The 144,179-nt window shown below is 39.8% G+C and overlaps 2 protein-coding genes across 6 annotated transcripts in view; both read left to right on the top strand.

Moving 5' to 3' along the window:
* CNKSR3 (CNKSR family member 3) overlaps positions 1 to 56,207 on the top strand; it is a 63,735-nt gene extending 7,528 nt beyond the window's left edge. For both annotated transcript variants that reach the window (XM_032682561.1, XM_032682562.1), the window contains exons 2-13: positions 23,476 to 23,639; positions 31,035 to 31,237; positions 32,550 to 32,637; positions 35,739 to 35,780; positions 37,598 to 37,717; positions 39,430 to 39,489; positions 42,142 to 42,210; positions 42,741 to 42,887; positions 44,559 to 44,683; positions 47,113 to 47,321; positions 47,791 to 47,880; positions 49,381 to 56,207. In XM_032682561.1, the coding sequence (XP_032538452.1) occupies positions 23,476 to 23,639; positions 31,035 to 31,237; positions 32,550 to 32,637; positions 35,739 to 35,780; positions 37,598 to 37,717; positions 39,430 to 39,489; positions 42,142 to 42,210; positions 42,741 to 42,887; positions 44,559 to 44,683; positions 47,113 to 47,321; positions 47,791 to 47,880; positions 49,381 to 49,679 (1,616 nt within the window). In that variant the 3' untranslated portion in view covers positions 49,680 to 56,207. The remainder of the gene's footprint in view (positions 1 to 23,475; positions 23,640 to 31,034; positions 31,238 to 32,549; positions 32,638 to 35,738; positions 35,781 to 37,597; positions 37,718 to 39,429; positions 39,490 to 42,141; positions 42,211 to 42,740; positions 42,888 to 44,558; positions 44,684 to 47,112; positions 47,322 to 47,790; positions 47,881 to 49,380) is intronic.
* Positions 56,208 to 66,108: 9,901 nt separating this feature from the next.
* On the top strand, positions 66,109 to 141,314 carry IPCEF1 (interaction protein for cytohesin exchange factors 1). 4 transcript variants are annotated; one of them, XM_032682563.1, is made up of 11 exons: positions 66,109 to 66,587; positions 97,908 to 97,958; positions 103,651 to 103,687; positions 104,346 to 104,515; positions 111,813 to 111,886; positions 113,535 to 113,606; positions 116,492 to 116,553; positions 120,512 to 120,600; positions 126,355 to 126,724; positions 136,380 to 136,570; positions 140,100 to 141,314. In XM_032682563.1, exons 2-11 carry the CDS (start codon positions 97,935 to 97,937, stop codon positions 140,298 to 140,300), a joined length of 1,290 nt encoding a protein of 429 aa, XP_032538454.1. In that variant the 5' UTR covers positions 66,109 to 66,587; positions 97,908 to 97,934; the 3' UTR covers positions 140,301 to 141,314. The 4 variants fall into 4 exon arrangements, with proteins under 4 accessions (XP_032538454.1, XP_032538455.1, XP_032538457.1 ...); XM_032682564.1 differs by having other exon boundaries at positions 66,116 to 66,587; positions 126,358 to 126,724; XM_032682566.1 differs by lacking the exons at positions 66,109 to 66,587; positions 97,908 to 97,958; positions 103,651 to 103,687 and adding an exon at positions 103,720 to 103,762.
* Positions 141,315 to 144,179: the final 2,865 nt, after the last annotated feature.

Below are 144,179 nucleotides of genomic sequence, written 5' to 3'. Positions count from 1 at the left end.
AATATGCCCATTTTGTCATTAAATAAAAGATACCTCATCTGATACAGATGATTTCCAAACCAGAAGAGAAAGACGGGGCTCAAGGTTTTGACTCCTTTGGATATATTACAAGTCTAGTGGACCAGTGAGGCAGACTGGTTTAAGGGCTTCTGTTGGGCTTTCTAGCTTCTGTAGCTTGTAAAAGACCCTATCTAATAAGAGAGTATTTCTGCCTTCTGTTGTGATATTGCTGCTATTGCCTGTGCCAAAGATGCTTTGTTCTGAGCTGCGGGTCTTGGCAGTACTTTTTTCCTCCTCCTGAACTAGCATTGTGGAAGAGCTCTGTCCTTGCTGTGATGGTCAAAAGGCAACCCTTTGGTGACAAGTACACATGTAAATAAAAGAATGAAAATCTATCAGTTCGTTTCATTGGGACAGCAGTATCATAACTTCAGTGCCTTGAAAATTTAATTTAGAGTTGGCTGCTATCCCACTGCTGCAGGAATCAGAACACTGTACCTGGACAGGTATCTTAGCACTGCACTACTAAGAAGATGTATGCTTGGCCATGGGGAGGGGAAGGGGGAAGGGAAAAATAAGGGATGAAGACTTTTTTTCCTCTCCCCAGCCCTAGTATGTAGGACTTGCCCTGAGTAAGGAGGGCTCTTAAAAACAAGTTCAGACATGCCTGAAGATTGTGTCCTGAAAACATGTGTAGGGACCAGGGGATGGACTTGTGCCCAGAAACTATTGCAGAGGAAAGGTGGGAACCTAGTGAAATTTTTATTTTATTTTTGTTTTCCTCCCGGATTATTCTAGTCATGATATGTGTTCTAGTCATGATATGCTTCACTCACCCATCCTTTGCGAAGTGTAGCGTTCTGTTTATATTCTGTTAGTTTCACCAAACAGAATTTTAAAAGGATTATGGCAAAACATTAGATTTTACTAAATTGTTGACATTGCTCAGGCAAGCTGTGGAAGAAAGAAGAGACCAAAGATAACTATGCTATAAATTCTGTGTGTTTGTATTTTTTTCTTCAAAGTTTGTAGTATTTCATGTAGTATTTGGACTTGGGCTGTATTTACCAGAGGGTGTATATTTCACCTCTTGTGAAATATAATCCCTGTGTCAACATAAAAATATTGTAATCTTTCCTTGTATTTCAAAAGAATCCTTCATCTTTTCTCTTAACTCACACTATTTCAGGCAATGACACTAGATAAATCTATGTGTGATTGAAAGAAGAACTTGGAAATCAAACCTGCCAATAACATTTTTATTTCTTGCTGGTTTATGTTTTACCTCATCATAATGTTAGGCATCACCACATTAAAAAAAAGTTAAGAGCATATTTTGCCCTCTGTTATGTTTATAATTTAAAGATAATCTTGGAGGAACATGTGATATTGGTATTTGACTGCGAGTGAGTTTTCATTGCTTATTTGTAAAGGTAGGTGTGGGTTTGATGATGCAGTGCCAAAGCTGGATCATTAAAATGGACTGAGATGGATGCTGTGCTTACTTGGCAGGTACTTGCTGGCAGTAGGTACTCTTGAGTAGTGGGGGGATCTGTTTTTGTGCTTGCTCTTATGGTAGTTTCATGCTTATTAAATGTTTTGTTCCTTACTGCTTTATGAGACTATGTGTACCAGAGTGATGCTGACTGGTAGGATTCTGGTTAGTTGTACTTGTATTCGGGTTTTAAAATATCAGGACAAGATGACTGGAGCAGAGCCTTGAGAAACAAAGCTTCTGGAGGTTGATGAAATGTTCTTTTGGTGCCTTATGTAATTCTTGTCTTGATTTAAACTTACGCATCATCACAGAGTCTCTGGTGTTAGAGTCTTTATTCTTTCAGCACATCTCTCAGTAGGAATTTGCTGTTATTTTAAAAATAAAAATTTGTAAGAAATTTGGGATGTACCTACCTTACATAGTACAGGTCCAACTAACCTGAAGTTGGTTATCTATGTAGTAGAAACTGTATCAGTGTGATTGTCTTGGCTGTTTTCGGCTCCTAATGCACTTGCATTGCTTATAAAGTCCCAAAACGTCTGTTTGGGCTATTTCAAGAGTCCACTTATGGCTCTGCATTGTGGGGCTTGTGGTGAAAGAAAGTGATTTGCCACTGGTCATACAGTGGATGACATTCAAATGGGAATTAAGACATGATTAATTTAGATGTCTATGCTCCTGTTATAGTCGCTGGAGCGTAGAGAATGGCTCAGCAGATCTTGTGTTCAGTGCCTGTTTCAGGGAGACTTGAATCATCCTCTGGGCTCCACTGAGTGCTGAGTAGGTCTCTATTGAGTATCCTGGGACTTCAAGCATGTCGCTTTCCAGCTGAGTCCATCCCATGACGTCTGCAGCAGAGGAAGAAAACCTGCGGTTCCTGGTTCAGTGTTGTATTGACTGGATTCTCCTTTCTCCAACAGTCACCTGAGAACTGCTGGGGTGCAGGGGTTCATTAAAAATGATGTATATGCTTGCTTGAGGAAAAAAGAGTATTGCTGCATTTAACGTTGTTGGAATACTATTAGTCAACAAGCATCTGATATACAAGAGTTGTTGAATGTAATCAGTGTAATCTGTAGGTTGCAGAGCTGTAATTACATCTTGTGCTGTTCATCATCTGATGAAAAATTTGGTATATTTTAACACATAGTTCTTAAAAAATTGCATGGGAGTTATAGCAGATGCCAGTGTGATAGTAACTGATGACTTCTGGCCTTTCTAGTTTGTATAGCTCCAGTGCATTGTCTTCAATCAGTGGGCCACCTTGTAATGCTACATAGAAGGATGAGCAGCAACACATATTACTGCATGAAAAGGAGGCATCTAACAATTATAGTAGAATTGAGGGTAGCTGATACTTTTTAGATCTTTATGGTATATTTATAAACACTTGGTGCAGTCTTCTGGGGCTACTTTGGATCTTTTTGCCTCAGAAACCCCCCTATCTTAGAGTGCTACTCATGGTGGGAAATGAAACGGAAAATTATGTTTTCCATTGATGTTGCTGCAAACCTTTGGTGAAATAACTAGTCTTGTATATTTTGGGAAGCTGTTTAATATTTTACCTTCTTAGACCACGTCATGGTGTCTAGGTTCCAAGCTAGTTAGCATCTTTGTATGAAGTTCTCTCTTCAAACAAGGCAATTGACAATTGGGCAATGGGATGTGGCAAATGTGTCAGCTTTTAATGTAAGATTAGTACTGTGTTCTTAGGGTGATATATTTGGAGAGGAATTCCAGCTCTCAGTAGAGGCAGTCCTATGCTAGGCATACCTGGAGACTTTTGTTGAGCTGTCATTCACAGAAATAATAATTTCCAAGATTGTCAAGTTGTATGTACACTTACAGGTTTGCTCAAATTAATATGTCTTGGTTGCTGCAGAATACTGAGTAGACTGTGTGGTTTCTAGAATATGTATAATTGAGCACAATGCATATAATTTTATTGTCCAATATCATCCTCAGTTTTCCAAGGGTTAAGAGGGTATTGAAATAATATCTGGAAACTTAGTTAATTCTCTCTTGTGGCTTTACTGAAATATATTTTGCTCTTTAATATTCCTTCCTGTCATTGGGTGTTCTCAAAAATATGTTAACTTCTGAAAACTAGTTTTCTGTTAAGATTTAAACTATTTAAACTATTTTCGTTCTACCTTCAGCATCCCCCTGGCAGTTTTGTTAGCCATGTATACATAGCACCTAGGAATGCTTCTGAAACCTAGAAATTATGCACTGTCTGGAAGCTGCACCAAAAAAAATGTGTTCTGTAACAGATCTTGGAAAAAAAAAAAAGAAAAAAAGGCCAAAACCAAACCCAGTCTAGCTGTGAGAAAGCATCAAATATCCATCAGTCAAACTGATTGACTTCCCTACAAATATCCGATGGTGCTTTGCTGTGGCTTAAAAGTATCAGGGAGACTTGCTTGGAGCTTAGCAGAGGGTCAGAAATATCTTGATGCCACCCTATTAGGAGGGTAGATTGTCTGCTTACACTCTTGCCTTTTCACCATCACAAAAAATGAGGATGTCAGATGGAGTGGCTGGGGTACGTATAGAGCTCTTCTCTGCCCTCCTCTGTTCTTCTTTATGTCTAGGATGAAGGTAGGGCTCCTGCTCAGGTCGATGGTATTTCAGACTTATGTGTGATTCATACAGAGCCCTTGGTCAGCTTTGCCTCTGATGATCTTAAGATGCCTTTATTATGGTTGGGGTGTTGCACTTGAACTCTGATGAGATCTCTGCTATTTTAGGAAGTAGATTCATAACTAGGGATGAAAAGCAATGTGGAATAATGAAAATGTGTCAGGCAGGTAATTGTTTGAAGCAATTGCTTTAGATGTTTAAAGTGATAATAAAATTATGGAGAAGTTGAAAGATTTGGTGCTTGACTGCTCAGTTGACAAACCTTGTTTTTTGTCTCAGTTGTGATGTGCTTTAAAATGCCTGTTGTATTGGGTGCCTCAAGGCAGGTCTCTCCTGTGGCTGGGACAACATTATCAGTGTTTTGTTTTCCTAGCTAGGTATGTTAATCTTATCAGTGTTTTCTTCCCCCCTCTCTGCTGCCACCTTTATTGCCTCAAATGTATGCTGGCTGCTTTTACTCTCAGAGATCTTTGTGACTAGGCCTTCTCCTAGCCTTGCCCGGCACATCCTCTCCCTCACCTGTTATTGGGAACCCAAAGGCTACTTTAGTGGAACACCTTTAAGCTTAATCCTTTTCATATTGCTGTGAAGCTCTCCAGAGCTGTCAGCTGTGGTGGCATCAGTCTCTATAGCCCTTTGCAGGTGAAGGACAATGGCTGATGCAGTGAAATGGTTGCCTGTCCAATGGGTTTGAGTGTCATTATTTGTCTTATGTTTCTCTCTCTCTGTTTTGAGCTCCTTTTGGACAAGAGTTGGGATTTCTGTTATTTGGTCTTGAGGCTCCTTGTACATCTTGGCACATTGGAAAGGAGTTTCATTGCTATATAAAAATTCCTGATGCAAATGTTGTGGGGCTTTTTAATGTGAAGTAATGTATTCTCCAAGTAATGGCAGTGTCTCCTAGGAGAATCCAGTAGTGTCTCCTAGGAGAATCCAGTAGTGTCTCCTAGGAGAATCCAGTAGTGACTCTGTCCATGATAGAAAGATGTATGCACCATCAGCATTTTTCTGTTAATGTCATTCAGCTTGCTGTGACATATTAATGTCATTAGCAGGTGCTGATGGATGGCAATTCTCATGTGCCTCTATGTATTCCTCCCTGGTGACTGTTGGATTGTAAGATGCTAGACATCCATGTTTCATAACAGTGTAGGAGGTTGTCATCCAAATGGTTGGCTATCTGGCAACTATATCAGCTGTTGCGCTACAGCAGACTCTTCTCTGACTAGCTCATGGGTGTAGCAGTAATCAAAGAGTTTGCAAGGGTGCATACACAAAGGAGAGGCAGCTGTGAGTAATGGACCTTGCTGCAATCAGCCAAAACAGTTCCACATGGTGGTGCGAGAAGGCAGTCAAACCAGATTAAAGGCATCACCCCATTTCTCCTTGGGAGTCAAGAGGCAGGCAGTTTTGCAATCTTTCTTCTTCTTCTACTGTGGGAACAGGCAACAGAGTGTTAATTGCTGGAGTTCAAGAAAAGAAGTTCTTGTGACTAATGAACTACTCCTTCAACCACAAAAACCTTTTAACTTTTAAAAGGCAAGCTCTTAATTACGTGTTGGCCTTGGGCAAGGGGTTGTTACTTTGTATTAAGCACATAAAGTTATCGGGCACACGGGCTTCATGTGCTAGACACACAAGTAATATAGAGTGTACTGTTACTGCTTTGTGCTTGACCTGTTGAAGGATGGTATTTGTTTCAGGGCCAGTTAAGACTGATAATGAGTATAAAAATTACTCTTGCTGCAAAGATGTTGACCTATATTCCTCCTGGAAGAGCCATAACCTATTACAGTTGACAAGCCACGGAGGCAGTCACCTTAGGAGGCATGTTTTGAAGGGGACAGTGCTTTTGTGTTGCCTGTAGTCATTGTGTGAATACTGTGATTAATAATAATACTAATATTGCATGTGATTGAATTTTGTGCTCATACTTACTTCCATTTTATTCCTTTGGAAGAGTAATTATCCATGCTGCTGTGAAGTTCTTCTCAACAGTAACGCAGATGGGCAGAGGCTTGGTAATGAGATATATGGACTAATGGAAGATCCAGCTCTAGATAAAATGGGTTGAAGGTTTACTTTTTGTCTCCAACTGGGATGGGTTGATTGTTTTTTAAGTTGAGTTTTGCTTTGCCAGGAAGTTTTGCTGTGTGGTCGTCTCTAAAGGCTTCCCTTGCTGGAGGTTTTGGCATCGAGGTGGGTGGGGATCTGGCTGACCCCTCTGTCCATAAGCTCTCCAGGCCTGACCAGTTTCCCCCTCTAGGAAGAAGGATTGAGCTGTTGCTGTCAGCTCTGGTCTGCAAGTAAATACATGGTTTTGGTATCTGTGGCTCTCATTCCAGCATTTTTTCAGCAGGATTAGTGTGCGTACTTGAGAGAGGGAAAGAGAAGTTGAAGTTTAGTGTCTGCAGACCAAGAGGTTGATGACAGTTTTATATCTATCTGAATTGAAAACATTGGGAGTAAAATAAATGTTGTATTTCACGAGTGAAATGGGATGGGGTGTCTAGAGAAAGTACCTTCAGAATAAGACGACTTCTATGTTGCCCTGTTTATTATATACTCATAATACCCTTCTGTGGATTGCTTACTTTTGAGATACTGCTACTTCTGTCAATTTGAAATAAATGGTAAGAGAGGAAAATAATGCAAAACAAATTTTCTGCTTGCTGCAGTTGAAGTAGCATGACTGTTTAAAGGTCAGTTAAATGGCCTCTGTTGGATGAATGTCTCCAGTGAAAACTTTCAATAGTATTATCTTATAGTCTTTCCTCTTGTGGCTGCATTTCCCTTTATTCCTGGTATTTTCCTGTTAATGTGATCTTTGCCAGGTGATATTCTGTCACATTGGTCTTAGGTAGGAGTAGTCTCACTGTCTTATGGCTGTTTTATAAGTTTTCAAAGGGTTTTGGACTTTTTTCCCTCAGTAAAGAAGAACATGCTTATAGAAGTGACGAAGAGCAGCAAGCTTTTTTTTTTAATTTTTAAAAAATTTTTAAAACTTTTTCTAATTTTTTTTAAATTTTTTTTAAGGGCATTAGCCCTTGTGTGGGGAGCCCTCATTCTTTTCCAGCTACTGGTAAACAGAAGACAGGAGTGCCTGGTGGCTTCTGTGGTGACAGTAAGCAAATAGAATCATAGAATCAGCTGGTTTGGAAGGGATCTCCAAGATCATCAAATCCAACTCTTGATCCACTACCGTGTAGTTACTAGACCATGGCACTAAGTGCCACATCCAGTCTCATCTTAAAAACCTCCAGGGACAGTGAATCCACCACCTCCCTGGGCAGCCCATTCCAATGCCTGATTACCCTTTCTGTAAAGAATTTCTTCCTAATATCTAACCTAAACCTTCCCTGGCAGAGCTTAAGACCATGCCCTCTTGTCTTACTGATAGTTGCCTGGGAGAAGAGACCAACCCCCACCTGGCTACAACCTCCTTTCAGGTAGTTGTAGAGAGTGATGAGGTCTCCTCTGAGCCTCCTCATCTGCAGGCTGATAAATAAGTTGTTACTTCACAGTTTTCTTCTTATGACTCTCCATTACTTGTGCAGAGAGCACTGCTAGAGTTGGTGCATTTTCAGGGAGTTTTAGTGGAGAGAACGTGGGGAAGGTGTTATTCTCTCAGTAGTGGTCTCTGTTTGGGGTTGTGAAGCCAGAGATTATCTATCTGAGACACTTTCTTTGCTCTTTCAGTAAGTTCTAAATATCACTAATGCCTTTAATTTAGAAAAGAAACCTTCCCTCTTTCTCCTCCCCACCCCTTCCCTTCACTCACCATTCCCCACCCTCTGTAAGACCTAATGATTAACTTGGGTGTAAATAAGGTCACTACAGTGCCTGTAAGAGAAGAATAAAGATGAAGAGTGATCAAATAAGCTTCCATAGATCACCACCTTAAAAGTCCATCTCTGGACAGTTAACAAATAGGGATAGTCTCAGAGGTTAAAGAGGATCAACCTGGTTGCGTGTTCTCTCTTCCCTTACAAAGTATCACGCTAATCTATTACCTCTGAATTTGTTTCCAAATACGTACTTTGGGCACAGTGAACAATTTCTTATGGTTTGGAAGTTTGAAAATTTGGTCATTGACTGAAGTTTGCCTCACAGTACTAATCATGAGGCAGATCAACTTGCAGAAGTCCAAGCTGTGGACTCAAAGAGGTTATTTGATCTCTTCAGGTAGCTTGGAAATAAGGTGCAGTAATACCTGAGACACAGTATTCATCCAGGAGAGAGGTTGCTCAGGCAACTTTAGGTTGGTCAAAACAAACAAATAACTGCATTTAAATAAAACTGATGATATGTCTTCTTTGGATGTAATATCTTTGTATTAGTGGGCAAACTACTGCTTCTAAGTTTCCATGCCCTTCAGTTTCAAACAGCCTTTATGCTCATCGGATGACATTTTTAAAAAATAATGCAAATATTAGGATAAAGTGGCTAGGTTTCTTCCAATATTCAGTATTTCAAGGACAGGCAAGGCTTTGAAAATTTTACAATGCTGATGAAATATAACTTAATTCTTCTTTCTAGCCCATTCTTCAAGTATAATGTTAGTCACAGAGATATATAAGGCACGCAGTTTCACACAAAACCTTGTATTTACTACTTCTCATTACTTATAGTCTTGGTACTGATTTGCAAAAAAAAAAATCTGAACATTAAGAGGATACCTGAGGTTTGGTTTTTTTTTAAACTTAGTGCTATTTGAAATGTAAGTAGTGGAGCAGCAAGTGGAAGAAAAATAAGAAATTAATTTCTAGGTGACTGTAGAAATAGAAATTGGGAAGTGGAGCATATTAGGTTTAAAAAATGGGTGTAAAAATTATTGCACCCATTGTTTTTAGGACAGCATTTGCATCCATCTGTTTCTAGCCTGTTTTTCATGTGTTTCAGAGACTTCTGACATACCTTCCCTGCTCTTGCACTTTCTCTCATATGCCTTCATAACCTAGACAAGGGACATTGCACTGAAGAGTTATCTCCTGTTGCTGGTGTTCAGCTAAATAGAAATATCCTTGTGATTAAGTTCTTGGGGAAGCTAGAGCAGGTTCTACATTCAGGAAACTTTGATATGGTCTAAGCATCAACATAAGTGTACAAGAAGTATATGTGGCGTTTATTTATTTATTTATAAAGAAAGCAACTAAGAAGAGTGAGGAATAACAACTGGATTTGCTAGGAAGAAGGAACCACAAAGCTATGAGTGATGCAAAAGTTAATAAGTGACATTTTGGTCACTGCTTTTAATGCAACAGCAGTTCAGTAGGTTAATTTTGGTGTTTAAAGTAATGTTACAGGTTCAGGATCAGGGCCCTATTGTAAAAAATTGCATGCAGTCTCCCACACGCATGTACACATGTAGTGTGCTCTCAAAGGACTCAATTGTGTCAGCCATTAAGAATGCAAACCATTTATGGGATTTTCGTCCCTTCGTGCATCTGTTTTGCAAATACAGAACTCAAAGCCTTAAGAGGAGATAGTTCACTTAATACTCTCTTAGAATTGTCACTGTTAGATGCTTATGTACCACTTTCACAAAAGTTATCCATTTAGTCTTACTTAAAATCCAATTTAGAGACTCCTTCCCCGTGGTTACTATACAGCTGTTGGTTGACTGGTGTGAAGTTTGACAAACTGAAATAGAGAATGGTAGTTTTTGGGATGCAGGGGAAATATAGTGCTTACAAGGTGGATTAGCTGTTGGGTTAACACTTTTTCTGCATGAACAGCTTGTCGGGTTTTAGAAGGTATCTGCCAGGTTGTGCCTGTTCTAAGGGTTTCCTTTATCTACCAGTTCTCTTCCTTTCAGCTATTGAATTTGTGTTAACTGAGACAAGGATGGGAATGGTGGTTTGTTTTTTTTTTTTTTTTAATTGATGAATTTGTTTGGTATGAAAGTCAACCCTAATAAAAAAAATCAACATAGAGAAAAGAAGATATTTTGCTAAAACAAGCTTTAAAAGTAACATTTTTCTTAAGAGAAAAAAACTCCTAAAAACCATAAAAATTCATACCAACCAAACAAAAAAACCCCACCCAACTGTATAGCGGCATAGAAAAATCTCAGTACAAGGAAAAATTGATTATTCCTAAGAAATCAGTGATGCCATGTAGACAAAGAGAATAGTTAAATGCATGAAAATAATGAGCTGAAGAAGCATTGCTTTGAAGTGTCAGTAGGCAAGATAACATAGGTGGAAATAGAGGTGACTATTCTACTCAGGTTAACTCTCTGTGAAACAGAAACACTTCCTCTTCAGACAACTTTGAATTTTTGACACCTTGAAATTTCATCTTGTGATGATGCTGGTGTAAACTGTGTGTTACTGTGAATGCAGTAAAACTACAATTGAAATACCAAGACTCTGTAAGGGAAATGGCTCATTAAGTTGTCCATGAGTGCTCCCTGTCTGCTGTTGTGAAAATTGTTTAAATTTGGTTGTGAATTACTTTAAAGTATAGTAATAATGAAGTTAGGAAAACAGAAAAGTATAGTGGTAGGGAGCTGCCTCTTGGAAAGTTTAACTTCATATGTCTGCTACTTAGAAAACTGGAACAAGGAGATGTGAGGGTTGGAGTCGAACACGCTGAAGGACATACCCCTTGGTAAGAAGTGAAATGTTTTTTCACACTTTATACATATTATGTCACATATTATCCAAAATGATGGTAATAACATCTGGGTCCCAGAAGACCAGTCTGACCAGCAGCCTGGGATACCGATGTGGCACAGCATAGCCAGTTTTGAGCACTCAAACAGTAAATGCACTTGGTGTCTTGAATATTTTGTATCAGGGGAAATGGCAAGTGCAGTGTTATGCAGGAAGGACTTTATTGTTGATGTCAAGTATTGACACTGCAGAGACTTTCTTCATCTACATTGTGTGTTGTCCCTTCCAAACAAATATTTAGAGGGTCAAATGGGATTGTTCAGCTAACCTGTGCATGTAGGGCCATATATTAACATGCTATCTGTGCAACCCTCTGTCCCACACTGCACTGTATTCCTCTCTGTTCTCTGTATTTTGTGGCATTCACTGTCTTTTGACCAATGTCCCATCAGTCATTTAAGTGCCCTCTTATATTCATGAAGTCCCTGGTGCCAAATACAATCCTTTGACTGGTTCCTCCTATAGAGCATCTCTGATACATATCCAAAAACCTATGCCCAAAGCTGTGCCTTGCGGGCTGTCATTTGCTGCCATGGGGTACACGAGTGTGCCAAGGAAGGTGTATGGTTGGCCCACGATATGGAGCTTGTCCAGCCTGCTAATTGCAGTGTTTCTCTGGTGCACTGACATGCCTCCCAGAATATGCTCAGACACAGCCAGAGCACATGATGGGGCCCCATCTCCACCCGTAGTTTTGCTCTCTTTTGCTTTGTCACCACTTTTGTTGAGGACCTGGAATGTTTTCTGGCAAGGTGCAGGTAGGTTGGACTAGAAGACCTTGCTGTGGTCCCTCTCATCCTTACCCATTCTGTGGTTCTGAGGTGAGTAAGAAGGAGATAAGGGTCAGGAGAGAAAAGTGAAGTGGATAGTAGGAAGAGTGAGACTAAAGAGGTGGTCTTCAACTATACGTCATGATTTACAGACTGTCCAAATTCCATAATTTCCACAGCTTCCAGAGTTTTTGCCTCTGGGGACTGAAACAATTTCATAGTCCTGCTATGGATTAAGCTACATTATGTATTTCACTTGAACAATAAAACAAATTAAATTGTTTCCCTTAAAAAAAAAATCTGGTTCTTGTAATCTTGTGAACGTCTCCACAGCTAGCACTGGGACTATTTTATGTTCAGTGCTATTTATACTTCTGAAAGCAAAATGGTAAAGTGTTTTAAAGGCTTGTTTTGAGTAAAAGTTTTCCTGTGAAATGTGTGTGTTAGAATAGTTGTATAAAAAAAGAAACCACACAACAAATTCAGCATGGTTGTGTGAGTTGGAAAATTCTAGGAAATGCATTTCCTCTGCGGCTGCATTAGTGTAGGGAAAACATCTGTATCTGTTGGTAGCAGCAATAAGATTTCTTTTGGGTTTCTCTTTGGAGCTATTAATGAATGTGAGGAAATACATGTCTCCAAGTGGGGTCTGCAGCCAAACTAACGAAGAACTCTGTGTGGGGTCTCACGAGTTACAAGTCAGGTCTCAGACAGAGGAGCTGTCCTGGCCATATTATGCCATTTTCTGCTGTTTATCCCCCATTCCTCTCTATCTTTCTGCCCTTGTCTTCTGTCTGCAGTAATTCCACAACAGAATATATGTCCTCCTACATATTTTCGCAATTTACAGCCCATTTTACTAACTGAAGCTGCTGCTGAAGTTGAGCTTCTAAAGGTCCTATTGCAGTGGTGGAGGCACAGGGGCATCTGTGTGGCTTGCCTTCTGCTGTAAAGATGTTGATATGAGGTGGCTCGAAAAAATTTCTCGTATGGGCTAACTCCACCTCAGTTTTGGGTAAAAAAAGTGAGTTTCCAGTAACCAACTATGCATCTCCTTGTGCCATCCAATGAAGTGAATGTTTTGAGATTGTGTTGTCCTCTTACATGTGGCCTGTTTACTAACACAGTGAGTCAGGCTGCTGGATCAGCCTGAAGATGAAATGGTGATTGTTCTCCCACCTCAGTTCCTGTTGCCACCTAGCTGCCGAAGAGACAAATGCTGTGGTCTGCATATGGTGGTTTGTTCTGAAGTAGTCATCTCATGTGCTCTGTACTGGAGAGAGCACGTGAAGTGGATGGATTCCCTACAAAGCCTAGCACTGTATGGAGGGAGGGACAAAGGTCTAGTGTGTAGATTCTTCTCAACTGCAACTTTCAGTAGCTGGATACCGCTGTGCTTTCGTTCCTGTCAAACCCCTACTGTGCCTAGGCAAAGCTGTTATTTACATTAATGAAACAAACAATTTTTCAGTGAGCAGACCTGTGGTGACTCAGAAGTTGCTAATTCCAGTTTGAGTACAATTTAAAATGTATTGGCCAGGAGGTCTTAAAGTGTACTTAGTGTAAAGAAAAGCATTAGTAGGCTGAGAAAAACGAATACTGGAATCATCTGGTTTTCTCCACTTTTTGGGTTTGATTTTACCACTTGCTTTTATTTTCTGCTGGAGAAAGATTTCATGGTTCTTCGAGCTGTTGGTAAACAACGTGTGAGCATCCAAGAGGAGTGTGGTTTTCAAGGCCAGAGTGGAACATATTCCCCCCATTGAAACTTTGGTGAAAGTTTCATTGTCAGAATTTTGACACAGTACACGAGGATGATGCATTATGTTGCTAATAGCCTGTAGGATATGTTAATATATCTTATGGATGTGGAACCGTTTTGCACTCATTGCTTGGGTAGAATTAATGAAACCACTCTATGCTGGTGTACTAAAGTAACTAACTTTTGTTGATACCCTGTTTAAACAACATCTTTGGATTAGTCACATTATCAGTTGCAAGCCACTAAAGAAGAGAATTTTTTAGGGTGTAGGAAGAAGCTGGCAGTGCTTCTAGACCTTTTAAGTCCTGTTGCATCTGTCTCAGTACAACCATTTAGTTGTCTTTCTTTCCTCCCACAATGTGTGTATGTGACTTTAAAGTCACACTGAGTGATTATTCTTATACTGTGCTAAAAGCTCTGTATTTGCTGACCCTGTCAGTTATGTCTTCACTACCAAAATGATTTTATTAGGTTGTGACAAACATTAGGCTATGTACACTGGACATGATGACTGTCAAAAGAATTTGCACAAATTAGCTCAAGAACAATCTTTATTTTAAAAAAATTATTAAAAAAATGTGCATTTTTTTTACTGCCAATGCAGTAGTCTACTACAATATGCTGTACCAAGCTCTGTGGATTTAAAATAATTTTTTTGGTGGGATAAGTTGATTGCTAGATTTAGTAGTAAAAAATTAGGGTGAGAAAGAATAATAAGATCTGAGTCGTGCTTCCTTGCTGAAGTGCTGCTGTGTCAGTTGAGAGCCATTCTAAACCCATTTAATTACCAGTATTTTAAATGCAACCAACACATAAATAAGCACACCTTTGCACATATTAGTGTATTGGGCAAAGAGATGTTTTCTTGTTTCAGTTTGGAGTTTATAGTAGTTCTTAAGTGACACTGGAGCGATAAGTGTTGACTAAACGAAAGCGCCTCATTACAGCTACAACGTACTGCCATTTTATTTGGTTCATATTTCCTTGCTTATTCAGCACCCAGCAGAGAAACAGAAGTTGCACCTTGCCACAAGTAGGATATTGTTTTTACTGTCAAGTCAGGGAGGATGTTGTCAGAAGTGTCCCTGAAGACATCCTATGGTATTGGCTAGGAAGCTGTTTGGGTTTGTCTGCCTACAGCAGGTGTGTTCTCTATTTTAATAAATGTGTTTGCATGCATTTGCTGAATGTTGACTTTCATCACATATTCTGTTGAAATTTAAGAGTGCCAGGTCTGTCTGCACAGAACATATGGATATGCTTTACTTCCATCTCATTCATTTAGTTTGCCAAACAAAATCTGTTAAAGCATGGAAAGATTGGTTTCGCAAAGCATAGCTGGTCAATTGAGCTGATTCTTAAAAGAGAAAACCAAAGCCTGAGTGTTGCACTGTGTGAAGCTACTTCATCACATGGAACTTAATCCTTGATGCATACAGAGAATGTACACCAAAGCCAGCAGGAAAAAATGATGTACATCAGTTTTCTTCTTTTTTCATCCTTAATCTTTCTGCAGTCAGCAGTCTTGTTGTGGTGGTAGCTGGGATTAGCAAAGAGTTATAGCTGAAATTCTACCAGCAAGATATCATGCTGCCAGGCCTTGAATATGAGCCCCTCTTTGTGGTTCTGATTCTTCCTTCTTGGAAACCCATTTTTTCTCCTGATGAGTATTTGGGGGTACCACTGTGGAGTCTGGCTGCCTGGGGCTGAGTGGTAATTCCTGAACAAGGCGGTGTCTCATGTCTTCCCTCTTTTTTCCAGGTGAGTCAAAATTTCAACCTTAGAAGCCAAATTATACTTAATAGTCTGAATATTCCCAAGAGGAGTCTGTTGTGTTCTCTCAGGGAAGTGGGTGATACCAGTGAGAGTGATGGCAGCAAAGCCACATGGGATTATGGCCTAGGTAGTGCAGCAGGGCCCCATAGCTTTACACAGATGTCCAGTCCAGTTCTGCTGGTGGAAAAATATGACTGCATTTGTGTTCTGACACCTGCCTAAAAATCAGGAATATAATGAAATAGGTTTTTTGTTTCCTGGTATAGTTTACTTTTCATGTCTAGGGGGAATGCCCTGTACAGTTGGACAAGGCTTTCATTTCTTTCTGTTTGGTTCTGGAACAGTGGTCTATTTTTCAGTGTAGTGAAGTGATTTTGCCTTACTGTCTTCATGCTTGTGTTTCCTTTATAAGGGGAGAATTTTCTGGTTAAACATGTATGTTATTATGCTGTGTCCTGATTATTTTTTCCCTTTTTTTTTTTTTCTTAGATACATGAGATGCCATCACGACTTACTTTTCTTTATAATTACATTTTAATTTTGCCTTTAATTTGAAGCCTTAAAGCTATGTCATAATAAGAGCCCTCCTATGGAAAATGGTAGAAATGGGTTTCTCTTCCCCACCCCAATTTTTTCACGAATTCCCTGAAATAGAGCTATTAAAAAGAAAGAAATTTCAACTTTGAGTTTTAGCTGAAAATTTTGAATTAAATACCATTAATTTTTCAGCTATTACAGAATAGCTTTTATCCCAGTTTATTGTATGCTACTATTCATTTTTGTCAAATGTATTTTTGGAGTTCTGATGCAAGTTCACTCATTATCAGCTGAAGGTACAATTTCTAAGTTAATTTACTCTTGCAATTTTTCCATTTGATGTTAATATCTCAAGCTGGATTACTAAACTCATGGGAGCAGCTGTGTGATTCACTGTGATCTATTTCCTAGTATTACTAGAGTCTATTTTTTGCTGTATTTTTTTAACCAGTCTGCAAAAGCTTTTCTTGTGTCTTTGGCTGAAATTGATACCACAATTCAATATCAGTGTATAGCTTTTTCTTCTTTCCCACTACCCCTCCAACTCTAATTACTCTATACAGAGTTTTGTATTTTTTTTGGAAAATCTTGTGTCACTATTGCAGTAAATAAATAGTAATTACAGTAAAACCGATAGCAGCTTTCACTAGCAAAGAGATAACAGTTTTCTTAAGTCCTAGGATAAGACCTCACCCTTACTGTGAGAGTGATGGGGCACTGGAACAGGCTGCCCAGAGAAGCTGTGGATGCCCCATTCCAGGAAAAGGCCAGCTTGTGGGGCTTCAGGCAGCTTGATTTAGTGGAAGGGGTCTGTGCCCATGGCAGTGAGGGGACAAGGAAGGCTGTGGAAATAGATGACCTCTAAGGTCCCTTCCAACTGAAACCATTTTATGATTCTAAAAGTAACTAAAAGGGAAGCTGCCATGTACATTATGGTACTATGTGTGGCACAGCTGTAGAAGTTCTTTGTTCTGTGCCAGCTAGCTAAGCGTTCCATCCTGAATGTTTGCAATAAGAGGTAAGGTAAGCAGTCTCATAGGAAAGGTGACACACTGTGTTTCCTTCTGTAGGCTTCCTCAAGCCTTCAGACATTGTTTGAGTCTTTCAGAGTCAGACATGACTTCGGTGGCACTTTCTTTCATGAACCTGTTCACCTTTCCCTGAACCTGTATGGATGCTGAACATTCATTGCATACTGCTGGGTGAAGAATCACTCCTTTATTGCTTGTTTGAACCTATTACATGCTCGCTTAATTGGCTCTCCCTAATTCCTGTATTGCAAGAGACAATATACAGTATTCTTTCTGTTTTTTTTCTACACCACTTCTGACTTTATAGACCTTTATCATGTCTTTCTCCACAAAATATTTTCTTCTCTTATATGTACCCCATGTCTGCTAAGTTTCTTGAAAATATTTTGTGAGGAAAAATACAAGTAGGTTTTTCTGGCTTTTGTAGAGAGAGGTCTTGCTTTATAAAACTTTTGGAGTATTGGAAGGATTTGGCAAGCTATTTTGACTCTTCCTGATCAGACTTCATGATTGTAAAGTGCTAAAGTTTGCAGTTGTTCTCAGATTTACTGTCTGGACCACGATAATGAGTACTGTCAGAGTGGTCTCAATCAGTGGCTTTGTAGGGAGGACTGATAAAAAGTGTAGCATAACACAAGGCCTGTCAGTCTAAGATTGTATCTATCCTGAGCGACTACAGGTTAAACACCGTCTTTGTAGCCCTTCTGGTCAGGATAGTTTACAACACAGATTTACCCGCGAGTTCTTTTATTACAAGGCAAAGCTTTCAGTTTTGTGTTCAAAAAAAAAAGCTAAGGGATTTATGGATGGATTTGAATGGAATGAATGGATTTATTTTGAGGTAACGTGAATGCATGTGTATGTAGCCTGTTTTTCCAGGCTAAATATATTAGTTGGAAATACTGAAAATAGAAACATGTTGCAAAAGCCCTTCTGTGCAGCTGTCAGTCAGAGGGATTACAGAGGGGACAGTAAAACACTCATTATCAAGGTTGAAGGCTTCACCATTTCCCTCTGTCCTGCTGTGACCTTAATGAGAGCTGCCCTTTGCATCCCTGCTGGCAGGCAGAGCCCAGCAATTTGTCTGGTACCATCCCAGTGTGATGCGGGAGACAGATAAGAAACTTCTCTACTATTCTGGCTATTCTAGGCAATGCCTGTCCTCAGCAAAGCTGTACTTAATGCCTGGTGAGGCAACAGGTTGTGCCTACTTAATTAGGATGCAGATGCTTAGACAAAAAGGTAGAGGACTCGCTTACAGCTGACATGAGAACTTACTTTATAAACAGTCTGCTTTATATAGGAGACATTTTTTGATGCTGATAAGAAGCAGCTCTTGCTCTTGAATTCTTTTTTTTTTTTTTTTGACAGTAATTGATACTGCACGTGGTGGCAGTGTTATGAGCATCTGTGAAATTACTCAGGAGTAAAAAAAATTGGAACGAGGAAGATTTTTTTACCTTTGTACTAGATGATAATGCGAAGTTCTCTTGAAGGCTTTTGTTTGCTTCGCAAGCTTAAGACCTTTGAACTATTTTCTGGCCCCTAAAAGTGGCTCACACCAATTGATAACTAAACTTTTGTTTTGGAAACTTTTGGACAGATAATTGCTAAGAAGCATAATAGCTAAGAAACAATCAGGCATGTGGATCCTAGAAAGTCAGTTCTTACCTAGGCTCAAATTATTACTAAAATAAGTTTCCACTGACTGCTCTAGAGTTATTTTTTTTACCATCCTTTTAAAGAACCTTTGAATTCCTTCGTTAAAGTCATCCCTGGTTCTGTTTGTCTGTAATATTGCAGGAGGAGAATGGCATCTATGATGTTACAGTGTAATGACCTTCCCACTGCATTCTATATTAAATAAAGTTATATTTGTTTTCTTCTTGAATTTTTTAATGTATTTCCTTTCACTCTGTAGCTGTCCTACTGAGCTACTTCAGCTTTTCAGAGCTGCCTTGCAGACCCTTTCTCCTTGCTTTCATTTGCCTTCTCAGGAGTTGATTCATCTGCTTATGAAGTAGCTATTTTCTCTTGCTAGTGTTCATTTGCTGCCTTGACTCCCTTCTGCTTTTTCTTGATTAATTTTTTTCACTCCTGGAAATAGAGAAAATGATGGGAGGAAGCCATTACAATAACCATTATAAAATGATGTGGAATATAAATGATAGTATAATGGCATGTACAGTGGGGTGTGTCAAAGATTCTCATAGAACTGATGATCTTTCAAAGCTTGGGAAGGATGGATTGAAGCTGATGTGTGCAAGGAACCTTTGAATACTAAAAGTGGCAACTGAATAGACCCTGAAGAGGAGACCAAAGTAAGAGTGAACTTAGGTGGGAAGGCCAGTTTTAAGGTGATGAGGCAAAAAAGGCTTTGGCAGTCCTACTTAACCAGCTATCCAAGGTCCAAGGGAACCCCTCATTGGGATGAGAGCTGTAGTTGAACCTCGGTTTTACACTGAGATGCCAGGTGCTGTCTGTTAGAATTGCCCAACAGAGAGGAGGATACATGATCATAATAATAAGGCTTTATTGTCTTTGACATTGAGCAATGATTCCTATGATAGTGCTACGTGAAGGAAAAGGTCTTGTACTTATGAATTCCTCCTCTCTTCAAGTCGCTTGTACTCCTGCTTCCTCGTGTCAGCTTCTGACATTTTATGAGCTATCCTGAGAATCTGTTCAAGTTCCTGAACAAATAGAAAGTAGTCCTGTGCCATTCTAGTTTCCCCTAGTCAATCCTTCCTCGGTTCCTTGCCCTATCTTCCTTGCTCTCTGCCTCCTCTGCCCCCACCATGTTGGAGTATATAGACTCTGTGTAGACTCTCTGGTATCACAAGAGAAAAGAGTGAGGAAGAGTGGGATGGTGGGAGTGAAAAAGAAATGGCGAGTCAGCTGGTTTTTGACCTGTGGCTGTAAGACATTAGTTAACTGTTGCTTTATGATAGGTAAATTATTTGGTAGTGTCCAACACAAGTAGAGCAAAAGGTGTGAAACTGCTTAACAACTCTACTCATAAAACACACTTCTCTAGTTCTTAGGGTGCAAGATACTTTGTTGCTGAATGGCTGACATCTCTCAACAACAGAAATGCTAATTCTCTCTGAATGGTAAACTTACAGTTACGGCTTAGACCCAAACTTCCCCCTTAACTCCCTCAAAGTTGTTTTGCTCTCAATTCTTACACAAAATAACTTTCTTAATCTTGGAAACAGACTGAGATTAGTATCAGTGCAAATCTCTAAGTGTAAGCTCTGTCCTAATGTTTTTGCATGAATGCAAGGTATTGAATGTCTTCTGGGGTGCTTTACGTGATGGTTATTTTAGACAGAAAAGTCTAGACAGTTCTTAGGATCTATTGGACATCTCTACACTTGCCAAAATTTGGGAGGGAGTTTTGTTCAAGTTACACTGTGGTTCCTTGGAAGGATGTTCACAGTATGAATAACACCAACTAGACTAATCTCTCTCACTCGCTCTGCCTCCCAAAAAAATCACTACTTACTGGTGTTGTAAAACCTGAGTAACATTCAGCAATTGCTATTTCTGTTTTCACTTTTCCTCATTCTCTAGCAATTACATAGGTAGGAAGGACCTTCTTTCATGCATGGTTTTGATGTATGTGCAAGAAATAATATAAAGAGTTTGCACATGCAGTTAAGCCAAGTGCTTTTTAAACACACTTTGAGCATAAAATGAACAGTTAGGCTGTCAGGAGGGCTCGTCAGTGAGTAAAGGAAATAAATATAGATACCTTTTCCAATGTCAGTCTTGTATTTTTTTTGGAAATAGAGAAAACTACTTTCTTGCTTGAACCTGCTAATATTGCACTGTTGAAAATGATCTGTCATGTAAGAAAGTGTCTCTCTAAGTAATGTAGACTTGCTTTTTATAGTCTTTAGTTCATCTAAGTTTCTCAAAAATATCCAGACAGTGCTAATGGGCAATACCAAATTTCCATGAGGTTCCAAAGTTCATGAAGAAAATACATGGAAAGAACATAGATGTTTGGAAGAAGGAAAAAAATGAGCAATTCATTTAGATTACTAGTGACTTTTGAATGCTGACTTTTAAAACTTGATTTAAATATTATTAAAATTTCTTGAACCGGGTTGAATCCTTTTTCCTCCCTCCTCCCTTCCCTTTTTGAAGTTTTGTTTGCTTGTGATATTTAAACATTTCATTCATATGATGGAAAATTAAACAATAGGCTATAAATGTGCTTGCAATCTCAATTAAAATGTTTAATATTTTACCATATGTTCCTTAGTAAACATAATAGCGCTAATGTTAGTAAGCTCATCTTAAACCATCAGTGAACATGAGTTTGTGGGTCTGTCTTCACTTCCTGCTTTACGTAGTTTTGGTCACTTAAATAAATGTCTAGCTGAGCAACTGTGCCACTATGTTGGCTGTTTTAAGTCAACATTTGTGCAATTTTGTAATATTTTATATTGCAAAATATAGTCCTATAGTGTCAGTCTTGTTTTTAAGGACTCTTATTTAAAAAAAAAAAATTTAGAGGTAACTCTTCAAGTCTTAATAGACCTTCAGGCATAGGCAAGCATGAATTAAAAAAGCACAGGCAAGCTGAAAGCCATAGCTGTATTTCTGCAGGAGGATACATACATTTCAGTCTCATGTTTTAGCAGAGAATGAGGTTCTAGAAAGTTGAGTCAACACACAAAGGATAGTAGGCAAAAACCACACTGCATCGAAAAAACTTAAAAAATAAAAACTACACTGAATGCTGAATGAAGTGTTTTATTTTAGGTGTTTGTGTAATTTGTGATGGAAACCGTGGGCTTACAAGGGCAAATGATGGGAAACAGTGGTCTACAAGGCAGCAATAAAAATTGGGAATGCCAAATATGTGAACTGTGTGTAGCCTTGGTTGAGAATTTCTTTTGAAAAAATAAATTGTTAAACAATGAAGGCCAGATATTTTTTATTATTTGTCCTGGGAAAAGAGTTTGTATAGACTAAGGCAGAATTTGGTGCCTGTGGGAAAGAGAACAGTGGACTCAATTTTCAAAATTTATATGGCTTTGCCAAGACAGATGGGAAGAAACAAGAGTGCCCCCAAACAACTGTAGCCCTGGGAGACTCTGCTTATCTTACATGCGGGTTTTCCCATTCATAATTATGCTTAAAAATCAAGCTGTGTGCACTGGTAGCTCTGCATGGCAAAGAGTCAAGCTCACCAAGCCAGATGTTGATTTACTGTGATAATTAAGCTTGCCCAAGACGTGTAAAGAGGCATCTGTCCTTATTAACTTCTGGGTGAGCGTTTGAAAGGCAAGTGATGTACATTAAGTCAGCCCATGCCTTTTGGAGTCCATCGTCTGCGGATCTGCTGTGACTAGGCACTGCGAGGTAGCAGTGACTGCTCATGCTGCTGTTATGAAGTGAATATATTTCAGTGGCTCTGAATCCCCCCTGTGATCTGCGTCAAATGTGTTTTTTTGGTGGTAGAGTGTGCTGGGAGTACTTGTTTTCCAGACTGCCACTGCAACTTCATGAGTGGAACTGAATGCTTCTCTTTTGGCTCTCATTTCTTTGTAGTTCAGGATGCTGTTTGTGTTTCTCATCTGCTGCGTTCGATATCCTGTCCATCTCAGTGGTTTCCTTTTGAACAAGCATAATGGATAAACATCCTTTATACAGCTAAATGTTGTGCCTTTTTTTTTTTTAATGGAATGGTGAAACAATGTAGCTATTGTGGATGATACAAAGTAGATGTCAAATGTGTTATCTGAATTTTTGCTCAAGTCAACTGTTTTCAATGAACATGGTGTATTTCTTTAAAACAGATCTATTTGTGTCTGTTCCTTTTGCTCTAGCCAATATGTTGAAAGGGAACAGAGCATCAAGAGCACTGCATCATCTTTAAAATAACATATCCATCCAGATTTTCCTCCCAGATTGTTGCTGCTCGCAGCATCTTTAACAACAGAGGAAATGAGCAGAATACCCACGAAAACAGAATTAACACATGAAGTTTAGTTAAATAAGATGAAAACCTACTGCGGAGAACAGGATTATAGAATCACATTTTGAAGTGGGGATTTTGGGGATGTTGCTGGGACAAAATACTCTAAGCTGTTTTAAAAATACTTCTAGACAGAAAAATGAATTAGATTTCTTGTTTGTATATGTTGTTGATCCTTAGCAAGGGGAAGGAATGGCTGCTTCAGGAAGCTGCAGGGTCTCATGAATCAAGGGAATAATGAGATTTGAGCCAAACATCATTTTGATTGCTTTGTCTTTGATTTTTTAAATTTTCTTTCTCATCATTTTGTGCTTTTGTTGCTTTGCTTGTTTAACTAGGCTTTGGATAAGATCTTTGTTCTTGCCTTGACTTGGATTTTTTTTTTTTTTTGGTCAATTGTTATTTTTTGTTGTTGTTGCTTTGGATGCCCTTCAGGGTTTTGGGTTACCCTGGTAGCTGACTCTATGTACGTCCTTTGGTCACTTTGCCTGTGCAGACACCAGAGGCATATTCTTAACTGCTGAGTTTGATCCACAAGGAGCAGGAAGTTTGTGCATTGACTTAGGTGACCCGAAGTTCCACATCACTTATATGCTCAGTTTCTATGCCCCTTCTATGCAACAACCTTAGGTGCAGTGCAAGAGTCTTTCATAATTTCACATTGTATATTGTATGAACTTGCGATTTCTGCCTTTTATAGGATGGTGGGGGTTTTTTTCTCTCTTTTTGTTTTGTTTGGTTGGTTGGTTTTGATGTCCCTTTCTCTCTTTTGTGTTTTGGTAGGCCTGGATGATTGCCTGCAGCAATATGTCCATAAATTTGAACGAGAAAAGATTAATGGTGAACAACTCCTACAGATTTCTCACCAGGACCTTGAAGAGTTGGGTATCTCACGGATTGGACATCAGGAACTGGTTCTAGAGGCTGTGGATCTCCTGTGTGCACTGGTTAGTTAAGTGGTGAACTGACATGTAAAGTATTTCTTCAAGTGCTTTTTTGGGTGAATAACCAAGGCGAGACTGATAAAACCAGAATACCTTTGTTCCCTGCTTTCTGTTACAGATCACAATAAAAGGAAGCAGTAAGAGTTCGTTTAATTCTTGCAAGTTTTGTATTAATAGCTGGTTAACTTTTTCCTAATAAGAGGCAACTTTAATTCCTTTGATTGCACTTCCAACGAATGAAGTTGTCCAAGTGGCATTGTTAGATCTTGTGGCTCCTGTTAGTGAACAGTGATTAAAATTGCTAGAGTGAGTTTGTCTTAGAAGATAGAAGGCATATTGTTGAAATGACAGAAGCCAGAAGTTCCTCACATCAGTCGAAGTAGTTTTAGGGCAATTCTGTAGAAAACATATGAAGTAAAGAAAAATTAATTCTTGAAATGAGGGTTGTTTTGCTACCTCGGTTACAATCTAGTTGAACACTCATTGGATTCAGAACTTAAGCTGTTCCTTTGTCTTACTCCTGATATATCACTGCAGATACTTTTCAAACAAACACTCTGTAGAGGATAAATATATTTTGGATTGTCTCGCTAGTTCAGGCTTTATTTACAAGCCATAGTTTCGACACAGTCTTGAAGGCATATTTGATGTAATGCTGTCAGTGAGCACCAGAGGTGTATATATATAATTACATCAAGGAGAAGGGTGGGTGGGAAGGCCTACCCAATGATTCCTTGGCCAGCACTGGCTCGTCTTCGCTTTGTTAGGCAAGGCTTGCTACACTGAGCATACTCTTTTTAAAATGGAGAGTCTTTATTACCTGTGTGATATACTTTATTTGCTGCAGAGAGGTGCCATAAGGATCATTCCTACTCTGTGACCAGGAACAAATTGGATAGCCTGTACTGAAAGAAGTATATTTAATGAGATCTCTTCATACAATCTGCATGTTTTGCAAAGAGTTGCTCTTATATTTGAAAAACATTTTGTTTCCTTTACATATTTGATCTGTCAAAAATTAACATCTACTTGAAAATCTAATAGAAGAACATAATTAGGCTGAAATGCAGTTTATGGTGTGGGAGGGGATAGTCTGTTGGGCAAGTGAAGGGCTCTGGTGAGTTAATAAATGTACTGTGGGTTGTATACAGTCCTGACTGAAGTAATCTATGTGGCAGTTCCTGAAGGCACTTTTTTCTTTTAAAAATGTTAGAATAAAGTGAACAAAGCTGGACAACTGCCAGAATTTAAAGCTGTGTTTTATCTCCTACGATTTCCTTCTAATTTCCTTTGTAGACAAAAGTTTTGACCTCAGACCCATTTCTGGAAATCCTTTGTGAAATGCAACTCAAGTTAATGCATTAGACAGCTATTGCATATTACAGCTGAAACATCCTTGTTCCCTTTTTCAGAGGTGGAGAAAGAATTCCCATGTTTTAGGTAGGCCCTTTGCCATCTTATTGATGTCCCTTCCCTTGAATTTTGAGAATTGTATAAAATCACTGTTGATTTTCTTTCCAAGGGGATGCTAAATTCTAGTGACAGTCAGTTTTTTATTTTGTTCTCTCTTGTTTTTGTGTACGAATAAAGGTTTCTGGATTCCACCTGTGTTAGTTCTTGCAAAGTGGGAATGTGTGTCATTTAGTGTATGTGTGAGTACATATTGTGATATTTCCATGACTTTTGGGGTCTTGAAAGTAAAGGAACTATTTTTGGATTTTATCTTTTTTTTCTTTTTCCTTTTTGTCCCCCAGCACCCCCACTGTGGTATTAGCTCACACTGTGGAAACGTGGCATTGGCTGAGCCAGTCTGAGGTCACACTTTCAACGTTGTTGTTCTTGGCAGAGAAGGGCTGAGGGGGGGGGAGGGGGGTGGTAGTTCCCCAGACCTGGCGTTCTCAAAAAGAATTTCCCTTTTTATCAAGTTTTGCCTTGGCAGTTTTCCAAATGAATTTCCTTCAGATCAGTGCTTTGGTTCCTTCACACCACAAGAACACACGTGGCTCTAAATGCAGTTAGGTAGCTTATTTGGAACATCTTTCTCCTGTTGAATTCTTTTCAAGCATTCACCTTACAGACCTCTGTTTCAGCCTCAGTAGATCAGTCACAAAAATACATGAAGTATGAAGGTAGTCCTTTCCTTGAGAAAGGACACCAAATACGCCTGTTTTTTTATTTAGTTTTTATAGGGTTTGAATATTATTTGTCAGTGCTAAGGTGAACATGTCTGGAAGTTATGGTGTGAAAGAGAAATTAATTCATCTTTCTCTGCTGCTTTGGTGATGAAATAGCATTCCTTCTTATCCTCATAGCCTTGGCCATATGCACAACATCCTGAAGAGGTGGCAGGAGAGTGTGGACTGGGATTAAAAAGTGAAGGTTTCTTCTGAGCACACATTTCTGTTGCTCTCCAGCTGGTTTGACAGAGTTTTCTGAACAGGTATTGAAGACATATTTGAGGAATTTAGAGGATGTATCAAAGGATCTGAATTCTCCAGAGGGAGAAAAAAACCATCAACTTGAGTGCCTCTGTCTCTTTGTCAACAGTATTTGCTTGGGGGGGTCAAGGGATGGAAGAAAGACATTTCTGTGTTGACTCCGAAGTATTTGGGGAAAGGGGGAGCAAACATACGTAACTATGCTTTTCAAACCACAAAAACAGGGAGGGCAATCCAGAAAACAAACTTTTGGGGGCTTAATACTTGCATTATTTTATATTTCTTAACAGGAAACTATGCAAATATTTTCACTTTTAATGTGTTCTTTGGATTTGATTTTTGAATCTTTACCTACACGGTGTGATGTGAGAGTTTCAAAGCAAAAAAGCAGTGGATTTTTCTTGAGGTTAGAATTAAGAGATACTAGTTTTATACAATTAAAAAAAACCACTAGAAACCTCATAAACAAAAAAGAACATAGTTCTGCCTTTGATAATTTCACTCATAGTAATGTTCTGCCAGCATATTTGCACTGTAACAAAATATAACATCCCAACATAAAACATGCGTACATGATGACTTATCCTTGTTAAAGGATATCTGTGCACTACCTCATGAGATTTCAGTTTTCTAGACGTTTCAAATTGAGTGCTGTTTATTAGGAGATCTGTTACTCCAAAGGAGTCTTTAGGATGCATTGTTGTTAAAAGGACAAGAGCAAGAATGAGTGACTGTGACATTACCTTGCATTAACTCTAGTGTTTTTATAGGCATGAAGTGACTTGGATCAGCTTCTGAGCAGGCATTCAGTCTGGTTTTATTCATCTTTTTCCCAGAACAGGCTTTCAGTTGGATCAGCCAGCAGATCCAGCTCATCACATTGTGGGATATGAACATGGCTGTAAAAGGGGAGGAGATACTGTCCCTGGGCAGTGGCAGGGCTCTGTATCAGCCCAAATCAGCTCTGACACAACTGCTGTGCTCTTTTGACTTCAGTTAGCTACATTTTTTATTTACTTTATGCTGGCTGCCTGACCTTGAGCAATTATTTGATCAGATTAGTTTTTCTCATTAAATGTGGTGGAACTTAGAAAGAGCATGCTCTTGTGTGCATGTGCTCTCTGGTGCACGTGTGGGTGCTGCCTCTCGCTCCAGCCCTGCATGTGGCTCCCCAGGTTAATGAATAATAACCTGGGAATGTTTGACATTGGGTGCTCTTGACTGCTGGCTTCAGCCTGTGTTTTGATTAAAGCAACTTTGATGTTTTAAATCAGGAGTGATAGGAAAATGTAACCTGTTTTTTTCGTTCGTGAGCAACATCTAAAACCTTTTAGTTGCTTAAATAATTTTGTTAACTATTGTAGCCTCAATCCTGTAGAAATATTTCAAGAAAAGCCTGCTGAGCTTTGCACTTTGACTGTGTGTCACTGTGAAGGCTGTTTGGTGTGCTGCCACGATATCAACATTCCTATCTGTCCTGAGTGGAGGCTACAGTTCCACGAAAAGTTAAATTAATCCAAATCACCTGCTGCCTCCACCACCTCCTGTCCTCTGATTAGTGATCTGTGCTTGCACTCACCTGACCCTGAAGTGAGCTACTTCAGGAAGCTAAACCGGTAAAAAGGGATTAGATTCCTTTGGATGGTTTAGATCCCCAGACCAGCCCTTCCAACAGACTGGACACTGCAAGTGAAGGAGCAAAAAAAGAACAGAAATAGTTGGTGATGTGTGAGGTATTCAAGACAGCATCAGCTTGGATAGAAGCATTGCTATATGATGAAGAGGCAGAATGCTTTCTGTCTATTAGAACAGACAAGTGAGGAGACTGCCTTGCCCCTGGAACAGAGGTGGCTTGGGTTGTGATGATGCGTTGTTCTGGGGGAGTTCATCCATCAGGGCTGATCAATAGTCGGATAATTTGGTTTCCTGATACTGAAGAGCTGCATGCTCCCTGTTGTGCTGGATAGGCATAGTGCTTAGTCAGGACCTTTACATATCTCTGGTGCACTTCTTTGGGGGAAGCTGTAGGAGAGCTTAGAGGGGTGACTGTTAGAGCTTGGCTGATTGTGCTCTTGATAGTCTGTTGGGTAGACCAGTTGCAATTATGAGCTGCAGCCCCTGCATCTATAGAGGCAACACTTGTGTTGATGAAGTCTACCTCAAAACTGAGGTAGGCAGATTTATTTAAGAACTATCTCATCTGGAAAAGTCACACCAGACTCAAATGCTGTGTAAATAAGGAATTTGAATAAGAGGTGTGATAAGGAGTATGTGAATATTTTAGGGCCAAAACCAAAATCTTACCTGGTATATCAACATGTGTCTTCTTAAATGGTGGTACCGTCTCTAATTTCAAATACCTACAGATGGTTGGCACAATTTCTGCATCTGAATGACAGAAAGACCTGGAGATAATTATATGCATACTCAAGTTCTGATCAGAGTTATTAGGTGGTTATACCTCTGTACAGAAAAGGTATTTTGTATTTTCTTCCCCTTTAAGGAAGGAGGGGATTAGTGTCCTCTAAATCCCTAGTTTAAGAGGGGTTTTTCTGATGTGTGACTACTTTCTTGTGGTCATAGGAACTTGCCCCACATCCAGGCCTGTTTGTGAAAAAGTATTTCTTCAATGATAGACTAATATATGATGTTCTGTGAGGAGGAGAAAACTGACTACAAGTAATGCATTAGAATGATGCTCTTGTGGCATTTTCTTCTTTTGCTGTTGTTGTTAAAATTAAAAGGTGATAAGTTCACACATGACAGTGTGCACGTACTTTAAAGTTGTTCAGTAGTACAGATATTTCCCTTTCTGTGATCCTGGAAAATTTAAGGATATCCTTTGCTGTTGCAACAGTGGTATTTTTTTGAATTGGACATATCCTTTCAACTCCTACTCCTGGCTGCACTTTAGGGCACTTCCTTGCCAAGAGCCCTGAGGTGGAGGAGGGAGGCACTTGTGTAACTTACACCCACTAGGATCTTATCCATAGCAGGCATTTTAAAGGTAGCCATGTAGCTGAAACCTCTCCATACACTGGTGTGTTTCTTTGGGTCAAAGATTCAGTCTCCTCTTTTGTAAATTACTTAAATCTGAAATATTCCAGACGCTTTTATGGATGCTTGACTGTGGAGGGAATGGAGCCTCAAGCCAGCAGTGTGCAGTAGCAGCATCCTGGTCTGCATTAACAATTAATGGGAGAGGGAGAGGAGTGATTATCACCCTGTACTAGTCATTCATTAGTCTGAATATGCCCCCTGCCCTCAGTACAGGAAAGATATAGAGAAACCAGAGCAAGCTCAGTGGAGGGCTATCAGGTTGGTCAGGGCTGGAGTACTTGCCCATGAGGAGAGGCTGAGGGACTAGGACTTCTTCAGCCTGGGGAAGAGACAGTTCCAGGGAGGCCCAACAGCAGATCCCCAGCACCTACCATCGTGTGAAACACAGCTGGCAGGATGACAGATCTGGGCTTGCATGGCAGGAAGATGAGAGATTTTGAGCAGTTGTTGAAATGAGGTTCGGACTGGATATAAGGGAACATTTGCTTACTCTCAGGACAGTCAGATGGTCAATCAAGTTGCCCAAAAAGGTTGTACAGTCTTTGTCCTTGGAGGTTTTCAAAACCTGACAGGATGAAATCCTGAACAAGCTGCTCTGAACTCGCAGCTGAGCCTGCTGTGAGCAAGAGGTTGGTCTGAAACCTCCAGAGCTCCCCTTCAGCCTGCATGTTGGGAACCCCTGGAAACTAGGTATTGAATGGAATTAAAATTTTCTTTAGTTGTTTTATGTTTTTGAGTGGGAAGGGAAAAAGAGTAGATAGTAGAGCTGACTAAACTATGGAACTTGGAGGCTGGTTGCAAGAATCTGCAGCAGCAAAAGAACAGAAAGGCAGGACTTTTTTTGTATTTTTGGGTATTTGTTTTGTTCTGGTAGGGGTGTCTTTTTGCTTTTGTGTTGGTTTTTTTTGTTTTTTTTTTTTTTTTTTTTTTTTTTTTTTTTTTTCCCTGCCTTTTCTCAAGAAAAGAAAGAATTTTCATTCTAAAAGAGCTAAGCCTTGCCTGAGACTTACACAGAAGTTTTACAAGGTGGAATAGCTCAGAAGCAAAGATAAATACATATTGCTACATAATTCATACATTTGCACACTAACAGTGAAAAGAAGAAATTCTTGATTACAAAACTGAGTTACCTTCAGAAGAGAGAAGCATTTCTGACATGTTTGGAATGAGATGATCAATGCGTTACTTAAAATAATTGGGGTTTAGTCCTATGGAATGTGGCTTGGTTGTATTTGAATTTATAAAGTTGAAGTTATAGGCAAGACTTAGAGAATTTTTTAGGTTTTGTAAATTTTTGTAAAGATGCTGTTGAATGAAAAATGTCTAAAAATGGTTTTAATTAGTATGTATAGTCTTAATGCAGTCCTCAAACTTGCAAATAATTGCACTGTTGTAGTAAAAGAGCACAGTTCCTGAAAACTTGTGATCCAAATATTTATTTACTTAAGATTTTGATTGCAAAATTACATTTGCTTCCTGTTGATGTTTTTATCTCCTACCAGATTTAACTTATCTTTAGTTATGAATGGAATGTTAGTTCAGTGTTTATGTACCACAGTACAGAAAACATTTTAAGAAAACAGTGTTGACTTTCCTTTAACAAAAATAAAAACAACACAATCCTGTTATTAACAAGTAAATGACATGTGTTAGGACAGTGGAACTTCATTCTGATTGTGTCCTCAAATCTCAATGTCAGAAACTGGGGGTGGTATTGGCAAAAGTATTCTTTAGTGGCTATAGTGTAGAACAAATCTTAGAAGGTACTTTTACCAGAAAAACAGAAGAAAACTGTGTGAATCTTCAGACTTTTCGTCCCATATGAGCTTGCAACTTATTGTATAAATAAACAGGAGAACTCAGTGAGGTTATTTATGATGCTTAATAATACTGCTTTCAGAACTATGGCCTTGAAACAGACAACATGAAGAATCTGGTTCTCAAGCTGCGAGCGTCATCCAACAACCTGCAAAATTACATCAGCAGCCGTAGGAAAAGCTCAAATTATGATGGAAATACCTCTCGCAAGCCCCCCAATGAATTCCTTACTTCTGTGGTAGAGCTTATTGGTGCTGCTAAAGCCTTGCTTGCATGGTTGGACAGGTAAGAATAAAATCATTATGTTTTAGTTTGCTTCTCTAATGAATTGCTTCTCCTTGTAGGGCAGTTCCTAGATGCCTGGGTGTAAAGATCTTGATCTCAGTCACTCCTTTTTTCATGTTGCCAGAAGGCCTCTAGCGAACAAGTTTAATCTGGGGTAATCTACTCTTGCACTTCCACTCTTGCTAAAACCAGGAAAACTATTATATTGCACACAAACTGGTATTTATAAAAGTAGGAGTCTTCCCTTTTAGGTCATGTCTCATGCATGTGACTTCTTCTCTTTTCCCCTTCCACCTTATAAATTATTTGCCATTGGCAAGTCCCTATCTAAAAGAATTTTTAATGTTCTGCTAAAATCATGACCTTAGCTATGTTATTTGAAAACTGAGCAATGGGAGAGATTCTCCTTATGCCTGTTTTGTTTTCTGGTTTTTTTTTTTTCTTTTTTTTTTTTGACATTTAGTTCTTTTTTTGTCTGGAAAGAACCAGAGTTGTTTTGTGACAGCTATAGCAGGTCAAGTGCTGGCAGGGATGCAGTCCATGATAACAGATGAACATGAATTCTCAAACTCCTTGCTAGCTTTCCTGAGAAGGAGAACTGCACAGGAGCTGACAGCAAGAAGCACTTTTATCCTTCAGTATCCCTGCTCTCAAGCAAGGAATTGGTCTGTGTCCAGGCAGTGACATTAACAGCTTGTACCTGTCACCTGGACCTCTTCTTTCACTATGTTGCTGGCAACTCACCCTAGATTTTTTCTGTAAATCACCATCAGGAAAATTGCTGGCTTGTCCATTTCCAAACCCACTGTTGTTACTTCTCAACCCCTCTTCTAGCTTTTGCAGCTGTCTGGAGGATCTGAGGTAGTACTCTACAGGCTGTAAAGCTGCCCTACCTATAATGATTCTTCTTAAATCTCACTGTATCTTTGTGTGTAAAATGTGAAAATCCATTTTTCTTCTTTTAGAGAATTTTTTTTTCTTTGTCCAGTCAGAAAATTAGAGGTCTACTCACTGGCAAAGCCAAGTGTATGATTTCTACAACACAGCGTGACTTGAGCTTGCAAGTAGAGAGAACTGTAGTTTGGAAAACTGACCGTTTCTTCTGGTTCTGTTCTCTGAACTTGCTTACCACAGGGATAGACATTTTCCAGTTTTGGTGCAGTCAGGAATACTTATGTTGTAAAACTGTATCCTTATACCCATGTGAATGTCAGAGTTTCAGGGTGTACTCTCGTATGCTCTTCCTCACTGATAGGATAGGATTGGAAAAAGCTGATCCCTTTGATCTAAGGGGAATTTTCTCTTGTTGCAGGACCCCATTTACAGGTATTGCTGACTTTTCATCAATGAAGAACAGAATCATTCAGCTCTGCTTGGATCTCACTACTACTGTTCAGAAGGTCAGCTTATTTCTTTTTGCTTTCCAAAAGGGAAGGAAAGGGGGTGTTTGGGGAAGTAATGTGCTTGCTGTGTGCTGAGTGTTAATGAAAGGCAGATCTGGGAATGAGAGCTTACTTAGACTTCGAAGGTCCATGAAGGTCAGTTTCAGTTGTTTGTTTTTCTGAGTGGTGGGAGTTTTTTGTTGTTCCTACCCCAATTTCGTTGCTGGTTTTATCTGAAGTGACTGCAGTTTAAAGGCTACTTATGTTTCCTTGAGCTTTATGAGAAAGAGGATGAGTTTTTGAAATAGTTGATCTGCATTTGAAGATCTTCACATTCCAAACAACATGTTCATAAACAGTTACCAGTGCTAACTCTAAACAAAAATATGGCTCCATTGATTTTTACGTCTGTGCTTGCAGGCTTCATAGGTCTGGTCCCATAACAGAGTGGTATAGCCATCAGATGGGAAATGCTGCATGTAATGGAAGGAGTTGCCGCCTTTACAATACAAATTGCACTAGCCAGGCTGCTTCTGCCACTACTCCAACACCACAGTATTTTTCAAAACTTTAATTTATCAGCTGTGTGAGGAGTACTTGTACAGATAATAGCTGAAAGGACATGCAGCAATATGTAGCATCTTGGCAAACGACATTTTTTTCTCTCTGAATAATACTGCCTGTCTTCAAAACTGTTCTGAGAGCATACCACTGCTTTGGCTGTGAAGCACTGTGTGCGCACTTCAGTTACTGCCAGACTTGCTCATAACCATTACTCCATGACCGTATATTCTTCAGACTCTGAAGGACCATGTCCTGTGACATGTGTGATTCTCTCCCCATGTTGAAGGAACGGTGTCAAAGGACAGAAACATCCTATGAGTTGTCAAGCTATGATGACACCCAATTTTGTCAGTTGTATCATTGTCAAGGGATAGTGTCTGGGTACTGTAAATTCTAAGGTGCACAGGTTTGTCCTGCCGCTTGATGCCCTTCTTGCTTGGGCACTGTATGTGCAAATGCACAAAATCAGTGATTTAGAGCTACAGATTTGCAGATTGTACAGCAGAACAATAAGTGTTTCTAGCAGCACATGGTGTTCACCCAAAAGTGCTACAGGAACTGAAATGTGAGATTGCTGAATATATTAATAAAACTGCTAAAAATGGTGTCTAATCTTTCGGTTAAGTCAGCCTTTGATGGCAGAGGAAAGGAAGTTGGTGAATACTACACCCTGGCCTTTTAAAAGGCATCAAACTACTTCCCTGCCAATTTGATAGGAGGTATAATAAAGAATGGGATTGGTACAGGCAAGAAAAAGCATTAATGAGGGAAGAACCAACACTATTTTGTACTGGGACACTGCAGATATGTTAGAATAGTCTCAAGGAGTCCACTGATGTGAAAAAGAGAGGGCTTTTAGACTTCAAAAGTATTTTTTATTGGAGTATAAACTATAGGAACAAATGGTCAGTTCTAATAGTGGAGAAGAGACCGGGGTGACTCTCGTGGAACCAATTGTGGTCTGCATAATCATAAATTGTGTATAAAAGTGGGTGAATAATGAAGCAAGGCAGGAATGCAAGAAGATTCTAGTTGACTTTAATGATAGCTATAAAGACTCAAGGACTAGAGCTTACTCCACTTAAAGTTCTGTGGCAAACTTTAAGGTTGAATGAGTAGGAGCAGTAAGACTTTGCAATATTGAGAAACTGAGCTGCAGGATAGGTGACATTTCCTGTTGAGTCATGCAGATGTATTTAGCCGAGAAAGGCACGAGACAGTCCTCCACGAACTTCTCCAACATGACTCCTTCCTACGGGCTGCACTTTGCAAACTGCACCAACCTGGGTCCCTCCCACAGGGTGCAGTCCTTTAGGAACAAACTGCTTCAAGGTGGGTCCCCCATGGGGTCACAAGTTGTGCCAGCAAACCTGCTCCAGCTTGGGCTTCCCATGGTGTCACAACCCCCTTTGGGCATCCACCTGCTCCAGTATGGGGTCTTCCACAGGCTACAGGTGGATTTCTGCTCCACTGCAGACCTCCATGGGTTGCAGAGGGACACCCTGCTTCACCATGGGCTGCAGGGGAATCTCTGCACTGGTGCCTGGAGCACCTCCTGCCCCTCCTCTTTCACTGACCTTGGTATTTGGAGAGTTGTTTCTCTCACATATTCTCACCCCTCTCTCTGGCTGCAGTTACACAGGGCTTTTTTCCCCCACTACTTAGATCTGTTATGCCAGAGGTGCTGCCACTATTGCTGACGGGCTCAGCCTTGGCTGGTGACAGGTCCATCTTGGAGGTTGTTGGCACTGGCTTCATGGGGAAGCTTCACAGGGGAAGCTTCTAGTAGCTCCTTTAGAAGCCACACGTGTTGCATGCCTGTTATCAAAATCTTGACATGCAAACCCAATACAAATGTCAAAGGCAAATATCCTGGAATTTAACCTTGTTAAAATGCTTGGGGTTTGGGGGTTTTCTCCTTATAGATCCTATAAATCTTGTTTCATTATTTATCTGCTGTATTAACTTTTTAATATGAGCACAATATTATTCTCCAGTTCAACTCTTTTTGCAGAAAACAGTGATAACTTCTGTGGTTTCTTACATGAACTTGTTTCAGTTCAAAGACTTGTACCTGGGCTGTGTAAACAATGCCTTGTGTGCAGTCCTCTGCTCTTCAGGAATGTAATCAATAGCATATTTTAAAAAAAATCACTTTCCATTCTGTTTTCAACAATATGTTTTATATACATTTTGATGCCTGGGACAGAGGAGTGCCTTACCAGCGTAAGGCAAACTCATCTGCCTGGCCTTCTGAGAGTACTTTATTTTGCGTGGTTCTGCAGGGTTCTACTTCTCTGGAAAAGTCAGCTGCTGTAATTGAATCCCACATTCTCTTAGTTTTCAAGGTTTATTATTGCTTTCTACCGGGGCCAGAAAATAGTTGCTTAACAACTATTTGAACCTTACTGGGTGAAACTAATCTGATTAATCCCTGCAGCATGAATAACTATTTCTATTCAAGGTAAAAATGGCAGTTTTGCAGCATTTTCAGAGATGATTTGTTTACATATTTGTTGGTTAATGCAGGGCTTTTGTTCTTGTTTTGTTTTTAGGATTGCACTGTGGCTGACATGGAAGATAAAGTCCAGACTGTGGTAAGTTTACGTTTCTGTTGAAACTCAGCTGTTTGCATTCACATTTATTTCAGTTGCTCCTATTCCGACTGTACTGACAACAGCTTTTCAGTCCCAAATGTACAAGCATATCATGCAAGTAAACATTACTATGGGTTGTTTTGTGAATATTCTTCACTGTAAAGGAAATCAATGAAATTCGAACAGATGGGTAGTGTGTGTAGTAGTATGGAGTCAAGTATTCCTTCAAATTTCATTCCACAGCTATTTTTCCAAGAGGATTTAGGCCTCAAATTTTCAAGGGAGGAGTAGTACTGTAAAATGTTCATAGGCTAAATAAACCAATTACGCCTGTGAAGTGCAGTTAGTACCTTAATAAGCAGACACTGTGCCTTATTGCACTTCTTCATGTTGAAGAACTTCCCTGCCACAGAGCTGAAGTTCTGTTTCTGTTTGTACTTGAGCTTGAGTTTTCAGGGTTGTTCGAAGCAGCCTTGTGACCAAATGCGGAGTGTAATGGAATGCTTTTTATATTTTGTAACAGTTAATCATCACTTCCTGCTTTTGACATGAACCAGGCTGTGCTCTTTGATAAGGCCTTCCGGTAGCTCATAGATGCTTAGGAATTTAGCAGCAAAATAACTAAAAATAATTTTGTCCATAAATACTGAGACCACGTAAAAGGGAGTTTTCTGCATCTTTCTTTTTCCATTTGTGCACACCCACTCTGGAAGTAGGTATTGTTGTTTGGAATTCCCTTGTTTGAGCAGTTCCTCACATTCACACTTAAACATTGTTTTGATTTATTTTATTGCTGCTCTATAAATCTGACGTAAAACAAAACAGAAAACATTGAAACTATTGTTTCCAGGGACCATTGTAATCAAAACCACTGTCTTCCTATGACACAGCTCCCCCCATCCTGTAATTACATATGTCTACTTTGACTGGAGGATTCAAACCCCTTGTGAAAGGTGACTTGCTGGTTCCCAAACTGTTTATAACTAACTACTATACTTTACTAATCCTCTCTCCCTTCCCCTTTTAGTTTTTGCAACTGACTTTGAGTTTCAGCATTCCTTCAGTTAATGTCAAGATGGAAAACACACTGTGGGAAGTAATGAAATTTGTGAGTGTAGAGAGGGCACAGATTTTTTGACTTTTTTTTTTTCCTTTTTTTCCCCCTCTTGTTTAATTAGCCCTTCTAATAGTTAAATGTTCTACGAGGCAAAGCCATTCTGCCTCTAACTATACTGACACACATGCCAAGGTCAGAATTAGCCTTTAGTTATAATGTTGGCTTAGGATCAGTTATGTTTCAGTCAAAAGGAAATGTGAACCTTGCCTGCGTAAGCATTCCAGAAGAGGTCAGTTCAGAGGCACAGTGGAAAGAAGTACTGCTGAAACACTTAAGTTCTAGGTGTCCTACCTTATACTGTAAAGCTTTGTGCAGTTAAGTCAGTGGCCAGCACATGGCCAATTTTATTCTCATAGCAGAAATAAAGAACAACATGAAAAACTGTCAGCTGTTCCCACAAAGAATCATCAAAATGTTTCAGTATTTTAGTGGGTTGTTTTTTGGTTAAAGTGAATAAGCCCCTACGCAATTTTTTGCTATATTGTTTGTTGTTTAGCGATGGTGAGGGGGCACTAATGGAAACAAGTTGTTTTTACTGTGTCACAGTAAGAATATAAACATACTGTAAAATAGATTTCTACAAATGAATCTGCTATTTCAGTGGTTTTAAAACTCATTTCCTTTAGATCTTTTGAGAACTGGAAGAGGAAGAAGCCAGGGGAGAATTTTCCTAACTGTTTTTTGTGTGTTCTCATTGTAGGCCAAGACTTTAAATGGCATTTGTGATAAAGCCATTCGATCAACTACAGATCCATTGATGAGCCAGTGTGCCTGTCTGGAGGAGGTTCACTTAACCAACATTAAACCTGGGGAAGGCTTGGTAAGAACTGGAGTCTCCTGATGTCCCCCCAGTGTTTTATAAAGTAGTCTTGTGAGCCAATGCAAGTGTTTATGTATAGTAAGTTATTTCCAGACCAATAATAACGTATGGGGAAAAGAAAGAGGCATGGGGAGGAACTCTAAAGGTTAATGGTCAGGTGGTGTGCTGGAGTGGCTGCCAGAGACAGGTATGCATGTTAATAGGTTTGATCCCAAATATAATTTTTAATGGTAAGTTGTTGAAGATTTTTGTCTTAATGAGGATATTGGAGAATTTACAAATGCTTGTGAAATTAGTAGTTTTATTTTTGCATGTTACTCTAGTTATTTTTCTCATAGGGCTGGGGGAGGGAGAAGGTAATGAGAAATGATGTTTGTGTTTTGAAAGATGTGGTTTTATTTGTTTTTATAGCAAGACTGAGAAGAAAATGAGAATTTTTGAGGTTTACCTTTAGCAGGACTATGAGAACTTTTTAAATGTTCAGTGACAGACTCTTGTTCATTCAGTGGATTCTGCTTAGCTGAGTGCTGGTTATGAGAAACTTAGTTTGAAATCTTAGTGGCTTTTCTGTCTAGCAAACAGATGTGTTAGAATGAGTTGGAGGGAATTTAAATTCTTAAGTGCATTTGTAGTCACCCCCTGACCATGAAGGCAGAAGAGATGAACACTTACAGAGAAAGCTGCACAGTCTTACTATGCTGTATAGTTTTACCTAGACCAATGGATTTGATTGAATTAGTCATGCATTCTTGAAATTATGGGGACCTCTGTTAATGTGCAAGCTACAACAAAGCGAAGTCAGTCTAGCTTGGACTAAGTAAGAAACGAAGAGGTAGGTGCACACCATTGGAAACTAACAGGCAAACAGGGATAGGAAGGGTAAAAAAAAATCTTCTATTTTTCCTTGTACTTTTAAACTAAGCTGCTTTTAGCTCCAGAATAACATCCAGTTCTGTACTGCTCAGTGTGAGCGCTTCTAACAACAGATGTAGATAGGAATAGTAGATATATATTTGTTCATAAATGATGGAACCAATGTACTGGTCACCTCTTGTGGGGAAATCTATGTAATTATTAGTTAATAGCCGGCTTGTGATTTTTAATTTGGTGTTCTTATGGTCAACACCCACTTCATCTGAGTTCGTCCTTGTATTCACACTCAGTGTTAACATACCGAGCCACAGACACTCTGCTGGAGCTTTTATTCCTTATGTCAGCATTGTGGTTACGGGGTAATCTGTGTATTGACTTGCCAAGAGAAGCTGTAAAAGAATATGTCTGCAATATTTGTAGCCCATCTGTGTAAGTGAGGTTTGTATGGGGAGAACTAGTGGCTACCTAGTAAAACCTGTAATTCTCTAGTGCAGGCTGGGTAGTAAGGAAATAAAGGTTTTTTTGAGGCTGAAGACTGACAAGGCAGCAAAACGAACAGTGTTTGGTATTCCCAACCAAACAGTGTTTCTAAGTCACATTCCATATATTTGGTGTTTTAATTTATAATAAATATTATAATTAATTATAGTAAAAGTGATCTGTGAAGAAGTTTAATGTAAAGTTAGACCACACACTTTTCTAGGGAAAATGTATGAATGTATGAATTGTTAACTGGTTTTAATAATGTTTTGAGTCTATTACCAAGAGTTGTTTAATCAGATAAGTTATGTGGTTTATGTTGCCTTTAAACTTGTTTTTCATTTTTTCTTTATATTTAGGGAATGTACATAAAATCAACTTATGATGGATTGCATGTAATTACTGGAACTACAGAAAACGTAAGTGAAGTAAATGTAGAATAACTCAGGCTATCTGGACAGTAGCTTTGCTGAGTTAGTTTGACTTAGTAGTTTTTGTTGTTTTACATATGACTTGCATGGTATTACTGCTTCTAATACTGCATGATCCATTGTTTGTTTATCCATTTTGTAAATGGATTTTGTGGAAAATTTGTAAGTATTTTGTGTCTGCATGTTTCAGTGTTAGTCAAATTAAACCAGTTTCTGCAAGTTACATGAGTTAGTTCAAATGCTTGGCATTAAAATAATTACTTTAATAAGATATTGTATCTGCTGTTCTGAGCCCTTATGGTATCTTGCTTAACAGTCTTGGATGTGTTTGCTCTCTGCTGGCAAAGACAATCTCCCCTAATGGGAACATTTAGATGGTAGTGTGCTAAATTCAGTAATAAGTAATGAAATTAATGAGCCGTCCCGGCACAACATTACCTTGCAGAGTAGAAAGACTATGAACAAGTAAGACTTTTAAGAGTGGTCAGCTGGAAGGAAATAGTTGGTAGGGTAGGCAATTACTTTTTTCTTCTGTTTGTACACTGTGAGTCCTTTGTAGCAGAGACTTCATTGAAGGCTTCTGGGTAACCATGGAAGGAGTGGACCTCTAGCCAGAAGCTGAGGCTGGCAAGTGATGCTGTGGATCACAGCATCAGTCAAACATGCTGCTGTACGGGAGCAGTGACTGAAAGAAAGAAGAGCAGAGAAACTTGGCTTTTGCAGCAATGCTTCTTTTTTTTGTGAATAGGAAAGAACCAGTGGTTCTAGTTGTTACCCCTGCCAAGTCCAGGGACCAGGAGGAGAGCATGGAAATCTGTGCTTGCAGTTCAGAGTGCAGAGTGAAAGCTTTTATAGCTTTTATGCTACTGTCATGGCATAACTGTATAGAATCTGCCACAAAGACCAGGCCCACTTTGACAGCAATTTCAACATCTGATGAATGTGAAAGAATGTCATGTTGACTGCTGACAAGCTGCCTCTGCATGTGGATCTTATTTTTGGGGCTGTATTTTTTTCTGTAGCTTTGAGTGTTGACTTAAATGTCTGCTTTTTTTATCAACACTGGTTCTTCCTTTAGAGCAACAGAACTTGAAGTGACTGAGATCTGCAAACAATTGATGTCTTTATGGTGGCGCATGGTATTGTTTAGATGACCCAGGCTGGGTCTTAGCTCAGTTTTCTTCATAGGTTTGGAATGGTATCTTAGTAGCTATTCCCAGAAGCTGGTGTATGGGAATGCAGTGGAATTGCATCCCTACACTGACAGTACTGAACAGTGGAAGGACTGGGGAAGTCTGTTTGGTACCAGTCAGCCAAGAGTATTCCTCAGTTGTGCCATCTTACATGTGACTTCCTGTGTCACATTGACCTAGATCTGAACTTTGCTCTTTCCTCTGTTTTCACATGTGATCCAAGTGTCTGTGCTGTGACCTGCCACTTGTTGTAAGAGTTCTCTGTTCAAGGGTCCCCCACCCTCCCTCAGATGAGCTGTTGGCCACCCAAAGGACAACTTGAAATTAGCTTTATTTTTTCCTAAACTTGATTTTGGCCCATCATTTTTTCATGATCTTGGTTGACTCGTATATATGCAGCTTTCCACAGAGGCATTTCCTTTCAGAGGAAGCAAGAAGACAATTAAGAAATGGGGTTACTCATGATAGCTGGAGCCTCCCATAAATTCCCACACGTTTTCTTCCCTTATTGCACTGTTTGTTCTTAGTTCTTTCTCATAAGAAAGTTATTGGAGCTCTAAAGGTGTGATGAGTCCTTAATCCCAGTGCTTAGTGCTGGAGTCACTAGGAAGAGCTGGACTGCTGGCAGGTGGTTACTCATGGGGTGGGGGGAATGGGTGGAGGATTTGTCCTATGACGGGGTGCAGTACATACCAAGGTTTGTGCTTTGGTACCCTTTGTGCTTTGGGTGTTGTCAAGGCTGGTCAGAGTTGGTGTGTTATAGCAGTGAGACTGTTTTTAATAACTGCAGCAATAGCTGGTGCATTGCACCAGCTCTTGATAAATGTAAATATTGACACATTTATCTCTTCCTTGCTGATGGTTCCCCAGAGCTTAGGTTTTGTTCCAGGAAACTTGTATTTTAAGGTGTATTATTATTAGATAGGTATTTGAAAAATACTTGTCTATGCACACTGGATGTGTGCAAACATGTATTTTTATCTGTTGACCTTGATGCAGGCAAGCAGTTTGACATTAAAGTTGGAAGCTTTTATTTACATTAGGAAACAGAAAGGAAAAGTGAAATGGATCTGTCTTGTGGACTGGACGGTTTTTGGTCCTTTGTTCTATACATTTCAAGTCTTAATGTATTCTTTTTTAGATCAGTGTACATTTATTTGAAAGCTGTTTAGAATAGTTGCTGTGTTAGGGCAGAAATCCTCTTCAATCCTCTCCCACTACTGTCTAAAACTAAGGTAGAAACTGGAGGCAAAAGGACAGTAGAGACTGTCCCATGACTTAAGTACCATTTGATGAATTAATTTGCATTTCTGAAGTCATGAGCAGATGTGAAAATTATCTATACTGAAGAGCATTGCTGATGCAACCTTTGACTTAGCATGGTGGGGGTTGTTATGGGAGGGATGAAAAGCGCTGAAGCACATGACTCTTGTTTTCCTCTTTTTAGTCCCCTGCTGATCGCTCTCAGAAGATTCATGCTGGTGATGAAGTGATCCAGGTTAATCGGCAAACTGTGGTTAGTAACTAACAATGTTACCAACCTTCCCATCCTTGCTCTCCAAGGCTTGGTCCCCACAGGTGCTGAGGGGATAGGGTCAGGAGGCGGTTCTGGTGTTTTCCTTATGAAATATCTGAGGCTTTTTAATGTTTTCCAGACAGATTTTATTCTTTGGAATATTTTGATAAAATAAATATGCAATATTTCATGTTTAAATGCTGTATGCATCATATTAAAATCCTTCATGTTGTATTTAAGACCAGTTTTAAAATACTTTCTTAGGGTCCACTGAAATGCAGATAAAACCAGCTAAAAAAACTCCCAGTTTAGTTTACAGCTTAAGTAGAGAACTTTCTTGGAAACAAAAATGAAGAACCGTGCGAAAAAGCAGCTTTTCTTTTTTTTTTCTTAATTTTGACTCTTTTTGATCTCTTGTATCTCTTCTAAGTTCATATTAAAACAGTTTGACTTGAGGGATTTGGGTTTTTCTTGTTTGTTTGCTTTCAGAAAAGAAATGCCAAATAAAAGATGTCTTTATTCTCTTCCAGGTTGGATGGCAGCTAAAAAATCTGGTGGCAAAGTTGAGAGAGAATCCTGCTGGAGTTAGGCTGCTGCTTAAAAAACGTCCTACTGGCTCTTTCCATTTTACTCCTGCTCCATTAAAGAACCTGCGCTGGAAACCACCCTTGGTGCAGGTGAGAGGCTGCCAGCTCCACTCTGATCTCAGGATGGGAATGCCTTGGTTGCAGCTCGAAAAAGAGAAATTACAGAAATGCTCCCAGGTACTCAAGTTTAACTACAGATCAAGGAAGGTTAGGTGAAATGGCTGTCCTTTTCTGGTTCCTAGATAAAAGGAAAATGTTCTTGCCTTTTTCTTTTTTTTTTCCCTCTCTTTTCCTTAAAAACAGATAATGCCCTCTTGGTACACAAATGGACTAGGTGTGCTGAACATTTTAATCAGTCTACGTGTCACTGGGAGAACTTATCTGAGGAGAAACTGCTGAAACTGATGATATGTATGGAATTCATCAGCATGGAGCAATAAATGCTTTCTCTATTTAGCACAGTAATACGTTTTTGCCGAAATAACTTAGATTATTCCATATATTTGTCCTCTTTTTAGTCTGCTGAAGGATGGGAGTGTTTTTCAAGAAGTCATTTAGACTACTTGTTTAAATAAGATTAGGTCGTGGGGCGATTCCCAGATTGGCTACTGAGCAGACAAAGGAAATGTGTTAATAATTATTAAATAACCATGTTGAGGAATGGCTTTTGCATTAGGAAACTTAAGGCTTAATGCTTATAGAAGGAAACAACCGAACTGAATTTAAAGTGATTACGTGAAATGAATAAAATCAGGGAGAGTTCCCATTCCTACTCCTGTTGCGATGCAGGTCTCCCTACAGCTGTGAGGGTAATTTATCAACCTATGAAATGCCAGTGGCTATGACAAGTCTCGATGAAGGCAGATTTCTCTCAAACTGAGTAGAAGATGCGTACTTGACTACTTTTCTCATCCTTCCTTTCACTAATGCCTGTCTTGTTTTTGTGGCATCATGCCTGACATGTGCTACCAGTGTGAAGAGCTGAGGTGGACTGGCATATAGGCTATACCAAGCGGTGTTTTCTTAGGGGAATGAGAGATTGGAGAAGGCTGTTGTTTGTTCTGGGGTTCTGCACACTGACCAATAAAAGGCGGGTGCTTGTGCAGGGGTGCTGTTAACTAAGTGGACAGTCCTTACAAAAAATAGAGAGTGCAGTTCTCTTGCCTGACAAAGGTGAAAGGATCTTTGAAGCCTTTTCTCTCCTGGAGACAGACAGGAGCCTGGCAAGATACTGAGAATATAGAGGTGAGCCACAAAGATGAGCAATGCCAAATTTATTTTTTCTTTGTTTCCCTGACTGTAGTTATATCTGTTGATCCAATTTATGGTGAACTTTACCATATTCCTGTTTATGCCCCAGGCCTTGGACTGTATGGAATAAAGGTAGCGTGGGCTGGCTTTGCAAGGTTTGCCAATCATATATTTTTTAAACAAATTATGTTCTTTTAATGCATTTAAAAATAAAATAAGACATTTTGTCTCAGTTGCCTTTTTTGGAATTTACAGGAAAAATATAACTGGAAAGAGCAAAATATTCTTGAGCAGTAGATTACCCATGATATGACTTCTGTAGGAGGGACTGCAAAGCTATCCAAAACTGGGGGTGAAGGAAAATGTAACTTCTAAGAGTTTTTAATGTGTTCATACAGCATGGAGATAGTAGTTCACTAGGGGATGAAAATGGTACTATTGATTATTAAATTATCTTTTTGTGAATGATAAATAAATGCTCAGATGTCTGATAGCTGTCTAACATTTCAGACCAGTCCTCCACCAACTTCAACTCAGTCACCAGAAAGCACCGTGGATACCTCACTGAAGAAAGAGAAGCCGGCCATTTTGGATCTGTACATACCCCCTCCACCAGCTGTTCCATATTCTCCTCGGTATGCAAATAAACATGCACTACTGAACAAAAAGCTCCTTCATTACACTTGTTTCTGAGCTGGCTTGCTATTACAACTCTTTGCAGATTAGCTTGACGAAACTGTGAATCTCAGACTTTTTTCTAGTTGCCTGAATGAATCGTATTGCTTAAACTTATGCTTAAATGAATACACTACCAGGGTTGTAATAGGTTTTATTGCTAGAAGATTATTGTGTGCCACACAGATCAGAGTTGTTCCCAAAACACGAACAGATGTCACCTCAGGTTCTGTTTAAATCCACCGCAGCAAGAAGTAAATTTTATCTGTAACTTTTTTCACTGTTGAATTTTTTTTTCTAGCAGGTTAAGTAACTGTTGTGGGAGTTAGGATAGAAAAGAATGTCACATTAAGATGCGTATAACATTAAATTGTTAAACTTGCAAGTTGTTTAAAACAGGAATGTTCCCACTGAAGGGAAGGGAGAGTCAATACATCAACTTTTATTTTTTTTATACTGTGGTGTAAGCTATAAAAGTGCAGACCTGTGTACCCAGCGGGCGGGGGGGGTGCGTATGGTAAGGCTAACTGTTGTTTGTTCTCAAGTCCATGTTGACTCATGCCAGAACCCTGCCAGCTGATCTTGGAAGGTGATGGAAAAAAAAGTTTTCAGGCAAGACATGAAAGGCAGGCATGCTTTCTGGCCTGCGCCAACACTTTAGGTTACATATAGACAGCCCAGCACAGGAACTCTGACCTTTAGCTGCAGGACTTGTGGGAGGGCACTTGCCTCCTGTCACATAAGGGCTGTGACAGAGACAGAGGTTCTATTACTGCAGTCTTTGGGGCAGGACTGGGAGGAGAGTTTCTCCAAGGTAGGGTCTCTACTGAAGTTGGATGCACCTTGACATGCTCTCTCCCTGGTTTTATGTTTACACATGTTCAGTTCTTTTAAAAAAACCCAAAACCTCAAATCTTTTGGCATAATAACAAGCGTATAGATTTAGCAGATGAATGTCTTAGTCTTTTCATTAAATTTCAAGCACATTGGTGAGTTACATGCATGTGCTCAATTTGTTTATCTTTCCTAAAGAGGCACAAAATTATATTGAGCTTCAGATACCTTTAGAGCTGAATCTCTGTTGACAAGGAAGGAAATAATAGTGCGAGCTGTAAAACTTATCCTGGATGATGCATGGAAAGGGGGCTTAACTTTGACTTTTAAAGAAAGCAAATGTGGGAAGTTGTGGCAGGCAGGAAGAGGAGAAAGGGCAATTCTTTTGCTTTCTGTTTGGCTATTTATTTTGACCTCTGCATGTTTTGATTTTTTCTTGAAACAGTGGTGCATTTGTGTGGTGGTTGCTTTCCCCCTCTCCTCCCCTCACCGTCATCCTGTTCCCTTCCCTTCCTGGTGTGGATCTTCTCTGGTCCACACTGGGAGGCAGAGAGCAGTGTTTGGTTTCCCTCCCTATGGCGTAGTCTCCACGTGGTGGTGGTGTAGGAGAGCTCTCCATAGACATACAGTTGTGATGTAACATTTGAGTCCAATTTGCAGCCTCTGAATTTCCATAAATAGCTCCTTCCCATTAGTGGAGGGCTGGAAAAGTGGTATGTGCTGGCTGGGGGCTGCTGTGAATACTGGGGTATATATGTGCTTAGGCAGCCAGCTGTGTACTTTGATGCGTGACTGGGCTAATGGTTGCTTCAAGCAATAGGATTGTGGCATGTACAGGGAAAGGGGAAAAAAAAAACAAACCAGGCAAATCTTAAGTTGGAGAGTAGCTTCTCTTGCAAAAGTACTTGCAGGGACACGTTCTAAAAATTGCTGTTCCTGGCCTTGGGAATAAGAGATTGCTCTGGGAAGGGAGTTCCTGCAGAATTTAATCAAAATCATATATGCGTATATATGTATGTATGTGTGTAGGTGTGTATATATATATGCCCGCGTATGTATATATGTGTATATATATATACACTGTGAATCTATTATTGGAACTCTCAAGGAGGGAGAGAGAAAGTGGTAAATATTCAGTGACAGTTATTGGTCTCCTACAGTGACTGAAAACCACAGTCCCTCAGAGGTGTTGCCATGACACAGAGATGGACAAATTTGTGTAGCACTCCTGATTCACAGCTGCATACTGAGCAGGCAGCGAATCAGGGGCTTTGATGCCCTCAGGTCAGAAAGATCTCATTTATCAAAATCTTTTGCATGAGTGGAACCTCTAAACTTCTCTGTGTGTTAAATTCCTGGCTCATTAACGGTGAATATGGCATAAGGCAGGTAGCTTTCTCTTCTGACTTGTTTTTTTTTTTTTTTTTTCTAGCTTGTTTACAGCACAGTGCCAGTTGTCATGAGCGTGACTGGGTGCTAGAAGTGTGTTTCAAACCTAGTCATGTCTGTAGTGTTAAACTCTTAAGTTACTAACTGAGGTGACATGTCCTTTCAGAGATGAAAAGGGGAGTTCTGTGTATGGAGGAGGCAACAAACACAGTCAACCATTAACTGGGTCCAAGGGGGCCGAGTCTCCCAATTCTTTTCTGGATCAGGAGAGTCGAAGACGAAGGTTTACTATTGCTGATTCAGATCAGTTGCCTGGGTATCCTCTGGAAGTAAATATCCTACCAGCCAAGATGAGGGAAAAAACACAGTCCTATGGTGAGTTTATTCCTCTCTCATTATCACTGTTATGATAAGTGCTTTGGTCAGTTTGAAGTGATTTGTGTTAGAAAACTGTTCATTAGACTTGATGGGTGGGCCTTCTCTGCAAATTGTAATTGAAATTACACATCTGAAATAATTTCACTTAAATGCCGTTATTTCTGTAATGAGTGTCGTTCAGCTGGGCTCTGCTGCTACAGATGGCCATTTCCATGTCTGTTTTGGTTATAACATTATGTCCACTGCTGTAAATGAGCAAGTGTGTTCAATCAAAGCTGTTCAATCTCAGCACATTGATCTCTTATTATTGATACCACCAGTGGAAGTATCTTCAAATGTTTTTTTTCTGCAATTTGAACTCCTTATTGCTGTATCTCTCCCTTTGTTTAATTGTGAAAAGTATCAATTTAAAAATTGTTTTCCTTAACCTTTTGTAATTCCTCATAACCTTCTATGTTGCCTCTAGGAAAACCTCGTCCGTTGTCAATGCCTGCTGATGGAAGTTGGATAGGAGCTGCAGAACGCTTCTCTAGGCCACGAGGATTAGGGAGAAAAGGCAAGGTTTTAGATGTCATCCCTCCTTCTCTTCCCTTCCTCTCCAAAATTTCCTTGGGGTGAACTGCGTGAAAGTGTTTAAATTAGGAACGGAGGACTATGGTTTGCATATTGCTGAGCGGATCCAAGGTGACAGTTGTTGGTTTTAGCAGGAATGCCAGATGGTAGTTGTGAAATTTGTGAGGCTATTCAGTGCTGGGACTCAAACTTTTTCCCCTCTTGGAATTCTTGTGAGCATTAAAAGTAAATTAGAATGACTAGGGCAGATCTGTACTTGTCTCTTTAAAGACAAGTATTGTTCTTACGCACATCTCTTTCCCTTTCTTCTGCATTTAATATTGATTGTAAAACTACTTTTTTAATAAGTCTTTCTGTTTCTTTAACTCACTGTGGAGGGTGTTGTACAAGCAAGCTTGTTCTCTAAATGTAAAATGTAGGGCCTTTTAGAAGTTGCTTTTTACTGTGACTCCTGTTAGAAAACAACGTATTCTGCAGACGTCACTGAATGGGAGAGACAGAAGCTCATAACATTGGGTGTTAGGTTGGGTGGCTTTTTTTACTTACTACACTGTCCTTCTCTTCCCATCCCCTTTTGCATCTGAAGGGCTATTTGAGTACTTTTAGAGTGGGAAATAAGGATGAGTAGTTTCTTCTTGAAATGAGTTATGAAAGCTAATGCATAATTCTGCATAAAATAGATGCTGAATTCTATTATTTTTATGCAAAAATAGAAGTCCATAAGCAGTATAAACCTGGAGGGATATTAGAAGCAAGCTATGTAACAAGTCTAACAGAGCAATCACCAGGTGCCAGGGCTGGTTTTGTGTGTATGTTTTTTTGTTTAGTTTTGCTTTTGGTTTTTTGTTGACTTTTTTTAATACTTGAAATGTACCTAAGTGCTGAAGACTTGTATGTAAGCTGTATTGAATCACATCCAAAGGCCTGCCTAGTCCGGTAGGATGCCTCTAGCAACAACTGCCACGATCAGCTGCCTAAGGAAGAGTAAAAACAGAGAAAGCATCACAAATCACTGGTCAAAACCAATTCTCAAAATTAATTTCTTTTGTCCAGAGTAATATTTGTATCTTTTAAGTTACTCATGAGTTACATTGAGAAAAATATGGATTCAACTCTGGTCTCTTCAGCATTTTGAATAACATGTTACAAGACAGTTTGCTAGGTCTCACCCATGATAATGATTTGCATGATGGTAGTCTGCACTAGCATTTTTGGTGTGTGTGAATCTGGAATTTAACAGTCAAATGGTATCTTCTCTGTGTATGGATTTATTTTCTTGTTATTTGTGTTACTTAAAAAAAATATTAAAGAAGCAAACAGCTATGAATCTATTGATAGCTGCTTATGTTGAGGTGGATTATGAAAAATAACCGAAATCTGGGGAATTTGAAGTGTAACCAGAATATTTTTTATAAAAATAGAAAGTGTTAATGGAGGGGTTTGAAGTCATCAATAATTGGTTTTCCTCCTCCTGTTTGTTCAGGTGAAGATGTTCTCTGCAGGTACTTCAGCAATGAAAGGATACCCCCAATCATTGAAGAAAGCCCCTCCACGCAGTACCCCCTCTCCAGGCCAGTGTCTGACAAGCAGTTAGTGAAGGGAACGGATTATATTCGAGGCAGCAGGTGTTTTATGAATACAGACCTCCACAACAGTGCAACAATTCCTTTTCAAGAGGAAGGTGCTAAAAAATCGTCGGTTACATCATCCACAAAACACTCCTCTGCAGAACCCTCGCTGCTGGTCAGTTGGATCACAAGACTGAAATTGTTGACTCACTGACTCTTGTCCACAACTCTGTTACCAAGTGCCTTTGCTCATCGATCAGACTTCGCTACTTTTCAGCTTAACTGACGCATAGAGACTAATGTGGTATTCTTTTCCTGGAGAACCGTACATTTTTGCCTTTTCATGACTTTTGACAGAGCAGAGGGTGCCATAGTGCAAGGAGGGAAAAAAGATAAAGATCAAGTTCCTCTTCCTGGCCAAAAGCTGAAGGCATTTATTCCCATGGAAATAAGTAGAATTCAGTGAGATAGAGGCCACACATGACCTGGAATGTTCATAGTGACTCAGAAGAAAGAATTGTGTTACCGTGAAGTCCAGTGGCACTTTAGTTGTCTGAATGCTCAGAGACTGGTGTGACTGGCTGGGTGTCAGAGTACGCAGAGCTCAGCACAAGTTGCGTTGCGTTACTCTCCTGACCAGGAAAGATAAGCAGAGGAACAATGGTTTTGTGCAACTTACTGATGCTGTTGCAAATACTGCGTGAGGTCAACCTTGTGAGGAAGAAGTAATAGTGTTGCTATTCTTTCTCTGATACCAGAAATTCTGTGAAGGCTTAGGAAGAGAGTTCTCTCATTCAGAGATTTTAGGAAATTGGACTAATTTAATTATAAATCAATCCAACCTGATATATAAACTATTTTATTGAAATCACAGTAGAAATAAAGAGCACTGAACAACTGCAGTGCTTGTCTGTAAAGGTATATGGATTGCTACAACATGCCAAGGAAATGCATCTGTAGAGGTGGTAAAAGAATATATATTTTCTTCCTTAATTGTTTAAGAATGATTTGCTGTTAACCAAAGTAACCTTTTAAAGACAGTCCTGTTGGACTTATGAGAACTTTTACAATGGTTCAGTTTTTGAATGATGTGTTGTTTTTATGAAAAATATGTGCTATCATACACTACAATTGTAAGACATTTGCTATTTTCTATATAGCTCAAATCTTTACACCTTCAGAATTTTGAAATAGCATTGGGTATTTTGGGAGGAAAATAAAACTTGTTTAACAAAAGAGGATGATATTAAAGAGGTATTGTTCAAAACAGAATGTACATAGAACTGCTAGTATGCAAACTTAAAAAAAGTTTAAAGTAATTTAAGTGTTAAATATAGTTGTATATATTTTTTACACTTAAGCAGATACTGTTTGTACCTTCCTGTATTTCAGTACTGGGCACAGCTTAGTCAAATGAAAAGTTTTTGTGTTCCCTGCTAATTATAAGACTAACTATTTTTGTAGATGATACATTGCCAACAGCCTTTACTTCTTTGGTCTTGCTGAAAAGAAGGATTTGTATTTAATAATTGGTGGGTAAAGAGGGGAGTTAAATACTAGTTTTCACTTTGGATTGGGGCAGGAATCACATGCGATAACATGAGTGTTTTTAACACTATAATCTGACTGTGAACTTGTGACCATTCTGTTGCAACAAGCTTATGAAGTTGTGCTACTGCCTCGCAGAGAGAGACAGGGTGTTTCAGTTCTCAATTAATTATGTTTGATTGTGAGTGGTGATTTAGGTGGGGGCTGGTTTGGACCTTTCTAATCAAAGCAGATTATAATATGTCCTTCTTGTGGCACTCTTCTCCACTGCCCGAGATGGCAGTCTGTACTAGAGATGTGACCAAACACTGCTGCGATGCAGTTGAACCCCAGAACGGTTTGGTTCTGCCTCCAAGAAGAAGGCTGAAACTGCCATGTTGTGGGCACTGTGATGTAGTATAGTCCAACCTCAAATTGACTGAACTGTTTTAAAGTAAATCACAGTTACTGAACTAGATCAAAGATGTTGTCTAAACAAGACATTTAAAATGGAAATTTTGCTCATCTCCCATGTCCTGTTTTCCACAGTTTAAGAGTGCTCTATAGTTTAGGGGTAAAAAAAAGTCCCACAGATCTAGGAGTAAATCGCAGTCAATATCTTTCTGGCATAACCTGTGAAAAATGTAGGTAACAAGTTAGAAACTACTATTATGCAGAAACCTGGCTTATCTCTTGGTATCAAAGGTACATGTATCTGTTCTATCAAAAACTATGCCTAAGCTGACTTCCCTATTTAGTACAACATATATATCCAGATATCCTGCCATGGTACAGCACTTCACAGTACTCTGAATACTCTGTCACAGAGGCAAAACAACACAGTTAAATGGAAAAGATCATAAACCCCATGAAAATGAAAAAGAATATTTAGTACTCCTGCATATATGTATAGTGAGGAAGGTGTACTTCAGAAATAGAGAGCAGCCTTCTATTTTAGTCTGTAGAGTGTTTGCAAGGCAGTACCTTGAGTGTTCCTTTACATAACTGTTGCAAGAAAATACTATTTTAGATAGTAATGTGCAAGAGGAAATAAGACATAAATATGAATACTAATGGCTTGTAGAGACAGAGTTCAGGGCAATTCTTCAAGCAATGTGTTTCCTCTATTATTATGGATAATTAAATTAATCAGTGTTTGAATTCTGGATGGCCAAAAGAGGTGGACAGACTACTGTATTATACTGATTTTATGCTAATCAATTAACTGATAACCTTTTCTTCCTCATAAGCAGGGCTTGTTTTAAAAACAACATATTCCATAAGGTGGGTGCTCATTGAACAGAAAGAGAGGAAAAAATAAAAATCTAAAACTTAGCCAAATGAGGAAACAGATGATGAAGACTAGTTTTATAGTTGGAGAGGATAAAGAATTTTCTTCTTGCATATTTTTTTGTCCAAATCTTATGTCAGCAGACAGCCTTCACAAACTGCTCTATACCTGCAGCCACATCCTGAATAAACCAAGTTAAACCCCTCATCAGGCTTCAACTTAGACTTTGAGCTCAAACCTTTTTTTACTTCCCTGGGATGTTTTGCTTTCCTAGGAGTTTTTCTGCATTCATCAGTCAATTTTGGGAATATCTTACACATGATGGACAGCAGGGCTCTTGTGTGCATGCATATTCAGAAATGCCTTTGCCAGCAGGATTGGTATCTTGAAGGAAGGTATTTGTTGTTTGTGTTGCTTGTGTTTTCTGTGCTTAAATAAGTGCTACTTCTCCTAGCTTCCACTCTACGTCCTAGTGCACCACCTCAGAGTGTGAGTTAGAAATACTTGTGTACAGTTGGAAAGAAGTGTTAGGTCCTTTGGAGTACTCTGACTTTGTCCTGCTGTACAGCTGTAGCTTCTTTTTTCTCTGTAGCCTGAGTTTTTCTTTGCACATGCTGTGGTGATGGAGCATGTGCTCTTTGAGCCAATCACATATGAATGCTTTTGTCACCTTGTAGAATGTAAGGTTTTTATAATGGACAGGAGCTCTCAAGAAAGCCATTGACTTACACTAAAATACAGAAAGAGCATTCCAAAAGGACTCAACTTGTAGAATGAAGAAAGAGGGGCCAGGCTAAGCTACATATATTGGTCTGTGTTGTGTTGAACACTGTTTCAGCTGCATGGCAGTAACTCTCAAAGAAAGCAACTCACACAAGTGCAGCACACTTGTACTTCTACTGCTACATTTGTATGATGCTAGAATATGAAACAGTCATTCAAAGTTGTAATATATAGTTCCACACATGGTACTTGAGCTGTAATATGTATAACAAAAGCAGTGAAGAGCTGCTGTCAATATGTAATTTCACTAAATTATACTGCCCACACTGCTGCTGCATCGGTTTAAAATAGTATGCCCTCTTTATCCTGTTGCCTGCACAATGCAGACCCAGCTCTCTGGCAAGTCCCTGAACATCAGTTTTGTCTTCTTTTGTGATAGTGGTGAGATTGTGTCATTCCCACGGGGCCTCATGCAGTGATCCGAAAGCTTAGTTTGGGTTTTTCTGGACTTAGTCCAAAAATGGAAGGTCAAATTTTTAAACAGTATTACTGAACCAGTATTACTTCGAGCTGGGATTTCTTTTTTATACATACTAAATATGAAAGAGGGAGGAGCTGTCTGTTGCACGTACTTTGCCAGAAGGAGGAAAAATAAGGATTACATATTCAGTGGAGGTAAAAACTCCAGATCTTTGGGTGTCCTCCAGTTCTCGCCAGTGTGAGAAATGTGTTTGTTTTAGCATGACATAGCATAGATGTAAACATTTCTTTTTAAACCTCTCTGTGTGGCCACCTCAGTTGTTCAGGATAATGTAAGCCACTGACTTTCTCCCTTAAGTGGTTATAGAGTTAGCCCAATATATATTTTTGGGAGAGGACAAAGATACCTTGTCTTAGGCAAATACATGATTGATTAACGGGATATGGAGACAGAGGAATTAAGCATAAAACTAGTGCTGGAGAGTGCTGATTTATTGGGAGAATCCTTGGGATCAGTTTAAGACTGTGGTTCCTGTTTGTTCTCTGGGCTCTGGTGAGGATGAACAGTTCACTAGGCATCTATGCAGGGTTGCAGTTTGGCAGCTAGGCAGCAGCCAAGGAATCAGAGAACAGCCCAGTCCAATTTACTGTGCCATCTTCAGCAAAGTGGGTTAGTTGTTTGGGCTTCTTTGGTTTTGATTTTTTGGTTGGTTGCTTGTTTCCCTTCCCCTGTCTCCATAAGTGTAGCCCTCCTTCAGTAAAAATGAGCCAAAGTAGGAACTGTTGAAATGTACCTGTGGAGCAAACACAACAAGATCCTGATGAAGCAGTGGGCTGTGCTTGCTGATGAGGCCAAGCTGCCATGTGTTTAGATGTACTCTGGGAATGCCTTTGCAGGTAATGAGCCTCAGACCTTGTGACTTTTGCTTAGGGACTTTTTTGTTCAAGCAATATTTACTGACAGGCATAGAAAATGCCACAGTCTAAACTGATTTATGTATTTAATGTTCTTTCCCCAAGTAATCATGTATCTCAATGTTACCTAATAATGGGTTTTCCTCTTCCATCCCCCATTAGCTGTTTTCAGTACAAATGTTTCTCAGGAAATCCTTCCATATTTCCAGTGTAAATGTTAATAATTCCAGGTAGTCACAAATGGACCATAATATTTTAAACTGTAAAAAAACCAAAAACAAAACCAAACCCCAAACAAACAAAACCTCAAAATCAAAACACAAAAAGAAACACTTTTTCTACCTTGTGAATAACAACTTTATGAATAATAATGAAACTAAGGATTTTTACTCAGGTGAAAGATCAGCCAGACTTTAGTGGCTGCATCTTGGGTGATTTGTTTGATTTTATTACATGATAGTAGGAAGTGAGGCCTGTAGTTCAGGTATTGTAGATTCTTGCAGAGCAACTGTGTCTCCACAGAACCTGACCAAAGGCTTTCTTAGGTGTAATGCAGCTTCTCATAAGACTGTCTTCCCCAAGCCCACTGAATGTGCCATTGAATATGCAGAAGTCTTAATATCATCTGACATAGTTCTTGACCATTTGTGTCTGGTGAGAAGTTGATATAAGTTGCTATAAGTGAGTAGGATGAGAAGAAAATACATGATGTCCAAAATTAATTATTTCCCTTTCTGTATGTCCTTCTTCCTCTTTGACATTCTCCTCCTTACACTAAGGCCAAGGGACTTTCCAGGAATTTATTGCACAAACAAAGAGCTATAAATCCTTTTAATATTTATAGCATAATCTAGTTTGTTTTGATGTCTGAGATAGTTTTGGCCAGAGCTTTCCAGTAAAAATAGCACAGCCCACAAGACAGTATTTCCAAGCTCTTGATTCTTTTAAGAATTCCTCTCTGCTTAGTAAACTGTTGGCTTATACTCTGCTTTGAAGCTGCTTAGACCACCCCAAGCAGTCCTTGGCCTTTTAGGTCCAAAAACATTGGTTTATCGCTGGACAGGAAGAAAGGTCTGTGTTTTTTTCCTTGCTTGGAGTTTTTTAACTCTGGATTTGCAGGTCACATTGGAGAGATGGATGCAGACCTACCACAGAGGTCTTCTGTCTTTCCCTGCCTGCCCTCTCCTGCTGTCTGTGCAGTGGCTAGGCAGGATGGAGGGACAAGAAGGCAAGGAGGAATCCAGAAGCTAAAGCAGCAGCCCCTCTCTTCCCTTCTTCCTGCTTAGGAGATGAGCGGCAGGCCTCTGATTCACCTCTCAAAACACATGTTTAGAAAGGTTTTGGTTTTGGTTACAGAGGAGATGAGTAATTGTTCAGGTGTGTTTTTAGAAGTAATAAAGACAGGAAGTACGAATGTTTAGGACCAAGTGGACCTAATTGTTTCCCTCGGGATGCTGCTGCGTGGGGCTGGGCATTAACCCTTGAAGCAGCAGGCTCCGTGGCGCCCTCTCCTGCTGTCACTCGGGCAGCTCTGTAGCTTTCTTTCAGGGATGGTCTGGATTTTTACTGACAGCTTTCTGCTGCCTTGTAGTTAAGTATGGGATTTCCTTCCTCTCCCAGTGTGGCTTTTTTGGTGAGCTGGGAGCCAGGTGAGACTCTCTTCCCATTAGCAGGAAGAGAGGAGAGCCTGTGTTGGCTCATACACCTGGTTCTCATTTCTTGTGGTCGATAAGCTGTACTTGACTGCTGTGGCTGTGGTCCCAATGAGTTGTAGGTCAGAACTAGCTTAAGGGTGTACTTGAATAACAAATGAATCTGGGACTGGAAAACTAAAGAAACAAATAAACAAACAAACAAAAACAAACAAAAAGAACCCCACCAGAATAAAAGGCTTCTTCTGGAAGTGTGGGAACACTGTGGAGGGATGAATGTGCTGCACAGTGTTACCGCAGAGGTAATGTGAGGGAGCTGTTGTTTAAAAACCAAAAAGGCTTGGCAGCACATGAGCTCCAGGTATGGTACAGGCAAGTTTCACCTGGTGCTGCACAGAGAGGCTTTTATTAAAGCGAAGTGGACCAGTAAGCTGGGCCTATCTGAGGCAGGCAGTGAGGCAGACACCCCAAGGTGCTCACTCACTGGTGAATCTGGCCACAAGAAGTGTGTTTGACATGCTACTGCCTGGGGCTGGCTGCTGTCCTTGGAATGGATGTGGTCTCTATGTGGGAAATAAGGCCTCTAGCAGAATGTAGAAGAGGCTCAGGTTTTGGTATCATGACTCGTTTTCCCAGTGGTTGACCAAAGAGCAGGGGGCATGATGGGGAGCTGTCATGAGATGTACTCCTGTTGCCAGTAAGAAATTGCAGGGATTGAAAACATATATCACCAGAAATTTGAAGTTCAGAAAACCTGCACCACCCACGGTAGCCAAAGCACATGACATCTCCCATGGGTCACTCCTGCAAATGGGAATTTTTGGTCTAGTTTGCAATGAAATATTTGATGTTTTCAAAATGTAGAAGATTTCGGGCACCCTCTGGTCTCACTCAGTGTTTACTGCTCACATAGCTGGCTGTGAGAGGAGACATCTTGGCGAGGGTGGCCAACTCTGGTAGTGTTGACTCAGGACAGGAGCTATGAGGTGAGAACTGCATCAAGCTGATTAGTTTGATACAAGCTTTTCAAGTTGGATGTGTGTAACAGATCTACATCTTAACAGGAGGTGGAAGTCAGTTATAAAATCACAAAAAACATACAAAAACCATTAGTGGAAGAAGAGATGCTACCAAAACATGGTTTTCTGTTGCTTTCCAGTACTCTTGCCTATCTTGCACCTCTAAGACAAAGTCCCAGGTGGTGCCCTAATGAAAAGTGGCGCATTAGGTGACCCCCTTTGTTGTTCAAAGCACCAGGCCAAGCAATGTTTCTGTTAATTTTCCTATATGTCTTGAGTGACTTCCAGTGATGACCAGTCCATTCAGTCTGTTACCAGCTTTTCCTTTTGCTCAAGGTGCCCTTGCTGAGCGTTGTCACACTTGTGTGCGTGCAGAAGGCAGCGTTGTGTTCAACGTACTTGTGCTGCTTTTATACTTGAGAATAAATCAACATTTCTTCTGCTAAGTTAACAGGGCTTGTCTGTCCAGAGGTTCTGTCCAATGCAGCGCTAAGTCTGATCCTTCTTTCTACTTTTTGTGTCAAATCTGGTTAGTTTATTAAGAGCTGTTTCTGATTTATGACTGAAGGGGTGAAATGAAAATAGGATCTTGTTGATGAAGAGGACTCAAGTGAACATTTGAACAAATGAGTAAAAGCCAAGGAAATTAGAGAAGTAAAACCAGGCATTAATTCTTTATCTTTGAGCAGTGTTAAACATAAAATACACCAAGTAAATGTGTACGTGTTTTGCATTTGTGTGAGTTTTTTATCTCAACCTACTCTCTGGAAACTCTTAAGATTATTCTCCTACAAGTTTCCAGACAGTGAGCTGCAGTTAACTGTGGGAAACTTATGATCAAGCCGTTCCTTATTGTGCTGTTGTATTCTGGAAGAGCAGACTTCTTGCAACATCTGGCTTTTCTGTTCCTTCCCAGCCCTCCCACTCTAAAACCAGTGCACATCAAGTCAGGTGGCTTTCACAATTATGAGCTTGTTACTAGATCCTCTTTTCATTGTCCTGTTTGGTGCAACTTTTGAGAACAATATAAAATGGATTTTTAAAGGCTGCAGGTGCTGCAGTACATAAGCACTGGGAAATGTAACTATCTACAGGTTTGAAAACCGGAGCCATTGTAAGGTAACAGATACACTGCTTTATTTAAGATGAAAAGTTGTTCTTCGAATAGAAATTGGGTTATGTACTTGGACTATTAAATACACATTTGTTTCAGAAATGCACAAAGCACCATTTGTGTGCCACTTAGTAAAGTTCACGTGGAAAAGCTGAATCATCCAAGCCATCTGAATGATGCACACTATTCAGTAGTTGTTTTCTTCAGCAGGCAGCTGGTGATCTCTCTTCCTGTATTTGGGGCTTGGGTGGGGGAGGAAAAGGAAGACAGGAATCTCTGTGGGGGGGAGGCCTATTGCTTCATATGTGCAAACTTTGTGATTTTCCCGAGATCTCTCTAAATTTGTGGTAAGTTAAAACTATATTTAGAGAATTGAAGAGGCAATATATGTTGCAATTGTGTTATAAAGTGTTTTAATTTAAAGTAATAATGCTTTATACATTTTTTTAAGCATGATTTCCTTGTTATATTTGAAGCAGTGCTTCATGGGGAAGACGTGGGAGTTGTGCTAGGGCTGGGGATCATTCAGACTGGATGGCTTCTTTGCCTTCTGCTCCCCTCTTGAAATCAGGAGGTGCACTGTGAGATTTGGTGCCTCAGTCAGCAGCCAAAAAATGGTAACTCAATTTATCTCTCGTGCTGCCCCTGTTGTAAACTTTTTAATACCCAATTTACATGTTTACCTGCTGAAGCTCAATGGTAGTGAAGGGCTGTTTAATGCTGGAAAAACTCCCAGCTAATGAGTTGGGAGTCTGTCTGAGACAGACAGGTGACAGAGCTGGGGGGGAACAATAGTTTTGTGGACACCCCCACACATAATCCCTGCAGCTACATCTTTAGTTTTCTACATATAGGATGTATCTATTTTTCTATGGGATATTTTCTTTGTATTGACACTGGTGAAGAAGTGGGGTTTTTATGATCTATCCCTTTATAACAGTCTGTCTTACCTATTTAGATTGTAAGAAAAAAATTTTTGTAGCAAGCCACATCTTGCAGTTGTAACTTCCTGAGTATGCTGGGTCAGGGACTTAATTGCCCTCTATTGTATTTAATAGTACAGTTTGAAGGGTCTAAGGAGCAGCAGAATGGAAAAAGCAATGCAGAGAGGCTTTACTCAGATCTCCTTAGCCTGACTTTTCTTTCTTTGTGGTTGTTTTTTTTTTTTTTCCTAAAGCTGAAGAGGAACACAACCAGCAGGCATTCAAATCTTCTTTTGAATCTATACCAAACTCTGTGATTGAAAGAGGAATGAACTGCCTGGCAACTGATGGCAAATTACTTATTTCTAACCAACACAGAACAGAGAAAAGAAAAAGGGTCAGGGCTCTTATTCTCAGCAGATTCTTCAAGAGAGCTTCTCATTGACTCTACTAGGGGGGCACTTCCATTCCTTTTGTCGCTTTAGGACTGGCAATGCCTGCAGTAACCTGAAGTACAGGTAGTTCTAATTAGGGGGAAACAGCCCCCTTGCTTAGAAAACATTGACCTTTGAGGAAATATTAAATCAAATTATGTTGCATAGTCTTAAGAAAAGGTGACTGCATTGGTGTCTTAAGAACAAACATTAAAGATTTATGTAATAAATTTATAGGACCAGTTTTTATAGGACAAGAGACAATAGGCTTAAATTACAGCAGAGAACTTGAATTTGGTCAAAAAAACATGTCAAGGAGAGTTAAGCGCTGGTTTAAGATACTGAAGGGAGCTGTGGAACCTCCATTATTTGATGTCTTTAAGAACAGGTTAGGCAGCCTCTGTCAAGAATAGCCTGAGTATAATTGATCCTGCTGGGAGGAGCAGACTTAGTGATCTCTTGATGTCTCTACAACCTCATGAATTTGCAGAGATGTGAGTAGGCTGTATGTAAGTGCATCCTGGTAGAGTTCATCAAGAACTTTCAGGCCCTTCTGGATAAAAGTCACCATACACACTTCACCATAACTGTAGTGAAATTTTGATGTTTAAAGGAGATTGAAGCAATCAAAGGAATGCATGAAAAGATTCAGTTCAGTGATACCACACAGGAAAAAAGGATAGGGAGCAGTAACATACAGAATTATTAATTTTGCGTTTTTGTAGTTATCTAGAATAGAATCATAATCTTCTTCAATTATGATTGTCATTCCTTTAGCTGAGATACTTGCAGAACACTGGAAAAACATAGCTATTTATTTTGAAGAACTGTGAGGTTTTCCCCTTAATAAAAGGAAAGTGTTAGGGATACCACTACACTTGTGAGTTTTAGGGGAAAGCACTTTGATAGATCTAAAAGGTAGTTTAGCCTTTGAAAATGAAAACAACAGATTTATAAAATCTGCTCTTTTATACTGCTTCCTTTGAGATGATAGAGTTGAAAGACACATTCCCATACCCTTGCCATTTCTAATATAATCTTTAATTTTTAAAAAGGAAAGTAACTTGTGGACAGACAGGTTAGTTCTGTGCTTTTGGAAGTATCTTGTTTGTGTACATAAGTTCCCTGTTAAACTGCAAAGCAAAAGAGTACCCACCTTCATCTTCTTTCAATCAGTGGGTGTCCCAGGGATATGAACTTTGGAAAGGCACACAGAGTGAATTATACCGAGAAATTAATTTCTCATACAGTGTGATTTGTCAGTGGCCAGTCTCCAGAAAGCAGCACCAGATGCCCTGAATATTTTGGCATTCAAGTCTGTTGAAATCTCCAAAGAGGAGGAAGTGAAAGAATGGTGGCAAGTCTCTTGCGAGCAGTTTTGGGGATGTGGGACTTCATTTGCACATGAGTGCGACAGCTCTCTTCAACAAAAAACAGGGTGGGAAGTGGGATAGACTGTGTCTCTTCTACCACTCAAAGGACTGAGCCATCTGCTTTTCCATGTCATCACGAAACAGTGTCTGGTCTGCTGTCTTATCTCTTCTCTGGACTATTTATTCTTTCCATAAGTAACACATATGCTTCTTTGGACCTGTCACTAGTGCCCTCACTACAATTCAGTGCACATGTAAAGCCAGTAGTTATTTTAGGAAGCAATAGCATCAGATTTCAAAATATATTCTTGGCAAGTTTTCAAATAATCCATTTATATGCAGTTACAGTGCTTTGAAGATATAAAGTGCCACGTTACTGATAAGTACTGATTAGTCATGCAAATAAATGGAAATATTTTAATTAGGGCATTTTCAACATGACTCGTACTGTGGAAAAGAACCTATATAAACATATTAAATAGGTAATTTATTAGTGAGAACAACCTGTGATTAAGGGCATTGTGTTTTAATTTTTTGGGGGAGAATAATATACATGAAAAGCAAAGTACTAATGCAAGAGAGTAGCAGCCTGATAAAGTATAAAACAATCACTAATAACCTATGTTTTTCAATAAAGCTACAAATGAGATGTTTGTGTCTCTTCCTGTCTGCTTGAACCCCAGTATAATTTTGAGAAAGCTGGAGATGCTTAAATATGTACTGCCTGAAATGTGGCAGCCTTTCCAGTTGGTCAGTTTTAGAGTCTACCTGCATATCCTATGGGGCTATAGTAGCTTTGCTGTAGAATTTGTCATCAGTGTTCTGCCAGGACCCTTCTTTCTTGCAGTAAGGCCATGAGGCCTTCTGGTATCTTGTAGGAGGTGTGTGAAGTATTGCGAGGTCATTCTGTATCTACTTCATAGTCACTTTTGTATGTATGTGCCATTATGTGTAAGGTGAATAGAAATGGAGACCAGGATTAAGGTACAGTGTTATGCTATATTTGTTTAGGAAGGCTTTTGAGAATTATAGCCAGATCTTTTGTTTTTTTGAATGCAGTTGCACACTACACTGTTGCTTACCTTGGAAAGCAGGATTGGGTGCCTCTGTAATGAGGAATGGAGCAGAATATCAGACTATTGTTATTGATATGTGTGTTTATCACCTTGACATTATATTTGGGCGATGTAAGTGGTGAATGTTTGATGGACTATGGGAATACATCCATGAAACAATTCCTTGTCTCTTTGTTTTTAGTGCCAGGACTTGTTTATAGTGGAGTGTGCCAAAGTTTGCCTCCAATTAAAAATCAGGAGAAGCAGCAGTTTACCCCATGGTAAACCTTACTATCTGCGAGTTAGTCACAACACCCACAGTCTTTTTAATTGATGAATAAAATGCAAAGTTGTAATGTAACTGGATTTTCCAGTCTGATTTCCTAGTCTCAGTAGAATTTGCCTGAGCTTTGTAAAAGTATGTAAGTATTTACATGTGTATATGTCTGAGTATATGTATATATATCCATGTATTAAATTCTGTTTAAACTACTCATATAATATTTATCAGAGATGTAATGACACAGCTTGTCAGCTCTGTCTTTCAGAGTCACTCTTTCACCTTTGCTGAAAACTTTTTCAAAGAGATTAGACTTAAAAACTCTAGTCAAGGCACACGAGTCTGCTGTTGCCATATTTCCCTGTCCACACAGCAAGTCCCCTTACTAAGCGGATAAAACCAGGCGCAGATGAAAGTTTTAGTGATGCAACTTGTGTGTAACTTGTCACTTTATGCTTATTTAAGACGTATATTTCTCTTGGATTTTTTCTTTAAACTGAGAATATACAACAATAAATTTTCACAGTCATTGAAGTTATGATGCCTATTGAGTAGGTATTTAATTCTTTTCATGTCTGTCTACACAAAGTTCAGTGCAAAACCTATCGTTGATCACTGCTATTCTCTTCTAGTGTAAGCTGCACTCCAAGTTCGGCTGTGTCTGTGTCTGCCTTTCTAGAAAGAAGTCAAATTGACATTTAGAGTTGTGCTTTGAAAAAAACTGCTGTGACTTCATGACCTTTCTAAAACCGGTATTCTCTGCCTTTTAAATAGAGACTTTCACTTGAAGGAATTTACAACAGATTTTCTTCTCAATCCCTCACACTTAGATCCTGGCCTCATTCCAGAGTGTAGAAACTAGATTTGTAATTGCCTTATTTACAAGATAGGGTCTCCCCCTCTCTTTGTTTGCTTAACTTGACAGATTGTAGACTATCAGACGCCACTTAACCTTCTTAAAAAATGTTTTATTTCAATTCCTTTTCTAATAAGGATCCATTTATTCTCCTGAGAAACTATCATCAGAATGAACAGAAAAAGTGGATTTGTCTGAATTGAATTTGTAATACTAGAGGATTGTAGTTCACAGGAAAGAGAAAGATAGCCTGAACCGGATAAAGTTTGATGTCTGCAGGGTCCATCCACACAGCACTATTGTCATGTGAGGTGAAAGCAGGCACAGTGTGGTACTGCCTCTGAACCTCCCTCCTTCAAGGTTGGCACCAAGTGAATTCCCAGCATTGGTGCCTGGCGGCATTTTCATCTGTGGCACTGGTCAGAAGGTCTATATGGGAAAGGTCTTTCTCTTGGATGCAATACTGCTTGATATGTGCCTGATAGAGCCTCCTTACCCTTTCCCCTCCACAGAGCATATGGGGATGTGAGAAGTACAGCTGGAGAGGTCTGGTGCTTTTCTGCAAACTGCAGCATCTCCTATTGGAAACCCTGACAGATCCTACATCAGTCTCTGCTGGTTTTGGCCAAGATGAGTATTTCTGTGTGAGCATGCAGATGGCGACTACCAAAATATGTATTATTTATGTAGCATATTCTCGTTTCACGTTCTCTAGATTTATTTCAAATGGATCCATGCAAAAGGCTAGCCCTCATCTGGAATTTCTAACAATGTTGTGTTGCTGTATTATTTACCCTTTTTTTCCAGTATCGTGTAAGCAGCTGGTGCTTGCAGTCTGACTGATGGGGTTATCAGGCTTTTGTCTCTATGACTCTGTGTAGGAGGACACCACAGTAACTACTCAGCTAGCTGGGCTGCTGAGGTGGTGTCAGTGATGACTAACGCTGGTTAGATTTTCTAGTCTGCTCCACCCCCTCTTTTTTCTTATCTCAGATAGATTGCAAAAATATTCCAAATGGTATAAATTGTCTTGTTTGTAACACTGCAATAAGCAGATAATATATAACAGCCTGGCATACAAATCCTTTAAAAAATATTTGCTTCCATGGTTTCCTGTTTGTTTTTTTTAATGACATTTGACTGCCTAGCTGAGCTGTGTGTGTCTCTGCTCCCTGACAAGCTTTTGCAGTGGGAAAAAGTTGTTTTATTTTCCTCTGTGGGTGAATGCCAGTATTCATACAAAACACAGATTGTCCAGTCATGCATGTAAATAAAAATACTACTTCAAGATAATGATGATGAAAAACGAACATACATAAGTCAAATGGATCATTTGCTGTAAATCCAGACAATAGTGAGATCTGTAGAATCTATTTAATTTAGGCCCTGGTCCTGCAAGCATTTTTCAGTGTGTGAATACATTTATGTAGCACTGTTGACTTTTAGGACTGCTCAAATTTATAAGATTAGTCCAAAGACTGTGGAACACACAGAGTCATTTTGTGAAATCTGATCTAGTTTAATATGTAACCATTTTCAGGCTGTGGTCATATGTATTTTGTATTTCCTAGGCAGAGGAAGGCCATCCCAGAGGTGAGTAGCAGTTAACTGGGAACTGGCAAATTGTGAGTGCAGGTCCCAGGGCTGCTGCAGCCTGCCTGCCTTCTTGCATCTCGGCCTTAGGAAAAGGAAGGTCGTGGTGGAGAAAGTAATGTTTAATATTGTAAAGTCTTGTAAGAGTGAATACTTTCAAAAGTGTGAGACAATGAAGAACTAGCTGTGGCTCTTTGTTTTTCCTGTTTTGGGTCCACAGGGTGACTGACTTTTTATACTGGATGTAGCTTATGGCAAGGTTTGGGTGCAAAATTTCTTATAAATGCCTTTGAGTTTACCATCAGGAATAAAACTTAGAATGGCTTGTTTGGCCTCATTCACAAGCTAGAACAACCAAATAAAAAGATTTTTGCAACTAAATCACTGTTAAAAACCATTCTGGTAGAAAAGATTGATTTTATTAATTTACTGCCTTTTTTTTTTTTTTTAGAAAAGAGACTTAAAGCATGCATATGTTCAATATGGTGACAAGGAGCATTGATAATGTTTTATAACTATACTCCTCTTTTACACCTTGAAGGCTTGTAAGATGTGGTCTCTCAGCAGACACTGAGCAGGAGCATGATGCTCATTCTTACGCCATCATTGTTGTTGAACTGACTGAAATGTGAAAGTCCAATTATCTCCTTAGGCGATAGTCTCATGCTTTATCATGCGCATGTGTATTATCAAAATTCAGGTTTGATTGATTCCATGCCAGTGAAAAATAATGTATAGCAGAGTTGTGAAGGAAACCTGGATACAATGAATAACAAGGGAAGAACTTGAAGAGAAAAAATGAGAACAGGAAGCCTAATTGTCAGCTTTTCTATATATAGAAAACACCTCAAGGGTAAGCACATACGGTTTTGTATAAATACATTTAAAATGTGTTTTGTAGGCGCATATTTTCAGGGTGTTGTCATGATCAGAAACACATGTAGACCCTGAAAAGTTACGTGATGCCTGCAGAGCCCTTGCTCATGCACATAAGTAAAAGCTATGCACGGTGCATATGTGTGTAAATATTTAGCTGGAGGAACAGCCACATAAGAACTACTTCAGAACCATCCCTAAGTCAGGAAGCCACAAATTATAGGCCTGAAATTTACCACATTGGCATGTCTACATAAGTAAAACCAACTGGAAAGATAGGAGAGAGGAAAAACACATTTACAAATAATATTAGATTAGAGAAGAGGAACCATACTAAACCCTTTTCTTGGCTCTAATCAGAAGGCAGGAAGGTTATTACAGGCAGGAGCTTGCAGACTTCAGCTAAACAACTTCCTGGTGCTGAGTATGAGTCTTGAATTTTATTTACGTGTATGCATACAATCAGGGCTTTACACATAATCATTATTTTGATAGAGACCAAGAGAGGGCATGGTTGGATTTGTTTTTTCCCTTTCCAAGTACATTGTCATCATCTTACTCCCTCTTTATCTCTGCCAAGTCTTTGGGATGGGATGATGTCATATTCTTTATCTACCTAGTATCTACCATGATGAGCCCTTGATCCTGACCAAGGGTGTTGGCTGTTTCATGAATGTTGAATTGAGAAGCAGCCATAGGAAACCTGAATTTCTATTTCAGACAGCAACACTTCAGCTTGAGTAAATACAACTGATACTTGTAAAACCACTGAGGCAACTGCTAGTTGTCACAAGGCCTTATACAGACATTGTTACGTCACTCCTCTTCCAGTCCTCCCACCCTTAGCCTACGCCACAGCAAGCTCCCAGAGCTTCTCTCCCCACTCAGTTGTCACACTTACAACTCAGACTGCTGCAGCTGGGCTAATGGAGGCTTGGAAAAAGTAGCTACCCTGAATGATTGGCTGCTTCTCAGACCCAGACGTTCCTGGAACTGGAGTAAGCATAGCAGGTAAAATGCAATCCTTGGAACTGCATAGTAAGAAAAGAGGGTGTCACTAAGTCTGAAGAGAGAAAGCAAGGAGACTATATATGTTTGTCTGGAGTTGTCCTTTCTGTGTCTCTGAAGAGACTCACTGAGTAGAGGTGTAATTGGCTGTCATGTGGAGCATCCCCACGTGGTAAAGTCTGGCACTCACCTCATCTCCTGCTCAGGTCTGAGAGATCTGTAGCACAACTGGTGAGAATGTAGCAAGAATTGCTGCTCTTCCTAATGCAGACTTCTTGGAGCTCTGCCCACGTCCTGTGCTTGGTCAACTTGGAGGATGTAAGGGAAGAAGAGGAGAAGGGAAAGCATTATGTAAGTTGAGGAAACTTCCTTACTATCTGTTGATGTCTGAAACTTTTACATAGCAGGGATAAAAGGAAGAGTTTGCTTGAGACTGCATGTTGTGAAACTAGAATTGAACACACAGGTTCAGCTCTGTCACCTGGTTTCTCTGTAAAGAAAAATATGAGGAAGTTATTCTGTAATGGAGGCTTGGTGTAGGGAACTCTCTTTCTATGGGACCGAGACGGGTAGGTTTACAATGTTTAGTTCTATCCTTAGGCTCTACTGTCAGATCATAAGCGGATGCTTCATATAATCCTAAGGAAAATGACTGTCAAGAATACTTCGGCACTAATGTTGGAGAATTGGTAGCACCTGGACCAGAGGTGTTTCTGTGGGAGACTATTTCCTGTTCTTGCTTCAAGAGCTGACGTTTGTGTCATTGTAGCTATGGCATTGTCATCAGCTCCATTAACTTAAAATTATGAGAGTTTGGTCAGAAATTTGCAGTCTTCACATAGTTTTATTTTCTCTGGTTGAAAGGCCAACTACTGCTGTTAATGGGATAGATTGATCTTGATTGGCATTTAATAACCACTACTGATTTTGGATACCTGGGTTCAACAATCCCCACATCTGGGGAGCGAAGTTCCCTAGTGTTTTGTGAATTTACATCTGCTCTTCGCAACACTTCCATCTGCAGGGGAGGACAGCCATTGCTTTCCTTGGGTGATATGAGGATTGAAGACAGAGGTAAACCAAGCTTGGTCAGCACTGCTAAGCAAATAGGGGAATGGAAAACCCTTGAATTGTAAGCAAGTGCTCTTCTGCAGCTGGTCTATTTTTCCTGCTGTCAATCTCCTAACTATTCAGTGGCTGTAGATAGCTCTGTAGTACATGGCAGTGGACGCTGCCAGTTATTCAGTCTTTGAAATTACCTCTGCTTGATGAGGTTCCTGTGCCTGCAACAGATTCATCTGAACTGTATTTAGTGAAGAAAATGAAAAAATTGTCTGCAAACCAGCCCTGAGAAAAACATCCAGTTGGAAATTTCTCTGACCAGAATGAGTTTAAATTTTCTTTTTAAGATTTTTAATCATGACTCTGATCTGTTTGGAGTGATTCCACTTTCATTTCATGGTAACAGAAATGGTTAGTGTCTAAATCTTATTTGTTGAATTCTTCTGAATTAATATGTGCAGTTTTCTTCACTAGAGAAGGGGGAAGGAAGTGGTTTGAGCTGTGGTATGGAAAAGTTCTGTAAAGAGAGGCTTAGGGTTTGCGTTTTGGGGTGTTTCCACTGCCCGCTCCCCTGTGTGCATACAAGCATGGTTTCTTTGGGGACAAGATACCTGTATTGTTGTCACCTTCTGCAGCAGAAGGCTGAGCAGATAGCTGCAGGAGGAGGAGGAGCCTCTGGTGAGTGTGGTCATTGAAATTAAGCTGTCATCTCCTACAGGTTTTGGTAGAGTCAGATTTATATGTGGCAGTTCTTCTAAAATATCTTCCTTCATAGTTCCCAAAAGCTTTTTAGCTATATGTTCCTTTTGGATTTCTCCAAAAGGAGAGAAATATGTAATAAGTCAGGATTGGTAAAGGATATTTAAATATTTATTTGACTACTATTTGTGGGAGTAAAAATTGGTTATAACTAGTGCTTTCTTGAATACCTTGTATAACTGTAATCTCTAACATTTTAGACAAATGAATTCTATTCCAGCATAACCAACTTTTACTGTGCTTTGGTTAGATAGAGCTCATGGAGTCATGCACAGAAAGTAGATGTCCTATTAGACTCTCCTTTTCTTGTCTCAGAGGATAAGAAGTCCAAGGGAGCCTCCCACTGAAACCTGAGTCCCGCATGCAAGCCTAGATCCCTGCTTACGTCTGCTGGAGGAGGGCACTCCAGCTGTCACGTTCTGCTCCTTAAACCAGCACTTCATCCAACCCTAGCACAGTGGCTGGACAAGGAAGAGTGCTGCTAATAGAAATCTGCTGTGGTTCAATGAGTAGTTAACAGTTAAACACTCTGTGGCTTCTGGAGGCTGGGTCACACTCTAGTTTAGATTCTTTTATGTGGAGTTGGTCTATAGAGAAACCTCGGACTGCTACAGTTGAATGTTTCTGGCAGACAGCCTAAGGGGTGGGAAAGAAAGGCTTTTGTAAATTCACTGCTGTATGTTTAACATGTGCATGCATACCTAGTATTTATTAAGCAAGTGGGTTTTCTTGGCAGGAGAGGCAAGCAGCTGTTCTGTATATGTTTGGGGCATAGTGCTGCTCCCAGCAGTTTGACCCCTGTCCTCTCCTGCCAGGTGTCACCAGCCCCCGAGCATGGGACAGCAGTGTCCTGTTACTCCCTGCAGCTTCCCTGGCCTCTACCCTGGCTTTGGGGTGAAATTGTTATTGTTGCTTTTCTTATTACTCTTAATCTTAAAGTTCAGGATTTCTGTGAAAGCTAATGTCATAGTTACTTAATCTCTAGGGCTTTTCCTTCTGAGGATGGACAAAAGCTTTTTAGTTACAAAGATTGTTTAGTAGGAAGTGTTTGTCAAAAAGAAAACATCCTGGATACAATTTTCATTCCATCTGTCAGAGGTTAGGGAGAACAACAAAGAAAGCATTGTATCTTTCATTTTGATTAAGTTAAATAAGTATAGGAAACTACAATGACTTCAAATTTCCCTCTCTAGTCTGCCCTGGTGCGACCTCACCTTGAATATTGTGTGCAGCTTTGGTCACCACAATATGAGAAAGATATTAAGCTGTTAGAGAGAGTCCAAAGGAGGACAATGAAGATGGTGAAGGACCTTGAGGGGAAGCCGTATGAGGAGCAGCTGAGGTCACTTGGTCTGTTCAGAACCTGGAGAAGAGGAGACTGAAGGAAGACCTCATTGCAGTCTACAACTTCCTCATGAGGGGAAGAGGAGGGGCAGGCACTGATCTCTTCTCTGTGGGGACCAGTGACAGGACTCGAGGGAATGGCCTGAAGCTGTCAGAGGAGTTTTAGGTTGAATATTAGGAAAAGGTTCTTCGCCCAGAGGGTGGTTGGGTACTGGAACAGGCTCTCTGGGGAAGTGGTCACAGCACCAAGCCTGAGAGAATTCAAGAAGTGTTTGGATGATACTCTCAGGCACATGGTGTGTCTCTTGGGGATGGTCCTGTGCAGGGCAAAGGGTTGGACTGGATGATCTTTGTGGGTCCCTTCCAACTTGGCGTATTCTGTGAAATTCAGCATCAATGTGGTAGTTAAGAAATCAAATATAGCAACTTTAAAAGTGGACTTAAATGGTGTGAGAATGTGTGTTGAGAGGAAAATAAGAGGAGCAGCTAAAAAGATAAGCTATTTGAAATGGCATTAAGGCTGTTTAATTCTGCCATTAGTAGAAATTAAGAATAAATTTTTATCACCTGTCAAGGAAGATTTAAAAAGTACCACTAATACAATGAAAAAGATGATATATGTAAACATCAAATTACAATAGTCTATTAGAAATAAGATGATGCTTGTGAAAAAATGGAAGTTATATAAAATAGAATAATATGGAAAATACTGCAAGTTCTGATAAATAGCTAGTCTTTTTCATTTGATTGCTGAAATCATAAAAAGTGGATGGGGGAGGGGGGTCACACCAAAATCGTTTCAGATCACTAGAAAGAGAAACCAGAGAAAGATTTCGATACTGTTTGAGTTGTAAAAGAAGGGGGAAAAATGACAAGACCGTAAGAAATGGTATTAAATGAGCCCTTGGACTAAATGTTTCTAGATGAGAACCTTTTTTTTTGGTGGAGGACATCTAAAGAACTGTCTCAAAGTGAACTACTACAAGAATGTATTTTAAGACAAGTAAAAAAAAAACTTGTAGATCATCAGCACCTGACAATGTTCGTGGAGAATTCTGAAGCAACTGGGAAAAGGAAATGCTAAAGTAGATACTATGGCATCTAATTTATTAGCTGAATTAGTTATAGGGTACCAAAGGAATAAGAAGAGACAAATTAATAACCAAGTGAATTCACAGGTATTAATAGAGACTAATACTGACTTTGTTTTTTGGGAGGTAAAGATGACACTTCAGAAACCCAGCATTCTTTGGGTTTATGAGTTCCCCTGATCTGAAGGTACATCCAGTTGATACGGGATGTTGTGCCGTGGGTGTGTTAATTTAAGTAAGGAGTGCACTTCTGAAGCAAATTTCAACATTATCCCCACTTATCTTGCTCTAGTTTACATGGCAGACTGATCTTGCCATGACTCTTACACAAAATGAGTCCTTTGAATCAAATTAACCAAGTGTGTTCCAGAAGTGCACTGCTAATCAGACCATGAGACTGGACCACCGATACTCATTTCCAATACTTGCGTGCGTGTCAGATCCTTGGCACTGCACATTTTGCTCTACAAATTTGTTGTTGTGAGCTTACTGCACTGCCTGCCCATGTCTGCATCAGTGCAGTGAACTTGGATTTCCTGAAAACTTTAGACAGGGCTATTTCTAAAGGCTTGTGACAGCTAGGCAGCTACAGGTCTTTTGTGGGTTAACAGCCAATTAAATGATGGGAAGTGGAGGTCAGAAACAAGATATAGAAAAGGGGAACTAGAGTTTCAGTGCAAAAAAGAGGATTGAGATGTAACGAGAAAGTTATAACTGGCACAGAGATGGTAACAAGATGACACGGAATGCCTATTTTTCCCACAGGAATACTAGTATGTATCATTTGCTAAAATGAAAAAAAAACCCAAACAAAAACCAAAGCCCCAAAAAATTCAACCAAAATAAACCCCCCAGCAAAAATGACAGTAAATTTAAACTAAAAGGAAGTACTTTTTCACATACTGCACAATTAAATTCTGTGAGTTAGTGTGGATTTCATTTTGCTGAATGTATAAATGGGATCAAAAAGTAAAGAGAAAAGTTTGTGGAAGGACTGGTTGTTGAGAAATATTACCCACAATGAAGCTCTGCTAATTTTCCTTCAGGATGTGTCCAGACTGTGGAATAGCAGAATTCCTTATGGAGGCCTCACTTCACATTGTCTCTGTTCCTGGGCTTTGTTTCAGTATTTACTATTGGCCACTTTACCTTTACTCTGACACAGTTTGGAGCACTGAATAAAAATGCCACTTTTATTTTCTTTCGAAATCTGGCATGTAATTAAGTTACTAGGAAAAAACAATAATCCATGAGATCAATTTTCTTCAGCTGGTTATTGAAGATACAGGTACTTCATCTCTAAATCCCCTTGGAACACTCAGATTATTCATATTTCTTGTTACGTAGCAGCCTTGGGTTGAGCTCTCTAGAAAGTGTCAGGGATGAAATTGGCACATGTGTTATTCTCTAAAAATGTTGCATTGTCTTGCAATATCCAAGAGAGCTTGCTTTAATTCTGGAGATCCTGCTGGTGCTGTGAAGGTTTGCACAAGGCCTCTCAGCCTTGTGCACCACCTGCAACCTTGCTTGCAGAGTCTTATTGTAGTTTCCAGCTGTGGGAAGTGACTTCCTCATAGAGTGTCTGTGTCAGCCTTAGGAACAATGTTGACCTGGATATTTGGAACAAAGCTCAGTGGTAGCAGGGAAGTGGCACAGAGCAGGTGGAGGGGTGCTGTTCCAAGGAGTAAGACAAGCAAGAACACCCAAAGGGTACCTTCATAGTTTCTGACTGTGGGAAGCACCAGGGGTGTTACAGCTGTGGTTACAGATGGTGTAGAAGGCTGTAGCATGGGAAGGGAACTTCTTTAAAGTGGTGACTCTGGAGAAAACAGGTAGAGATCCTTAGAGAGCTGAAATTGGATGTCCTGGTAAGCAGAGACTACTCAGGAAACTGTGGAGGGCTCATTAAAATATATGGTGCTCTTCTAAGTTTCAAAGGTCCTTTGAAATTTGCAGTATGGAACTGGTGCAGGCTTTCGAAGAAAACATGTGTAGCAAAGTAGGAATCTGTACCACCGGCTTGTCTAATAACATCTTCTCTCTTGCCTTCTCACTTCCCCTTTTTCACTCTTTCTGTAACTGTTCGCCTTTGTTCCCCTCCATCTCTTTTTTGAACAGACAAGGAATTTCTCTATAAGGGGCACTGTTGGAACTTACAATACATGAATGTGAAGAAACTGTTGCAGTGCTGCGAAGTCCAAAGCCTTACATAACAAGTTGCTTGGGTTTCAGCAGGTGTTTATAGTGGTGGAACAAATGCATAGGAGTAGCAGTGGGATTGGGGAGCTCAGAGCCCTGCTCGAAGTGTCAAAGGATATGTGTGATAATATTACTGAGTCATGCTGGCCACAAGGGTGGAGGAGAGTGGAAGGGGTTCTCATCTGCTTTGTTTCCAACAGCTTGAACCTTGGTGCTTTCATAGAATAAAATGATAAAGTCATTTAAGTAGAAAAAGGTCATTGAATCCAACTTTTGAGCAAACATCATCATGTCAACTGAACCAAAGCACTAAGTGCCATGTCCAGTCGCTTCTTGAACATCTTCAGAGATGGTGACTCCACAGTATCCCTAGGTAGTCTGTTCCAATGCTTAACCACCCTTCAGTAAAGAAATTCTTCCTGATGTCCAACCTGACCCTCCCCTGGCAGAGGTTGAGGCCATTTTGTCTTGTCCTGTTGCTAGTTTCCTAGGAGAAAAGGCCAACCTGCACCTTGCTACAACCTCCTTTCAGGTAGTTATAGTGATAAGATCTCCCTGAGCCTCCTTCTCTCCAGGCTAAACAACCCCAGGTCCTTCAGCTGCTCGTCGCAAGACTCGTACTCCAGACCCTTAACCAGCTCCATTGCCCTTCTCTGGACACGCTCTAGCACCTTGTCTTTCTTGAAGAGGCCAAAACTGAACACAGTACTCGAGATGTGGCCTCACCAGTGCTGAGTACAGAGGGATTTCCCTAGTCCTGCTGGCCACAGTGTTTTTGATACAAACCAGGATACCATTGGTCTTCTTGGCCACCTGGGCACACTGCTGTCTCATGTTCAGTCAGTTGACCAGCACTCCCAGATCCTTTTCCACTGGACTGCCACCCTTCCCCAGGCCTGTTGCACTGCATGGGGTTGCTGTGACCCAAGTGCAAGACCCAGCACTGCACCTTATTGAACCCCATACTGTTGCCCTCAGCTCATTGATCTGGCTTGTCCAAAACCCTCTGCAGAACCTTCTTACCCTCCAAAAGGTCAACACTCCTGCCCTACTTAGTGTAGCCCTGAAGTGACTGAGGGTACACTTGATCCCCTCATCTAGATTGTCAATAAAGATATTAAACAGGACTGGGCCTTGGGGAATCCCACTTGTGACCAGCTGCAGCTGGATGTAACTCCATTCACTACCAGTCTCTGGGCCCTGCCATCCAGACAGTTTTTAACCCAGTAAACACTGCACCTATCCAAGCTGTGGGCTACCAGTTTCTCCAGGAGAATACTCTGGGAGACAGTATCAAAGGCTTCACTGAAGTTAAGAGCCTTTGTCTCATGCATTACTTGATTCACTTGGTTATCAAAGGAGATCAGGTTGGTCAAGCAGGACCTGCCTTTCACTAAACCTATGCTGGCTGGGCCTAATCCCCTGGTTGTCCTGTACGTGTCCTGTTTTTGTACTCAAGATGATCTGCTCTGTGACCTACCCTGGTACCAAGATCAGGCTGACAAGCCTGTAGTTCCCTGGATCCTCCTTTCAACCCTTGTTGTAGACAGCCATCACATTTGTTAACCTTCAGTCATCTGGGACCTGGTTAACCATGACTGATGATAAATGATGGAGAGTGGTTTGGTGACTCCTACTACCAACTCCCCAGTACCCTTGGGTGAATCCCCTCTGGCCCCATACGCTTGTGTCTAAGTGGCTCAACAGGTCACAAACTACTTCTTCCTGGACTTCAGGCTTTTTTTTCTGCTCCCCATTCCTGTCTACCGGCTTAGGAGATCTGGTTGCCCTGAGGATAACTGGTCTTTCTGTTAAAGGCTGAAGAAAAGAAGACAGTAAGTATCTCAGCCTTTTCATCATCCTTGGTGACAACGTTCTCTTCTGTGTCCAATAAAGGAGGGATATTTTCTTTGGCCCTCCTGTTGTTAATGTATTTATAAAAACCCTTTTTATTATCTTTCACAGCAGTGGCCAGATTGAGTTCTAGCTGACCTTTTGCCTTTCTGATTTTCTCTCTGCATGACCTAAAGACATCCCTGTACTCTTTCTGGGTTGTCTGCCCCTTCCTCCAAAGGTCATAAACTCTCTTTTTTACCCTGAGCCCTGTTCAGCCAGGGTGCTTGCAGAGGTGCTTGACCAAAGATTGTTCAGCTCTGGTATACAAGGAAAATATATTTCTGCTTGTGGTGATGAACCTGAAAATTAGAGTTGACAATAGAGTTGATAACATTGTCTTTTAAACCAAGGATTATTTGGAATGCTCTCTGAGAGCTGGTTAAGCAATCACTGTTGCCTACAAAGAGGAACCCTGTGGGATATCCTCAGTGTGCCTGCATGAGAAGTTTCAGCACCTTTCACACAGAATTGCTGTCACTAACAATGTAGAAGTGTTGGTAGATATGTCACACAAGTTCTTAGGGGTTTGTATGGTTTCGTTTCGTCGGAGTGCAATCTTGTCATAACATTTTTGTGTTCCTCATGTATACAACGGGCTTAAGACTGAGCTGTCTTCCTTATGATATTTGGAGATTTCCCAACTTAAGTTTTTGTTGAGGCGAAGTGTGCTGTTGAGGCACATGTGAACCCAGAAAAAAAATGACTTGGTGAAAAAGGAACAGTGAGTCCCAAATGCATTTCTTGAAGCCTAGTGCTTAGGTACTAACATAAGAGCCTACTCAAAACAAAGAGAGAGATTTTAACCACTAGACCACAGTGACTCAAACATTTACTGAGATGTATCGCAAAATGCTTTTATTCCCTTGTCTCACCTTATTATGACTGATTGCCAAGGATGAAAAATGCAAATAAGCCAGGGAGGTGGAATAAGGGTAAAAATCATAGCTGAGCAAAAAGGATGACTGGAGAGCAGCCTTCAACCTCCTCACCCTGATAGTTTTGTTGCTGTGCCTGGGACAAATGCGGTGGGGGAGGAAGAGAGAGAAAGAGGAAGTAGCAATCATGGATGTTTTGCAATCTCAGCAGAAAATGTTGATGAGAACTGGCAAACACGCAGCTGAGGTTGGTGCTCTTCCTTGTGAACGTGTTGGCATTACTTCATGACCTCCTTTGGCCCTTGGAGGTGTGAGAGCTCAGCAGTCAGCTCCCCTCAGCCCAAAGTTGCCCATAAAGGAAATAAGCCAGGAGAGAACTTGTTTGGGTAAATTCAATAAATCCAAATGAATACTGTTTATGTGCATATACCTAATGATAGTATAATTTGAAAAGCTATTATTTGACAAGTAGATGTTCAAATGGCAAAAAACCCCAAACAACTGAAACATAGTATGCCAGGCTTTTCTTACCAATGTTTAAAAAATTGACCTTTTGCAAGTTACACATTTTTGAAGGCTCTGCATTTCAGACAGCTGTATCATGACAGTGTTTGAATTTAAATGGAACTCATGTGACCCTAAAGCATAATTGAATTCATCCACTCTCAGTGACTTATATACAAAGTGCTTAAAGTTTATCGATGAGTTGCTGATGAATTGTTGAATCTGATAATGTAAGTCAATGGCTGCATTGGCTTTTTATCTATTTATCTTACAGCTGGAATGGGGCATCCATCTTTTGGGTTCTTTATAAGCAAGTAGATGGGCTAACCTTAGCAATCTTAGAGCACAACCTCAGAAATATTTGAAAAAATGAACTTGAAATATGTGACAAGAATTTTTTTTTTAAGACTTCCAAGCACTTTAAGATATTTTCATTTTCAAGAAATATAATTTTTTTTCCTTTGTAATTTTTGCTTAGCCTAAATGACTCTACATTTGAAATAGAAATGGTTGAGCGAGAATGCAAAACATGGGCATGCTGTTGGTTTATTTTTCCTGTTTAAATTTTTTCTTCTGAAGGAAAGTGTTGCATCCAGAAACTCTCCTCTTTTCTTGAACAATTTTTTAAACATCAAAAGTTGGATAAAGGCCTTATCCATTTTTCTGTGTATGAAAAAATATATTTTAAAAACTTTCAGTTTGGATGACTTGACAGAACAAATGAAATATATGAATGAGGAGAAGGATGTTTGGCACGGTAAGAAAAGAATACTTGTAAAGGAGCATATTTTTTGAAATTGCATGATCTTAGTTCATTATCATATTCCTAATAGTGATATTTATGGTTGGATTTTAACATACATTTTGGCATATGTGCACAAGTACACAGATTGTCCTAAAGTTGTGTTTGTTTTTCATACGCATCCTGCTTTTTGAAAATTTATGCATCTATCTACTTCTGGGAAGACTTTTTAATATTTTCACTACAGGTTTGTGGATGATTTGCTGGTCAGAGGTATGTTTCAGCCTAACAGAGAAGGATAGGCTCATTGCACCACCCAGGTAGATCTCAGTCCAACCTCCTGCTCACAGCAGGCTCAGTTATGAGCTCCCACCAACTCACTCACGCTTTGTCTCATCAGGTCTTGAAAACTTCCAAGGATAGAGACTGTACAACCTCTTCAGGGTGACTTCCCCCCCTTGTCATCATGGGGAAGGAGGTTTTCTTTATATTCAGTCTAAAGGTCTTCTCTTTCAACTTTGTATCTCATCCTTTTGTTGCGTACCACTGGGAACAGCCCATCTCTGTCATCTTGCTGACCCTCTGATGGGTGGTGGAGTGCTGCTGTTAGAGGGCTCCTGAAGCTGCCCATGCTCCAAGCTGGAAATGTCCTAGTCCCTCAGCTTCTCCTCACAGAACCAACCAGCTCCAAAAATCTTGGTGTCCCCTGCTGAACTTGTTTCAATTTATCACCATCTTTCCCATATTGGGGATGTATGCCCCAAACTGGATACAGCATTTAGATGTGGCTCAAACCAAGCAGAGGGATACAGTTGTATCCCTCGATCTCCTGGCAGTGCTTCTGTCTATATAGCCTGGTGGCCATCTTGCAAGCCAACCACACTCCCAGTGCATGTGGAACACCCAGTTTCTGTCACTGAGTTACTGATGAAATTGTCCATGTCAACATTTACAATGGGAAACTGTTGCAGGCTCTCTTGCAATCATTTTAAACATATACAGCCCCAACAAGGAGCAGTAGTGTTAATGTGACAGGAACTGCTGAAGGCTTTTTATCAAAGATGAAAGGAAAGCAGTGCCATAAGGCTGTGTAGTAAATGACTTTGAAGCAAAGAGTGGGATTTAGGATTCTGTACAGATTTAAAGTCCTTGATTATATAGTGCTGCAATAAAACTACTTTCTAATGCTTACCTTTGACAACTGTTTGTTTTCAAGATGTTTAAACAATTTTCTGGCCACTTTAAAGGTATTTTTCTTTTCTGATAATTCTGTTCTTATAAGGGTAGCTCATATGTGTCCCTCCTGTGAAGCAGTTAATCTCGGAAATTCTGAACACTTTGGAGGAATTAATTATTAAATATTCATAAAATTCCTACAGTGTAGGTAATCACTGTGTACCTCTTTTTGAAAGTACAGAGGTAAAGCTGTGGAAGAGGTGGGTTCAAAGTCAACTGGTAAGTCAGTGCCAGAGTCAGAGCTGGAGCCTCTGAATACTCATTCCCTGCTCAAAGGCTGCCAGTCCTATGTTGTCCATCAGCATTTTATTCTCAAAGTCTTACACTCAGATTTAGCCGAGTGGTAGAGGTAAATATACAGCCAATTTTCTCCCCTTACCTATAATTCTCCCCCACAAGGCTGACTTGATCTAAGGAGAGAGAAATACAAAACTGAAGTGCTGTGTATAAAACCCCACTGTTCTCTCAGAGTGTTCAAGGACTGGTTAAAGCTCTCAGTTTCAAATACACTTCATTAAGAGAAACAAGTTAAAATAGAAAAGAAACCTCACAGAGGAAGCTGGAACATCTTTACTGCTTAGAAGGAAAACTTTATGGTAGTGAAAGTCAGTAACTTTCAATCATAAATATTAAGTGTCAGCAACAACTGGTTTGCAGGTAACAGATGGGTTTGGCAAGTATGAATCATACTAGTTGACACAGACTCATCTCATCCTACTTTTCGTCTCTATAGCCTGTGGCAGGAGTCATGCAACCAATAGGGTTTGTTGGTAAGTGATATGTTATCTGCTTTCAGTGGTTTTCCCATACCTTTTGGTACATTCATCGGTTACTTAGTTGGCTGAGTAGGCAAATGAAAGTTCAGATGATACCTTACTTCCCTGTCTGGTAAGAAACAAACACTCACAGACCATTTTTGAATAAAAAAGACTCTCTAATTGGATTTTATTGCAAATAAACTGTGAACTGGTTGATTTTTTTTTTTTCTTTTTGTGACAACTGCTGTTCAGCTCAAGGAGAGAATTCAATGCTACATCTTGAATTTTTAACCAGACAGATATGTTTTCTGCTGTGCAATTCCCAGCTTCAATGGATCTGAAATCTTCTGCGGGAACACAATGGAAAATAGTTTAACCTACCTCCTTTCACCAAGTCTCACTCATCTCTGTGAGCTGCCCTCCTGTTCCTGGTACCTATGATTCTGGTTATTTTGCTTTCAACAATCCTTTATTTCCTCACAGAGACCTTACCAGATAAATGGGAATTGGAAATTCATAAATGTTTTTGATTCCTCCCCACCACTGCCTTCCCCCCCAAGTTTTCTTGTGTCCTTGTAGTCATGTTGGCAGGAAATCTCTTCAGATATCTCTCTTCTGCTCCAGCCTCCCATACCTCTCTGGGTGGAAGCCTAGTGATTTCTGCAGCCTGTATTTGCACAATTATATAAATAAATTTTTTAACTCTGCATCATTTATCTTATCGAAATTTTTATTCCTTTGCTGTGCAGCATCTACCTCAAAAGTTAGTGAAGGTCTCTTACTCTTTGCCACTGCTGTGGCCATGAGAAACTAGTAAAGCTAAGAGAATAATTTTCTTATGCTGTGAAATTTGTCATTAATGTTTCAACCTAATGTTATTGGAAAGTACCTCATTTACTGCTTTCTGCATATAGTATTTGCCCTGTTTGACAGAGTAATATTTTCAATTCTGCACCAGTTTCCACTCTCAGTTCACTGAAGCAGTGAGTTCCAAATAGTGTACTTGAACCCACTTCCTTCTCTTGATTTTATTATCTTTCATTGTTTGTTCCTTCCCTTTTTGTTTTACATGACTGAGAAAGAGTTGTGTTTTCCCTATATAAATCATAATCTAAAATATTTATGTTGAATCCTTTATCAGTTATGCCACACTACAAAGCATTGTTTGTATTAAAATCCATCTTCCTACAAGAGCTTTTTTTCCCTGGCAATTCTTGACCATTCTTTTCACTCTTCGCTCTTTAGTCTTCCAGATTCTTTCTATTGTTTGTTGGTGATGGTTTTGTTACATAATATCCCACACAAAACTGCCATTGATCTAAACAAAAGGATTCTTAAATCCATTATATTATTCACTATTCCTTTCCTTCTTGGTCTGAACATTTTGTTCTGTTTTTGACCACAACTGAACATTAAGCAGAAGCTGCCTTTGCACATGCTGTGCACCTCCTCTTTTTAAGTTCATTTACAGCAACAGAGTTATTAAGTAAATCAGTTGGGTACTTTCCTCTTTAACTGTTATTAATGGAAATTTAGCAACTAAGGTGCATATACTTACTTTTGTTTTACTGTGCATCTTGAAATGATACATCGGAGAGAAATCTTTACAGATATTGCCTTTGCTATTTTCCACTTAGAAAAGTGGAAAATTACTCTCTTGGTAAAAAGGAAAACAAAAGATAAAGCAACATAAAATAAGCTTATTGGTATATTCTGAAGGATACAAGAGTGCTTCCCAGCATTGGTGCTAAGTACCATATGCATGCAATGCAAATACCAGTCAATGATGTGCCATATATGGATCATACATGATCCATAGTTAAAAATTAAATTGAGAATAGAAAAGTTAAAAAAAAAAAAAAAGAAGAAAGTGTGCAACTACAATGGAAACTTTCCTTAGATTAAGCTGTTCAAGGGTGATGTCTGTCTTAGTTGGAAGTGTTTGAGTATGTGGCAAATCTCTCCTGCCTACACTGGCATAAGCTCTGAGGTGGATGGACTATGAATGCATTGCACTGGCACATCCTCTTTCCTCAAAAGATTCATCTTTGTAGCAAAACATCCACTTCTGGATGTCCTGAGGTACTTAAAACAGTGCATGTTTAAAACAAAGTTTTCAAGTTACTCCCTGGAGTCTGACATGAGTCATCTGGTTTTTATGTTCCTACGCTTCTGCCAAGACAACTAGAAAGCCCTATAATTATAACAACTGGCATTCGTGGCACCACCAAGGCCCAAATTGATTTTTTTCTGGATGTCCTACAGGTGGCACTGTAATTTCAGTATCATGAATAGTAAAGCATTGAGATCTCTGGATGTCTCCTTTACCCAACTTTGTATCCTGGAATTTTGCTGAGAGACAGATCTGAAGAAATGCAGGAGAATCCCTAGGCAGCAGAATCCCTCCATCCTCCTTTGAGGAAACTAGCCTATAATATTCCAGTGAGTCAAAAAGGAAAAACTCACTTCAAAGCATGCAGTGACCTGCCTTATTTTTAGCAATGCCTATCACTTTGAAGAAGGATGAAATTTAATAGAGTGCCTGCTCTGTCCTTATAGACTAATGTGATATGTAAAATAAGTAAAGAGCTGTGTGGGCAGAGCAATGAAAAGTTATTTAGATGTTTGTGCTAGAGTTAGATATTTATTCCTTCTCAAAGTCCACATACCTGTGGCTGAAGCTGTTGAATACACAAGCCAGAAAAGTACCCAAAACTGCAAGGCCATGACTTTTAATCTTGTTTGGTCCCCAAGCCTAGCAAAAATGTGACTTACAGAAGCATCTGCCTCATATTTTTAATAGGGTTATTAATTTTGGCTTACCACTGCATCAGTTAGTCAAAAAGGAAATGTGGGAACTAAAGATGGTTCATTTGAAGCCATTAGACCCAGGTGCTTGTCTGCAAATCTTGCTGTCATCCGTGCTTGGATGGGGTTTCCTGGGACATACCTTGCAGGTGACCAAGAAAAAACAAGCTGGCAGCACTTAATACCCTGTTGTCCAAAGGACTCCCTGGCCTTGGTGTTACTGGGTTCAGGCAACATGAGTTCCCCCACACCTTGGGGTCCAGGATTGAACTCTGGGGGCTCCCAGGAGACTGTGACTGGAGGGGTGCTCTGAGGAATGTGCTAGCAACAGAGGCTTTACTGAGGCTTGGAGAGTGCTATTTGTTATAGGGTACCTATAGTATTCTTTCTTCTGTCTCCCACAATGCACTGTCAGCCTCTTCTCAGGAACATTTTTTAAACCAATTTTTCATTTGTGAACCAAACATAAAAAAATATTAAAACTAGCTATCTGGGAATACTTCTAATATTTTATTACCATCCTCTACCCCATTTCTATATGGCTTGGTTCTAGCATTAACAGTTCTGGCAGGCATGGCTTTTAGCACCTGCTTTGAAGCCTAACTTGTGGTTTGTGTAGTCATGGTTTGTAAAAGAGGCATCAATTTCCTCTTGGGCAATTTCAGCATTGCAACTGCTTTCTGTAAGTGTTTCCTCTCTGCTTGTCAAGGTATATGGAGCTGACGGAACAAGTGCAGCTGTTCATCAGAATTCCTCGCTGGTAAGGCTGTGGCTTCTTTCTTTTTGCTTGAGTGACGGCTGTTAGTTATTTTTGTCTAGTCAAATCTATTTTCTTTTTCTTTAAAAAAGACAATATAATTTTAGCTGATGAGAAACAAGGCTCACTTGGTATAGTTCACTCTGGCAAGTAATTGCCTGTTTTTAAAGGCCTGTGTAAAAGATCTCACGTTTCCCCCTCTCCTTGCCTTCCACTTTGGCTAAAAAATGCAAATGGATCACTAAAAAATAATGAAATAATTAGAAATAATTAAGTTTGTTTGTTGAGTGAGGACAAAGGACAACATGTATATGAATGATTCTCTTCTGGACAAGTTCAATATAGTTATGTTTTAAGATCCATCAAAGGACATGGTGACGGTCTAGTCATGACTGTTTTGTATAAATCAGATATTTGTGAAGACAAATATTTAATATGGAAATTGAAGCAATTCCTTTATTGATTTTAGGCTTCTAGAAAAAAAAGTGAAAATCTAGTGTCATGTAATGAGAATTTAAGGTGCAATACAGGAATAGACTCTAATGTGCTGTGGGGACAGCACTGAGCAGAATTATTTCTGTTTTCAATGTAAAAAGAATTTTAGAATACATTAATTTTAATGTTTCTCTCATACACACGAAATTGAATGAGTAAACACGTGGTAAAGGTACAATGTGAATGGGCTTACAAATACTGCGAACAAAAGGACAGCTGGAATTAAAATTTCCTGTCCTCTGCACTGAAACAGGAAACCCAGACCCCTGGCTTTTTAGCTTTGGATTCAAGTTTTCCTCAACAAAATGTACCTTTAGGGAAAACAGAGATTAGCAGCTTGTATAATCATTCACTTACCTACTTACTTTCAGCAAGTTCTTTTTGGAGCATAGGATGATATCTTTCTTTACTGAGCTTAGTTGTATGAACTGGATATTTTAGAAGGTTTATTATCTATGCACAGGAACTTCGGTTCAGTTTGGCAAGATTTTCCTGTCTGCCAGTTATACCAAGATTCAATAACTCAAAAAGGGAGAGAGAAACTATTTTGTAACTTCTTACAGAATGGCCTTTCTGTACTCTCCCCTGTGATAAAACAGTCTGGAGGCAAAAACTGCCTCTCTGGGAAGGAGATTCCCACAGTGACAGAGCTGCATGCAATGTGACCAGGTAGAAGTCCTGTGGGATGAGGAGGCTTCAGCAGGGATGCTGAAGCTCTCTGCTTTCAGATGCTGCATTGCCTTGATGCATTTGCCCAGCATGCTGCCTCACTGCTGCCTCTTTTCTATCTCAGGGTGATGGAAAACTCTGTTTCACTTTACAAATGGCAAGAGCCATTAATGCCAGCCTATTAATGTTCATGTCCAATTTTGGTGCAAGTTCTTTGCTACTTGTTCCCATGCATACTGGGAGACGTGATTTCTTGCAGAGCTGCCTGGTAGCTGGAATGCAGCATTTACATCTCACTTCTTTGAGTGTGTTTCCTTGAGTAGGTAGCTGGGGGCTGAGTGCTCAGCATGGCATCCTCTCCACCAGTTCTGTGTAGTCCCTGCAAGGTGACTGCGGAAGGCACTGAGGGAACACAGGTTGAAGGGCTTCCTCATTTTTTAAGATGCTCTGTTTTGTCCTTGTTAATTCTAGATGTTTCCATCTGTCCCCCAAATCCATCACTTACACACTCCCTCATGATCTCCTAAACTAATAGTGACGTAGTTGTGGGTTAGTAAGATGAGGACCAGTTTGGATAAAGATGAAGCAGAAAATGTCCTTCCTGATGCGTCACTTAATGCTGATAAAATCATGCTGCATGTTACACAATCGCTAGACAGGGAGATGGGCACTGAGGTAATGTTGCATGTGAAACTATACCTATTACCCCTTTCTGCATTGCAGTTTCCTTCTCAACTGGAGCAAAGCCACATTTTTTCCCTTAAGAATTTCTCTGAAAAACAGCACATGAAACTAAAGACATAGCTTATCAAAGCGTGTGCACTGTGTTTATGCTTTAGTGGCATATATTTCTAAAAATATTTCCCTTTTGCAGCCTCCTCTACTCTTTAATTGCTCACTTCTCTTTCCTATCATCAAGTTACAGTCTGGCTGTCCTCCAGTGTCTGTTTCTTTTGCTTTTGCTATGGGGCATCTATGGCATAAGTGCTGTGAATAGACTGTGTCTGTCCTCTTCTAACTCTATACCCTGCCTCTGGCTTAGCTGAGTCACACTTTCTGTGTGCATATACTTTCAATTTTCTCCATGTTCTTGTCTCCTTTCTCTCCAAACAGGTCTTGTGGATTACTTCCAAGAGGGAAGAAAAAAAACTAATCAGCATAATAACATAGCTTTGTCTCACCTAATACTTCTTTAACTGCTCCTCCTGTAGATATGGCTTCCTCATCTGGATAGAGCTCATCTTCCTTTGACTTGCCTACCTTGCTTTTCTCCAGAACCTCCTCCAGTTTTTCTCTCTTTCTCAGCTAGCGTGTTTTTATTTCTTCTGCTAAATACAATCAGTGGACAAAACCCTCTCTGGTCTGCCATAAGTTTATTCTGGCACTTACCTTCAATTTTATCTGAAAATCTCCTCTCTAAACCTCACTCTCTATAATTCTGTCTGCCAATGGTTCTCCACCTGTTTTCCAAGAACACTTACAAAACGCCTTTCAGAAGATTGTGATATACCTCAAAATTCTTTTTATGGTCTAATAAATGATACTGTCCTCTGATCCATTTCTCTTCTGCACCTTTTTCCAAGTAATTTTATTCACAAACACCAGCATGGCTTATCCTCCTATGAAGGACAGATCTACTCCTAAACACAGAGGTGTGGGTTTTTTTAACCAAATGTAGAGTTTGGCCTGTCTCTCTGATATGCCATGGCTCAGCCTTTAATTGGATCCAGCCAGCATGATCAACATCAGCCTTTCCTAAGTCATACTTGCTCATTACTGACAATGACATCGCGGTCTGAGCAGTTCTGTGTCATTTGCAAACTATTGTTTAAATTTCGAACAAATTTTCAAATATCTTCACTCTCCATACACAGAAATATACTGTTATCCAAGTTGTCATTATCTCATCATTTACTGAAATCTCCTGTTCTCTGGCATTAACAAAAGAAATTCTACCACCTCATATCAATTTGGAAACTTGCTGCAAGATTAATTTTCTTGCTTTGGTTCTTTGATGAATCTCCCATCTTATTTATTTACACTTCTGAGAAGCATTAAACACACTAAGCCTTAATTCTCATTTTCAGCTCTCTGGGATCCTTCCCTCCCTGACATCCCTCTCTTAGTTTTACAAGCATTTGAATGTATTCTCTTTCATTATTTTTCAAAGCCATTTGCTATGGGACTAATGCAAACCTTGACAATGTCTGTCCTCAAGCATGTTGAAACCCAGTATATGATCCTGATGGTTGTTGTCTCATTGTTATCCTGGAGTCTGTCTGCTTCCTGTCTACATCCTACTGTTGTATCCTGTCTTATATTGGAACCTGCCAGGACCAGTTATCTTTTCTTCCCTGTTACTACAGTACCTGACACAGGGCCCATTGTAATGGAAATAAGCACACTGCAATCCCTGTTGCTAATACTTCAGAAAAGTTTCTTCAGCAATATTCTGAGTGGTAATGCTGTAAATCACTTTGCATATTTCCTTGCCTTGCTACATTCTGTAGCTCTTTGTTATCCTTGTTCCTTGCAAGGTCTCAAGAGAACTCATGCTCTTATTTTGTGGTGCATTTAAGTCTATAAAGTTCTTCCAGGAGCAGCTTCTGGGTACAAGCACCATCAAAATATCGTACCAACTGAGTCATATTAACTGTGCTTATTTTCTCTTAATCTAAAGCAAAAGCAATTGCTAGGTAATTCAGTTCACCTTACAGGTCTTTTGTAGCTAATGTGTTTCAGCTCAGTAATCTGCTTATGTGTTTGAGTTTTCTGTAGCTCCCTAATACAGTTTTTAAATGATTTGTGTGGATCTTGCAAAGTGCAAGGAGAAAGGAGGTGGTGTCAAAGTCAAATTTTCTTAGAAAGCAACAGTGTGAAGATGTTTGTACTTAGTAAGAAGCAGCATTTCCCACATTGGTTGTTTAACATCCCTTTATATAAGAGCAAAATAGGAAATTGGGAGGGAAGGGAAGGAGGCTGGAACGGATATAAATTATCTTTATTTCTTTCTTTATTTGCTAGAATTTAGTGCACTGGAATTGTCGTTGTTAATGTCGAGGATGGCCAATGCAACATAGGATCTTCTTCCAAAGCAGGGACAGGATTACAAGAAGGCTGTAATCACTTTATTGTAACAGGTTGCAAACATTTATACTTTTCACATATCACACATGTCAACTTTCTATTGGTGCCTTTCATGTAAACATATATCAAACCATACACATGTCATCCTGCTATTGGTACACATAGATCAGGCCATCAGGTCATCCACATGTCAACCTGCCATTGGTGCTTTTATGTATACACACACCAGGATTGGTTGCAAAATAGTAAACACAGTTTTTGTCGAGTCATCCTGACTTGTAAAAAGTACAGGAAGTCCATTTCTGTCTTCCATCTTCTTCCTGTCTGAAAGTTGCCCATATTCTTCTGCATGCTGTGTTCTCCTCCTTTCAGGGGTATACTGTAATACGATTTATGTCCACTGCTTCATCAATAAATGCCAGGCTGCTGACAGGCTTACTGTCAACCTCGACATGGAATGGTTCTTTTCAGCTGTGATTTCTGTGTGTTTTCTCTATCTGGAGTCTTGTGGGTTGTGCCCAAGTGTATTACCAGAACACTTAGAGCACTTTTCTTCCTGTTGAGATGAAGATTGAATCTGTATTCTGAATTACTGTGTAGTACATGCCACTGCAGGAGTAAGCAAGATCCTCCAGCAGTTTTCTGTCTTCTGAATGTGTTGTCTGCACTCAGCATAAACTGCATTTCCAGCAAAGATACATTGCGAAGATTAAATCTTAGAAATATGGTGAATCACAGCTATTCAACTGTGGTCTTGGGTTCCTGAAACCACAGAACAGACATCTTGGTCTTGTACTGGTTAATTGCTGAGTCCTTAGGCTTTTTCCAGTTCTTCCACTTTGATGATTTCTGATGAGATACACTTTCAGATGGTGGTTGTGTTCTAGCCTGTTTGTGTCCTGATGGAAGCCTTGGTACAGTTTTAGAGACAGCTACTTAGCATGTTGAGCTATTTTACTCCTCTTTTTGGGCCGTAATATAACTTCATACTACATCACATAATATTATATTTGGGTCCTATATTGCTGCCTGTAGATGTGCAAGGGCACTGGGTGCTCAATTAGAGGCCATACCTTTCCTCTGCTGCTGCTTCCCCTGCTTCCACTTTTAATGATGTGACATGGTAGGAACATATTGGTTGCACATGCAACACATTATGAAATGTGCTGAAAACTTGATTGACAACCAGTTGAACAGCTGCTCAACCTTCTGGCCTGACTTCTAAAACTCTGTGGAGTTTCAGCCTTGGCTACCTTGAATTCAACATTTCAGCATACTTTTATCCTATTACTGCGGTCAGCTCACTTTCTTCTGCTAAGAACTGGGGCTTAAACGCTGGATTGGCAGACATTTAATAAAAAACAACAACACAAGCATATTGAGGGTGAGTATTCTGGTGTGGTTTGGAATAGCATGGATTTTTTTCTTCCTCATTTATCTCAATAAATCACAGATTGATGGTCAAAAGTCTGTCCACTTCATGAGAAGTGGGTTTCTTGTGCCAACCTTCTTATGAAGTTGAGTGAGTTTTATATTATTGCTTAAATGAATTTAAGTTATAAAATTGAAATTTAAGGACTGTAATATGATTTGAAAAATAAATATTTAAAATCAGGACATAATAAACTTTATGTCATACCATGATATTAAACTTTTTGTCAAGCCACATGATATTGTGGCTTCATTTCATTTTATGTTTTTGTCATCCTATGTTGGGCTATAGGTTTCAGCAAAAATAAATATTAATGCAAGGAAGGAATTAATATTGTAAAGAAATAAAACAGGGAGAAGTATTTTTGTCCAAATAAACATTTAGCTGCTAGATAGTTTATCTAATTTATATTTTCATTTTAAAAAATGTCCTTTGATTTTCTTTCATGGTAAGAAAATGAGATTTCAAAACTTCATAGTTTCTAAAAAATTTCATTATATATTCTATTATAAAATCTCTGTGGAAAGCAATTTTTTTTAATGAAAAAATTGGTTTGTCTGAGATTTTCCATGGAAGACAAGTACAAAGTAGAACTAATGATAACCTGAAGATGAGAAATCTGTGGTCATGGTTATGGTGTTAACAACTTAGTGTAATGTATCTCACATTAGGTGACGGGATATAAGGTTGTCATACTGGCATGTTAAAGGCATCTAAGCATGATGCTTATCTTGTTCACATTTAGACTTACCTCAAGTTTTTTATTCATCACTGAAAACAACAATGAGGGTGGGCAGTAATAGCTCTTTCCCAGGAAAGCAAAATGCTTACTGGTATTGAGTGGGACTTCTGTATTCAGATGGTCCCCTTGGACCTCTGTGTTCTCACTGAGATGTTTTTGGTCATGCCTGCATGTCTAAAAGGCACCACCCCCCAGCACGAGGTGGAAATTCAGTTGTGTTCTGCCAGTGATGTGCCTAGGGGAGTTGTATCCAAATTTGTCAATGCTCTTTCAATCTTTCCAATCTTTTCTAAGACATTAATAAGACAGGAGTATTATAACCTTGTTGTGCTTGAGAATTCAAGCAAAAGAGAGGTGCTAATTTATAATATCTGGTCAGAAGGCACGAGAACAACAGAAACAGGATGCATTTTGGCACTTATTTGAGTAAAGCCTGAGAGATCAGCTGGGAAGACAAATACAGCTTTTCTTCCGGTGTCAGAAAAAGTCTTGAAAGTTGTGCCTTCAAGTGAGTTGATTTAAACCAGGACAATTTAAATTACAGGCATTTCAAATCCTTCTGGTAGCCTCAGACTCTTTAACTGGTATAAATTAGAGCTCTGCTGCAATGGGAAATACCATGCGTGGGGTTGATTTTCTCCAAGCATTTACCTCTCATTAATTATTTTTATTGCCATGGGGGTTCTGTTGCCAAATTGCAGATGGCATGAGAGGGAAAACTGAAGTAACAAGTTAAAATAATTTATTTAAAGAGGATCATAAAAGTGAAAGTAACTGCTGAGGCTGCAGTTACTATGAGATATACATTGCTATTAAATAGGTGATAATACTAAACTTAATTTGTATTGATTACAATTTTTTATCACTGAGAAACCTAAACTTTATTTTTACTATTTGCTTTTCTTATATAAAACCGGAAAGATATGCATATAACAATTACTTTAAAAAATGGAGATGCTCTATATTGGAATGCACTTATATAAATATAAAAGGAAATAAACAGCTGGGAATATTTTAGAAGAAAAACAGAAGAGAGGAAGTCTCTCCTCAGAAGTAAAATAAAAGACAGACACAGATTAACTTTGTGTAGAGTGTTGTGACAACCATAATATGGTGGAATTTAAGGGCAAAAGTTTGGTGAAATACAGCCTATGACATAAAAAAATCCAGATCTTCTGGGAAATTCTGGAAATTGTTCCTGTGAAAGAACAAGTTCAGATTTTAGTTCTATGTAAATAGCTTTGCCATATTGATTTCTCCTTTCAGAAAAGGCTCACTGTTTTCGTTCAGATTTAACTACAGTGAGGGCAACACCACAGAAAAAGAAGTACAGAAAAGTGTTCATTTCTATAAGATTCAAGAAACTGGTGTCTGATGTAGTCAGATCTGCGTTTGCAGGAATAAAAAATAGTCATCTCTAATGATTTATTTATTTGTGCAGATGTTCTGGCAAAGGCTATAGGGTTTAAGAAGCAAGAATTATAGTAAATCTTGAACGTCTAGAGGCATTGAAGACTGAAGATAAGTACTGAAGCAATCATTTGCAACCAGTCATTGGGGTTCTTTTAAGTTTTATTGCAGCTCTCAGGGCCAACCAGCTTGTTATGTTGCCCACCTCGGAGAAGACCCCCTTTTCACACTGGTGAGGGGAAATACCTTCTAGCAGGTATTTCTTACTATGCTCTTTTTGCGTGGTGAAGCAGGCTTTCTTCTCTTGCTTATTGCAGACATAAGTCAAAGTAAATATGGCTGGTAGCAATTTAAATTGGGAATTAATCTGTTTAAAAGGAAACCATATCTACTGCTGAAATAGTCTAGAAGCAAGCAAGCCACTGATAATTAAACTGGATTCCAGGGCAACATACTTCTAAGAACAACTTTTCATCATATCATTGAGCTTTCATCCTAGATGTTTTGTTTTTGTTTTTTTTTTTTTTTTTTTTGCCTCTCATGAGTCCATATCTGCTCTAACTCAGACATATGAGAACAGCACTGGGCTCTCAGTCGCCTGTCCAGCTTGGTGGCCTGCCTGACCTGGTCCTTGGAGAAATTCTATATTGTATAAGATCACTTGGACCTGGATGTTGAATTAAAGAATGGGAGCTGGCTAAATTTCTCTGGAGAAGCTATGATGTCAGCAGTCTAGTTTTCTCCATTCTCTTGTTCCTGGGGAAATACCTTTCAGCCCTAGGCAAAAGAAGACCACATGCAAATCTGTATGGCTGACCAGACTGCATTGTAGTGCAGAAGCAGTTCTGCCCTCCTCTGGTGAAACGTGCCAGGGCAGTTTGTCATTGCTATATCTCTCCCCACTGAGATTGCTTTCTTGCAGAGGTGATGTTTGAGTGCATGTACTTTGTGTGCTGAGGTGGTTGGGAAGAAGACAAACTCTTCAATGCTCCTGACCTTTTGATAAGGAATCAAACACAACTCTGAAGACTTCAGTTCCTTGAGAACTTTGTGAACGTGGAGGGGAAGTCTTTGATGGAAGAAGCAGCAAATACCCCAGCTATTTCTTTCCCATTTCATCCTCATAATCATCAACACAATGATTTTCCTTTATTTTTTAAAACTTGTTTTCTTGGCACTTTCCTGGAAGTGTGAATGCTGGCCTTTTGTACAGTGCTGTTGGTAAAATGAACTGTGCCCAAGTGGGAAAAAGAAGATTCTACTGTAAGTTTCAGAGAGTGCAAACAGTAGCAATTTTTGCTGGCCTTTTGGTCTCAAATGCAGAAGTCAAAAGCATGCTCCTGTTATACTGATATATTACAGTGCAGTTGTGTCAGTTGTAATGGGACTGGATTTCCTTGTTACATCACTCAACAGGGTGGCAGCTCAGGAAATATTGCTCAGGTAACCGGGCTTTTTGGACAGAGGAGAAACCACCATCCACAGTGCCCTGGAGAACACCTGTAAATGCAGGAAGAGCTAAAGCTTCTGCTCTAGCCTTAGCTTTGCTGCCTGAAATCAAATTATCCCCACTCAGAAGATGCCTTTGACAATGTGTGGGTGGGGACTGATCCCCTCCTGGGGCAGCCTGGTAGTGCTGTGAGGCTGCAGGGAGGCCATTCCCCACCTCGAGGAGTCCTACCTCCCAGGAGGGTTTTCATCGCAATGACTACTGGATGGGAAAAAGTAAAAATTCTCCAAAAGGAAAATAGCATTGTGTTCTGCTGGGCAAAGGACCCTAAATTCAGTGTATTCTTGAAATGGCCAGGGCACAGCTGAAATCTGGGGTGTGCCAGACAGCCTACCTGTGTCAGTTCTATCTGGCAGAAATTTTTTTAATTAGTCTTATTTTAGGAAATCTGATTCATTTTGATAACAATACCTTTTCTCTTTCTTTTTTTCTTCTGAACCTTGTCCTCCAAACTCACAATTTTTTCAATTTTTAACTTCTATTGGATTCATAAACCTTCAGCAATGCCATGACAGCAAACATTTGTCAGAACTGCCTTCCAATGAGTATGGCCCAGGTGCCTGTCACTGCGAAAATCCATGTTTGCAAGTAGTGCAGCAGTTCTGTACCTTTGTGCTGCGGCTAAATGTGCCCTTGTTCTTTCTTTACATGGTGGGTATTGCAGTGTTCCCTCAAAACTGTCTTTGCTGAAAAACTGTTCTGAAAAAACAGAGAAGGGAATGACGGTCCTTCTCCCCTCATCTGTATCTTTTTGCAAGGGATTTGCCTTGAGAAACCCCTTAGATGGTTGTCTCAGGAGGGGCTATAGGCTTTGTGCTTTTTTTTCCTGCCTCCCTTCCGTGTTTCATCTTCTGAGGCAGCAGAAATCTGTACATTTTTTGGAAGAGAGCAGAACACCAGGGAAGTGCTTCTCTAGTCCTGAAGTGTTTACTTACACCTTAGCTGCACGAACTCTTGATCCATTTCTGCAGCCAACTTAACTTTACCTGCTTTTATTGCGTACCACACACACACACACACACACACACACACAAAGACAACTAGAAGACAGGAAGAATTGCAGTGTTGCACTCAGTGTTTCTGCAAACTCTTCCTTGGCCTTCAAACATAGCAGTAGGAAACAGTTCAACACTTCAAGGAGTTTGGGGCAGACACCCTTCGTTAAGCATGTCATTTTGATTTCTCATCTTGATCTGTGAGGCCACTGAGGCAGCTGGAGCACATATCTTCTGTTGAACCTCTTCATTCTCTCCAGCCCCTCTCCTCCAGAAGGCAGTGAGGTTTGACTTCTGCAGCTGCTTGTTCAGAGGTGTGAGCATGTGTAACCTGCTGCTCTTGTGCTTCCCAGCTGGACTGACAGGATCTGGCTCTGATCCAAGCATGGTGATGTCTCCAGACCCTTTCTGTCTCCAGTACAGGAGCAGTGATTTTTGTTCCAGTTTTTCCTGGCCTTCTCCCAAACAGAGTCAGAAGTTATCTTTTTGAATTTCTTGCAGTTGAGGAAATGCATTTGAAAATAAGGTTATAACCAATGGTATTCTAAAATATAATGGCATTAGATATGAAAAATGCAGTTTCTTGCTGTTAAGCCTGTGAAAAGAACCCTTTTGTCTTTTCCAAGTGTAACATTTGTTCAACAAGCTTGAATTTATCTTTGTGGCCAAAGCTGAAGGTATACTTTCACAATTATGTCTTATGACTAATTTTTAATGGACTTGCTCTTTCTGATGCTAATGGTGAATCTGTAGTTTCATCAGCAATTTGGAAACACAGAGTCATGTGGACCAGGGTGGATGAGCTACATTATCCGGGATGGGATGGTCCAGAACTTTTGTGAAAAGTGCCTTAACATCTGTTTGTCACTGCCCTGAGGCAAAGCACAAACTTAATATCCATCTTCCCTGGTGAGCCAATAAGAGAGAGAAAATCTGCAGATTAGAAACTCCTGGTACAAGTTAGATAGTTGATTTAGACAGTTGATTAACCGGTTAAGTAATTGACTAGATCTGACTAATTAGTGGTTAAAGGTAAGGTTCTGTCAGATTAAATTGATCTCTAGTAAGCCAAAGGACAATTATGAGCTTGCAATCACTCTGATTATTTTTCCCCTGCATTGTAGGGGGTTAGAGGTAATGCGATAATTTAGGACTATTATGTAAGGCTGTCTCCTTGCCACAGGACAGTGCTTCAAGCGCTGCTATAAATTGGGGTAATGCAATTCCTAATGTCTGGTGAGATATGTGATTAAGTAATAATTGATTTTTTTTGGGAAACTTCTGTAATGCTGTCATTAGTTTCATATTGCCTGTCAATTCATTGCCCATTGAAGTGCAGATTGTTGCAGGCAGCCAAATAAACAGAAAACAAACATAGAGGTTAAAGCTGGTGACCGGTGTGAGAAATGTAAACAGAAGGTTTAAAGCTCTTTTTCCAGGTTATCTACAGCCCTGGCTTGGTGCTTGGTAAAGCAGAAATTTTCTTTTTGAGTAGTCTGTGTCAATGCCATCAGAATAGAAGCTTAGCTACACACAATTAAGGTGCTTCAGCAACACAAATAGTTTGAGTCAGGTTGCATGTCTCAAATATTTTGATCAGAAGCACGAAGGTGTATGTCCACTCTGGATGTCATCTGTTGGATGCCTGGAAGGTATGTCTGGCAGGCTTATACCACTATCATTGCATATTGATGTACTCACTGTAGCTTGTAATTGGTAAGAGACAGCATCAGGCCTTGTGGATTTTGACTTCCCCAAGAGGAATTTTATTAATGAAGTACGATAGATTTTTGCAACTAGAATCATTGGAACCTCACTGTTTTCTTTTTTTATCTCTTTCCTTTTTTCCACCCTTTCAAATTACCTTTGATCTTTACAGAGATATTTCTACATATTTCTGAAGAGATGATGAAGTCAATTTGACTATCTATGATTGCAAGATATTTCTGGTAAGACACTTGCTGTGTTTCCACGTTTGTTGCGTCAGCCATTACTCATGTACCTACTTGTTTACTAGTCTTCTTGGAAGAGCAGGAGAGAAGTGAGACTAATAAAGCTATGCATACTGATAATTTATTCGGTTGTTAAATCAAAACAAAAAAGCACTCAAAAACTTGATTTAGAAATCTTTTAGCTGAAACCACATTAGACATAATGTATTCAATTTAGATGGAAATTAAATGAGTTATATTTGGCACCTGTAAGAAAAGCCAAAGGAATGTAGGTATGGTTTACAAACTGATAATGTAAATCCATTCCCTTTGCTTTTATCCAGTACATCCATTGTGTTTTGTCTTCCAGAAAGTGAGAAATTCAAGTCTAGTTTATTGTTTATGAAGTCCTTTGAAGTGGGAGAGGTTTTACTGTGCCTTGCTTTATTTTCTCTCTTTGGTTTGTTCCACTTCTCAGTTTTAACAAATTGAACATTCATTACAGCAGACTGCAATCCTGTTGCATGTTTTCCATGTGGGTGCCTTAATCTATAGGCTGGACGGTTTCCTTTCCTTCTGTTCCTAGAGTTTATCTTGCTGCAAATGGAGGGGTTTAGAAGACAGCTAGAATCTCACACTCACCTTTGGGGGTAATACCCCACTTCAATTTCAGTGTCCACCTGAGTCAAGACAAGGATACACACGTGTGTCTCCAGTCTGTAATACAGCACTATGAGTTCTGTGAAATGTGGTGATCTGGCCCAAGTCTTCTCCTGCTGCAGCTACTCCAGTTAGGAATCAGGACACCCCCCTGATGGTATGAACTCAAGTGTTGTTGCTTACCAACCTCTCACTGGCTTGCAAACCTCTTGAGCTCAGGTGTAGCTTTTGTGGGGTGGGAAACCTTTCTGTTGGCAAAACTGCCAACCCTGAGTATGCTTCTGGGCTGACACAATGTGACCACCTACTGCTGTGCAGAGGGAAAGTGAGAGGCACTGCTCATCAGGGGATGCCAACTGCAGCCTGTGTGAGGAGATTATTGGGTGTGGGGAATTATGGTTCATAGAGACAGCCCCTACAGATTCATGATGAACCATCCAGTAAGGCGGGTATCAACTAGCTCTATTTGAGTGGCCACATTTATCCAGCTCCTTCTCCAAATTTACCTGACTGTTTAGAAAGGATATATAGTTTTTCCACTGTGCACCTGCATAAAATTGAAAGGGATGACTTGTTTTATTGTAGTGTGGAGATAAACAGGTTATGCCCTTCTGAAATGTTAGTTTTGCAACAGTTGAGTACAGTTGAGTGAATATAAAAATCCTAAGGCCATTACACAGTGTAACTGGTCTCACTCAGGTTGGGTTTACTTAGGAGAAATAAATTCAGATTAAATGTTTGAGAGTTATTTCTGTAGTGAACATGTAATTTTTTAAATGTCTTTCATTATACAGGGAATAATAAATTATACTCAACTATAATGAGACAGAAGTCAGTGCTTCCTTTGAAAACTGGATTCTGGCTCAAAGACTGCTTATCCAATTTCTGGAAACTAAACAAAAGTTTGAGTTAAAGTCACTGAGAAGAGATTGCTGAAATCCATTTCAGGTCCTTTGGCACAAAGCACACAGGCGGAAATGTTTCCTTGCCAGTTAACTAGCTCTTCTCCTCTTGCTCCTGGTACTGTGTCTGGTTCAAAGCTGTGCAATTGCTCCCCAAACCCAAGGCACACATGAAATGAAGAAACAACAGGGAAAAGGCCACATGTCTCAATAATTACAATAATATGATCTGTTATTCCCTTGCTTTCTGGCTCTGTGTTTGAGGCTCAGTGTTAATGTGCTTGTATAATGAAAGGTGTTTCCTCTGCTTGTTTATACTAGGTATGATTTCTAAACATCCTTGAAATTATTGGCCATAACATCTCTCCTCATAATGATATTACTTCAACTTGAGCCACTTATGGAAAGTACTTCTTTCTATTTTTGAACAGAAATGACAGAGAGCCAGAAAAATATGTATTTGTTTGCCGTTCTATTTTTGGTTTGAAATTGCTGGAAGCCAGTAGGTGGATTTTTATTTTATGTAGGAAGATTTTATTTTCAAACTAAAACAAATATTATGTATGAGGAGTGGCACATAAATAATCGGTTCTAGTAAAAGGAAAAAGGTCTTGTTAGAAATTCTTCTGAAGTGTGGCTCTATTTCTGGAAATCCTTTCTTGCTTGCTTCAGCAGAGTCTTGTATCCTCTTCCATTTCCCTCAATGATTCTTTCACATGCAGAGGGGTGAGTTTTATAGGAACTTTGCTGGTACCAAAACACTGGTATGTTTTCCTTCGTCTTGTACACTGCACCAATTCATCATCTGTCCATTCTACCAACCAAAGGAGTAGGGAGTTGACTAGTGCTTGCGTTAACAAAATTAAATCACCTGATCTGTCACTTAAATGGATAACCACTAACTTGGTATGTCTTTGGAAAATAAACTCTAGTGTCTACTCTTGGACTACACAGATTTTGGTCTACAGGAAGGAAAACTACAATCCATTATGAGGTCTCATCCCACTCAGGAGAACCAGAAGGTTTCCTAATTTGCATTCCCAGAAAACACTGGGGAATAACTCAATCAAAACAGCAATCAAAATCCTATAGATTTCTTTAAGATTAAAAACCAAAATGAAAAAAAAAAATTCATCCCCAATATTATTTATTCTCTCCGTATTTAACCTAAAAAACCCAACCCCACCCAACTCCACAAACCATTGCAACCAAGCAAAAAGCAACCCCCCAGCCACACCCATGAGTTTTATTCTGTTTATTTCATAGAAGAGATTGGATAGTTTTGAGTTAGTGTTACTTACCATTTGTTGACTTCTAAATCTGCAAAATCAGTTCACATAACATAGCATTATCTTTGGAAAAGTGGGTTTTTTTGGGTTGGAGGATAGAGTTGGCAAGATTTATGTTATATGAAAATGTAACACAAAGCTGAAGTACACAAAACTTTCTCTTTTTACAGCTTTTCCACTAAGCTTTGAAGCCATTCATGGAAGCTGATGGCAATGTTCTCGTAAGTATAATTTTTAGTTATGTCAGTTATTGATCAGCTGAAGAGGTCATATCTTGGGATTGTATCCTTGTAATCATAGAGGACTATGTGAACAGCATCAGTATCCAAACAAGATCTTGCTTATAGGCCAGGCCAAGTGGTGAGGTTCCCCCGGTTCTGTTCTAAGGATGAAATTAAATCTACTGCATGCGCCTGATGCCAGGGGTGCCCTCACTTCCAAGTCCTACCCTTCAATAGATGAGAAAACAGTAACATAAGATGCGAGCTTAGCAAAGGATTTTCTTAGCCACACATCTCTCTAGCCCCTAGGAAGCTCAAGAAAAGTATAGCTCTGTAGAATATAACTGTAGATCCTAGCTGCCTTTGGTGCCTTCTCAGATTCATGCACTGTGAGTTGAACTTCATGTGACATGAATCCTGGTGTTCACTGTTAGCCCAATGCCCCTACTTTTCCTTGTAGAAGCAACTTTTTTTGTTTCCTCTGAAACAGCTGCATATACTTATTTCACCCCATTTTTTTCTCCTGGGGACTTTGCATGTTGCAAGCCCTTCAGTCTCCAGGCAGATGCATCCCTTGGCGTGATCCTTGGCTGTTCCTGGCAGCTACCCCAGATTCAAGACACCTACAGCCTTTGACACAGCTCCCCATGACTAGGAAGGGTCAATTACCCTTTAAGTGGTGGTGGGGAGGAACCTACCCTGAGTGCAGCCAACAGACCCACCAGTCTGTGCAGCAGGGCATGAAGAAGGAGCGAAATAAGGGGGGCTCAATTGAAACTGTGCTGCATTCAGGTATGGTGGTAACAGGGCAGCTTCCCCCAGTAGATGTAGGAACAGCTGTTCCTCCTGGGGCAGAGGCTTCCACACAGACTGTTTTTTTTGAGGGGGTTTGCAGCCCTCCAAGTCCCAGATTGTGGGAGGTGTCAGGACCTCTCCTTGAGGCCCAGAGAGATGGCCCTCTGTCTTGTGGGAGCCGTGCCATCTTGGAGGAGCTGTGCTGCCAAGTGAAGGAGACAAAGGAGGAAGTGTGCAGACTGTGCACCATCACAGTAAATGAAATGGAGAGAGACAGGGTCTTCTCTGAGACAAAATATCTTGACGACCATCAGTCCCCACCTGCAACTGAGAAGTAGGTACTATCTACCCCCACTGTCAATGTAAGCAAAACTTCTGCAGAAGGGGAAGGATGGAAGTTGATTATTTCTTGTATCAAGACAAAGGCTCCTACCCCTCCTAAGAACTTGCAGCTGCAAAATATGTTGACTGCCCTCATAATTGAAGTGAAGCCAGATGTGCCTACCAGCAAAGGACCTAGTTTACCTAACTGTAAACCATGCAAGGCTACCAAGAAGAAGTGGTGAGACACTGCAATGGGGGAGTCCCTGCTGTGAGAGACAGAGGCATCCCTCTGTAGGCCCTGACCAACCATCTAGAGAGGTTTGCTGCCTGGTGGGGGCCAGGATCCAGGATCTTGTGGAGAGACTGACAAAGCCCATCCAGCCCTCTGACTTCTATCCCATATTGTTATTCCATTTGAGCACAAATGATACTGCGAGCGGAAACCAGTACATGCTGGGGGCCATAATGCTGAAAAGTAGCTTTGCAGAAAAGGACCAGGGAGTCTTGGTGAACATCATGTTGAATATGAGCCAGAAACATACCCATGCCGGAATAAAGGCAAATGGTATCTTCGGCTGCATTAGACAAAGTATTGCCAGCAGGTGAAGGGAGGTGATAATTTATTTTGTGCTGGTGAGGCTGCCCCTGGAATGCTGTGTCCATTTCTGGACTTCTCAGTACAAGAGAGACATGGATGTACTGGTGAGGCCCAATGAAAGGCCCCAAGGACAATTAAGGGACTGTAGCATCTACGATATAAGGGAAGACTGAGTGAGATGGGACTGTTATCTTGGAGAACAGGCTCAGGGGGATCTTATCAGTGTGTAAATACTTGAAGGGAGGGTGCGAAGAAAAGGACATGGTGGTAATGCCAGGTTGACAGTTGGACTCGATGATCTGAAATGTCTTTTCCAACCTTAAGAATTCTATCATTCTTTTCAGTGGTGCCCAGTGACAGGACTAGAAGTGATGGCCACAAACTGAAACACAGGAGGTTTCCTCTGAACATTTCTTTACTGTAAGGATGATTGAGCTCTGTCACAGGTTGCCAAGAGAGACTGTGGAGTCTCCACCTTTGGTGATATACAAAAGCTGTCTGGACGTGGTCCTGGAAAACCAGTTGTAGGTGTGGGGTGAATTTAGATGACCTCCTGAAGTCCATTCAAGCTCAATCATATTGTGATTCTGTGGAAAAATAGGACCTCTAAACTGACAGAAGTCTTTGCTGAAGTTGTCATCTTTTCTCATGCTTTTGCTCAACACTGGAACCTGCCTGGCACAGAAGTGGCTGTGAATAATGTGCAGTTGTACAGGTTCCTTTGTAATTGGCTCACGGGTGTATTTGCCAAGTGGAGGAGTAATGGATAGCAAGCTTGAAGTCTGTCTTGTTCTGCAGGATCACTACCCCATCCTGTTCAGCCCTCAGTAAACCCAAACCTACCAAAAAAGATTAAAACCTGTTCTCTACTGCCAGTCTTGCACAAAAATGTATGTTTTTCAATTATTCAAGAGCTTTCTGAGAATTATTGCTCTTAGATTTCCCCTGGTAACTAGAAAAGATAGAAATAGATCTGTTGTTCTTGGTTTGTTTTCAGTTGAACCTGTGATAATGAAATAAATAATTTCCCATTTTGAGCTTTATAGAAAAACATTCACCATTGTCAGAAGCAAAAACATTAGTTTCAGATTGTTCCAGTGACTATGTCTGCCACTTGCAGTACATTCATATCTAAAACAGCTGTTATGCCCCTGGTACCACTGGTTTTATTGGTAGTAACTCTGCTGTAAACAGTTTTCTCTCTGTTCTGCACTGGTAAGAATGTCTATAAGAGTGAAACTTAAAAGTATCTCTTAATCAATATTCAACCCGGGTTCACTGAAACAAAAGATTTTTAACTTTTATAAACCAGTTTTCAGAGGAGGAAAACTTTAATTTACTTCTTGAGGAAAGGTTTGCCACTGGAGACTTGCTAATGTGTTGTATTCTTGTGAAAAATTAAATCCAAACTCTGCTGGTGAGGCATTTTATGAATTTTGGGGTAGATTCATTTAAATGCAGGTTTCCTATTGGTTTGAGATGAAAATAGTTAAACAGTTAAAACTGTTTGTTTATTTCATAAAATATCTATCTGATTCCAAACACTGTGCTTTGGAGAAAGAGGTTGTTTTTATTTGTTTATAAATCAACAATATTTGGGAAGGCAATTTTGTGAATCGTGCCAGACTTTATTACTGCAGTTGGGGATAAAAGCTTTCTCTTGTGCAGAGCAAAACAGCTATTTTTTATAGGATGAAGCTGGGCTTCTGAACAACACTAAGACACATTTTAAAGTTGCCAAATTCCAGGTTTAGTATTAATTTGTTGAATATTTACTTCAGTTTTCAGGAATATTGGGAAAGACAACTAGAAATGTATCTTGATTCAAAAATTTTCATTCAACAGTGATTTTGTTACAGATTTATTACTAATTTTATTAAGGCAAACTAAATACAGTGCTGGCTGAAGAAAATTCCCTTTCTTCCACCATTAATTTCCCAAATCTTCCCAGAAAATATGAAGAAAAGTGGGTTCATCACCCCTATCCACTTGCGGCAGGATACCATCACTGCCACTGAATAATAAATGCAAATTTGTAAATTCTTTTACCTAGCTCAAGTTCTTACTAGGTAATCAGTTTTTTCCTCAGTCTGATATAAATGGGGCTCTAACAGATGATTTACATAATATGGGTATTTAACTCTTTCTTGACAGGTGACCTATAGATCATGTTATTTTGCTTTAGATCATCAACAAGGTTAGTGGAAAGATTGCTTTTTCCTCACTTGTGTAGAGAGAGCCACATCCTGTCTCAGGTCTTGTACAACTTTATGTTGGTTAAAGATGAAATGACCTCACTACAGTATCATGGCAAAGATGTGATGTTGCCTTTACTACTTAGTTTTTGTGCAAGCAGAGTTGATTTATATTTAATTTTCTTAATATCATTTTGGGTTTCTCTAAAGGAAAGTAATTAGTTTGTGTGACCCACTGATTCCCTGAGGCCATATATTATTTCTGTGTGTCTCCTCACCAGGGTATTACTTTCTTTGGAATGACACAAAGGGTGGCCTGCACAGGATGGGGAAATAACAGAGACTCTTACAGAACTGATGTGTTTTCTTATTTCTTTTCTTTGTGTGTTGTCATGGAGAATAGTCTGAGAGAGAAAAAGGCAGTGGTAGAATTAAAAAAAAAAAAAGAAAAAAAGGAAAAAAGAATATGCAATGATTAAGCAGGAGTCTGGGATTATTCATTCCTGGTAAAGATTCCCACAAGCATGTTGTTCAGGTTGTCTCAAATAGGCACCAAATAAACACACCACAGCAATACGCATTCTGCACTGTGTGATACATGCTGCAAAGATCACTGCTTAGGGAAAGTTGTAGCTCTCGTAAACACTGGTGGCAGGGATCTCTTCTATTACTATTTGCAGACAGTCTAGCTTTACTCACCTTTAATTTGCCTATGAGAAGAGCCATCAAATTTTTCAAGAATGATATGAAATGGGGTTTTGTTTTCCTGAGAAGCTGGAAAGGCAAAGGAGCTACATTAGGGATGTTCATAGCGTAGCTCTGCAGCGGATCAGGTAGCTACCAGCTTTGCATAGCAACGTTGTGGCCAGCATATTAAATCATATGTCATTTTATCCAGCATTTGTCATCCAGAGGCTTCAAAACCTTCCTAAAAATAGAAAAAGGTAAATGCTTTAGTTGCCACACTAGAGATGGAAAGGTTGAGGCAAGGAGAAGTCAAATGCTTCGTCCACAATCACACAACTAACCAGCCTATCTGGGGAGAATTTACTCCAAAAGCCAGACCTTCCATTTTCAATGATCTCCTTTTTTGATCTGTGGTCTTCTGTTTTAGTTTCATTTTCCATGTGTTTATGCAGGATGAAATATATAGACTGCAAATGAGTAAATATGATTCAATTTTGTTATTTTTAAACTTCCATATACATTGTGTGATTTTTTTTTTGTTAAGAAATATTATGAAACTCTTACAGAGGAAAAAACACATGCTTTACACTAAATTAAAAAAAAAAAAGAAAAAAGGAAAAAATTTTTTTTCTTTTTCAGGATTTCTTAGAGTGAGCTAAATGACTATCAGTCACCTGGCATGTATTTCAGTGTTTCCATGTTTGTAAATCTGGCTTATGGAGTGTAATGAAGCATTAAAATGCTGGAGTTTTAACTTCTATTTTTTAACTTCAAAACGCAGAATACAATTCAGGCAAACACAGCAAAGTAGAAGCTGCCTGTGGGTGCAGAACAGGAAGCACTAGCAGACAGACACATGTAATAGAATTATGTTTGCTCTTGCTCAACTAGATATACATCAATTTTAATTAACATATTTTATGCTTCAGCTACTAACATCCCTTCAGCAGTGAGTGGGTTATGTGTTTCCATCCTGTATATACCACCAGCATCACCACCACGTCCTTCTCTATCTTCCCCCTCCCCTTTCTACACAAATGTTGCAACACAATCTGAAATTTCCTCTTTTCTTTCCTTCCTGCATTTCTTACAGGTTCCTTTGCGTCAGAAGGCAAAAAAGAAAAGTCAAGGTAACGAGAGATTGTTTTTTCTTTTCTCTCACGGATTCCTCTGTTATTGTCTTAGTATGTCTTATTCTTGAGAGGGTGAGGATTTTGTACTGCTACTCAGCTGGTGGAAGGCTGCTTTTTAACTCCACTGATTCTTGAACTGATTCTGAGGAAAATGACAATGGGCTGTTCCTTTGGACTAAATCCTTGTGGTATGTTAATTGAATCAAAGCTGGTAATCAGTGAGCTAGAATCAGCTGCCTGCATAGAGATACACACTAGCGGTTTTCATGTACTTGGCATAATAGTTTTCTCTAGCTGACTTAAATAGATGTATTCTTTTCAGTGCAGCTGTGTGAAGGAAAATATATGCATGCTTCTCTTAAAAGGATCAAAGGATGTATTTTTAATTTACAACATCTTGTGTATCTTACAATTAATTAGTGTCTGCATTATCTATAGCTTACTATTTTGTTTCTGAACATCAGCATGCCTTTCAAAAGAATGTGTGCTACTGCCACAGCCATTATAAAACTGAACGACTTCTAAGTATATTTTAAGATATGCTTGGATGATTTTCTGAGATTGCTAAGTAAGGTTGACATCTTTAATTGGCAGTAACATCTTTCCTGGTAATGCACTTTTAAGAAAGCAGAGCACTGTATTTTTAATGGCACAGGATTCTTTATAATGAGCCGACGGAGGATATCGTGCAAAGAGCTGGGACAGGCCGATTGCCAAGGATGGCTCTACAAAAAGAAGGAAAAAGGAGCTTTCATTGGCAACAAATGGAAAAAGTTCTGGTGTGTGCTGAAGGAGTCATCACTGTATTGGTACAGCAGTCAGCTGGTGAGTACAGTGTACATCCAGCTCCGGGTGCCAGACAAACAGCATCTGCTGGGACTGAGACAAGGGCAGCTGTGCTTACAGTATAGATGCACCCTGGAGTTGTACAAATAATGGGGTTCATTTCTCAGTCCTGACATTTCTTGTGATCTGGGAAGTGTATATGTGAATGTGACATATGCAGGAAACTGCTTTTTCTAGTTCACCAAGTACTTGTGAAATGTTAACTTGCTGTCTGTTTTGCTCTGTAAAAAGTTGTTCTTTGAAGTCACTAGTGGTCTTTGAATTTGGGAAAGATTTTCCTGGGCTGGGCAGTTTGCAGACACTTGCTATCAAGACTCAAAACAAGAATTCTTCTTCACTTCTGATAAATTTAAGTTTCAGAAGTGTCTCTCCTGTTTTTCTCTCCATCCCCTTCCACATGGAGATTATTTTGTTTATTTGTCTGATTGGTTTCTCTTTTTTCTTCTATTTTTTCTCTTTTCCTTTCTTAATTTTTTTCTTTTTTTCTTTCTTCTTTTTTTTTTTTTTCTTTTTTTCATTTCAAGTGCTAGAGAATAGCTGGCTTTACTACAGGCTGGTTCGATTGGGCAGAGAGGATGTCTTGCCCATTCTAGGAAGATTCAGACAGAATTATTCCCTTCTCTTTGCTCTCTTGCACTGCTACCTCTAAAAAGCTCCTATCACAATCAAATGATGAAGTGGTAGAGTCCAGAATTAGGGTATGCAGAGGATTAAGGGATGCCAGCAAAAACATAGGTTGAAACTCAGCAGCTTCAGTGTGGAATTGTGGATAGACATCATGTTCCCTAAATACAAATGAGCTTCTTTGGAAATCAGCATTTCCCAGGCCCAGCAAAAGATGAAAGTTTAAAGAAACCTTTATTAATTCTTAGAGCATTTAAAAAAAATCAAAGGCTATCTGGATTGTTTCCACTTGTTTATTTCTGTTGCAGTAATCCCCATTAAAAATCTTGCTAACTGCTTCAGGGAACAAATAAAATAGTTTAAGCCATTAAAAAAATTCCCATACCCTAAAAAAAAACTTAACTCGTGTGCAGAGTATTCCACATTCTCCCTTTAGTTGTGGGTATAGTGTTATTGTTTTTTGTGGGTTTCTTTAGGGTAGTTTTTTGGTTGTTTGATTGATTTATTTAATTTTTTGTTTGTTTATTTTAATCAGAATAAAAATTTTGACTGGTACTTAAAGATGGTATTAGCTATTCCTTTCTGGGGACAAGTGAAAGCAACTCTGCTGGTCTTGGGCTGTTGTTTTTTTAGGATGTTGTGGTAGTCTGATATAGATTTCCTTCAAGACTAAATCAAATACATGCATGAGAGAAAGGAAAGGAATAGGAAAATTAGGAAAGAAAAAAATATTTTAAAACCCTTTTTTTCCCCAATGCTTACAATATCTTTGCTTGAAAGACATGGCCTGGTAGATATACTCCCCAGTAGCATCAATACCTTGCAAACACTTATTAATATCAGCTATTAGAAATCTGTGTACTTCTGGGCAAGCAGTTTTGAGAAAGGTGAGCTGGCTGGCTGATGTGTCCTTTAGACATGGGAAGTATCAGAAAGGAGTAATTCTGAGGACTAATCAAGCTGGGAGAAAATATAAAAAGGCACAACCAGGCAAAATTTGCCTTCTGGGAAGAGAAGGGTGGTGGGGGAGAGGTGCAAAGCCCTCCACTTCCTTCGGTTGTTGTGGCCTGGCTAAATGCTGCTCTTGGGATCCAGAGAAACCATGATCATGATGGTCCCAGTGCTCTAGACAGCACTCATCCTGCAGTTCATGCCTTTCTGGCTGTCACTGACTGCCCCCAAATGAATAAGCGTCAGCCTCATTCCAATTTATTTTATTTGCTCCAAAGAGCCCATATAGCTTCAAAATACTGTTGGCTTGTGTCAGTCTTGAGTTCTCACCTATCACAGCTGTTCCTTTAACATGCTAGCTGGTAGTGCCTCTTTGCTTTCAACTTCTGCCAACTCTCACATGCTATTTTGTGTTGAAAACTCCAGGTTTCTTTGGACAACTTACAGTGCAGCCTCTATGTAACTAGATTCAGGCAATGTTTGCAGAATGTCAGTAACTACAGGGTTTGGAAAGGACAGAAAGTGTCCTTTGCTAAGACCTACTTTCTTAAATTTGTGAGACCAGAGACATGCTCAGAGATCTGAGATCAATTAGACCTGATGCATTTTCACAAATGTTTTCACCTCTAGACTGATGAAGGAGAAATAGCAGTGACACTTGCTTTCTTGATATTTCTTTTAAGTCTCTGGCCTGGCAATAATACTACCTCTCTGCCACTGTCTTCAGTAAAGTTAATCCTCAGGTCCAGTGGGTCATACAAGATGGCAATCTAAAATTTGGAGTTCTGTTGAAAGAGGAGTCCTGCTTACCACGTGTCTGAGGCTTCCTGTTATTGGCCCTCTTACAGAGGCTGAAGCAAAAGGTGGTGGTGAAAGAGTGGAGATGAGGTTAAAGGAACCATGGCACACTGTTTACCTGTAGCTCTGCCTGACCAGTTTTGTTCTTGTGAGAAACAAGTGTGTTTTGTTTGTGGCTGTGTGAAAACCAATCACTGGTAACTGTAGCATAGCAACAGGGTGCTGGACCTATTTTTCTAATGGAGAAGAGGAAAATAGGGAGTGGGTGGAATTTGTACAGGAACGTGCATCATCCTGGATTTGGGTAGATAACCTTAGCTGACATCATGTCCTTGGTGAAGTCTGTCTTCAGGTGCCTCTGAAGCTCTAGATGTTTCTGTTACCCTGGTTTAATTTGCCTTCAAGCTACTCTGGTTCTGGGTCTTTCATGTGAGACAGATAGGGGGACGCGATATAGGACACTCGTGACATTTGCATGATATTTTCTTCAATTTAACATAAGACACATTGTGAATGCCACAGCTTGAAAGAGAAGAAATAATAAAATTCTGAGACAGATCAGCAATAGCAGATCAGACACCCTGAGAGTCAAGCTTCTCCTTCATTGAAAGCAAACTGGAGAACACAGACAAATCCGTATAAGCCTTTGATGAACTAGCTGAGGTACTGCAAGCAGTGAAGTTAGGGCCCAGTGGTCTAGTTAGGCTTGAGTAGGCTGCCCTGGAATCTCTCCCCAACACCCTTCCTCTTTCTATAAGATATGAGGCAGGTAAACTTCTGTTTGCAGCATGGATGCACTCATAATCTCAGGAGGGAAGCTGTTTGAACTAAGAGGAAACAGAAGGGTTGGCTTTGCAATGGTAACACAGAAAATGTCAGAAAATGGATTTGAGCAGTCAGACTTTCTGGGTGTGTACAGGACTCCTTGGACAACTGCTTTTCATTAGCGTTTGATTCCTTTTTTTGAACACTGCTGTCTGTAGGCAGCTGCCTTGAAGAAAAGCGTTTAAAGAGGACAGTGTGAGATCCTGTCTAATACTTTAGCAATTTTAGTTCTCATACTGAAACCCCAAAGGGAATCAGTACTCCTATAGGAAGAGGGGGGTGGGGAGGGTGAGAATCATCACATGTAAACCCAGGTTCCCAGCTCTTTGTGCTTGTTTGACTGTGTTACATAGTATTGGCTGGAATGGGACAAAAGACTAAATCCCTCTCTCTGGTGGGTCTTTAGGATAGCTTGACTGGTTTTCCAGGTACAACTGAAATAGAGTTTTGCAGAATGTGTTAAAGATGGTTGTCATGGGGATTACGCTGAAAAAAAAAAGATATAAAATTAAAGGGTTGCAGGCTGTGATCTACTGTCACTATTTATCTTTGTGTTTGGTTGTGGGGTTTTTCCGATTTACTGCATTTAAATTGGTCCTCACTCTGGCAGCTTTTCTGGAAGCTGTATAATTGCAATCTTTTAAAACAAAAATCTTTTACCTTTGAGTTGTAGTTGCCCCTCAAATGGGCAAGAAAAAGGTCATTGATGTCGGCTGATTGTGCCGAGAGCTTTGGGGACCTCTGGTCCAGTATCTTACACAAATTATTCACAGTTCTGTGAGTTGCCTCAGTCATGTACTTGGCAGAGAGAAAAAAGACTGAAAAGGTTTGAGGACTGAAGTGATCCTTCAACATCTACAAGGTATTCTGTGGGCAGTGCTGAAACACTGATGAAGCCATGAGGAGTACCCTGATTTGCAGACCGGAGCTGTTCCACAATAACAAGATATTTCATGTTACAGCACTATTGTTAAAAATCTTTCTGTAACATTACACTCACTTTAAATGACTTACTAAATCTCCTAGAGCCACAACATTTAGATAACATATTGAGGCAAGCTGAAAAAGACATTAGCCTCTTTCATTGGATTCATGCATTATGTTTCATAAATAAATTCTTTTTGGACTGCAAAGCTTTTTCTGTGAAAAAATGGTTACTTTTTTTTGGCCTCAAGCATTTGCAGAGACTGTTGTTATTACTGAAATTATTTTTCTACAACTTAGTGTAGCAAAAGTACAGATTTTTGTGTTAGGCTAGCCTTCATAAAAACCACAAGAGATAAAAGCTTATTCTTTTAAACAATTTGATCAAGTAGAAAACAGGTCGAGGTTCTTTTCATCTGAGTTTTATAGGGCTATTTTACAGCTTTGCATCAGAATCTCAAGGATGCTTGAGTGAAATGTGTGAGTTAAACAATAGCATGCTAAAGTCAAGTTAAAGATAACATTTTGGAGAAAAGAAAGCATTTATGATTTCTATACACTTTTAATGTCTTAAAATTATTTTTTCCCCCAAGAATGACTGAAAAGGTGACTTCCACATGTTCTGTTCCTACGGTTTATTTGGAATTCTATTTGCTGACTATAATAACACTCATAAGGTTTTAATGTTGTGACTTCCTTTTTTTCCTTCCTTTTTTTTTTCCTGATAATTATGGAACTACATACCCATCAAATTCCTCTTCTCTGTTACACAGATGGCGTGTTTAAGATGTGTACAAGTAGTGCATTAAAAAGTTCACACCATTATCCTCTTCATTTATAACATGTAAGAAAGGCCAACCTGCCCCAGACCCAAGTCACCCACTCACCCACCTGATGGCTTATCCAGCTCAGGCCACTGATTTACTGCTGTGCGTGTGAGAAGGTACCTGAGTGTATTCCTTCACACAGGGTCTTGTTCTTAAACTGGGTTTATTGATTCATGCTGCAGAGAAACAACTGGCATTGTATAAGTTTTTCATCCAACAATGCGTGCAATAGTGACTTTGATACCTCAGGGACTGCTTTTTTGAGATTGGTCCCTGGTGTTCTTAGAGTAGTCTTGGGAATGAAACAGGATTTTCAGTTTTCTTGCTCACCCAATCCGGTAAGTGACCAGTCTTTCTGGTAGAGAAATGCAGGTAATACATTCTCTATCTTTAGTACAATGCAGCCCATGAATAGAGCTCCTTCTTTACTCACTCCTACTCATTGGCTGATCCCTATATACTTAGTATACTATGGATCTGGAATGGTAATACTTGCTTAAGGTCTAAGTGATTGACATACACATTATGGAAAAAAAAAAAGAAAAAGAAGACTTTTACAAAATCTTGTCAGTTATTTTTTTGTTATTTTATCTCAATGAGTTTAGTCTCATGAAATGCCAACATGTGGAACGCAAACAAAAGCTCCTCAAGCCAGCCTTGAACTGAGTTTTACAGATACAAATACAACCAGAGAGAGTTAAAAGCCTACAACAGCAAATAAGTACTTTTTTATACAAACATTACAAAATCAAGATATTTTCAGCCCAGATGTGGGAAAACGTCATTATTTCTCCTGTACTTAAAGAAAATAACAAAAAGCCCTTCCACTGCTGCTTTTTTTTTTTTAATGTGTATATGTGTGTGTGTCTTGGAGCAGAAACTCACGATGATGTAAAAAATATAAACCTCTCCTCTGAATGTTTAATACATGTAAATGACAGGAATGATGATTATGCCATGGTTTATTGTATACCAAAGAACAGATATGCAGAGCTGCGGGGAAGCCACCCACTGAAATATCCATTCTGTATCCGTATTTCCATTCTTGGAGGTTCATACTTCCAAGAATTAAAGCTCAAAGACTTGTCTTGATGAACATCTTTTTATAGTCACATCATATTAATGCATAATGAGACTTGAGGTACTGTCAGTCATCTTCATTTATCCTCTGCTTTTGTAATTGTTGTGTATATTTTACCTACTTTAGCTCAGTGTACATTTTCAGAATCTTAATGTGCCTAGGGATAGTGGCTGGGAGCAGCAAAAATGTGATTTAGGAATGAACATTTTCTATGTCTTGGAAAGTACATTTTTTTCTGACATTACATGCTAGAGACTTTTGTCTACATTATATATTGCTCATTTTAGGAAGAGTCCTAGTCTCATTGCAAATGACCAGGTGTATGTAGACAGATGACGTAAAGGAAGATGTTTCCACTTCAGATGTTTCGGTTTCAGGCAGCAAGAACGGGAATTTGAGGCTTACTGGTCACCTCAGTTTTGCTGGAGCGACTTTCTAACAGAGGGTCCTGGTGACCTAGAGCAGAGATGTCACTGCTCAGTAAACCTTCTTGCATCCAGAAAGGACTAACTGGATATAAAGAGTGTACTGTAAATATCTGCCTGGCTTTTGTTACCTCTTGTACCATGCCGGAAAATTTCTGGGGGGAGTGATAGCTGGGTGGCCAAAGCCACCTGTGGCTGGTTTACAGTGTTTAACAACAGAGCTCGGCTGTGTGGGATCATCCCCTTGCACTGTTTCACCTTGTGGGTGGGGTGGGAGTAACCTGTATTGCCTCTGCCTTGCTCATGTATAGACATATGTAGGTGATCCTGCAAAATGGTCCCTGCTACAATTATGCAGGGGATACCCTCCTCCGTTTCTGCTTAGAATCATTTTGGGTCACTTTTGAATTGTATTTTTCAGCTACATATGGATCATTATGTGTGGTGCTGTTACACATCTGTGTAACACACATACATGCTTCATCGTGGAACAAACTCTCCTTTATGATTGTATGTAACAGCAAGACCTGAAAGGATGATATAACCCTTATTCATCCTTATTAATCAACAAAACCTATGCTCACATTCTACCACTTGCACCAACAAGAGTGGTGGCTTTCTAGCATCCAGGGTTTGCACAAATATAGATCACAGAGGAATATTTCTTTGGTGTTGATCTGTCCCCATGGTGATGAGCATGTATTTTTACAGTATAAAAAGCTGTCAAAAACAAGAACTTGCATGCTAAATATTATTCAGCATTGGAGTTTGCTAGCTTGCTAATTGGTTGATGTGGTGATATTTAATTTTTTTTTTTGAAGGCTGAAAAAGCAGAAGGATTTATCAGACTTCCAGACTTCAGTGTGGATCGAGCAATAGAATGCAAAAAAAAGCAGTAAGTTTATCTCTTGTTCCCAGTTTTGCATGATTTTTACAACATTGCAAGGAATGAATCTCAGTAGTCTTTGACAACAAAGCTGTGGGGAGTTCTTTTGTGTTGTATAAATAATGAGATATTAATTGAGCTACTGAAAGGAAACCATATTGCAAAAACATTTTTGAAAAATCTCTGCCAGATGTGCTTTGCTAGAACTACAAATAAAAAAAATAGATCAGTGTGCCAAATGCTTTTTTATTCCCTCCGTCTTTTCGTACAGTGATTATGAGTAAGCTTGTAGTTTGTCTCAGATAGGTCCTCTTAGTTGAGGAGGTCAGCAGTGGTGCAAGTAGTGCCACTTCCCTCCAAGCTGAGACTGTTCTTTAGACTTCTGTGGTGCAACTGAGCTTGGGCTGTATTGAAGCCTTTGGTTGTGTAGGGAATAAAACCTTTGTTTAGCAGGGTGCATATTTGAAAACATTGTTTCCAAACTCCCTATGCAGCACTGACTTCCAGCTGCTTCTGAACACACTTCAAAGGTTTGGATGGGTGTTGCTGTTGTTCAAAGTTATAAAGCTCAGCGTGATTTTTATTGTGTCTCCCTCAAGAGAAAGCCTTCATTCTTCTGTTCGGGTCTCATGCTGCAATTAGCTGTAGGTGTTCTTGAGGTTAACTGTGGGCTGGACTCCTCCAAGGAAAGGGGGCAGCTATTTTGAATATGGGGCACTCCATTTTGTTTTCTCAGAGGAAAGGTTGAGTCACATAGTACAGAACCACGAGAAAATGTCTTTCACTTCGGTGGCAGTTGGCTGGGAGGGAAATGTTCTCATCACTTGTTCGGATAAGTTAGGAAAACCAGTACTGCTGGGTCAGCTGGGGCCCAGCCAACTATGTGTGTGTGCTTCCATGGGACAGTCACCTAATGAGGTACAGAAGAGGGAAGATACACAGTCTCAGGATTGGACACTATGTTTTAGGTAAAAAAAGGCACTGAAAACTCTTAGTGGTGGATATTCAAGTAAAGCATAGTTTGGGGCTGAGACCGACAGATTAACTATTGGAGGTAGCCAGGGGACTAACTCTATTTTGTTTGCTTCACACCTGCCATCTATTTGCCTCTTTGGTCCCCCCTAAAACTTGTCTTGGAAAAGTCATTGAAGAGTCAGTCACTGTTCGCCAACTGTGCGCCACTTGTGACTTTACTGTGTCACATGTCCCTTCCCACAGCCATCAGTTTTCCATGCTGTGGGGTCTTAGCCTGATTAATCACTCATGGAAGCTGTTCAATGCCTTGGGTCACTGCTGGTACTTCCTCTGAATTTTTTCAGGTTTGCTTTAATTTTAGAGCTGGAGGAAGCAAAACTGCACACAGTATTTGAGGTTTGGGAATGCAACAGAATTATGTAATGAAACAATGGAAGTCTTTTTATTCTTTATTCCTTCCTTTTTAGTTCCTGTGGTTTATACTCTCTGAATAATGTGTGGCCAAGGAAGGGAGCTAAAAATAGATTAGAGTTTTAAGGGAAGAGCTATATGGATGGACAAGTTAATCTGGACTAATACAGTGGAGTGAATATATATTTTAAATAATTCATTCAGCTATTATTTTTTCTTTCTTATATAAACTAGTTTTCTTTTGATCTCTTATATTTTTCTTTTCCTAAAGTGCTATTAAGATCAGCCACCCACAGATCAAGACATTTTATTTTGCAACAGAAAATGTTCTGGAAATGAACACGTAAGTAGGAGTGACTGGTCATGTTTCATCCTGTCTTATGCATGAGAACACCCTTTGAAAGTTCGTTCTTTCACTGTCAAGTGGTTATTGACAAAGCTATTTGGGGAATTACTGAGTCTGGTTTGTTTTCTGATCGCTGAATGGAAGGAAACTGAAGAAATTTGTTCCCTAATGATGCTTGAAATCAGAATCATATAATTAACCCAATTTTGATACTAATCTTCCCAACATTTGCTGGTAAAATTCCTTTCTGATAGAGAGGCGTTAAGATTTGTTAGTAAGTTCATAACCTTGGGAGAAGTGAGGGCTTAATATAGTTTTGTCCCAGAAGTGAACCAGGACTAGAATATAACAGTGTCTGCTTTCGGAGTAGAGCAAAACTGTTGTAGTTGAACAATCCGTGTGACAGATCAGAAATTTGCTTTCCACAAATGCCCAGCAGAAGAACAACCAGATAGTTATTCTATTAATGCAAGAAGTAAAAATGGATATGAATACTGCCATTTTGGAAGTCACAGAGCTATCAGAAAGATATTATTTTATACTGGTCCAATTTTGACTGATTCAGATATATCTCATATCTTCTTTGTCTTTTTTACTTCAGATTGCAGTCTGTTCACAATGCTATTGCATTAAATGGCCAAATACTGGACACAAAGTGGTACAATCTAAATAGGAAGGGAGATCCTATGATAGTCAGTTCAGGATTTTAATCATGGCTCTGCTGGTGATCCTTGTGAGATTCTTCATAGGTCATTGACTATTCTTTCCCTCTATAAATAGGTGACCTCATGCATATTTACAACAATAGAAAAGGAGAGAGTTTGAGAGAATGTGTGTGACCTCCTGAAAGGCCCGTAGATTCAGAAATGTACAATACTACAGTAGTGTATGTGCATAGATATAAATAAATCTGTACTCTATAGATGTATGCAGGTTAATATAAAAGGAAAGAATGCATTGCCCTTTGAAACTTGGAGAAGAATGGAGCATTCTGATGGGGAGATAACCATCCATTTCCGTATTCCTGCATTTCCTACCAGAGCTCCTGAATGGAGTGACAGTTCTTGAGCAGATAGGGTGAGGATGACTGAGAGTGAGGGTCTGCTGGACAGGAGTCTTTCTATAGAGAGAGTAACCCTGGTTGAGAGCTAAGAGATGGAAGGATGTTTGGAGAAGGAAAATTAGAGCTAATGGAGGACATTAGTGAGTGTTAACAGCCAGTTTGTAGCCCAGCTGGAAATTCTCATGTGAGACATGTTTAGTCTCATGGGAATCAGTGATTGAAACCTACACAGGTGTCCCAGCTCTTTTGCCCCCGGAACGATTTGCTTCAAACTCCACTTTTTGTGTAAATTTCATTTTGGCTTAGAACTATTTCACCTAGTGTTAAAGCAGCTTGCACTATGCTGCACTAATTTCTCACTGTTGCAACTGATGTTTTCCTTTGCAAAGTATAAAATACATGCATTTAATACATAAAGTACACACATACTCATGCATATGTCAAAACAGACTAAAAGACATCTGTTCTCTTGGCTCCAGTCCTGCAAATGCATATGTGAGTGGCTCCGCTGAACTCACTGGAGCGTTTGTGTGTGTTGAGTTACTGGCATGCGTCAATGCTTGATGGATCATGACCTTTTGTAACTCTTCATGCATGTATCTATATATGCATATACCTACATGTATATCTATTAAATCAACAGTGGATTTATTAATACAATCATGTGCTTCATTAATTTAGCATATATTTGCTATTGTAATGCACACATGAAAAGTAAAGGCATGCTGACTAGCTGCGTGCATTTAGCTGGCCAGCTGTACATAGTTACTAGTGACTTCTCTTCTGTTGTCATTAATGAAGTCCTAGAATTTTTTTAGCAAATATTTTCTTTTGTTAAGGTGGGTTTTCATTTAAAAAATCATTCTGTTATGATTAGCTGTCAGAAAAGAGTCAATAAACCACTCTTACAGAAATGACTTTTTCTGAATTATGTGCTCTATTGTTCATACTGCAGTCTAAAACTGTAGTTACTTTGACACTGATCTTGCTAGCAAATTTCCTATAGCTTTATTAGAACCAAGGTAAAACAAAATGGGTTTGGGTTCCCCCCCCCCCCAGTAATGAATTTTAATTCCTGTCCCTCATACATTCCCTATTCAGGCCTGAGTTTTAATCTGAAAGGCTTGAGCTTTTTCAACCGTTAGTTTCTTAAAACCTGGATAGATCTGAATGATATATAGAGAAACACAGTACACAGAAAGTATATCCAGGGGATGTTTCTAGCTCTAGAAAAATGCAGCCACCTAGGAAGAGAAATTTAAAAAAGCATAGCTAGTACCTTAAAGCAACACAGGAAGTAAGACTTACTAAACCTGAAAGGACATAGGAAGTTGAAGAACACAGAATATTATGGTCGAAAAGTCTGTTTTTAAATGACTCAGATTCTTAGATGGTGCTTCAATAGCTTTGACCAGGCCATCTGACATCATCTTCTATGGTTCCCATGCCTTTGCTTCATCTGAAGTGAAAGGTGACACCTCAATTGCTGGACTAAATCACTGACATGGTGATAAAGCACAAATACTTTTCCTTTAGCTTTCACAAATGCAACTCCTTGGTCATCAGTAGTGCTTTTTTTCAAGGATCAGGGAAAGAAGATGCCCAAGGCAATTAATCCTGCTCACCACAGGGAATATTATTATTCAGGTAACTGGTGTCTTTCTAGAAGAGGATCTAAGAAATAGAAAATTTGACATTCAGTCTTCAGACTAATGAAAATAGATGTGGTGACGTAGAACACATCTGAAAGGAGCAAAACTCTGTCTGTCTGAGGAGCATGCAAGTACCCCTGACTATATTCCCTCTGTTTCAAACACAGGTGGCTAAGTAAGCTGGGGATGGCTGTAGACCCTCAGGCACCAAATGGGAAGAATGAGGAAGGTATGCTCCTAACTGGTTTCAGTGTGTAACTACATTGTGTTCTTCACAGTTTTTGTTTGACCAAATTTTTGTCAGCTATTTTCTTTCTTTTAAACTGTCATCTTGAGTCTGTCTGCTGTCTGAGCTCAGAGAAACCACAGTGACCTGGCACAGAGTAATCACAGAAAAAGAAAAAATGGTGAGAAACAGTGTGACTGAGGGAGGCACTCTGTGATCTTGTGTGAGAAGTGTATAACTACTTTCTGGCAGTTTGCTGGCTTGCTAAACCTACCAAGTGTGAAGAGAAACAGCTGTGCTGCTCTGGGTTTTGAGCTGGTGACTTATATTACAGGAGCTGTGCAACAGCATAGGAGCTTGCAGGCTTGGGAACAACTTGTGCACTGTAGACTCATCCCTAATGTCTCGTCCAATCCTGGACATTTCAACAAGAGCAATGTAGGGGAACAAGGGGGTGGTAGCACTATTCTGAAGCCTACAATTTCCTTCAGAGCCAGGCCCAGGAGTTCATCAGGAAATGAGTAACTTTAAAAGTTCCCAAGAAATTTATTTACTGTCTTAATTTGCATGTTGGCCTAATAGAACTCTTTGATGGGAGTATACCTGTGCTCAAATCACAAATCTGGGCAGAGGACAAAGCAAGTCACCTGTCAGAGCAGTTGGAAAAGCTGCTTGTGGGGACACATGTGCTGGGAGCGGATTTAGAAAGAGAAGTGTTTTGGGTAGTATTATGTTACCAAACCAGGGATGGACTCTAACATGAGGAATATGTGCTATCATTTGGACTTTTGACCCTCCATTTTTAGAGTATAGGTACTCAATGCCCTTTTTAGAACTGTTCAGGTTGTGAAGGACCTGTCATTATGAAGAAAAAGCTGGGTTTTGCAGTAGTATGAACACTTAGGTGATGCAGCCTGTTTTGTCTAAGTACTGAAATGTTCCTCTTTACATCCCTTCTGCTTTTTCCCAGAGTTCAAGATTGTGGTTTATGCCCATGCTTGGGACATGTAGTTCCATTACTGATTAGTTTGATCTGGCTTTGTTTATACTCTGGCTCCATTTATACTGTACCATTAAAGGAGCTTTGGGACTGGTAAACACAGATACCACTGATTCAGCATATCTCATTAATTTATTTTTTTTCAGTTCATGGTTGTTTCTTTTCAGGAAACTTGTTAATTCCTACACTGTCTAATTCCTCCTAAATGCCTGTGTCCTCTTTGAGCCCAGTTTTGTACCAAATCAGTTTAGGATAAAGGGCTATATTCAGTATTAGGTTGTGTAGCAAGAACTGCAAGGTAATTGTACTCAGTGAGGAAGAATGCAAATATGTTGTCCATGTTTTCACAAAGGAAGGGTTTGATGAAATACAAGGATGGCCAAAATTTTATACATGAAAACAATTTTTTTAAGCTTCAAAATTTGTAGTATTTGTTGTATTGGCTGAATTGAGAATTATAAAACAAAATTAGTCAGTCCACTAATTTTAATTAAAAAAATGTGACCAAAAGATACAAAATAATCCACTCCATAACCTCTGCAGCCAGTTGTCTGATTATCCTTCAATAAAATAACATAGCCAAGAGTTCTTCAGCTTTTAAAGCTAGAGGCCCATCTCCCCTTCAGAAAAAGGCCTTCTGATTCTGGTGTCAAACACCTCCTTGTCTTTTCATGCATGTTTTGTCACAGGTGATCAAGCAGCTGTCTTAAGTGTGGGTGCAGCACCCACTGATGTGCCTGGGTGGATGTGCCCTTGCAGAGGCATTGCTGTGCTTCAGAAAAATGCTGCCAGTACCCACAGTCACTTCTGTTCCTGATGATCTGTTTTTCCCCTCTTTATCACACCCCATAATTCTTCAGAAGTCTTGTCGCTTGTCGTGACATTTCTTGTGTATTCATGTACTTTTTATGCATTTTAACACCACCCCCCAACCTCATTTGCTTATTTAGAGTATCAGAAACAGCTGTTGATTCTTTTTGAGTTCTTCTATGTGCCTAAAAGGGGATCCGTAGAAACAATAAGCTTTTTACTAGAAGTTACTCAAAAAGGCGTTAATAGTCTTAGAATTTGATATAGCCCTTACTGCAGCCAGTCTCAGATGTGAGATGTACCAACTTAGATGTGCCAGCACATATTTCCAGTAAACAGAATAGCAGCTATGCTATTCAAAATCCCTATAGTTCTGCAAACAGTATAGGGAGAAAAGGTAATCAGTCTCTTTGCTATCAATGTTAGAAAGTTCTCTCTCATGTATAAAATTCTTCTCTCTTACAACTTTATTCCCCTCACTTTGTGCTTATTAAACCCCCTAAATGACATGCATAAAAATAAAGTGCGTGGGTATTAATTTAACTACAAGATGAGCTAATCACAGGTGATTGCCCAGAGACCGTGCTAACACACTTCCTTCTAGTAGTGTGAACCCCTGAAGCACAGCTCTGACAAAGTACTCCCAGAACATAAGCAACCCCTGCCCCCTGGGGCAAAGAGCTGGATGGTTGCTGTTAGCTGTTCCTGGACAGCAGAAGCTGCTGCTGGCAAAGGGAGGGAGCAGCAGTGCAGAGTGCTGGATCCTGGGGAGACCGCAAGGGCAGCCTCTGTTCTGGTGACCCTTGGTGCTCACTCATGTTGTCCTCACTAAGCTCCAGCTTTGTCTTGGCAAACTCTGGTGTCCCCAGCTCAGTCAGGTGGAGATGGGTGCAGTCACTCTGCGTATGTGGTGTCAGCACTTGCTCCTGTAAAGGTTGCACACGTGCTGGGAGATTTAGCAAAGGAAACCGATTTTTGCAGCCTTTCAGTACTTAAAGGGAGCCTGTAAGAAAGATGGGGACAAACTTTTTGGTGGGGCCTTTTGCAAGAGGATGGTTTTAAACTAAAAAGGGGTCAGTTTAGCCTAGATATTAAGAAGTAATTTTTCACGGTGGCAAAAAGCTGAGACAGGTTGCCCAAAGAGATGGTAGATGCCCAATTCTTGGAAACATTCAAGGTCAGGCTGGATGGGGCTCTAGGTAACTTGGTCTAGTTGAAGATATCCCTGCTCATTGCAAGGAGGTTGGACTATAGGATCTTTAAAAGTCCCTCCCAACTCAAACTATTCTATGATTCTATGATCTTGCCCAAAGTTTACAGGCAGGTCCTGGGAGTAGGAACCAGCAACATATTGCCTCCATTTTTCTGTGTTGTATCAATGATTATCACTTCATTTAATCCACTTTAAAAAAAAAAATGGAGAAAATGTTTTCACCTGCTACACAGATAGGTGAAAGAAATAACAACATGACTGCCTCTGCTACATATCAAGAGATATACTGAGTTTCAGTTTGTTTTTTGTTGAAAAACAAACAAAAAACCCACAAAAAAACAAAAAAAGGAAGATAAAAAAAGATAAATGAGTTGTATAGCCCTGGAGTATTTTGTTTTTACCTCTGCACATGTACTGCCATGCCATATGTCATGCCTATGTGGGTTACTGTGTGATGACAAAAGACAAGGCTACTCTGTGGTTTCCAAAGCATGATGGGAGCAGTCTGTTTACTCCAAAATTGCAGTCAAAACCCTAATACCTGTTGCTAGCTCCAGGAAAACTTACTGGTTACAAAGATTAAGGAACTACCTCTGCTACTTGCAACACCTCTCCATAACTTCTACTATAAATGAAATTCTTAATTTAAACACTGTAAAGAGAGAAAAAGCCCTCACCCCAAACCTACTTGTGAAGCTATCTAGAGCAGTGTTTCCTGTCATAGCAAATTAACATTTTTTTTTTAATTAAAAAAAAATTTAAAAATGTATTGCCATTAAGTAATGTAGCGTTACCACGAGTGGGTTAGGAGACACTGACTTGTTAAAGTGTGGTCCTCAGTCCAGAATATCCTGCTTGGTGATCTTTGGTTACCACAGCACTGTGAGGAATAAATGTTTTGATCTAACTCTTTTGCTCATTTTCCGTGTCTGCCTCAGAATGTTACAGCGAAAGCGAACACGATGATCCAGAAGTAATGGACACGCCACCTCCCCCCTACACAGTCCAGCCCTCACCTCCTCCTTTGGTAAGTGTTTCAGTAATTAGCCTGTTTCTTGTTGCAAGCCAGTTGAAACAAAATTCTCTTGAGGTGGTGCACTTTTAAAAATAACCTGCAACACTGTCTGGAAGTTTTCATCCTGTGCACCTGTGAAATGTGGATGCACTGACTGCCCCTGTCCTATGGCAGAGCACACAATTATCACATCCTGCACTGCAGGGAGCTTCACACTGTAAGAGATCAGCTCCTTCCAATGCAGGCATATTTGTCTTGCTGGAGAAAGGAAGATGTCTACCTCATACACACACTTTATATTTTCTTCACCAGATTTTCAACACACTGCTATAAGCTACTTTTTCATAATATTCTCTTTTTTTCTTTTAAATCCACCCTGAAATTTCTTTCTTTTTTGCCCCTGGTAGCATCATCCAACAGCGTTGTATTTATTTATTTGAGTGAGCTCATTCTAAGACTGCTGAATTTGAAGCTACTTCTGTGGCAGTGAAGAGAAGTAAAGGGAAAGAGGCCTCTTCTAACAGCTATAAAATCTGTTCTTTTCCTCTACCTCTGAAAAATAGACTATGAAAAAAGAAAATAGGCATCCTTCCAAAATCTATGCATTTTTTCTTTCTAAGTGTAGCATATTTGCCCAGAATATTCCTTCCTGTCTCACTTAATTTCATAAATTAGAAAAAGCACTATGCAGCCTTTTGTCTAATCAAATTGACTCACCTAATTATTAGCCACATATTGTCCTATTCATCTTGTTTCTATATCATCTCTTTTCCCAGTGATCTCAGCTCTCTTATCTGTGCTTTAAAATGGGAGATTTACTTAATTCTTTGTCTAGAAATCTGTTTTGGGGTGGTAATGCAGCCCAAATAGGGAATCCTGAGTTCAAGCCTTTTCCTTCACTAGCTAATAGTTAACATCGAGAGGTGTGCATTAATATACTAAATAGTCTCCTTGCATCTCGAGGAAGGGAAGTGTCTGCTGCCTTACTGGTGTGGTACAGGTTCCTATATGTCACAGAGGCAATGAAGCAGTAGCAAATCTGAAATAGACAGATGAGCTAGAGAAACTTGTGTGATGATAGGCATTAATAAAAGGAGATGTCATACACAGGGTTGCCTGTCTGACAATCTTTAATTAGCTCACATAAAGCTGGGAATGTATGTCACGCTGTCACCCACTTACCCCCCTCTGTTTCAGTCAGATAAGTCAGTCTTCACTTCCTCTCTTGAAACAGTTGTGTAATGTTTATCATTGTAAAACAACCTGTCTGGCACTTGTGGGGTGCAGGGTGTTCACTACTTTGTACAACGTGATTCCTTATGGCCTGTATTAACTAGAAGTTAAATGTGACTGAGTGGCTATAAATATCAGAGAAAATAAGAACTCTGGTATTATGTCTCCAACAGTTATTCTAGGCCAAGGGTCAATAATAAAGCATTTTGAATTTTATACCTCAGTGTTTTGCTTTTAAGGGACTGTAGATGTTTTTTCCATCTGCTCCCCTCTGAGTGAATGCTTGCATTTTTCCAGATGATGATTTTTAAACAGGTGTTGTTTCTTAATTTTCTGTTTTTCTGGCTTCCTGCTCCTTGTTGGTCTGTTGCTGAAGGGATGATCTCTGGTTGTCTCCTTCCCATATGCTCCTCTTGAGTGCTGACCTCCACATTTTAGCAGGGGACATACAAATTGTGCAGGCAATTGTGTAAATGCTGAGGGGTCCTGTTTTCTCAAGCTTTCCCTTTAAGATTATCTTCTCTCAAGCCTTTACCTTTCCCAGCTGATGTCCCTTCTTATCCCCAGCTTAAAATCCCTTTCCCTGTGGACAAAGCTTAGTGTCTCCTTAGCAAAGTTGTCATCTTTTCACCCCAGAACTGGCCACTGGAACAAGCTCCAGTTGCTGTGGGTCTGCCGTGTGCTCAGCTTGCTTACAGAGTGAATAGGAACAGTTGGGTACCACTGCAGTTGTGTTTGACTGCAAGTCAGAGTCTTCTTTTAAATACCCGATTTAATGTCCCTTTCACTTCTGGACAAGTGCTGGAGCAAGGAAACCATTGGGAGGATCGGGAAGGCACAGTTTCTATGAGGAAGTCAATTCCAGAAGTGGAGCCCATGATTACCTCAGTGAAGGCTGTTTAAATATTGCTTGTTGCATGTTTATTTGTTGCAGAGTTCTTGAACCAAGCTGTGAGGTCCCAAACATGGTAATGTGGTGGATTTGGGTTGATACTCTGTGGGTACAGCACTTTTGGTTGGCCTGGTTTAATCTTCTCAAATTGCAACTGGAAGTGAAACTCAGCCCAGCATCAAGAATGCCAGAGGCATTGACTAAAGTTAATTTCTTTTTATTATTATTTTTTTTTTTAATTGCACCTCTTCCTCCTGAGTGCAAAGCCATTTTGCAAAATAGGAATTAGGAGGCCTGGACATTTTGGAAAATCAAACAAATGTTGTCTTACACAGAAAGGCCTCCAAACATCTTGAAATCAACTCCAAACTGAAAATTATTAATCTGGAAACTAATAGACACTCAGGAGGAGGCTCTGTTACGTTTTAGAGCAGCAAACATTTTGCTGTACTTCTAGCATACAGTTTATACTGGCTGTTCTATTCTCTGCTGACTCAAACCATTTTGAAACTTGAAAAGAGTACTGATCATGAGCTTTCCATGTTCCTCCATACTTTTGGGTACTGTGGAAGAAAAAAGCAAGTGAGGAACAAGTAAATTTTAACATCTGTAGGACAAAAGTTAAACTGACCACCTGCATTAATTTGTCCACGTGTGAATGGATTTACAGTTCAAAAATCAGCAGATATGTTGAGACAATAGATTGCAGCAATCCTCAAAAAGCAGTTGAGTTGTTTAATGGTCATAATTTTTCTCTAAAAAATGTCTAGAGACTCACTGATCTCCAGTGGAATGCTTATGATCTGCTTTTTAAAATATCCCCAAATGGATATTTATTTTTATATGGATGATTGCAAAAATTCCAAAGGAACCACTCCAGTAAGTTAAGTAAACATTTGTCATGCCAAAGAAAAAACCAAAACACAACACATATGTAGAGAAAAAGAAACACCTTCTGGCAGTCATTTATTCTCACCCACATTTTTTATTTGACACACAATGAAAATGAAAACAAAAATATATTCCATTCAGTGTAGCACGGTTTTAATTTCAATAGCCTTTTTTTTGCATGGAAAAATGCCAGAAAAATAGAGGTGATATCTAACATCTTCCTTTCCTGACTTTGAACAGTTGAAATTAGACCATTCACACCATATAAGCAAGAGCCTTTACTATTCAGTTGATCTACTTAACTTTACAAATACTTCAAAAATTTGTCTTTGTGATAGGTGCTCTTAGATGAAATGCTTAACATCACCTGTGTTCCCTGTGGGCGTTTGTAGCACTCACCCATATAGTTTGTGATGGCTTCTGTCTGTCCTTTGCTTTAGGATGCATATGTTAAGGTTTCCATTTTAAAAACAAAAATGCACCAGAAACACAATGTTGTACTTCTCATAAGAGGAACATAAATGTCTGGGTCCTGCCATGTTTGGGAAGGTCTTGGAGGAATTGTGAAAGAATTAGAGAACTTAAGACTTCTGCCGAACAGCTGAAGGCTGGTGTTGTTTAGCCTGAAGAAGGCTCAGGGGGAACCTCATCACTCTCTACAACTACCTGAAAGGAGGTTATACTGAGGTGGGGACCTGTTTCTTCTACAGCACCTGCAGTGAGAGGACTAGATAAAATGACCTTAAAGTGAGACAGGGGAGAATTCAGATTAAATGCTAGAAAATTTTTTTCACTGTTAGAGTGCTCAGGCATTGGAATAGGTTGCCCAGGGAGGTGCAGAGTCACAATCCCTGGAAGTGCAAGAGGCACCTGGATCTGGCGCTGGGTGATGTGGTTTAGGGATTGCAGTGGTAGTGCTGGGTTGGTAGTTGGACTGGAAGATCTTAAAAGTCTCCTTCAACCTTGACAATTCTATTATACTATGAATGGCCTTGAAAATTTACAAAAGTGAAGAAACTGTTATAAACAAATGGTACCCACAATCTGATATTGGTCTTCCTCATCTTCTGAATTGAGTAGTAGTTATATGATACAGTTGTATTAGAAACATAGGAAGGCAAATCTGCTTTGTTGTTCTTAATGTAAAAAGGAAGTATACATTACGGTATACAACACTGAATTGCAGAACTTTAAATATCATGATCAAAAAAATTGTCACTCTTGGTTGGGTTTATTTGAATAAATCTTGGTTTTGGTTTACCAGGTCATAAATAGGTATTCCTGATTGTTCCCTTTATTGTGTTTGCAGCTTATCCAGGTTTCCCTAGCAACACCTTCTCACTGATTTCCAATACTTTGTCTGGTTATCATCTGTTTTACTCCTTGCACAGATCTATTCTACATATATATTGAGAACATAAACTTGCCAGAATTGTGGTCTATCAAGTCTGGTATTCTGCTACTGGCATTGGCCAGTAGCAGATGACTTACAGAAGGAGTAAATTTCTGCAGTAGCAAGGAATCTGGCTTTCATATCATGATGATCTCATCACAATTTCTGATAGTTTCTGCTAAGAGCTTCACTATAAGACTTTGTCTTTCCTCCTCTTCCATTACTTTATTTATCACTGTCAATTGATTCTGTTCTGGGTATTTGTGTGTATATTTGTGGGTTTTATATGTATTACTTGTGTATTTGACTCTCTTAGCTGGTCTCTTCAGTGGCTGGTGGGGAAGAAGTAGACTAGTGATAGTTCTTCCTGTGTGAGTTGTTTTTGGTGACCAGCTAATAGTACAAATCAATCAATGCAAACTTCTAGTGTAGACAAAGACCTGGGTGCCTAATCACTTGACTGGAAAGATAAATACTTCTCAAAACTTCGTTCTTTGTCTCAACCTTCCTTTAAATGGAATTTCAACTCCTAACTAGCAATGATGACTGTTAGATGTCTCTGAGACCTCTCTGGTTGTATGTGTTTCTGTTAAGGTAGGGTGAGAAGTGGGGGCCTATTGAGTATTGAGGGCCTTAGGATGTCTTAATGATTTCTGATGTGTTTCTTGTGAAGTTTGGATCCTTTTCCAGATCATGTGCTGAAGGATGAATCTTAGCAGGTGAACAAGCAAGCACAAATCTTGTACCATTCCCCATTTCCTACCCTTTGTCCCATAACTGTCTGTTTTTTCTTTCCATCATTAATTTGCCATCATATTACCTATCAGCCTTCTTGCCTAGGTGAATGATTATCCCTTGAACGGACCAGGTAAAATACATTTTTACTGTACTTCAGTGTACTTCAGTGCTTGGTACCAATAATCTATGCTTGTTGCATTGGTGGAATTGTTGAATGCTTCAAGAAAACTTCATGTTCAATGGCTAATTTGGAGCTTCACTTCTGAACTCTTGGTTAGACCAGTAAAGTGAACACAAAGAGTGAAGGCGAGTGTGAGATTAGCATGGAAGGCTACATTCAACACAAGATTTTTCCTTGGTCTTTTATTTCTAGACATTGTCAGGTTTGTATCTCTTTTGCCTCTGGCCGCCTTGGGGCTTAGTGGCTGAAGCTACTGCCCTGTAGCAGATTGGCTGCCATAGCTCAGGCTTGTTTGAATGGATAATTAATCAGATTACATCAATTTTTGGTCATTTAGCATTTCAGCTGTATACCTATAACATGTAGAACCTAAGGACAAGAATGACCTGTAAACAATTTTTCTTTTTTCTTCCCTCTCTGCTTTTTTTTTCTGGAAAGCAGGATCAGCAGAAGTCATCTTTCACCTCAACTCTGTCAAGTGAAGCATCTTGTTCTCTCTCCTCTCCTGAAAGCACTTTCAACTCGCAAGAGTCATCATCTTCCTTGGCGTCCAAAGTGGTTTATTCTGAGAGGCAGTCCTGGCTTGACCTAGTTAACAGCTCTGCCACAGAAGAGGGTGATCAGCCTTTAACTTTCTGCGTACAGATTCATTCTGATGAGCCGCCAGAAGTAGTCTGTCGAGAAGCAGCAGAAAGCCAGGAAGTCCAGCTTTCCCAACCCGACAGTGGATCCCAAAACTCTTACTTAAGTGCAGATGCACATTGTCTAGCAGTGCCAGATGCAACAGGACAGAGATCACTAGCCAAAGGTGAGCTAATGAGAGATGAGGTTTTTGCTGCAGAGTCAAACAATATGAGAGTTCAGGGGTTTCCTCAACTTCCTTTTCCCTTCTTTCCGTTATGTTCTTCACTGAAGAGTTTTCCAGTGGCACATCATTTTTAACAAATATTTATTTTGTTGCACATTAAATATATAACCTAGTATCTAGTTGGTAGGTATTTTTACAACTTTTCTCAAATTTTACCTGTATGTTAGATCATAGCTTCTGTATATAAATCTAACAGAGATATGGTTTTATTAACTGTCTTTATTTCAATGCAGATGTCTTTTATTCATTAGCATTGAATCAAAATGTTAAGAAAGTGTGTCACAGAACAGACACTAAGCAAAATGGAGCATGTGGTTAGGTCAATCTAATTTTAAAAATAAAAGCAGTTGTATTTACTTGAAGTACATGTTCCCTATTCGTTTCATTAAGCTTCATTATAATCAAGAGAAAACAACTGTAATCCTGAATCAGAAAGTCCATTAGACTGGATTTTGTCTAAGCAAATAGGTTTCTGCACAGGTACCCTCCTACTGAAATGAAATGAAGTTAAAAAGTTGGCATAGTTCCAGAATTTTGTCATTGTTACTGTTCATAACTCTCCACGTAGCAAGGCAATCTCCCGTCTTTTGAGCAAAGCTTCTTCATTCTGCATTAAAAGCAGTTGAAGCCTAAGCAATGTTCATGGTATACAATTAGTCTACTTAAAGAGGTAGTACATAAGGAAGAAACAATGTTCTTGTGCATCATCTCTTCCCATGATTCCAAATCCTTGTAAGGACTTCAGATGAGTACTTTGTTGCTGAAAGAGCAGGGTTGCCTCAGCGTAAAGCAAAACAAAGATGTATCTAAAAGCTTAGGCTGAAGGTAATGCAAAGATGGAAAGAAACAGCACTGGAGTCGTTGGGAACTCAGGGTATTTCTCTGTGGGTGAACATAACACTGTTTGAAAAATGACAGTATAGGGCACATTAGTTATGTTATCAGTCTCCCTATTGTTTTACATATATCAACAGCTAGAACTCCTTTATTTTGTCATTTGTTTTTCTGATTTTACAAAACAAAAAAAAAAAAGAAATTGAGCAAAGTATAGCTTTTAACAAAAGTGAAAATTAACTCAGTGTTTTGTGCTCAGCTTCATTATCTGCCTTCTAGGGTGCCCTGCTAGAGAATTCAGTAGCAGGGAAGATCAGCAGGAATTAAAACCCAGAGTGAGCCTATGTCCTATTTCTCTGTGGTGGAAAAGAGTGCTACACTTTGAGAGAGTTATTGGGGAATCCAATTCCCCTCTGGTTTTGCAAGTTGTGAAAAGGCTGGGGCTAGCAGAAAAGGGTTCCCTAATCAAAATGTCACAAAGATATAGTAAATACATTTTTTTTAAAATTTTACTTTCTGGGTTAAATTTGACAAAATAATGCCTGGGAAAACATTATTAGGGACATTCATGTAGATTGTTGTAATGTAGGTCACATGTGGCATAGTGGCTTTAGATCCTGTTGAGCAAGATTCAGTGGTTGCCCTTCAGAAATCTAAACTTTTGTTTAGAATATGCTACTCTGGTATTGTCAGCAATCCTACAACAATGTGTAGGTTAATGCTTTTCATCATAACTGTAAGGGTAACTTTTTTCCAGGTAATTGTGAGGTACTTTTATTGATGGTCATAGAATTAGTATGGCACGTTCATAATAATTTGAAGTATAGTTTAATAGGCTTAATGATACTACCCAGTAAAAATGGGATTAAATGTAAATCAAGGTACATTTTGGTATATTTCTGCAGTTGGCAAGGTGGTTTAATTTTCCTAAGATTTTTCCTGGGGAAATGAATTCTTCTGTTGCTCACTGCTTAGCTGATGGGCAACCCTGATGGCAGAACACAGAACTATCCTAACCACACTGGTGATCGCTGACAGAATTCCAGAAATAGATAATTTCACTGAGACAGTCACTATGGAAACTGAATAATCTCACTAGTTATTGTCTGCATCATAACCCATTGTTGAGCAAGTAAGATGTACACCATACACAGGTTTTTCTTTCCTTTATCAGTCTGCATATTATGGGGAGGGTATGGAGACTGTTGGTACGTGAAGCCCTCTCCTGCAATGGCCACTGAAAAAATTTAGGAAAGAATTTGCAAGGAGGTTAAGCTACTTCTCTTTGAGAATGAAGTAGAATAAAAAGGATTAATGTAAAATATCAACTCAGTTCCAAATGAAAGTTATCAAAAAGGATGCAATTCTGGTTCTAAGGCTTGCTCCCCAAACTCCAGCTAGCTGATAAGGATGTGCACAAATACTGTGAAATGGATTCAAGTTGTGGTGCAAAATGTAGCTGCAAAATCTCATGATTTACAAAAACTAGTGAGAACACCCCTTGCTCCCTCTAGGATTGCTAGGCTATCCTTTGTATTTCTTCTGGCAGTCACTAGAACAAAAAGTATCTAAGAGCTGCCACCATTATCATCAAAAAATGTGATAATGAAAGGAAGCCACAGGAACCAGAAGGTTACTGTAAGATAATAGGAAGGTTGCTTTGTATTTATTCAGGAATTTACTACTATAGCAATAAGAACTCTTCTTCCTTGCATTTTATGTGGGTTTTATGATCATATCGAGTTAATACATCTTGGCAAGGAATTCCTATTTTACCACTTCTGGTTTATTTTACCTTAGCTCACAGCAGCTGATAGAAGATCTAGTGTGTGCCGATATTTTCAGAAACCTGGACAACTTTACAAATACCACTTGAATTTTGTCTGGATTGGTTTTGTAGGAAGGAGTGGGTTAAATAGGAGCTGGATACATTCAATTCCTTCCGTTCTCAGAACTGACATCCTCTTCCCCTCTGGAGTCTGCCTGTGCCAATAATAGCCAGAACAGACCCTCTGGTGTGCTCTAGCCCTTTTTTTTCCTTCTGCAAAAGTTAGAGAAAATGGCTAGATCGTGGCTGAGACTAGTCAAGTGGTATGCCTATGGTGAGAACAACTGAGTAGAGAAACAACTGTGTTTGAATAATTATTTTGTTTCTCATAACATTGAAAACTGTTGTGCTGTAGTTTTATGAACTCTCTGAAAAAGAGATACTTATATTTTTGTTTCCAGTTCAGTCCATCTATTAAAATTCTATACCTCACTTCTGAGTCCACTATACTGTTATAGACAAGAGCAGCTAACTGTTGGTGGTAATGTACTTTTCCTGTTATTTTCTTCCAGTCTCTCCTATCTTTAGTTCTGCATTTGCCAGTGAGGAGTTTGCCTAATCTATGCTCACCTAATTAAAATTTTTCCTGTATTTTCTGTTTTATAGTTATGTGGGAAATGTGATTTCCCTGAGGTGACATCATATTCCTATTCAAAAGGGCGTGGGTGGTTAGGTAGGTAAGAGCAAAAGTGGTTTATGATTTTTTTCCTCTGCTCTCCTCAGCTGGGTTGTGTGTTGTTCCATTGGCATAAAAAAATTTGACAGAATCAGAAATAGAGGTGCTGGCAGAGCTACAAGAAACTCATAAGAGTAGCAAGGAGAGGAGGAAGAAGCAGATTTTTTTTTCCCCTGGGATTAATACACAACTGGGGATCTGTGAGATCTCAGTTACAGAATAGGAGAACAAATATTTATATTTCAGCCTGGATTTAGTAAGATATGTTCCCTCGGAGGTGGTTTTCATTGAAAAATGCTCTTTCTGCCAAACATTTCCAATTTCTATATCTTTACCACTGGGAAACAGTCAGCTTTATATTTCACAGCTGCTTTTCGAAAAGTTCTGGATAGTTTCACTTCTGTAGGCTTAAAGAGCATTAAAGTTGATATTTCAGACAGGCTTCTGTATTGCTGCTCCAAGGTGGGGAGTCTTAATACCTTAATGTCTCCAACCTGTAGCAAGTTGGCCAACAGGAGGATGGAAGCTGAAAATTGAGGAGCTGAAGAGCAGGTATGCTGAACCTCTGGCAGCTCGTTCTCGTCTGTGATATCTCCTGTTATTTAGATGGAAATTCCAGATAAGTGGCATCAAGCCACAAAATTATGTTTTACTTCCCCTGAAACGGAATTTGTCAGGAGCTGTGCCTTGCCTGAAATACTACTACTACCCCAACATAGAAGGCCTCTTTCTCTTGAATGTGAAACTATTTCAGTGCAGAATTTCCCTTTTACTCAGGTCAGGACCGGTTATAGAATCACAGAATCAACCAGGTTGGAAAAGACCTCTGAGATCATCGAGTCCAACCTATACCTCACACCACCTTGTCAACTACACCATGACAGTAGGTGCCACATCCAGTCTTTGCTTAAACACCTCTAGGGACGGTGACTCCACCAGCTCCCTGAGCATCCCATTCCAATGCCCAATCACTCTTTCTGAGTAGAACTTCTTCCTAATGTCCAACCTAAAACTCCCCTGGTGCAGCTTAAGACTATGTCCTCTTATCCTATCACTGGTTGCCTGGGAGAAGAGGCTGACCCCCACCTGGCTCCAGCCTCCTTACTGGTAGTTGTAGGGAGTGATAAGGTCTCCCTTGGGCCTCCTCCAGGCCAAACAATGCCAGCTCCCTTAGTCAATCCTCATAGGACTTGTGCTCCAGACCCTTCACCAGCCTCGTTGCCCTTCTCTGGACATGCTCCAGCATGCCAGCATACCTTCTAAACTGAAGGTCCCAAAGCTGGACATGGTACTCGTGGCGCAGCCTCACCAGTGCTGACTTCAAGGGAAGAATCACTTCCTTGGTCCTCCTGGCCATACTATTCCTGATACAAGCCACGATGCCATTGGCCTTCTTAGCCACACTGCTGGCTCCTGTTCAGCTTCCTGTCAATCCAAACTCCCAGGTCCCTTTCTGCCTGGCTGCTCTCCAGCCTGTAGCGCTGCAGGGGGTTGTTGTGGCCAAAGTGCAGGACCCGGCACTTGGCCTTGTAGAACCCCATCCCATTGGATTCGGCCCATCTATCCAGCCTGTCCAGGTCCCTCAGCAGAGCGCTCCCGCCTTCCCAGATCGACACTCCCCGCCCAATTTACTAAGTCCACCCATTTACTAAGGGTGGACTTGATCCCTTCATCTAGATCATCAGTAAAGATATTACACAGGACTAGGCCCAACATTGATCCCTGGGGGACAGCACTAGTGACCGGCTGCCAACTGGATGCAGCACCATTCACCACCACTTTCTGGGCCCAGCCATCCAACCAGTTCTTAACCAGCAGAGAATGCCCCTGTCCAAGCCATGGGCTGCCAGCTTTTTCAGGAGTATGCTATGGGAGATGATATCAAAGGCTTTGCCGAAGTTCAGGAAAACTACATCTACAACCTTCCCCTCATCCAGCAAGGGGGTCCCCTGGTTGTAGAAGGCGATCAGGTTGGTCAGGCGGGACCTACCCCTCCTAAATCCATGCTGGCTGGGTCTGATCCCCTGGCCGTCCTGGAGGTGCCATGTGATCACACTCAAGATGATCTGCTCCATAACCTTTCCAGGCAATGAGATCAGGCTGACAGGTCTGTAGTTTTCCAGATCTTCCTTCTGGCCCTTATTATGGATGAGTGTCACATTGGCCAACTTCCAGTCATCTGGGACCTCCCCAGTGAGCCTGGACTGTTGGTAAATGATGGAGAGCGGCTTGGTGAGCTCTTCTGCCAGCTCCCTCATCACTCTAGGATGGATCCCATCTGGTTCCATAGACTTGTGGGCATCTAAGTGGCTCAGCAGGCCGCTAACTGTTTCCTCCTGGATTACAAGGTTGCTATTCTGCTCCCTGTCCCTGCCTACCAGTTCAGGAGCCCAGTTGTCCTGAGGACAACATGTTTTATTGTTGACAGGTTTTCTTTTCCACTTTCCTCGTTGTGGAATCTGACAAAGTTAAAAGAGATATACAGTTCTGCAGAATTTTTTCCAGAAGTGCTCTGAAGATTTAGCAGGCTGTGAGGCTTGAGTGAAGGGCATGGTGCAGGATCCCAGGAAGACAGATTCTTCCAGTGGCATTGGTCAACAGAATTACTTAAAGTTGGTACTGCCCAAGGCAAGGAAAAAGTCCACAGTTTGTGTGTTCCCCCTGATTGCATGTACACAATCATAAACACAAGATGTAATATTCTTCCAATGTGGACATTTGTTCCTTACCACTAATCCTTTGGTCGGTCCTGAGAGAAAAATGAATGTATTTTATCTTTAAAATAGGATGAGATAAAGAAGTGCTGTAGTAGCATTTCAGTTTCCTAACTTGCATGACTGACACAGAAAGTGTTTAGATTGAAGAGTGGCTGGTGGGAGAGATAACTTGCTGTATTTTATTCTGAAGTGATTTTAAAGTGTCTTTTGTTAACTCCGTGACCTGGCTGGAAAGACTCATTCCAGAGCAATACTAGTGGGGCCCAACCTGTCCATAATACTAAGATTTTTTTGCCAGTGGGATGGGTCCATCATTATAAACTTTCAGAAGCTAAAAAAACCTCAGAGTAGGGGTGGTACATTTGTCTTTGTTAGGCTGACACAGACAATCTGTTCATTTTTACACCAGGGCCATGACCTTGTGTCACTATGTGGTTTTTGCATATATTTTTAATTTCTGATGGAAAGCAAATATTTAGTAACAATCCAGTGGTATGGTCTATACACCACAGGTTTCTTTCATGGGAAGAATCCAAGTCACTGCAGCCTAAAAATACATAATTGATGAATGCTTGTGCCTCTGTTAGAGACTTGCTCCTCCGCAGGTCAGTGCTCTGACTCCAGGTGCAAGCAATACCAAGTTCTGGGCAAATATGCAGGGAACACTTGAATCTAGAGAAAAACTCCAGTCTGCGCTTAATCCCTGAGTCATGTTGCTTTATTTCTTTATCCAACATCAATTTTCTCTCATGGGAAAAGCAAGCAAGAAAACTACAGGCAGTGCTTTCTTAGTTTACTTTTGTGGTGTTAAGAGACTTGTGAAATACTGTAACGTACCATTGTGTGAGTGAGGAGAAATATATTTTCTTATCACGAATCATTTTATTGTGTTTGTTGATTGAACACTAAAGCCTTTGCCCTTCCTCCATTACCTCTCCCCCTCTCAGATTTACACCATCAATCTAATGCATTCAGTGGCGGCTTCAAGCCTGCAAAATGTGGGCTTTTGCTTTCTGAGTTTGGCTCAGGGGAACTCAGGATGCTGAAGGTAAAATTTCAGATAGGTAACAGACAGTCTGGCCTCAACTTATAGATGTTTATTGGCAGACATACTCTGTCAACAGCAACAATATCTGCTTCTATGCAAAAGCACAATATTATTCATTTGTTGCTTTTTAACTGTGATTGAAGTTCATCAAAGATGGAGACAAAAGTACTTTATAACTCATAATTGGCTCTGCACACCCTCTAGGTTTCACTCACTCTCATTGCACAACAGTTTGCTGAAATTCCGTGTAGTTGCTTTACTGTCACTTCCTTTTATCCACCTGATCTGAAGAATCTGGTACATTCCTTTCTTTCCAAAATTATGTGACTCTAATTAATCCTTTGGGGGATGAGAATGGTGGAAGAATAAGAAATAAGAGAGGAGTTTAAGTTCAAAGTGTTGAAAGACTGCAGGAGATGAGTACACATTGCTGGTCAAGTGCATCATCTGGGAGCCTTTTGCTGGGCTTTTCTGATTTTGGCTCCATTTTTTTTTTCTGTGCTTAGTGTTGCTGTCCTCCTTACAGTCACCCACAAGTGTACAAATATATCAGAATATCTAGCATGGCAGAAGAGTGCTCATTGAGGGTGTTTTCTCATGCTTGCTGCTTTGTAACCCTTTTAGGACACTGAGGAATGTTGTGAGTTAGCCTCAAAAAGTATTTGGAGAAGGAACCTTATGTCCCCCATGGATTGACTATATTTAGAAGTTGCTGGACAGGATTGAAGCAACTTTTTTTCCCTCTTATGCACTTTTTCTTGGATAGCTGATAAAGGTCAATTTATCTCTCAAAATGTTAGTGTGTACAGTCCTGATGGGTGATGTCTACAGTAGAGTTCAGCCAGTCCTGTTAAGGAGCTGGCTAAGGAAACAAACAGCTTTTTCACCTCAAGAAAGTAGGCAGGAAACTAGTTATAATTATGAGTCTCATGGTATGAGCCGACTGTTTTCAGGAAATACTACTGCTGTGTATTATGCCTTACACTTCCATTTTTTTTTTTGTTTCCTGCAGCTTGTTAAATATACAACAGTTCTCTTTTTTCTCCCTCAGTAATGTAATAGTGTTGGAAGTTATATTTAGTTATTGCCAAGTTACAGTAGGCTTTTTATAACCACACAGTAGCGAAGAATAGGCCAGCAACACAGTGAAGGCAAATAATTGTAGCCTATCATAAACCTTTTTTGTAACCTAAATGTTTAGAAAGAATAGGGGTGTAGAAGGATGATGTACTTTATAAAACATGGAAAAGATAAGAAGCAGCCTCCTAAGTGTGCTGATGCGTTAGAGAAGTCTTTTTGGCTGCAGCATGAGTGAGCAAAAAGACTTCTTCCTTTTGTTCAGAAAATATTTGCTGACTGAAGATGATTTAGAAAAGTAGATGTTTAACATTTCATTAAAAGAAAAAAGTGCCCAGCCAGTTCAATGGGCATGTGGAGAAGTGCAGTTGGGAAGAACTAGCACTACTACCCTCAGTGAAATAAAAACGAATGTTATTCCAGTGGATTTTGATGGATTCATTAGCACCCTAAAAACAGTGATAATTTTAAGATTTCCTTTAGCAATCACTGAAGTAGAAAAGCTTGCAGTGTGGACTGAAGGACAAGAAGTGAGTTGTGCAGTCTGTTGCTGAAAATGGCCTTCTGCTAAAATGCCTCTACATATGCCTGGTATATTTTTGGCCTCTGTCTGTTCATTTTTAAGTTGTTTTATTCTGAGAAATGTCTTCACTTCAATTTTCATCTTATTTTATGCTTATTTTATTCTCAGCTCTTCACTTGCTTTTCCTTTCATGTCCTCACTGTCATGGAAGATGGTCCTGCAGCTTGGGAGCCATCAGAATAACTGAGGTGGAGATAATCAAGGCTTTGTTGTGAGGCACTACAAGCAAATTCTCTGCTGCAATCTGTGAAACTCAGGGGCTAGGCATTAAATGCCTTAAGTGTTCTTGCTTTAATCTGTTTCCTAAGGACCTTCTCTTGGGGCCCCTGAAATGTCCCTATGTTTCATTAAATCACTCAATTTTTTTTAAATTCTGTTTTCAGTAATTACCAAAACCTGGTGATGAATTGTCACACCAAATAGAATTTGGGTTGTGAGTCGCTAGGCAGAAATGTGATGCACTGTCTGTAACATGTAGGGAGGGGCAAATGGGTGTAGATGCTATCAAAATTGGTTTCATTCAAACACAGAATTACTGGCGGTTGTACAAAGTCTATGATATATTCAGAGCATTAAAGCAGCACTCTATTAGTGGAGATACAGGCTCATATCTGTTTGGATCATTACCTGATTCTTAAAAACATTTGAGTTTGGAAGTATGTCTTTCTGATATACACTATTACCCTAGAAATTACCCTAAAATTGCCCTTGGTTTTAACTCTGGTACCATTATTTTTTGACTTGGCTAGGAGCCTTCCTGGTGGCTGAATATATTTCTGCTATCTGCTGCTGCACTCATGTTCTCATACCCAATTTATTATTTTCTTTGCAGACCAGGAAAAATATGATGATGATGAGATGGAGAGACTTTACAAGTCATTAGAGCAAGCAAGCCTGTCTCCCATTGGTGATCGTCGTCTGTCAACGAAGAAGGAACTTAGGAAGTCATTTATCAAACGCAGCAAAAACCCCTCCATTAATGAGAAACTCCACAAAATTCGAATGCTGAACAGCACATTAAAGGTGAGTTTGCAGAGCTGGTCAAGGAAAAGCCTAAGAGAAAGAAACAATTTGGCTGAAAAAATAAGCTGCATAGACTTCAGCCAAACTCTAATTACATATTTACTGAAAGCCCCAGAGAATTTGGGTTTTGATTTTTTTTTTTTTTCTGCTTCATTCTGATTACTGATCTGTGTTTTGTTGTTCAATTTGAACTGGAAGCAGAGGCAATAGTTCAGAAGGGACTCTTCTTGCAGAATTTCCAGCCTATTTGGAAAATTTAATAGAGAAAGCTTCTCTTAGCTAGCTGGAAAACTTGCAAGCTCAGCTGAATGCACTAAACAGGGGAGCCTTAAAAAAGGAAAAGCAGACAAAGTATGTTGATGATAAAGGACATGAAAATGACCCTGAGCCAAAAAAAGTTTTCCTTATGTGATTATTAGAGAATGTACAGGATGTGCCAAAGTTATTGTAAAGACCTCCTGTAACTAAAATATTTTTAATAACAAAAGCATCCTGCTTTTAATTTGGAAATATATTTCAAACTGGAGGGGTGTAGGGGTTCAGGAGACGTTCCATGAAAGGGCTAGTAAATCTGTCTGGAATATGGGGATTTATGATGCTGTTTACTTGCCAGCATCAAGCGTCATGGGATTTCAAAGCCTGCTTCTGAATGGTACTGAGGGAAACAGAAATCTTAACCATAGCATTTATATGGTAAGGAGAGGAAAGAATGAATGCAAACCCAATGCTTTGCTTGTTTCTTTTTGTATGCATTAGAAGCAGGAATTGAGTATTGTGTTTCACATGCATGTATTTGACTTCAAGCATTGTAAGCTGGAGAAATGCACATAAAATGGTTGGTCTTGATGATCTTAGAGGTCTTTTCCAACCTTAATGGTCCTATGATTCTGTGATTCTAAAAACTTATCCTAGCAGCACAATCATTGATTTCACTAGTACTTGCAATGGGAGGCTTGGCTTTGGCACCTCTGCTTGTGTTGAAATTTCTGAAAGACACAATTGAAAAGGCAATTGGGAATTTAGGCATTCTCCCTGGCTCCATATGAGACCTGATGAAGTCTCTCCTCAGTATCAGAGAGTCTTCAGTGGTATGGCAGTGACTATAGCAGTATTCATTTCCATCAGTAATGAAGTGAGCCCATCACATAACAGAAAGTTAAAAAATATGCCTATTTGATATCATAGGAAGCTAAATACAGAAACATTCTGCAAAATTTTCCCTGATGGGAGCTTCACTAATAAATCTAAGAACCAGTTAGTAAAAAATGGAGTTGTATTTTGTGAGACAATCACTTTCATCAGCACAGAGTTAAACAGAAGCCTTACTGCCAGACATGAGCGAGGAGGACAACTGTGCATTGATTTAGCATGGGAGTATGTATAAGTTGTGATTAATAGTGCTTATAAAGTGAGTCTTGTCTAACACTTGTATTTAATACGGAAAAATCCTTTTTGGAGTGGTCATAACCTATAAAATGTATCGATTTTTTTTTTTGCTTTCTTCAAACTAAGAAACTGGAGTATTGACCAGAAAAATGAAGCATAGACATGAACAGAGTTCTGTACACAGCAGTGTGTAAGTTAGCCTGTCTGAAAGGCAAATGCCTGCTGTGGGAAAGTACCATATTCGTTACATCAGTGGAATTATGTGCTTTTAAAGTCAATTTTCTTAATATATAGTAGAGACATAAGATAATTGGAAATGATCTACTGGAAATTTAAAATCAGGATTTTTTTTGCTTCTGTTCCATATGTACTCTGCTTAAATTAAAACCCTATTAGTCTGAAAAGTGACTTATGCAAGTTTCAGTGCAATTTTAATTTTTGACCTTTGACTCCACATCTTTAACAACAGATTAATGTTGCTGCCACAATATATCATTAACAAAACATGCTTTGGATACTTTGGAAGAGAGGGAAGCTATGTGCAAATGCATCACAGTCATAGTGAATGTGGGAAATAGATTTAGTGCTACAGGAAAAATTCCATGGCATGACTTATTACCACTAAGTCTGTCCAGTGGAAATACTCTACTCTCCCTTCTCCTTCCTTATCTCCACTCCTCTTAGGCTAACTGCACATACCTCTGCATCAGTGCCAGAAGTCCTCTTACAAGGGCTGGCACTGAACAGCTGAACAAGCTTTTGTGTTTAAAAAGCAGCTAAGCCATCACAGAGATTAGAGCAGTTGAAAGTTCATGACAGCAATAGTGCAATATGGATGTATAAATAGCTGATTTCTTCTACCAGGAAGTGAAATTAATGTGTGGGAGTATTTTCAGGTTGTTTTCAAGGCAGCCACCAGCACAGGGCGTCCTCAGGTGTGATGAACTGTGGCAGCAGAAGATGGTTAGAACTATTCCATTGCTTTCACACACAGACTGGAGGGATAGAGCCAGGAAAAAGCAGTTAAGGTTTGTTATTGCAGCATGGTGCCTTCATGAAGAAATTATAGCTGCTAACTAGGGTTTCTCTGTCCTGTGGGCTTCTCTGTCCTGCATGGATAGGCCGAAAGGGCTGGAAAAGCAAAGTGGTTTGTAATGTCACAGCACGTGATGACACCGATGAACATCAATATGTGAAAAGGGGGTGTAATGAAGTCATAGCCAGGCTATTTTCCGTGGTGCCCAGTGACAGTACCAGAAATGATGGGTTTAAACTGAAGCACAGGAGGTTTCCTCTGGGTATCAAGAAACCCTTTTTTCTGTGAGGCTGACCGAGCACTGACACAGGCTGTCCAGAGAGGCTGTTGAGTCTCCATCTTTTGATGTATTCAAAAGTCATCTGGACATGGTCCTAGGCAGCCTGCTGTAGGTGGTGCTGCCTGAGGAAGGGGGTTAGACCAAATGAGTTCCAAAGGTTCATTCCAAGCTCAACCATTTTGTAATTCTGTGACATACAGTGTCTCAGTATCCCTATATCAGTCAGTGACTGCTTATGTCTTGCAAGAGAACCAGGGTGCCTGCAATATATGGTCTGAGCTGTTCTTGCCTAAAAGTACACACCAAACTTATTAGTGGTGGTAGATTTATTAGCTGGTGGGAGACGGCAGCCACACGTGCTCTAGCCACTCTACTACCAGTGCACAAATCATATCCAAAATTATGTTCAGTCTAGCTCCCAGAGAAGAGACATTTATAATGTGGCTATGGAGTAAGTATTTTTTGAGAAAGTGAGAAGGTTTGACTTATAGAAATAAATGTTGTTGTGTCTAGTTTTAGCGAGTACTAACTTGTGAGACAGCATAACAATGTGTAATTTTCACATGAATATTCCCTTGTGAAGTTTTGCTAAGAATCCTATAAAAAAAATCTAGATGAAATCATAACTTGCTTTCAACTGGGATGGATTTTTTCCAGCAGACTTAACTTTGATGACCTATGGTCTTAAAAATGAGAACAAGCTTCCAGGAGGATGGATAATTTACCATCTCTTTGTGACATGGTTCTTTAATGTTCCCAGAGTGTTTTTGTTATGGACAATGAGCTTGACAGTTTCTGTGGGAAATAACCACTTGTTCTCTTCCTAGTGTAAGGAACACGACTTGGCCACAATTAACCAGTTGCTAGAGGACCCAAAGTTGACAGCACTGAAGTACAGAGAGTGGAGGAGCACAAACATCATGTTGGTCCAAGATATTTATCAGCAACAGGAGATCCTGCATGTGTCCACAGAGAATGGTGAGGAGCAAGAGATGACTCCACAGCTAATCACTGAAAGTGCAATATGATCAATGGTTCATGGCAAAATTTTTCTCCATGGGTCTTCACGTACAGGGACTTTAATCTGCTGTATCTTAAGGTTTGTTTTTTGCAAGTGTTCTTCAGAAGAAAAACAACCCCTTCTCCAAACTTTCAATTTCTCTTGCAAAACTCATTTCATTCCAAAAGAGCAAATGCCCCAAGTTAAAAATGCATGCCTGAATCGTCTGGGTTGCATATCTAAGAAGACTATTTAATGAAGCAGTGAAGAAATGTTTTTCAGTCTTTGGAGAAGAAAATTATGGATGTCCAGCTCCTGGAAATCACAGAACTGTGTAATATGTCCCGTATAAATGTGAGATCCTTGGGATTGCTTTAACCATGTGACTTACCTTTAAATGAAGCTAAACCAATACCAACAGGATGTAGTCTGCCTTTTTGCTCTCTAAGGTGACCTAATATATGCATTTTCATATCTTCATTCATTCACTTTCATCACTCTACCAGTTTAAACTGAGACAAATAAAATAGTAATTATGCATGAGTTTATACAACAGAAAGCCACCAGGCACCCAGTTTGGGCCCTGCCTGATGTTCTTTGAGTTTCAAATTTATTTATGGTCCAGGTCAAGGCACTGTCTTTCTACATGAAGAAAAGGTCTCTTAATTTTTGCTAACAGGTAATTTACTCTTCAGTGAGACAAGTTTCAACTTTTCTTATGGACTTGGAAGAATTCCTTGGAAGATTCTTTTCCTCTTTCTTATTTTTGACAATTGGGATATGTAAGGTACAAGTTCATCCCGGAGCCTTACTTGGGAAGGTGATCAAGTTCACAAGGCAGAAGCTAAATAACTAAATTCCTAATATGGACCTGAATGTATAAAACAAAGCTGCAAATATTTTTGTAAATATATGTAATTTTATGGCTTATGTGAATGTGACTGTACTATATATATGTTTTATTTATATATTTATATATACTTAATTTCCTAATATAAATAGGCACACATGGACCAAACCCACCCACATGCAAGTGCGTATAGGTTGACTTCAAATGCCTCTTTGTTTTTTGTTCCATTATAAATCACAGTAATGGCTCTACAACTGAGACTGCCTTGAGACATCTGATTTAACTTTTTCTTCTGATTTTCTACCTTTGAGTTTTAGATGAAGAAAATATGTGCAACTTAGGGCCAGAAAAGAAGTTTTCTAGAAAGTTTCAGGATTTTTCTTTGGGGAAACAAAAATTAGAGGTTTTGCTGCAGGATCACAATTTTTTGGCTTCTTTGTCCTCAGTATAAGGTTTAGGTTTTTATTCTTCCCACCTTCTGCAGGTGTACAAGTATGAGGAATTTTGCAGAGTGCTGAATTTTGAAAAGCTAGAATTAGCCCATGTAGTGGGTTTCTGTGGCTGGATTTTGGTAGCCGGGGAGGGGAGGGGGGGTGCTACAAGGATGGCTTCTGTTAGAAGCTACCAGAATCTTCCCCTGTCTGGCAGAGCCAATGTCAGCCAGCTCCAGGACAGGCTTCCTGCTGCTGGCCAAGGCCGAGCCAATCAGGAGTAATAGTAATGCTTCTGTGACAACATATTTAAGAACAGAAATGTAATGAGCAGAAAGAGTTCCAGCCAGGAAGAGCAGGGTGAGAACATGGGAACACCAAGGTAGACACTGAGGTCAGTGCAGTAGGAGGGGCAGGAGGTGCTCCAGGCACCGGAGCTGTGGCCCCTGTAGCCCGTGGTGCAGACCATGGTGGAGCAGCTGTGCCCCTGCAGCCCATGGAGGACCATCGGGGTGCAGAGACCCACATGCAGCCCATGGAGGAGCCCATGCTGGAGAAGGTGGATGCATGAAGGAGGCTGTGACCCTGTGGGAGGTCCAGGATGGAGCGGGGTCCTGCAGGAGACCTGCGGCCCATGGAGAGGGAAGCCCACGTTGGAGCAGGTTTTTCCCAGGTAGGACTTGTGGCCCCTATGGGGGACCCATGGCCGTACAGCTCATTCATGAAGCACTGCATCCCATGAAGGAGTGACCCATGGGACAGCAGTTTGGGAAGAACTGTTGCCTGTGCGATGGACTCACGCTGGAGAGGTCCATCAGAGACTCTCTCTCGTGGGAGGGACCCCATGGGAGCAGGGGAAGGACTCCTCTCTCTGAGCAGTGGCAGAAACAACAACTACTGCAATCCCCATTCCCCATCCCCCTGCACCACTGGGGGGGAGGAGGGAGAACATGGAAGGAAGGAGGGATGGAGGGATGGGGGGAAGGTGTTTTTAAGATTGTTTTATTTCTCACTCTTTGGCTCTTATCCTGTTAGTAATAAATTTAAGTACTATCCCCACTTTGAGTCTGTTTTGCCCATGAAGGTAATCAGTAACTGACCTCTCCCAGCTGTTATCTTAACTCATGATTCCTTAGCTGGTTTTTTTTATCTCTCCTCTGTCTAGTTGCAGAGAGAGAGTGAGAGAGTGGCTTTAGTGGGTACTTGGCATCTGGCCAGGGTCAACCCGCTACAGCCCACCATTCTCAAATGCCACTACAGGAGCTATGACAATCTTCTGTTGGCTATTTTATAAAGATATTCTTTTTATTAGCTTTCAACACAATTTATCGTTTAAAGCAAAGTACACTATAGAGATGCAGCCGTTATCACCAGTCTTTATACATTATATGTTTTATCACAGCTTGACTGAGAAAACAAAAATTAACAGTGCTAGTGAGAACATGTGAAATCTTTTCCATCTGTGTAGTGATTAGTTCAATTGTTGATACTGCATTTTTAATACTCACTAGCTTTTCTATTAAAATAGAGACATGTAATTATGTCAATGCATAAAAAAATGGCAGCTAAGGCTGTGCTGAGTGTGAAAACTGAGGAGCAGACTGCAAACTCTAAGAAAGGGAAAATTGAGGGAAGGTTGTAGGCTCCTTTGATATTGGCTTTAGTGGAAGAGGATCAGGGAAATGTGTTGAATGTAGAAGCAGGCCTATGCTTGGTATAGCATCTCTGCCTCAGGTATAAAGGGGTTTTGGAGTTTGAGGGTAAGGACTGATATTGGGTCAGGACATAATAATTGGGATTGGTCTGCTAGTGGGGAACAAATGTTAGCTGGGACTTGGAAGTAGATGACAATTACTGAAATGAGAAGAAGATACAAAACCCTGTATGGTTAAAAAACTATTGTTTTCAGGAAATCGTCATATGAGTGGTGATTTCCTCACTTCACTAATTCTAACTAGAAGTTGACAGACATTAAGCAAGCTTAATACCTGATGCAATTTGGTTTAGAGTAATTGCGTCTTAAATACTGTGCCCATTTTAAGGTTGGGGGTTTTTTTGTTGATTTTCATTTGTTTGTTTGTTTTAATCTTTCACCATTCACATTGACATGATGTCAATTAACTGCTGAGACCACACTGAAAATTAGGAGTGTAGGGATTAATCTGCTTGGTCCATCTTATTTGTAACTACCTGGTGCTGAGTAATTGATAAATATTGGAGGTCAAATTACATGCGCATTTTCTATCATGCGTGCGAGTTTCTCATGAAACAAAGCATGTATACACCATTTTTCTTCAAAGCATCTTGACTTAGGTCTTGAAAACAAGCACATGCTTAAGTGGCTTGTGAACTGGGCCAGACAAGTCAGTGCCTTGCAGTTCTGAGCAAAGTCCTAGTCAACTCGGTTTGCTGAAGTAGATTTGCAGCATACAAAGGAAAAACACTATGTGGCCTGTACATGTTGTGTTGGCTCTTTTCACACTGTGCTTGTATAAGCATATACAAAACAGCTTTCCAAATATAGAGATAGACGAATGTCCTTGGGCTGCCCAAACTCTACTATTGGTTCTGACAGATCATGTAGCCTAAAATTGCTTTTAAATTACTGTCTTTCAGATGGTCAATA

Source organism: Chiroxiphia lanceolata, chromosome 3 (assembly GCF_009829145.1).
Source record: "Chiroxiphia lanceolata isolate bChiLan1 chromosome 3, bChiLan1.pri, whole genome shotgun sequence".
NCBI classification, from domain to species: Eukaryota; Metazoa; Chordata; class Aves; order Passeriformes; family Pipridae; genus Chiroxiphia; species Chiroxiphia lanceolata.
The sequence above is the reverse complement of the archived record's forward strand: the minus strand, read 5'-3'. Positions and strand labels throughout refer to the sequence as shown.

Bases quoted from the DNA above. Each gene is read 5' to 3' on its own strand.
- IPCEF1 (XM_032682563.1), top strand. From the start codon at position 97,935: ATGGAAGCTGATGGCAATGTTCTC. The intron at 116,554-120,511 runs GTATGCTCCTAA...TGTCTGCCTCAG, and splicing joins AAATGGGAAGAATGAGGAAG to AATGTTACAGCGAAAGCGAA. The intron at 120,601-126,354 runs GTAAGTGTTTCA...TTTTCTGGAAAG, and splicing joins AGCCCTCACCTCCTCCTTTG to CAGGATCAGCAGAAGTCATC.